This window comes from Pelobates fuscus, chromosome 2, assembly GCF_036172605.1.
Source record: "Pelobates fuscus isolate aPelFus1 chromosome 2, aPelFus1.pri, whole genome shotgun sequence".
Classification (NCBI taxonomy): domain Eukaryota; kingdom Metazoa; phylum Chordata; class Amphibia; order Anura; family Pelobatidae; genus Pelobates; species Pelobates fuscus.
The window spans coordinates 82,281,501-82,425,679 of NC_086318.1; the positions used below are offsets into that span (position 1 = coordinate 82,281,501).

The 144,179-nt window shown below is 42.0% G+C and overlaps 3 protein-coding genes across 3 annotated transcripts; all 3 read right to left on the bottom strand.

Moving 5' to 3' along the window:
• Nucleotides 1-12,398: 12,398 nt before the first annotated feature.
• Nucleotides 12,399-13,889, bottom strand: LOC134585526 (G-protein coupled receptor 35-like). Its single transcript, XM_063440950.1, has one exon. The coding sequence runs from the start codon at nucleotides 13,834-13,836 to the stop codon at nucleotides 12,850-12,852; it is 987 nt and encodes a 328-aa protein (XP_063297020.1). The 5' UTR covers nucleotides 13,837-13,889; the 3' UTR covers nucleotides 12,399-12,849.
• A 7,566-nt stretch (nucleotides 13,890-21,455) lies between these two features.
• LOC134585527 (G-protein coupled receptor 35-like) lies at nucleotides 21,456-101,583 on the bottom strand. Its single transcript, XM_063440951.1, has 4 exons — nucleotides 101,546-101,583; nucleotides 84,123-84,247; nucleotides 37,984-38,063; nucleotides 21,456-22,448 (listed from the first exon to the last, which is right to left on the bottom strand). Exons 3-4 carry the CDS (start codon nucleotides 38,033-38,035, stop codon nucleotides 21,490-21,492), a joined length of 1,011 nt encoding a protein of 336 aa, XP_063297021.1. The 5' UTR covers nucleotides 38,036-38,063; nucleotides 84,123-84,247; nucleotides 101,546-101,583; the 3' UTR covers nucleotides 21,456-21,489.
• On the bottom strand, nucleotides 32,607-33,610 carry LOC134585311 (G-protein coupled receptor 35-like). Its single transcript, XM_063440734.1, has one exon. It carries the CDS (start codon nucleotides 33,608-33,610, stop codon nucleotides 32,690-32,692), a length of 921 nt encoding a protein of 306 aa, XP_063296804.1. The 3' UTR covers nucleotides 32,607-32,689.
• Nucleotides 101,584-144,179: the final 42,596 nt, after the last annotated feature.

Below are 144,179 nucleotides of genomic sequence, written 5' to 3' on the forward strand. Positions count from 1 at the left end.
ACACGGCTCTTGCATGAGCCTGCAAAATGTCTATACTACAAACTCTTGTATTCATTGACTGTACCATTCGAAAAAATAAAGAATTACAAAAAAAAAAAAAAAAAGGTATGTTTTACTTATCTTCTTGTCAGGATCGGGACAGGGATCCAACACGCAGAGTCCAAACAGTAGAAAGGTACGTGTACCGGGCCTTAGAATGGCCGGACTAACGTACAGAGAATAACAGAGAATGGTCAGAGACAAGCCGAGGTCGAGGGAACGAGAAGACAGGTAAGCGAGAGACAAGCCGGGTCAGAGGGATAACAGAGATAAGCAGAATAGTACAACAAGCCGGGTCAGAACCAAAGAGAATACTAGAATACAAGAGCACTGAGTGACTAGACAAGCTAGAACCACGACAGGGCAATGAGCTGAAGAGAGAAGCAAGCTTAAATACCCTGACTCCGGAGAGTAGACACGCCTCCGACAAGTCCTGATTTGATATCGGACAATTGAGTGACAGATCACTCGGGATTGGCGTCATGACGTCACGTACTGAGCGTCATGTTAGAAAAGGAAGCGGATCCCTCGCGGCCAGCGTTTAAGTGACTGGATGGACCGCGAGGAACGGGGGAAACGGCTCATCTAGACGGATAAACGACTAAGTCTCTACCTCTCTCAGAGGTAGAGACCTCAGGTACCCTGACAGTACCCCCCCTCTCAGATACGCCCACCGGGCGGAAGGAACCGGGACGAGATGGAAAGCGGGAGTGAAACGCCCTGCGGAGGCGAGGGGCATGAACATCCTCCTGGGGTACCCAACTCCTCTCCTCAGGACCATATCCCTTCCAGTTGACTAGATATTGTAGCTTCCCCCGGGAGACTCAGGAATCGATAATGGAGTTGACCTCGTACTCCTCCTGACCCTCCACCTGAACTGAACGAGGTGAGGAAACCGTAGAGGAAAATCTGTTGCAAATCAGCGGTTTCAGCAAAGACACATGGAAGGAGTTAGGGATGCGTAAGGCAGATGGCAGAGCTAGGCGATACGCAACCGGGTTGATGCGAGTCAGAACCCTGTAAGGACCTATGTAACGAGGAGCAAACTTCATAGAGGGAACTTTTAAACGAATGTTCTTAGTACTCAGCCATACTCTATCCCCAGGAACAAAAACTGGAGCCGCCCTTCTGTGCTTATCAGCGTGTTTTTTGAACAACATAGAATTATGCAGGAGAATTTGACGAGTCTGATCCCACAACTTCTTCAGATTGGCGACATGATCATCAACCGACGGTACTCCTTGGGAAGAAGAGACCGAAGGAAAAATGGAAGGATGAAAGCCATAGTTCATGAAGAAGGGGCTAGAACAAGTAGAATCACAAACAAGATTATTGTGTGCGAACTCCGCCCAAGGAATCAAACCGACCCAATCATCCTGGTGTTCGGAAACAAAGCAGCGCAGATATTGTTCAATCTTTTGATTGGTACGTTCAGCAGCCCCGTTAGACTGGGGGTGATAGGCAGAGGAAAAGTTCAATTTGATGCCTAATTGAGAACAGAAGGATCTCCAGAATCGTGAGACAAATTGAGAACCTCTATCAGAAACAATTTCAGAAGGTATCCCATGTAAGCGAAAAACCTCTCTCGCGAAAATCTCCGCCAATTCAGGAGAAGTCGGGAGTTTAGGTAACGGCACACAATGAGCCATCTTAGTAAATCTATCAACCACCGTGAGAATAACAGTCTGTCTCTTGGAAGCAGGTAAATCCACAATAAAGTCCATGGCCAAGCAGGACCATGGTTTCTCAGGAATGTCCAAAGGGTGTAATAGACCACATGGCGATGTGTGAGGCTGTTTAGTCTTGGTACAAATCTCACAAGCTCCGATGAACTCCTTAATATCCTTTCGTAAGGAAGGCCACCAGAAATCCTTAGAGATCAGGGAATAAGTCTTGCGAATGCCAGGATGACCAGCCACCTTACTTTCGTGGAAACACTGTAAGAGCTCCAATTGGAGTTCAGGAGGAACAAAGTTTCTTCCCTCAGGAGTCTGTCCAGGTGCCAGATGTTGTGACTTCATGATCTGGGCAAGCAACGGGGAATGGATTTTGAGACTTGTGTTAGCAATAATATTGCATTTAGGTACAATAGAGGACAGAACCGGTTCAGATGAAGCAGAAGGTTCATATTGGCGAGATAGGGCATCGGCTTTAGAATTTTTCGAACCAGGCCTATAAGTGAGAACGTAATTGAAATGGGTGAGGAATAACGACCAACGAGCTTGCCTGGAGGACAATCGCTTGGCCTCTCCAATATAGGACAAGTTCTTGTGATCCGTTAAAATAGTAACAGGATGTAATGTCCCTTCCAATAAATGTCTCCATTCTTTTAAAGCCTTGATAACAGCTAGTAGTTCTCTGTCACCAATGTCATATCTGCTCTCAGCACCAGACAATTTTTTAGAAAAAAATCCACATGGGTGTAAGGGTTTATCCACACCTAGCCTTTGGGATAGGATAGCACCTATGCCAGTCTCCGAGGCGTCAACCTCAAGTAGGAAAGGAAGAGTGGTATTAGGGTGAACTAAAATTGGGGCGGAAGCAAAAAGCTCCTTGAGAGTTTTGAAAGCAAGGAGAGCTTCCTTGGACCAATTCTTAGTATCAGCCCCCTGTTTGGTCATATTGGTAATGGGCGCAATAATAGAAGAATAACCCTTAATAAAGCGCCTATAATAATTGGAGAACCCAATAAATCTCTGAACGGCCTTAAGACCCTTGGGTAGAGGCCAATCTAGAATGGACTGGAGTTTATCCGGGTCCATCTTAAATCCTTCCCCAGAGATCACATAACCGAGGAAGTTTACTTGGGATTGATCGAAACTACATTTCTCCAATTTGCAGTACAGACCATGTTGAAGAAGTTTGTGCAAAACCCTTCTGACTTGTTCGTGGTGAGTCTCAATCTCTCTAGAATGTATGAGTATATCGTCCAGGTATACAATAACACACTCATGCTGAAATTCCCTAAGAACCTCATTTATCAGATCCTGGAATACAGCCGGTGCATTACATAACCCAAAAGGCATAACTGTATATTCATAGTGACCGTAACGAGTGTTGAACGCCGTCATCCACTCGTGTCCCTGCTGGACTCTCACCAAGTTATATGCCCCTCTGAGATCTAACTTGGTGAAAATGTTAGAACCCTTTAAACGGTCAAAGAGTTCGGTAATCAAAGGAATGGGATAAGCATTCCTAATGGTTATCTTGTTCAAACCTCGATAATCAATACAAGGCCTAAGTGTACCATCCTTCTTTTTAACAAAAAAGAATCCAGCCCCGGCAGGGGAGGAGGATCTCCTAATGAATCCCTTGTCTAAATTCTCGTGAATATACTCCTCTAGAACTGAATTCTCTTTAGTAGATAACGGGTATACATGACCCCTGGGAGGCATAGTACCAGGAAGTAGGTTAATCTTGCAGTCAAAGGATCTGTGTGGAGGTAAGGTATCGGCTCTCTTTTTATCAAATACAGCCTTTAAATCCAGGTACTGAGGCGGTATTTGTGTCTCTGTAGGATTAGAGGAGTTAGCCGACGTGTTAGCCAGGCAAAGAGGCGAGACCCTCCGCAAACATTTCTCTTGACAATTCTGACCCCATGAAACTATCTCCCCTAACTCCCAATTAAAGATAGGGTTATGTCTCTTTAACCAGGAGTACCCCAGGACTATGGGAATAGAAGGGGAGGAAATGATCAACAGGGATAGGTCTTCCTCATGCAAGATACCAACAGTTAAATTAACAGGTATGGTCTCACGGAAAATAACAGGCTCAAGTAAAGGTCTACCATCTATGGCCTCAACGGCCAGGGGTGTCTCCCTTAACTGGGATGGGATAGTATGCTTGTTAACAAAAACTTGATCGATAAAGCTCTCAGCGGCTCCAGAATCGATCAAAGCCATGGTTTTTACTACTCCCTTCTCCCAAGTCAAAGAAACGGGTAACAGAAGCCTGTGATCTTTATAATTGTGAACAGAGGACAAAATAGATACACCCAAGGCCTGTCCTCTAGAGAAACTTAGGTGCGAGCGTTTCCCGAACGATTGGGACAATTTAGGCGTACATGACCTCTGACTCCACAGTACATACATAAACCCTCCCTTCTCCTGTACTGTCTCTCCTCCTCTGTGAGGTGAGTATTACCTATCTGCATAGGCTCTGGGAAACGTGAGGTTTTGATCTCAGAATTTTGAAATGCAGGAGCTAGTTTAAAGGAGGGTCTACGAGTCCTATCTCGAGTATTCTGCCTCTCTCTTAAGCGTTCATCAATGCGAGAGATAAAAGAAATTAAATCCTCCAAATTCTCAGGGAGCTCTCTAGTAGCGACCTCGTCAAGGATTACATCTGATAACCCATTTAAAAATACGTCTATATAAGCCTGTTCGTTCCACTTAACTTCTGCCGCCAAGGATCTGAACTCTAGTGCATAATCCACAAGTGTTCGATTTTCCTGTCTAAGGCGCAACAGTAATCTAGCTGCATTGACCTTCCTACCAGGGGGGTCAAAAGTTCTTTTAAAAGCAGCTACAAAGGCATTATAGTTATACACTAACGGGTTATCATTCTCCCATAAAGGATTAGCCCATCTCAGAGCCTTCTCAATGAGTAACGTAACAATAAATCCAACCTTCGCTCTATCTGTAGGATAGGAGCGGGGTTGTAATTCGAAATGGATGCTGATCTGGTTCAAAAAGCCACGACACTTCTCAGGAGAACCGCCATAACGTACTGGTGGAGTAATACGAGAAGAAGCACCTACAGTAGCTACTTCTAGACCTGAACTTACCGGAGAGATCGAAGGAGTACGTGTCTCCTCTGGTGGGTTACTAGCACGAGACAATAGCGCCTGTAGTGCTAGGGCCATCTGATCCATCCTGTGTTCCATGGCATCAAACCTGGGGTCGGAAGAACCAAGCTGACTGTTTGTACCTGCAGGATCCATTGGCCCTGTCGTAATGTCAGGATCGGGACAGGGATCCAACACGCAGAGTCCAAACAGTAGAAAGGTACGTGTACCGGGCCTTAGAATGGCCGGACTAACGTACAGAGAATAACAGAGAATGGTCAGAGACAAGCCGAGGTCGAGGGAACGAGAAGACAGGTAAGCGAGAGACAAGCCGGGTCAGAGGGATAACAGAGATAAGCAGAATAGTACAACAAGCCGGGTCAGAACCAAAGAGAATACTAGAATACAAGAGCACTGAGTGACTAGACAAGCTAGAACCACGACAGGGCAATGAGCTGAAGAGAGAAGCAAGCTTAAATACCCTGACTCCGGAGAGTAGACACGCCTCCGACAAGTCCTGATTTGATATCGGACAATTGAGTGACAGATCACTCGGGATTGGCGTCATGACGTCACGTACTGAGCGTCATGTTAGAAAAGGAAGCGGATCCCTCGCGGCCAGCGTTTAAGTGACTGGATGGACCGCGAGGAACGGGGGAAACGGCTCGTCTAGACGGATAAACGACTAAGTCTCTACCTCTCTCAGAGGTAGAGACCTCAGGTACCCTGACACTTCTATGCCATGGCACCCTGGTCTTGCTGTGGCCGCCTACTTGGTTGAAACCATCATTATTAGAAGGATAATTGCCACACTCCTTCAACTAAATGCTGCTTTATGAGAAACATTTGATTGAATAACCAAATCTGACTTCTTCCTGACAGCCACTATAGGTGTGTTGACCCTGAATTGAAAAAAATTGTCATTGCTACAAAACATTGCAGGGTTAACACGACAGGGTCTCTGCACCCAAACCACTTCATTAAGATGAAGTGGTCTAGGTACCTTTAGTCTCTTTACATTTGAAATTTTCTTTGAATTCCCTTCTTTGAGTTTTCACTTTAGTAAATAAAGCTTACTGTGTTACTGGATCTGAGCTCTGACCCCCAAATGGATACACTACTGTTCTGGCTAAGCTTGCTATCAACCTTGTTTTAAACTATTTCTTATTTCTTTGCAGGAGTAAATGTTGCCAACAGCATCTTGCCATCACAACAGGCAGCCAACATTCTGCATATGCCTGGTAAGTATGGGAATTATCCTCTGTCCGAAGAATCAGGTGTACAAATCAGGCATCCGCATGGAGTACACTGAAAGGTCTCCCTGAGTTTGCATGAGCCAGCACACATATTAAATGATCAGTATAAGCGCTCCTTTGGGATCAAGAACACGAAATAACTTTTACAGAGCTGGAGAGTGGAAGGGACAAAATGTGTGTTTTTTTTTAAATATTGCAAACATTGAAATGTGTGAGGAGGCTGGACACAATATAGACAACTACCCAAGGACATGCACACATAGATATACATACGCATCCCACACAGTTACCCATACACATCACAAACAGCTACATATACCACAAACATCCACAACATGTCCCCACATGTAACACACAGCCACACACATAACACAGTTTCCCATCCAAACCACACACAGCCACCCACACATCAATTACAATTATTTTAATAATGCCATCATATTCTGCAAAGCTGCATAGTACAATAGGAAACAAGACACATTTTTTATTCTAACAAAACGTATAGCCTACGGGAAAAGTAGATAAAGAAGGCCTGCCCAAATGGGCTCACAAGCAGGGCCGGCCTTAGGGGTGTGCGAGCTGTGCGGCCGCACAGGGCGCCATGGAGCAGGGGGTGCCGTGCGGCCGCACAGCCGCTTAAAAAAAATAAAAATAAAAAATTTTGAAAAAAATTTGCAGCGGGGGCGGAGCTTACCGTGCGGCGGGGGCGGAGCTAAAAGCGCCGGAAAACTGCTGCAGGGGAAGCAGGAAGGAGTCCCTGCTTCCCCACCAAACAGTCACCAGGAGCTGCACTGCCTCAACAATGAACTCCACAGGTAACTGTGTGATTGTCAGGTGAGTGTGACTCTCTGCCTGTGTGTATGACTGTCTGCCTCTGTGTGTGTGTGTGTGTGTGTGTATGACTGTCTGCCTCTGTGTGTGTGTGTGTGTGTGTGTGTGTATATGACTGTCTGCCTCTGTATGTCTGTGTGTATGACTGTCTGCCTGTGTATGACTGTCTGCCTGTGTGTGTGTGTGTGTGTGTGTGTATGTATGACTGTCTGCCTGTGTGTGTGTGTGTGTGTGTATGACTGTGTGTGTGTGTATATGACTGTCTGCCACTGTGTGATTGTCAGGTGAGTGTGACTCTCTGCCTGTGTGTATGACTGTCTGCCTCTGTGTGTATGACTGTCTGCCTCTGTGTGTATGACTGTGTGTGTCTGTGTGTATTACTGTCTGCCTCTGTGTGTGTCTGTGTGTATTACTGTCTGTGTGTGTCTGTGTGTATGACTGACTGTGTGTGTCTGTGTGTATGACTGTGTGTGTGTGTGTGTGTGACTGTCTGCCTGTGTGTGTCTGTGTGTGTGTGTGTGTGTGTTTATGACTGTCTGCTTGTGTGTGTGTGGATGTCTTCCTGTGTGTGTATGGCCGTCTGACTCTGTGTGTGTGTGTGTGTGTGTGTGTGTCACATACAACCAATACACGCATATCACACTGTTAATATACCCATTACAAATATCACACATAGCATACATATCACACACAGTCATCACACGCACTATTACATACACAAACAACACAAACATAACAGCATACATGGATGACGGGGGGGGGGGGGGGGGGGCGCTGTGAAGATTTTTCGCACAGGGCGTCTAAATGCCTAAGGCCGGCCCTGCTCACAAGCCAAAGTCACACAAATTTTAAGCACAATCAAAGCACAAACAGCCACAACACACTCAGCAACACACACAATGGCAAATCACACACAATCATCCCACACACACAAACCATCACACAACAGTCACAGAGTATCCCCAAACAAAGGAAGCTACATAGTTTTGTGTAGTCTTTTGATGATGTACTGGAAGTAATGTGGAGGGTCAAGAATGATTAAAAAAAATTCTAACTCAAACACCTAGAGGGTTATTTGCTAAAGTAAGAATTTGAAGTGAATTCAAATCATACTTAAAGAATAGCTGATAATTTTTCCATTCTGGCTTTTATTAACCTTACTTTTGAAAATCACTTTGAATTCACCCCAAATTCTCCTTGCAGTGAATAACCCTGTGAGCAGCTTTGTAGGCTCCTTCTGAAATATTCCGAGCGTGTCCATCGCCTTGGTTGCATCTTCACTGTATTCCTCCCTATTCCACATCTTGGTATTATTTTAATTTAGTTAGTATGTAACTGGAGTGTGCTGTTTCTAAAGATTCTTTGCTATTCTACCTTGACATTTTTGTCTGGTTTAGGTTTCTTGTATGATTCGCATGGTGTGATATTTAATTTTGGTATGTCAGTAGCAGAGGAGATGCTACATGTTTAAAAACCTATGTGTATGTTTCTGTGGACATATACACATATATGTTTTTGTGTGTATATACATTTAAGATTGAGCTTTAGTAAATTTGTTTCTTTTGGTATATATTGTAGTACTTGGCTGATTTTTGTATTATTATTTTTTTTTTTATTATTTTTATGTGTTAATATTTATTTTTATCTTTATATTAAATTGTATTTTTATTATTTATACTTTTTTCTAGTAGCAGAGGAGAAGACACAGGGCTCATGTATGATAGTTTTTTTTTACATACACACTGACACAATGGTCTACCATCTGCTTTTTGACAGGTGCCCTTGGTTGAGTAGGTACATTGTGGTAAGAAGGTGAAAACGCACCAGATGAAGTCACTCTTGTGTCACTTGGTGTTTACCTGTCAGCTGAATATGATAGGTCACCCATTTTAGTCATCTATTGTGACAGGGTTTATTTTTCCCTTTATCAGAGTTGTTAGCCAGTCTTCTGAAGATATTGCTTTGTGGAAGAAGAATCAGATAATCACAGTAAAAGAATTCTGACATATTACGTGGATATAGTAATGATTTCAGGGGAGAAGGAGTCAGCTGAAATCTAAAATGGCAATACAAATACCACACTCGTTATACATAATTCTATTTATGTATAATAATGGGGTGTTCTTTCGCTGACAGCTGGGGGAAGTGAAAAGAGAACGTAGCAGTAAAATTGGCAGAAAAATTTAGAGTTTGGGACTGGGGAGTAGGGACTTGCTATTATGGACTCCAAATTGTCACAAGGTGCTTGCTGCCTCCCCCTCCTGTAATATACACATGAAGTTGCAAAAGAACAGGAAAGGGTGGTGGACAGAAGATGAAAGAGATCTAGTATCAAAGTGAGAGAAAAATCCAGGAATGTAGACTCCAGGGGACCATGATGGGGAAGAAATGGTGAAACCAGGGAAACAGAGGATGGGTACAAAGAATAAAGAGACAAATGGTAATATGTGTGTGGGTGTATATGGGAGTGTGTGTGTGTGTAACTTGCAGTGTGTCACAGGTGGACCCAACCCCTTCAACATGTGTATCAGCAGCTCAGCAATCACATAACTAGAACAAAGGATACTGTACATTGTGTAATTAAAATAAAACCACAATTTATTTGTATAAAACCAAACTGCACACAAACTTTTAAAAGGCAATTATAAACAAAAGTGCAAAATCAGCATTTACAAAAAAAAAGTTCAAAATGATCACTAGTCCACAAAGAGTCACTGTTGCTGCTCAGTTCTCTACTTCCAAGTGCGCTTTGTCTACAAGTGACATCTTTAAGGGGAAAATAACCTATCAATGTCCACCCAATTTAAGGTATATTTCAGTTTTGCACCCCTCCCTGTCACAGGTGCCTCATCCTAGGATCCTATAAAGTACATTTCAGTTCCATCATTTTTCCCACATTTTGTAATAACGATAACCTCCTAAAATGGCACATAGTGCTGTGTCTATATAGCTCAGTCAATATTTATTTAAAAAGCACATTAAATATAAATATTAGAAATAATTATTAATAATAATCTCTTGAGTCATGTCTCTGCATTCCAAAAACAAGCCTGTTTACAATTCATTGTGCCTCATGGACTTCTGATCATGTGATCCCAACACTATTGATCGGCCTCAGTAAACATTGTTAGAAAATCATTGCATAATGTTAATTATGTGATTCACAATTTTGTCAAACAAGGAAAAAAAATATAACAGAATGTTCACGAGAGATGCCAGATGTCATTTGTGTGAGAGGTGCCACGTTCCACTGTGGAACACACTACACAAATACCTGAGCATGTTTAGAAGCAAGACAATTGTAAATTATGTGTGGTCCTCAGGATATAAAATATCATCAAAGATAAAAAACAAAATGTAAAGATGCAGAAATATAGCTGAATGTACACATGGGTCCAAATGTCCAGATACCAAATGTCATTCACGTGATCAGTGTGGAACGCACTAAAATACCAGAAAGTGTATACAAGTAGGAAAGCGTGAAAGCATTTATGAAAAAAACAAAACAAAAAAACACATCTGTAAGCACTAGTCACATGACCAAAAACCATGTTTCATCGTGGGGCTTAACTTATCAATAAAGGGGCAATGAACAAAACCAATAAAAAAAACAATTAAAAAAACAATAATTGGCTCTATATATGGAAGATCCCACAGTCTCATGTGGTACTCCAAAGACCTTAATGCTGTACTTTCGCACATGAGTGAGCATTCAACAGTGACATCGGCTCTTGGTGCTTCAGCAGATGGGGACCGACTGGAAGATGATGGCAGCATCCATGAGGGACTGGTTTAGGTCACATTCACCAGACCCCAAGCGGCAATGTCACCGTCGGGAGTCTTTGCAAATTATGTTATGTCCCCAGAAGATGACAGTTCCACTTTGGAAAACTTTTATAAATATTTTTATATCTAGTTTTTTTTTTTTATATATATTGATATATTGGTTTTAAATATATTATATATATATATATATTTTAAAATATATTACATATGTTTGATATTTCAATATTTTTTAAAAATATATATTTTAAAAAATTATCAAAAAATATTAAATCACTTGAAAAGCTTACCCCAACATATTAAATCAAGGCCTTTATTAGGTTGACAGCTATTCATTGTTAAAGCATGTAACTTTTTAAGTAATGCACTTATTTATAATAGGGGGGGAAGGGAAGATAAATTGCACCTTAATCGTTATAGTAGGCGGTAGTGGGTATAGTGTCAGCTAAAAGTGCATTGCATTGAACAAAGAACAGGAGACAGCTGATACTCTCAGCCAATAAATTCTGTCCAAAGACAAATGGGTTTATATCACTGATGTGGAAGTAGAAACTTTCACTTTAGCAACTTCTATAAGGAGGATCCAGACCACATGTAAGTGTTAAACTCTTTATTGGTTAATCAGTGGTTGTGCTTCCTGAGCTTTTTATATGCATATCCTTACGGATGTGTCTACAAGAACCAACACAGGAGAGCTGTAATATACATTTTGTTTCAATTGGTGCTTTTTTTCTTTATTATTCTTCCTGATATGTGCGTTAACGCTGTTCTACTTTCATAGATTTTCTGGTATTTTAGTGCGTAAAAATATCATAAACATTAATTTTTAAACTGGTTGTATTGGAATTTGAAATGGAAAAATGCTTTTCAAGAGATTGTTCATGAGTGTAGACAATATTTATATTTAGAGTTTTTGTCCAATCAACAGTGTATCGACTGAGCTATAAATAAAATGTGTTCCAATCTGGAATCCAAAGCTATTTTAGGTTCCCAACATTAAAGCAGAGTGTAAAACGATTACTTTAAGGACAACTGTCACCTCAAAACTATTTTTAATAAAATAATCCTTTCATCAAGTTTTGAAAAGAAATATATATACATTTTTAAATGATGTCTATAACAATTTTTTTTTTTTTTTTTTAAACTCATGTCTACCTTTAGTATACTGCAGTATCCTTTAGCCATATACATGCACCATGGGTCAGACATTGTTTGAAAACTGACAGTCTATGTCAGGGGTGCACAAGCTAGAACTCAAGATGTTGTAGAACTATAACTCCCTTGATGCTTTTCATGCTTTTAGAATACCTTTAGAATGACAATGCATCATGGAAGCTGTAGTTTTAAAACCTTTTGGGCACCCCGATCTATGTGGTCTTCCCTGCTTCACTCCCTACACTGAAGCAGGGATGACTATAGAGGCTGTTGGTTTTCTTATACTGTCTGACCCAAGGTGCATGTATATGGATACATGGATATATGGATACAGTCATATATTAAAGGTAGATATGAGTTTTCTATTCTTTCCTTTACATATACTTCAAATAAAAAACTATTTCCTTTCAAAAGTTTATTAAACGATAATTCATTAATGTAGTTTTGAGGTGACAGTCCTTTAACAGTGTTTATTTTAACATAATAATTTAGTCTTAAACCCAATAATTGTAGGGATCTGAATGGGGAATTTAAGGATGAAGACTGTATCTAATTTGGCCCAACTATTTCCTTATTCATTTTCTACGATTCCCTGGTAGTGAATAAAGACTATACATTAAAAACAATTGCTTGACTAAAACTAGACATCTTAATTACAAAAGTGCATTGCAGGCTGCTGTTGCAGCCTGTGAATATGCTCTGATATGTGCAGATAATAATCCCTATCTCCTCATCCATTCCACCTGTTATTCCCATAATCTTTACATACAGATGGAATATGGTGGCTTGGAATATGACCACTGTCAACTGGATAGTTTATTTATTTAATTTATTTGAATTCACATATGTAGAGATTCATATTATCACATTGTTTAGGCTTATTTAATGTCCATTTTTGTGGTGGACTGTACACAGTACTAAACTACAGGGATGCTTTTTTTTTTTAAATAGGGTTTATAAATTACAACAGCGCTACTTGTGTAAAAATTGTTAATATAACTATTTATCCTGAAGGCTTGTGTCCTGAGTCTGAGTGTACAGTAACAGATTCAATTTCGGAGATAGTGATGCTTTTTCCCAGAATTCAGCAGCTACAAAATAATAAGTAACAGCATCAAGGCAACAGTTTATGTTAGCGATGGCTTGAGTTCCATTAGCAAAATCATTAACAAGTTTTACTAAAGAGCAATCCGAGCTCAAGGATTCCACAATGTACCTTACAATATTTATAGTAGCAAAGGGCAAAAAGCAAACCATGAAAATGACAAGGTTAACGGACACTATGTAAATTGTCTTCTGTATGCTTTTAAGTTCTTGGGTAGAATGTATGGGCTTTTTCTTCAAGATTTTAATAATTTCAACTGAACAAAATATAAGTATAACTAATGGAATGCAAAACCCTAGAATGGCAAAGTACAAGGTTCTAGTTAACGGACGTCGGGTAAGCTTGCGGAAACAAACTGTTGAAATATTACGATTACTGGGTTTAAGTTCAAGGTAGAGGCGTGTTGCTAACAAGAGTATCAAAATAATCCCACATGCCAACACAGCTTTCTTAGGAGAACGCAAGGTTCTTGCTTTCAAAGGAAATTTAATGGCTATATATCTGTCCACAGCAATTAATGTAATTATGCAAATGCCCATATATGTGTTCATAAAATAGCATGAGAGCACGATTTGACATGTCGTTCTTCCCAGATCCCATGGTTTCCAGACAGAGTAAATTCGGAAAGGAATCGCAACGAGTAGGCAGCAGTCACTAACCAGCAAACACATCATAAACACTCTTGTTTCTGTCCATTTCTTCATCTTGCAAGAGAACACCCATAAGGCAAAAGAATTAAACAATGTGCCAAATATTAGAACCAGAGACAAAGAGACCAGCAGGAAAATGCGGAGATTAGGGCTTGTTTCAGACAACTCGGTAGTGCAGTTTGACATTATACCATCATTTCCTGCAAAACAAACATAACATGAATAAAACATTTGGATTGATTTTGATACTTGATACTTGAAGGAAAACTTGAATAAAAGAAACAAATGCAATTTATCACATATAATTCCAAAGAAATTTGCTTTTTTTTCTTTGGGGTTATATGGTATTTCGGCTTGCAAACACAGCTTCTGCAAGTCCTCTATTTCTTCTCCAGCACAGACTTTTGTGGCTGTCCAATCACAGAGGTTTTAATGAGCTTGTATAATATTTTTTTGATGTTTAATGTGAGTGAGAAAGAGGAGGCATGGCTAGGGCTGCACAAACAAGGGTATTTATTTCATAAATTGCAGATTATTCAACAGTGACATGAGTAAACCATGCAATTCAGTATTTTCTAGAAAACCCGGTATCCCACAATTATAAAATATTTAAGTGAATAATGTATTATGTGAAAAAAGAGCCACACAAAGAGGTTGATGGGGGAGAAAGAACCACACAAAGGGGACGGAGGGAAGCGAGACACACAAAAGGGCTTTGGTGAAGTAAGAGACAAAAAGGGGCTGAGGGGTGGGGTAAGAGACACACAAAGGGGTTGGTGATGGAGAAACAGCCACATAAAGGAGTTGAGGGGGAGAAAGAGCCACAGATAGGGACTGTCAGGAAGTAAGGTACACAAAGGGGCTAGTGGGGAAGTAATAGACACACAAAGAGCTGGAGGGAATTAAGAGATACACAAGGGTTTTTGTAAGAGACATAATAGAGGGGATGGGATACACTAAAGGACTAAAGGCAGTAAGACATTCTAGAGGGGGTCTTGAGACACAGGTGAAACCACATTTTGTTGGGGGTTGAGGGTAGCAAAATACGTTTTTGCTTGTGTAGCCAAAAATCCCGTCCCCAGATCTTTTCTACATATTTATCCATTATGTACTGGCACATTTTGTAGCATTAAGGAAATGGAAAGAAAATATTTATGCTTCCAGAGACACAAATCTTTTATTAGATAAGCCAACCTTTAACCTTTATTTACTCATATGGAGGACCCGATGGAGATAGAATCCACATTTGACCTATATATTAATAGAGTGCTGTGTGTTCTATAAAATGTGTTCATTTTACCCCCACATTAAGTCTCGAATGATGTGTGGGAGAAAGGGCTATGATCACTACTGCTATACAGACTATAAGGTGCTTGGAGAAATTACTATAACCCTGGTAGTCCTTCCAATGGAAAAGGTCACCAGAAATCTCAAATCTAGCTGTGGTGATATGGTCTGGAGTGCTCCAGGATCTCCTGGTAGTGGTGAGTAAGTTGACCTGATAGACGTACTCAGACTGGGTACAAGAACTATTTTACACACACATACAAAGCTCTTCAAGCATTCACAGGTACATGTACCCAGCAATTCATATACAAAAATTGCCTTCCACAGGGTGCCATTTATTTTAAAGGGGCACCTGAAGTTCACCATTCACCGGTCACTTCCTTTATAGAGCTCCAACTAATTGCATTAACAGCTTCGCTAACCTCCCGCAGCCAATTAGTTAATACCTGCACCACCAAGCTTATCACTTTGAATAACATGTTGCATTATATTAAAGGGGGCACTCAGGGCATCAAAAAATATTTTTGCAGAATGCTGCCTCTTTAGCCACACCCCCAGAAAGAGACTTCCTTATTAAAAAGGTATGCCCACAGCACAAAGCGGTTCCACTGTCCCTTCCGGTCAATCAGACAGCCGGGAGAGTGATCTTCCTGATTGCTTCTCTATGAGAAGCATTGCCAGTGCAGTGTCAGTTCTGATGATCTCCTGGTGGGTGGAGCTGCAGAGGGACTCTCCCCCATTTATTACAAGGGAAAATGAATGGTCAGGAATCTAAAATGGCAATACAACACTCCAGTGTTATTTATAACTCTGTTTATGGAGTGTTCTTATGCTGACAGCTGGGGAAGTGAGAAGAGAACTTAGCAGCAAAAGTGGTAGGAGGATATACAGTTTGGAACTGGGGAGTAGGGACTTGCTATTATGGACTCCAAATAGTTGGGTGATGTTAGCTGCCTCCCCCTGCAAAATAGAATGGGACAAGTGAAGATGTTAAAGAACCAGAAAGGGTGGCGGATAGGAGAAGGAAGGAGAACTTGCATTGTGTCACGGTGGGCCCAGCCCCTTTAACATGTGTATCAGCAGCTCATCAGTCACATAACTAGAAACAATGATACTGTACATTGTGTAATAAAAAAAGAACACAATTTATTTCTATAAAACCAAACTGCACTTACACTCTTAAAAGGCCATTATAAACAAAAGTGCAAAATCAACATTTAGAAAATACAGCTCAAAATTATCACTAGTCCACATAGAGTCACTGTTGCTGCTCAGTTCTCTTCTTCCAAATCAGCTTTGTCTACAAGTGACCACCCAATTTAAAGTCTAAGAGTACAATTTTGTAATCTCTTGCCACCGTTTTTGATTGCTTCTGAGCTTATTGGCTTCCAGCTGGTCCAGAAAAAAATTGATAGCCTCCTTAAATGGCCCATTGTTCTGTGTCTATGCAGCTCAGGATGCACATTATATATTTGACAAACACATGGAATATAAATGTTACAGATAACTATCATTAATAATATCTTTAGTCATGTCTCTGCATTCCCTCCAAAATGCCTGTTTACAATTCAATGTGCCCCATCCCCACATAGACTTCTGATCATGTGATCCAAACACTGTTGATCGGCCTCAGTAAATATTGTTAGAAAAGCATTGACTTGCCTTGCATAACGTTAAATATGTAATTCAGAATGTTGTCAAACCAAGAAAGAAATATAACAGAACACCCACAAAAGATGTCAGACGTCAGGTGCGTGACAGGTGCCACTTTCCACTATGAAACACACTTTACAAAACACCTGAGAGTTTATAAAAGCAGGACAATTTTAAATGATGTGTAGCCCTCAGGAGATGTCCAGCACTATTCACATGATCAAAACCATGGAGCTCACCTTATGAACACAGGGTCAATGAACACAACCAATCAACACATATACATGCTTTTTTTATAAACACCTGACTTAGACAAAAACAATGGGGGTTAACATACAGAATACGATCATACATTGCATAACACTGATACAATGTCAACATACCCAATTCTTGGCAGGTCCTACACTAGCAGTCTAATGCCTAATCTTATAAGATTAAAGGACCACTATAGGCACCCAGACCACTTCAGCTTAATGAAGTGGTCTGGGTGCCAGGTCCAGCTAGGGTTAACCCATTTTTTTTATAAACATAGCAGTTTCAGAGAAACTGCTATGTTTATAATAGGGTTAATCCAGCCTCCAAATCCTCTAGTGGCTGTCTCACTGACAGCCGCTAGAGGCGCTTGTGTGATTCTCACTGTGAAAATCACAGTGAGAGCATGCAAGCGTCCATAGGAAAGCATTGATAATGCTTTCCTATGAGACCGGCTGAATGCGCGCGCAGCCCTTGCCGCGCGTGCGCATTCAGCCGAATGGGAGGAGAGGAGGAGGAGAGGAGGAGGAGAGCTCCCCGCCCGGCGCTGGAATAAAGGTAAGTTTTAACCCTTTACTCTCCATCCAGCCCGGCGAGAGGGGGTCCCTGAGGGTGGGGGCACCCTCAGGGCACTATAGTGCCAGGAAAACGAGTATGTTTTCCTGGCACTATAGTGGTCCTTTAACCCACTTACTTGGGAATTCCTTCCTCCGGAGAATCTCTGCAGTGCAAGGTTAAATAGGGCCCTGGAATGAGGCACCTCTGACAGGGGAGGGTGCAAAGCTACAGCAGATGACCTTCCCTTCCATATATATTTACATATGAAAACATATATTGTGACAAACTCCCCTACCCACGTGAGTTTGCCACAAGCTCCTGAGGGAGCCTGCTTGCCAGCCTCCTGCCCACAGACTATGGGCCCTGCAAGTAAACCTGTAAAAGACTACCGAACTTGACCGACCATTAGCACTGATATCATGGAACTGTTTTGGCCATAGGACCATGTGCACGGTCAGTCAAAATTCTGAACCCCTGAACCAATCTGGGTGATTTTTGGATATGTTGGTCATCCAGATCAGGGCTATCAGGTGATGTAACTTTTGTGAGGTTTTTATGTGTTTTAAATATATTTTTGGGGTTTTGTAATATTGTATGTTTTTCTATGCTTGGAGATAATTGAGTTTGTTCAGTCCCTGACTCAATTATCTGTCAGGCACAGAGGAGAAGTTTGTAACTTGTAACAAGTCTCCTCTCAGGTCCAGAAGAGGGATTATCCTGTTTGTGTGGGAGTGTCAGGGGCGTGCTTAACTGTTTCTGAAATTGTATAAAAGCAGGCCATCTGGCCAGATTAAAACATTCCAGCTTGTACTCCTAGAATTATGTGTCGTCTGGTTACTGGGAGGGGAAAGGGCTAATCACTACTCCAGCTTGTTCTAGTGTGGAGGATTCAACGAGGAAAGTCCTTGTGAGAACTAGAGCTCCGAGGACTGAGTGTCGTCCAGTACCTGGGAGTGGATAGAGTGAGTTCCCCATCTGGCTCCAGGACGAATTGGTTCCAGGACCCCAGTCAAGTCACGGTGACTGGGGGCAGGAGTGCTGAGGTTTGTCCCCTGTTCCAACTAGGAAGCGCTCCTTGGTGGAGGTATCCAGCCAAGGTATAGGGAGCTCCATTACATATACAAATATAAATAATGTATTTATATACATTAGGGCACCTACTGGGCCACTCCTGGTGTCTTATGTGCGACCACACAAACCAGTCTCGTGCCCTACCATTGCTCGATGGATTAAATGGCTACTAGCCCTGGCTGGCATTGATGCATCTTTCGGGGCTCACTCGGTTAGAGGCGCGGCCGCCTCCTCTGTATTCATAGCTGGAGGTTCCCTGGCGGAGATTTTATCCTCCACTGATTGGTCTAGAGAATCCACTTTCCGTACCTTTTATTTTAGACATTCTCCACACGTTTCTTTGTCCATGCTATCTATGCGTTAAAATTGCAAATATGAAGCCTCCTGTCTTGCCATAAAATTCGGGATTATTCTAATTTTTAGTGACCGAATAATCTAAATGTTATTAAAGAGGCGAATATTTTCCCACCCTGGAATATCTTTACCCACCCTAATAGGTAAGTATCTCTCACTACCTCCATATCTAACTAGGTAGCTAACATTCTCTCAACTTTTCTAGCCTATACTCGTTAGTTCATTATTATATGTTAAGCTTGCATTCAAATTGGACATTAGTTTCATTACATTTTAATTTGGTTTTCACTTTCCCTAGACACCAGACAGTTAATTATTATATGTTAAAGCTTGCACTTAAATTCAACGTTAGTTTCAATGCATTTAATTTGATTTTTCTCTTGCCAAAGAGACCATAATCTCGGACACCTGTGATAATTAAATTACCAGGTGAGCCCAATTTAAGGAAAAACTTCTAAAGGATCTCTCTGCTGCCGAAAGGAGTGAAATATTTCAATGCCTTGGACAAGGTATGAAAACATTAGATATTTCACGAAAACTTAAGCGTGATCATTGCACTATTAAGAGATTTCTGGCTGATTCAGAGCACAGACAGGTTTGTGCAGATAAAGGCACATTGAGGAAGATTTCTGCCAGATCCATGCATCGGCTCAAGAGGGCAGCTGCTAAAATACCATTACATAGCAGCAAACAGATATTTAAAGCTGCTGGTGCCTCTGGAGTCCCACGGACATCAAGGTGTAGAGTCCTCCAGAGTCTTGCAACTGTGCATAAACCTTCAATTCTACCACCAGTAACCAATGCTCACAAGCAGAAACGGCTGCATTGGGCAGAAAAATACATGAAGACTAATTTTCAGGACTAACAGTCCTGTTCACTGATAAGTGCCGTGCGACCCTGGATGGTCCAGATGGATGGAGTAGTGGATGGTTGGTGGATGACCACCCTGTTCCAACAAGGCTGCGACGTCAGCAAGGCGGTGGTGGAGTCATGTTTTGGGCTGGAATCATGGGAAGAGAGCTGGCCGGCCCCTTTAGGTTCCATGAAGGTGTAAAGATTACTTCTGCAAAGTATGTGGAGTTTCTGACTGACCCCTTTCTTCCCTGGTAAAGAAGAAAGAACTAAGCTTTCCGTAATAAAATCATCTTCATGCATGACAATGCACCATCTCATGCTGCAAAGAATACCTCTGCATCAATGGCTGCTATGGGGATAAAAGGAGAGAAAGTCATGGTGTGGCCTCAATCCTCCCCTGACCTCAATCCTATTGAGAACCTTTGGAGCATCCTCAAGCAAAAGATCTATGAGGGTGAGAGGCAGTTTACATCCAAACAGCAGCTCTGGGAGGCTATTCTGACATCTTGCAAACAAATTCAAGCAGAAACTGTCCAAAAACTCACAAGTTCAATGGATGCAAGACTTGTGAAGCTGCTATCAAATAAGGGGTCCTATGTTAAAATGTAACGTGACCTGTTAAAATGTTTAAAAAGTTAAAATGTTGTTATAAGTTTGATTGAAATAGCTTTTGATTTCAGTAAATATGCTGCAAACACAACAAATGGCAATTTTCAGTTCTTTACAACCTATAAAGTGTTTTGAAACTTACTGTGCGTAATAATTTGGAACAGTGCATTGCAAGTTTTTTATGTTTAAAAAAAATACTGTTTTATTAGGAGGTTTGTTCAATAAAATTTGTATTGTACTCTTAATAGTTGATAACATGAGAGTCATGCTGACTGTTATTTACATCAATTATTTAGGTAAATTAGAAAAATATAATTTGCATAATAATTTGGAACCGGGTGTAGGTTGGCAGTTATTCTTTGGTGAAGCATGTATACTTTTAAGTAATGCCCTTGTATTCAAGTGTTGAAAGGGAATAGATTAAAAAATAAATAAAAAAATAAGTATATGGAAAACATTTTTAGAAAAAGACATGTCTACCTTTAGTATATTGCAGGATCATTTAGCCATATAAACATGCACCATATACATTGCAGGCTGCTGTTGCACATATGCTGACAGTAATCCCAATCTCCTCATTAACCCTATTTGTTATTCCCATAATTTTTACATACAGATGGAATATGGTGGCTTGGAATATGACCATTTTTTAACTGGATAGTTTATTTCTCCAACTTATTTAAATTCTCATATTTAGAGATTCATATTATCACATTCTTTAGGCTTGTTTAAATGGACACTATAGTCACAAGAGCAACTACAGCTTAATGTAGTTGTTCTAGTGAGTATAATCATTCCCTGCAGGCATTTTCATACACACACTGTCTTTTCAGAGAAAATGCAGTTTGTGCATTGCCCCCTAGGGACACCTATAGTAGCCACTCCTCAGATGGACTTGCTTCAAGAGGCAGTGTGCAGCACTGCCTTTCAGCGTCTCCACGCTCTGCATGGAGACGCTGAATCATCTGTATGATTTTTATGATGTCAGCAAGGAGACAGATCTGGAGTGGGGCCAGTGCTGGCAGACCCTCGCGGCGCTGAAAATAAGGTACGTTTTATTATCTTTTAAGGGGGTTAACAGAGACAAGCCACCTAAATTACATGTTTGTGTTTCTGGCCCTATAGTCTTCCTTTAATGTCAATTTTTGTGGTGGTCTGTGCACAGTACTAAACTACGGGGATGCTTTTTTAAAATAGGGTTTGTAAATTACAACAGCGCTACTTGTGTAAAAATTGTTAATATAACTATTTATCCTGAAGGCTTGTGTCCTGAGTCTGAGTGTACAGTAGCAGATTCAATTTCGGAGATAGTGATGCTTTTTCCCAGAATTCAGCAGCTACAAAATAATAAGTAACAGCATCAAGGCAACAGTTTATGTTAGCGATGGCTTGAGTTCCATTAGCAAAATCATTAACAAGTTTTACTAAAGAGCAATCCGAGCTCAAGGATTCCACAATGTACCTTACAATATTTATAGTAGCAAAGGGCAAAAAGCAAACCATGAAAATGACAAGGTTAACGAACACTATGTAAATTGTCTTCTGTATGCTTTTAAGTTCTTGGGTAGAATGTATGGGCTTTTTCTTCAAGATTTTAATAATTTCAACTGAACAAAATATAAGAATAACTAATGGAATGCAAAACCCTAGAATGGCAAAGTACAAGGTTATACTTAAAGGGCTTCGGGTAAGCTTGCGGAAACAGACTGGTTGTTCTTTAGTAATTCTATTGGGTTTAAGTTCAAGGTAGAGGCATGTTGCTAACAAGAGTATCAAAATAATCCCACATGCCAACACAGCTTTCTTAGGAGAACGCAAGGATCTTGCTTTCAAAGGAAACTTTATAGCAATATATCTGTCCACAGCAATTAAGGTAATTATGCAAATACCCATATATGTGTTCATAAAATAGCATGAGAGCGCGATTTTGCATATTATTGGTCCCAGATCCCATGGTTTCCAGACAGAGTAAATTCGAAAAGGAATCACAACGAGTAGGCAGCAGTCGCTAGTCAGCAAACTCATCATAAACACTCTTGTTTCTGTCCATTTCTTCATCTTGCAACAGAAAACCCATAAGGCAAAAGAATTAAACAATGTGCTAAATATTAGAACAAGAGACAAAGAGACCAGCAGGAAAATGCGGAGATTAGGGCTTGTTTCAGACAACTCGTTAGCGCAGTTTGACATTATACCATCATTTCCTGCAAAACAAACATACAATGAATAAAACATTTACGGTAAATTGATTTCAAGATACCAGAACTCTGTGAGTCTATATTTAAAAGATAGCATGCATCACTTGCTTTGCATACTTAAAGGAACACTTGAATTAAAAAAAAAAAAAAAAAATCAATTTAGTAGATATAATCCCAAATAAATTATGCATGTAATTTGTTTTGCATGTTTTCTTTGGGTTTATATGATATTTTGGCTTGCAATCTCTGCAGATCTATATCTGCAGCTACTGCATGCCCTCCCTTTCATCTTTAGCATATACTTTCAGGAGCTGCCCTATCACAGACTTTTCAATGAGCTGTATTACAGGGTATAAGAATAATAATTTTGTAATGTTTTATGTGAGTTACAGCGAGGAGGTGTGGCTAGGGCTGCATATAAAAAGTGAATTAATTCTTAAATTTCAGATAAGTGAGCAGTGACATGATTAAGCCATGCAATTCATTACTTGTTGTAAAACCCAGTGTCGCATAATCATAAAATATATCACCAAAACCAGTTAAAATCAGTAGTAAAAAAGTGAACTATGTATTGTGGGAAAATAAATAGCCACACAAAGGGGCTGGTGGGGAAGTAAGACATACACAAAAGGACTGCGGTGATGTGAGAGACACACAAAGGGGCTGGAGGAGCAAGAGACACACAAAGGGGCTAGGGTGGGAAAGGTACACACAAAGGGGCTGGAGGGATTAACACACAAAGGGGCTGAGGGGGAATGAACAGACACACAAATGAGCTGAGGGGAAGTAAAACACAAGGGGTGGTTGTAAGCGACACAAAGCAAAGGATATGATACACTAACGGGGGGTAATAAATTCTAAAGGGGGGTTTGAAGACACACAGGTGAAGACACATTTTTGGGGGGGGTGTGGACAGCAAAATACATCTTTGCATGTGTAGCCAAAGAACCTTGTACTGGGCCTGTCCCCAGTGTCAACAGAGATCATTTTTACATATTAACCCATTATGTACTGGCACATTTTGTGTGCTGTCCCTGTTCTTCCTGCAAAACATTTCCTGTGTGAGAGGCTGTTAGTGGGCAGATGGAAAGTGATCTCTTCCACTTCCTGTTCAGCCTCACACACAGGCACTGGAGGAGCTGGGACCGCAGAGTTTTACACCCTCTATAGCTGTTCCTGCAGCTCTGCTATCATGCATAGGAAGCTGACTGGATAACAGAGGACACTAGCCAAGGCTGATACTTTTTTCTCCCCACCGGCCCACTTAAGCTCTAAAAAGGCACATTATAAGTGCTGATTACAGGCGATCTCTACAGGATTGGTGCCTGCTGTGCCTAAAGGTAAATCTGACTCTGTGATTTGGTAGTTCAGACAACTATTATAATGATTATAGTGTCCCCTATTCCAAAATCTAAAATGCTGGTGAGTTATCTGGTTTTAGTAGACTACCTTGTCCTTTAAGTGGGCGCTCTGCAGGTGGCCCATTCCTAACTGAGCAATCCTCAAATATGATGGCAAAACCAAGAGTAAGATAGAGCAAGAGAGGGCAGAAACCTTTCTTGTCACAACGACGCAGAAGGGCAGGTTGGTGAAAAATTTATATTTTTCTTTGACTAAAACAAGCAGATCTTTTTTAATGTATAAAAATGATATGCAAACGTATTAGGAACATAGTGTTTTAAAACCTGACACGATAGCTTCTGGCAGGTATGGACAAGCCATTTATAGCCCACAGGACAAACAGGTGAAGGTACCTTGATCTGAACTAATTTTCCATTACTCTTAGACAGCAGTAGCCATCCAGCAGATCCCATTAGTCTGAGGAAAGGTTCTGAGACTTGGAATAGGAACCCTCTGAACTTCCACTCTGGTTGGAATACAGCTTTAGAGCTGCAGCAAGAAAAGACCAAGTCTGTAAGCCAAGGTCTTATCTGGAGATTGCTCCTACATCACCCACTTATATAAAAGTGCAATTATGGAGAGTATGGAAGTATCTCTCTATACCCAAGGCATGGAAAAGTGTAAGATTGAGTACATAGTTAATCTGTGGACACTCTACCATATAAAGGATGATAGGATCCTTCTGGATGCTTTACTAATACAAATCTTACTAATGTTTTAATCAAGTTTAAGGTTGCCTTTCGTATCATATGAACTTCCCGTGACTTCATGACCTAGCCTAACCAGCTGATATTCTGATGATTATTATTTTCAGTAGTGGTAATCCTAGTCGCTCAGAAATGTTAGTATTGTTCTGACAGCGCGCCAGATAATGGTTTATATATGCAATTATGTATTTTTCTGTTTGACATTACGTATATATTCTTACTTACAAACACCTGGCTATTACTTCCAAATACTGGTCCAGTCCATATATTAATCCAGATACTAATACACACAGTTTTATATATATATATATATATATATATATATACACACACACACACACACACACACTGATTCCTTCACAAACACACTGCACCCGTCACAAACTGCATCCCTATCATACACACTCTGCATCCCCTATAATTACTATAGATACCATAAGTACAATAGCTCCATTACACAGTCATACAACGTTTCTGTGTATTTGCACATTTGCAGATGCATACACCATGTCACCCAAGTAATTTCAATCAAACTAGGCACAGAGTACCTGTACATGTCCAAATGTATAGACACAGGTCTTTGTAAATGTACATAAGCCCAGCCACTCATGTGTATACATTGAAATAGCATGTGTTAATTACACATTTAGATAGGCTAGCCACTGAAGAATGCTAAAATAAGGTGCATGGGTCCAGATCTACAGATATATACATGCAACCATCTTTATAAAAAAACAAAAACTCACTTCCCTGCAACTTTTTTGTTTCATCTAATTTTCATCTAAGTTTCAAACTAATTTTCTCCATTCTATTCTAATTTTTTTCCATTTCCTCCCATTGTATAGCTTCCACCAGCTCTTTCATATGCCCATCCTAGTTTCTATTTAAGCTTTTATTTACCCATGAACAAAAGCAAATGCACATACTCTTATACTTACCCACCTACAATATAGCATCTACTTACACACACATACACCAATATGGTTAACTCCTACCCACATGCCTGTTCACATAAAATCTTGCATTTATTGACTGTCAGGAAACCTACCACTTGTTGGACTTAAACCCCACTTTTTTACTTTCCATCTCTTAACCTCAAGATCAAGAAGCCTACCTCTAGTGGGACCTGAACCCATGTCTCGTAACTTTATGCCTTTGCTCACTACTTAAGACTAACTGAGTCACTGTGGAACCTGCGCTCCTGAGATAATTTCAGAAAGCTTACTAGTTACTTCTTACCTAGCTGAATACATGTATTGTTTATTTTGTCTGGGTAACAAATGTGCTGTGTTTCTTGCGGTTTTCACCCAGGTAGCTAAGTTCACAGTGGCACAGTAAGAATTATGAAACTTCTATCCACGTATTCTGATGCCTGTTCACATACACACATCAATATGGTAATATGGTAAAACCCCTACATATTGGCACCAAAACAATGAAGCTAGCAAGTATGGGATGGATGGAGAGGATGTATTCTGTCAGATTTTAAGGCTTCTTTAACATACTGTCCCGCTTCCTACAAAGGAGAATATAGGTGTAGTTCAGTGAAATATGCCAAAATACATAGTAAAGATTATTATCTGTGCCAATCCTTATTAGTAACAGAAGCAGCATCGTTCTAGCGTCCCACCCTTTGGGGCATATTTAAGGTGATGTGACTCGCACCTTGCACCTCTTCTCAAGGCTAGTAATCATTCAGGCACTCTCACTAAGTTGAATTGTTTGAAGGCTCTGCCTTGAGGGAGGACTTTCTTTATGTGCTCACTATCCATATGGCTAATGCATCTGCCCCTCTGGTTATGTAGCAGTCTGACATTGGGCCATGTACACATGGTTAATTAAGGAAGATCTCTTTAAATACAAATGTTCTGATTCCCCTAACAAAGGTGTGGCTGTGATACCGAAATGCGCCGAGCTTAACTTTACCTGTTGTTTTACCGCAATGGGTAGCACTTATGGTAGCACTGTATTATATTATTTTTGGCCTCTCCTGGCCTCCAGTCCCTCCTATTTTTTCTTGTTTTCTGCTAATGGGTATATGTAGACACACTTTTTCTTAGTCTGTGTAGTCATAGCATATATCGCAAGCTGTTTTGTAACAAGGCAAGTTATGAGAAAGTCTGCCAACATTTTATAGTATCCCTTACCACTAAGGGACGTTATTTGGGTTATAGATATATTTTATTGCCCTAAGGCAAATGTCAGCATACTACCATCTGAGAATGCTACGGTATTCATTGGTTAATATCATGTTCTTAGATGTCCTTTGATAAATAGATCTTACTATTCTGTTTATATCACTTCACAACTAGTACTTAGTAATTTAACCTTTGACACCAGACTTTCCTATAGACTTTTTATACTTTTTGATTAAGTGTGTTATACTCGGGAATATTTGTGCATTAACAAATAACTTTTCTTAGCTTATTTCTTTTGCCTGGTCTTTTCTCTATTTAGTCAGATCCACATTTAGCTAATACATTTAAATACATTAATACATTACTTTTTAAAGTAATTTACTTATAAATGTAATACATTTTTAAGAAATTTGCAATGTATTTTTTTTGCAGCATGAAATGTACGGATACAAATGTGGACTTTATAGTCACTCAAGCTGTTTGTTTTAATATGTATATGCTCTATTCCCCTGATTTACCGTTGGACATTATGGACAGAGGTTTTAAGATGCATTTTAGGAGCAAATCTCTTTACATTTTGTGTATATTGAGGTTTCTAAGGAGTATATTGTTGCAAAATAAAGAATAATTGTTTTTTAGCCTTATACTTGTAACCTGTGGCATCTACTTACCTCCCTCGAGTTGCGCAGTTCTCCTCCTGCCACGGGGTCCAGCTGATCCACGTGGCCGTGCGGCATGACATGCTAATATAGAGTGTAGGTGTGACGCTTGTTCTTAAAGTGACCACGTTATCATTGCGATCGTAATCTGTTTTGAGTCACAATGATGACATACACAGGTACACAGGTAAGCCTATTTAAGGCTTGCTTTGGCCCCTATTCTTTGCCCTGTCGTGGTTTCTTGTTTGATCCTCGTTTAGTGCTCCTAGAGATTCCCTTGTGATTTCCCGTGTTTGACCTTGGCTTCGTATTTGACTTGGGATTTCTGGTATACCGACTCGGCTTCATATTTGACTTGGAATTTCTGTTATCCTGACCTCGGCTTCATATTTGACTTGTGATTTCTGGTATCCTGACCTCAGCTTTGTATTTGACTTGTGATTTCTGGTGTCCTGATCCAGCTTTCTGGTGTCCTGATTTGTGATTTCTGTATCCCTGACCTTGAGTTATTCTTTTTTTTTTTTAATTCTTTATTTTTTATTGTGCATGGGTTTACAGCAGTGCTTATATAGCCACAACAGCTTCCACAAGTGCATTATTATTTGAACATAGGTAAGTTATGCGTTAAAACTTGCACATTTTTACATTTAGTGAGTTGTATGAACAAGCTAAGTTAAGGAATCTCCTATAGGAGATTTGCGTCTTATAGATAGATCGTATGTGTTAGACAGATATGCCTAGTTTGATTGGGTGTAGGTTAGCGTTTTGTCTGAGAAGGTCTAGGCGGATGAGGAGGGGATTTTGCTTTTCATCAACTTAAGTTAGTTGAGGCTGAAGGGGCCTGTGTAGGTGCCATATAGTGATCCCTTGGGGGGGTGGGTTGTTGCTTAAGGGTTCGGGGGTGTTGTGTATGTTGTTTCTCTGTGAGTAGGTCACGTTTTGCATCTGACTGAGTAGGCTCTATACTGAGCTGGTTACCAGGGTGTGTGGTATCAGGGTTGCCTAGTGAGCGTCAGGTGAGTTGGTAGGTCCCGTGCCTGAGGGTTAGTGTATATCTTCTTTTGCCTAAGGGAAGAGAGTGAGGGTGTGGGTGTATATGCTCCACTGTGTATTTCGTCCACTCCTGAGGGGGTGTTTGTTGGGGATTATGAAGGGGGGGAGGGATCGCCATCTCGGTCGTGTAATTATTAACCCAAATTCGGGTTTTCGTGACTAGCCGTAGTGTGGTTTAAAACATAAACTGAAGCATTAATGTTAAACATGAAACACATTATAAACAGTAGGGCTTTGTTGGAGTGTTCGGCTGTCTTGTCGAGATGTGTCTAAGTATTTAGTGCTCAGTCCTGCTAAGGCTCCATTTCCCCTGACGTGGCGGCTCTCGGTGTGAATATGGTTGTGTTCGCTGGATCCCAGGCGTTGGATGGCTTGTCTTGTGTTGTTCTTACGGTCTGGTCTGCTATGCCAAGTGATGCAAGGAAAGAGGGTATATCTGCCCCTGCTTCTAGTGTGTGGACAGTACCGTTATGCGTAGCAAACAGTGTTCCAGGGGGGCCCCATCTGTATGTCACCCCAGCCGTTCTGAGTTGGGAAGTGATCGGTGCCAGTGATTTGCGCCATTGCAGTGTGGCTCGTGTGAGGTCCTGGTAGAATGTCCCTTCAAAGGCACCTTCAAAGGACAGTGGTGTTTTACCCTTCAGGGCTAGCATAATCTGGGCTTTATCCTGAAAAGTGGCGCAGCGGAGTATGACGTCTCGCATTTGGCCATGGGTGAGCCTGGTAGTCGAAATGTTCCTTCAATGGTTAATTTCCTGGTCACTGGGTGAGGTAAGATGGTCGCCAGCAATCGCCTGGCATAGTGTGGTAGTTCATCTGCTGTGATGTTAGCAGGTACGCCCCTTATCTTAACATGGTTGCGGTGTTGGCTGTCTTCAAAGGCTGTCAGCCTGAGCGACAAGGCTGATTGGTGCACTTGGAGCTGAGTAACTGTGTCTTTAATTGTGGTCAAGTCAGAGTTAATGCTGCTGATGTTTGTTTCAGCTTGTGTTACTCGGCCTGTGACTGCCTGTATGTCTGCTTTTATTTGCTGGAGTTCTGCAGCCCAGACCTTGTGTATGTCTGCCAGCAGTGCCTTTAAATCAGCTTTGGTAGTGGGAGCTGTGCCATCATAGGGCTTTTGGGATGGGGCTCGATCTGTCTGAGGGTCTTGTGTGGCCCTTACCTCATCACTCTGCCTCGTGGCTTCAATGTGTGTGGGCTGCAGTACCTCTGTGGAGGGTGTTTTGCCCTGCGCCGGTCGTTGCAGCATGGTGCCAATATCCCTGCACTCTGCGGCTGTGTGTGGTTTTTAGGACCGACGTCCCATTGCCGGCATTAGGTTTTGATGTGGGGGTGAGGTGTCCGGGAGTTGCAGGCTGTATCCCACTCTGCCGATCGCGAGTAGGTTGTCCAGGCTGTAGGCTGGTGTTGCGCGGTAGGCCCCAGACCTGCGTTTTATTTTTGCCTGCCTGGGCGGCTGGAAGAATGGCATCAACGGATGCAGGGACTCTCTGTGAGGTAGGTCAGCCGGGTTGCGTCGCTTGATGGGGTAGGATGCCAGCGATTTTCGATAGATTTCAAGCAAGGGGGGGCTTCACATTCTCAGTATCTTTGCCGTTGCTAGGCAACACTTCAATGTTGCGATCACGTGACTTTACGTCATCACGCACGGCAGGACGCAATTTGCGGTGTCAGGCACAGGGCATGTCACATGAATGGGGTTCACTCGGTGATAGGGTAAGTTTAATGTATGATATGTTATATATTTTCACTTGTATAGGGTTTTGGCATCTTGATAAAGACCGTTTGACGGTCGAAACGTTGATTTATATGCTGTATATTTAATACACAAGATTGATTGAAAACCAGTGTGTAGCGTTACTCACCTTTTCCAGGGGCGCGGCTCATCCGACTGCTCAAACAGGAAGGCGGGCAGTGACCGCAAAAGCGGTCACGTGTCCCGCCTGGATCTAAGAGCGCGCCGCGAGTCTCGGGCGCGCTCTTAAAGAGACAGTGGGAGCCTAAATTGCCAAAAGGCTCCCATTGGCCCCTGTCATGCCACACACCCCATACACTTACCTTTTGGGTGTGTGGATATGACAGGAGCCAATCACATTAGTTTAGATGCTACTTATACTTACCCTTCTCCCTTAGTTCCTTGCCCTATCGTGGTTTCTGCTACAGTTCCCTTTAGCGTTTGTGGTGTTCAGTTGTGTTCCTCCGTATTTGGCTTTGTATTCCGACTTCGTTTTCGCTTTATCCTTATCTGTTTTCTGGCTTGCTGTTTCCTGTGTACCAGACCCTGGCTAGTCCTAGTTTACGCTGTCTCTTTGTGCCCTTTGACCTCGGATCGTTCCTGACTCTGTACTTCTCCTATATACGTCGAGTCCGGTCACTCTAAGGACCGGTAGACGTATCTTCCCTCTGTGCTGTGTTCTGTTTAGCTGGATCCTGCGTGTTGGGGTATAATCTCGTTACACAGTGAGTGCTCTCATTTTTTGGATTAAATATATATATATATACGCGTGCGCACACACACGCACACTGACACACACACACAGACACACACATATATAAATACGCGTGCACACACACACTGACACACATACTCAGACACACACACACACAGACACTCACACACATACACACACTCACACACATATACACACACTTACAGACACACACACTCACAGCCACACACACTCACATACACTCACAGACACACACACACAAACACTCACATACGCACTCACACACAGACACACACACATACACTCACAGACACACACATACTCACACACACACATACACACACACACAGACACATACACACACATACACACACAAAGACACATACACTCACAATTTTTTTTTATTACAAAATGTCCACCAGCCTCCCTACCTGGAGAGCTGGCGTGGACCTGTCCCTGGGGTCCAGTGGGGCGGGCGCCTGTCTCCCAATCAGACGCGGCGAGGGAGCTGTGTTCTCTCTGCTCCCTCTCGCCCTTGGCGGCTGTCTACTGATGCTGGGAGCCGGAATATGATGTCTTATTCCTGTTACCAACATCAGCAAATGGAGCACGGCGAGAGGGAGAAGAGAGAACACAGCTCCCTCGCCGCGTCTGACCGGGAGACAGGCGCCCGCCATGGGGGGGTCCATCAGGTGGCCATCAGGCCACCTCTTGGCCCCCCATGACAGGGGGAACACGGCGGGCATTTGGGGGCAGCATTTTTTGCCACCCCTGAGTGCCTGCCGGAACAGCGTCCTGCAGGAACGCATTGGAATGGCTTTCCTGCATTTTTTTACAGCAGGAACACCGTTCCCATGGGTTCCTGCAGGACTCGATGCCTGCCAGATATGCACATTAAATATCTGCTTGCTCTGTTATATACACCAGATGTGCACATTAAATACCTGCTCGCTCTGTTATATACACCAGATATGTACATTAAATACCTGCTCGCTCTGTTATATACACCAGATGTGCACATTAAATACCTGCTCGCTCTGTTATATACACCAGATATGCACATTAAATACCTGCTTGCTCTGTTATATACACCAGATATGTACATTAAATACCTGCTCGCTCTGTTATATACACCAGCTATGCACATTAAATACCTGCTCGCTCTGGTATTTACACCAGATATGCACATTAAATACCTGTTCGCTCTGTTATATACACCATATATGCCCATCAAATACCTGCTCGCTCTGGCATACAATTAATTTCTGTGGAAAATATTCTCCCCTATGTGAATGGTGCTGGTTTTGCCACCAATTGTGGTGCCTGCACACTAAAACCCCCGCCTATGGCAGGGGCGAGCAGGCGAGGGTGAGCTTCCGGGCACTGGTGCGGCCCGGCGGGTATAAGCGCCTGAGCACACGAGTGTCTTGGTGCGGAGAGGCTGTGTCCTATTGTGGCAAGACAGCGAGCGGCAGGTTCAGGACCCTGGAAAGCTGGATCTTTCCTAGTTTGAGGACCTCTGATTTAGAATATTGGAAAATATAAAGTTACCTCTCAGTAGTTTGAATAGTCCATCCTTGTTTAGTACCAAACACTAAATCCTGTTACTGGAGAGGAACAACGGGAGACTGGTTGCTTGGCATAAGTAGTTATTTAATTCCTACTTCATTTATAGTCACAGGTGTAACAATTTTTAAAGTAATGTTGCCCATGCATTTTTAAAGACAGTTGTTTATGTTGTATTGCACACAAAACTAAGCAACATCACTTTGTTTTGCACAAGCCCCAACTATAGATGAGCTGTTTACGTATAAAATGTTTATTCAGCTGCTAATCCTAAATGCTTGTGTTTTCAGTTTGATCCCGTGTTCGTTGAAACAGTTTCAGTTTTGGAGTTAGCGCTGCATTCTCCCAGAATTCAGTAGCTACAAAATAATAGCTTACAGCATCAAGGCAGCAGTTCAGGTCACTCAGGACAGTAACCGCGTAAATATAATCATGAACATTTTTTTGCAAATAGCAATCAGAGTTTGAGTGGTGTACAATGAAACGTACAATTTTTCCAATGGTCACTGGCAAGAAGCAAAGCAAGAAAATGATAAAGTTGGAGCACACTATATAGATACTTTTCTGTATCATTTTGTGTTCATGGGTAGACATGACATCCTTCTTCTTTAATGTCCTTATAATTTCCACAGAACAGAATGTCACTATAAGCAGTGGAATGCAAAACATAAAAATGGTATCATAAAGGCTTTTAGGGAGATGACCTGGGGGTTTCAAGGGCATTCGGAAGCAGACTATCTCTTTGAAATCATCATTAAATTTTGAAAACCATACGTACATGCGCATTGCTAATAAGAAAAGAAACACAGTCCCACAGGCTATTGCAGCATTTTTAGGTGAACGCAGTGTTCTCGCTTTCATGGGAAACTTTATGGCTACATATCTGTCCACTGAGATTAGTGTGACTATAAAGATACTCATGTATGTGTTCATGAAATAAGAGGACACAAAAAAGAGGCATGTCGATGATGTTAGATGCAATTCGTTCTGGACAGCGTGAATCCGTAGAGGAATTGTAACAAGCAGGCAGCAGTCACTAGCCAGCAAACTCATCATATAAACTCTTGTTTCTGTCCATTTCTTCATTTTACAAGAGAAAACCCAGATGACAAACAAGTTAAACAAAGTGCCAAATATGAAAATAAGAGACAAAGCGACAATTCGGAAATTGTCAATGATAGAGTTTTTCATCATAAAAATGTTAGTGCAGTTTAAAGTCTCTGTCTGATTTTCTGAAAAACAAATAAGCAAATGAACCGACAAGTCAGAGTGCTGTATTGATTGTAATATATTGAAATTTGGTACACCCATATTTAACCAATGACACTTTTGCCATAATTATAATATGCTCTACAAATACCTTATTTAGCATCACTAACTCTACAAGCTGTCAGCAGTCTAATTTGAAATACTATACTTAAAATAACTCTCCAAACACCATATCAACTACAGCACAATGTAGTGGTTATAGTGCCAGGAGTGCCTTTGCATGCCTAGTGTTGTAAGTAGTCTAACCATTTAAGAACAGGTTGGCGTCTTACCTGAGGTCTGCCCAGGCACTGCTCCTTGTCTCCAGTACAGCTGGAAGCTCTCTGTCTGAGTTAAGCTTAAACTTTCTATTTCAACATGATTACACATAAACGAGGCCTTACTAGTCCCCTCACCCAGTTCATAGAATTTTGAACTCGCAGAGAGAATTTACATAGAGATATATCTATACTATATCAGATGCTACTAAGAGTACCCTAGATGGCCCCCATACTCTTTATGGCAAAATAGAAAGAGGAACTTAGGAGGTCATTCACTGAAGCTCAGTGGACAGAAATCATTACCTTAACACATCTAAGTTCAACCAGTTCTTGATATCAGAAAATGAATTACAAAATCTTGACTAGGTGGTATCTAACACCAGACTGCCTATACAGAATGGCTCCAGAACGCTGACAGATGCTGGCTGTGCAGTGAGGAGAGGGACACATTGGTCATCTTGCCCATGTCTGAGGGTGTCACAGGGGCTTACTGAGGGGAATGCGCCTCCTGGTGCCCTGCTACTGGAACCTGCTGGGTTTAATTTGGGTAGCGTGAGGGTTGGTCTGGGAATCCCTAATTGGGAATTGCTTTTTGAACATTACGATTCCCTTAACGTTATTACTATGGGGCTTTCAGTTCATATTTTTTTTCTCTTTATCTGCCCCCCTCCCCACTCTCTGTTTCCTTATACTCCCTCTATCTCTTCCAACTCACGTTTCCTTGCTCTTATACATCTACTAAACTCTCTTTCCACAAGAAACTGTTATGAAGAGGCAAATGTGGACGTGGCACTTATTCTTATGATTAAAGCTAAGATCGCTATATTGATCTTCGATACTAGTGCACTTATGACTAATATAAATAGACATAGGTGAATTGATTGAGTTAGAGGATGACATATGTGGTTTTCTTATGTATTGAAATTTGTGAACAACTTGCGCACAGTATTGCTGATTATAATTTAATTTCTGTTATCCTTGTTTATTATGTATAACCTATGATTTCTACAAGATGTTGGCGTGTACTCACCTTGTGGAATTTATTGAAAAAACACAAATAAAGATTGTAAAAAAAAAAAGTTGAGTGCAATGCTGGATCTCCGGGTCTCTACTTTGATAAATCTCCCCATACAGCATCCTCATCCATATCAAATATTGCATTTCTAGCCCTCATTGGTCATTCTCATAAAGTACAGTATAAAGTTGATGGTTTCCACAATGTCATTGATCACTTCAGCAAGTTATAAAGAAGAGAATCATTTTGAATTTGTATTCTGGAACTATGTCACCAACATTCCTTAATTGGAAACATGAAGGTAGCATTCACAAGTAGACAGAACAAGGTTTGAAGAATATAACAATTTTACGTTAACAGCCTTGATTGCATTATTAAAAAGTTTTACAATTTTATGAACCACCATTTCTTTAATCAGACAATTAAAAGTTGTCGGATGTTAGTAATACAGTATTGATATAATGCACTATTGTTGGCCGTACAGTGAAACAGTGAGAATTGATTTCAGATTCTTCAAGGGACACACACCACTATTCTTAGATATAATTCTTTGACATCTCCTGGATCTAATACTGTGATGACAGTTTGACTCTTTGTTTGATCAGCCATTGATTCTTGATATATATTCTTAACTTGTCAATGTATGATTTTTTTGATGTGGATGATACTACAGATTTGTATAGAATTAGGTTTATATGATATTAGTTTTTATTTTGGTCACTGAAGCAAGGCCGAAAAACTTCCTATTCAGTTCTTTTGTCTCTGATCCAAGATCCCTGGTCTATCATTTATGTCCCTAGATTACAATTTGTTATAGTAGTGCTTATATGTTATAAAGTTGTTTTTTTTGCAGCACAAATATTTTAGTTTAAAATAAAGATAAAATAATGTATATATATATATACATATATAATGTAATATTAATGAGTGTATGTATTCAGATGGATATTCATTGTCCATAAACTTACCATACTTTGTGATGTTTCTGAAAACAATCTGACATTAGACTATAGAATGGTTGCCGCTGTTACATTTGGAGCACCAATAAAAGTCTATATGTGAACCAATCTGATTGTGTGAACACATATTTGGTATTAGAAGGATGCACCATGGATACACCAGCTTTTTTGATCCAGTCTCTGCTGCCGATCCTTCTTTCCAAGCTCAGTTATGATGTTTATTCCCAATAGTTGTTTGGGTGTTCCATGTGTAATATTTATATTTTATTGAAATTGTAATACCCAACACTAAGGAATTTATAACAGTTTATTTTCTCCTACAAGTGAGTTTATGTCTGTAACCCTTCCCTCCGGCTGCTGCTATTCATGATTGAATTATGTTAAGGCTGAAGCCTCTGCTACTGATTCCAAATGGCAAGGGTGTAGAAGAGGTCTCAACATATAACAATGTGTGTGATATTACAAATGGGTGGTAATCGAGTAGCAGCGAAGGGATGGCAAAGAGAGTGAGACAGAGTAGTGTCTGGCAACAAAAGATGCAATAAAACCTAAAACTGATCTAGATAGAAATAACGTGAGAAAAGAAGAGGAAGCATAAAAGAGAAAGTAAAAACAGCTGGCATTTAAAAACCACAAGGTTGTCCTAACATGAACTAACACAAATTTTTTTTTACAAAAAATCAGAAAGCCATCTGAACATAAAAACATATATTATGAGAATAGATTGAAATCATTGTCTAGATCAGTGGTTTTCAACCCGTGTGCCTGAAAACTGACAAACACATTGAATGCATTCATTAATATGGGCTTTTAAATAGGTGACAGCATTAAAAGTAAGATTTTCCTCTAGCAATAATTAGAACAAATAAGTCGGTTTGGCAAGATGTATATCTCTCTCTCTACTAAGGATTCCAATGCATGTGACATTTATAAACTGCTATAGAAATGTGACTTTTATTAAAGTATGCGTTGGTCCAGAAAAGACTGGGAACCACTGGCATAGATAAAAGTATATTTTAAATATAATTTTTAATGTTTACTACTGGTTGGAACAGCAGAGTATCTATTAAGACTTTATTGATCACTGTTAAGGGAAGTGCGATTGGATGGGGCTTAACATGACTTGAAGTGCAGTGGTCTGTGCACAGCATATTGATGGAAGCTATTTAGATATCATATCATGCTACTCTACGTACTGATTATTCACACTACAAGGAACAGTCTTTCCTAGGCTTACATCGCCCTATGAAGACAGCAAATACCAAGCCTTAGATGATCATCATGTGACCATTGTACAGCGCTACGGAGTCTGATGGCGCTATATAAATGATCAAATAATAAAATAATAATGATAAGTTATGACTTTTTTTGGTTTTAGTGGGGTATAGACAATATCATTTTATTTATTTCAAAGAAAGGTTAGAGGTGGAAGATTTTTATGGAGGGGATCAAAAACAGATGGAAGGGCCTTCGAAAACTATTTAAAAAATATGCAGTATGAAAAATGACAAGTGTGGGAAAATAAAGTGTAGAAAGATTTGCTAGAAAGTTATGTTTGAAAGGAAAAAGCCAAAGTGTAGCAGAGTTGGATAATTCTTTAATTATCTTAGACTGCTTAGTTACAGTTTCGGACTGTGTGTATGTGCATGTATGTGAATGTGTTGTAGCTGACTGCTGAAGAACCCCTTCAATGCAAGGAAATGTGTAGGCAGGGAAATGTGTTATCTCTGGGGAGTTTATTGATTGTTCTATGGTACACTAAGCAGCTTAGCACTCTTTTCACTGTTCCATGTTAGCACACTTCACTGAATATTCCTGTGAAATGCAATAGAACACGTTGGGAAAGATCATGGATGAAACCATTAGGCTACTCAGTACACAGTTTATTTGCCTCCCTTCAAGATCATCATGCAAAATAAATACATTTTATATTGTGCAGTGCTCCTGGACCTGTGATTGACTTGGGAGCACATTGCAAGTGTATCTTCCATGATTCATAATGATGTCAGTGAGAACAAAAAGATGAAAATAAATCAATAAATAAATAATGGACAGCCTTACCAGTGAAGTTTCTCAAGCTTGTTAACACATTTTTCTCTGTGGTTAATCCCATCTCTCGGTTAAGAGGTGTGTTCCTGCAACTAAAAGAAAATGATCTAAAATTAATATTCAAAAGCATGTACTACTATATTTTCACTAAAGCAAAGTGTCGCAATCAGAAAAGGTACTTAGATTGTAAAGGGACACTCTAAGCACCAAAACAACTTTAGCTGAATGATGCAGTTTTGGTGTATAGGTCATGCCCCTACAGACTGACCAGTAGTGCACTGATGGGGAGGGTGAGATGGCAGTCACACAGCACCATACTTCCTGCTCTGCTCCAAATGTAGCATTCACGCTCCTCCGTCCGGTCTGTCAATTTGGATTTGCGCACTCAGCCTGCGCAGTATATATTCCATCCTCTCACCACTCAGTACTGTGCACTGAAATGACAATCCGGGCAAAGGAGCATAAATGCCCTCTGTCTCAGTACTGCTCAGACACACTACAATCATGGTAGGAGAAAGGTCACATCTTAAGGCACAGGGAATGTAAATACAGAGTATAAGATATTATATATTCTATGTTCCTATTCATATTCATATAAGGAATTTATGTCTAATAGGTTAAAAAGAACAAATGGTAATTTTGTATTCTTACCATGAGAAGTCTGGAATGTGGGTGTATGCCAAGAGGATTGAGGGTCCACATATGTGTACTTATATGGCTAGACTTTTAGTCATTATAACTATAAAAACAATGGGCAAAGGGCCGCATGGTCTATTCCGTGTCCTTCTGGACAAATGTACTTGTGCTCCTAAGTGAACCTCTCTCCCTGTAACATAATTAAACTGTGCCATCTCTTAACCACTTATCAAGTTTGTTTTCATGTATGTAATGCCATTTGCATTGTGAGTAGAATAAATGTAATTTTTTTTTTTATAAAGAACTTTTTGGATTATATAGAAGAATATTATGGTGAGCCACTTAAAGAAGAAAGAATATACACAAAAATACATATTTCAGTCACCCTTAATATATACATATATATTACATAGAGAAAGTCGTTGGACAGACTGAAAATAAGGGGAAGGGGTGGACAAATTGAATGAGGAATGGACAAAAAGAGAATGGGGTGGACATACACAGAATGGGTGAACGGAATGAGGCAATTGAAGGAATGAAAATGCTGCAGATGAACAGAGAATTGGAGTTGGATAAAAAGTAGGTGTGGGCTTGGACAGACATAGAGTTAGGGTGAACAGACAGAACTGGCACAATAGTGTAATGGTAAGAGTGGATGGGCTTTGGGTCATGTTGCTTCTTTGAAACATAATTACTACAATAAGCTATGGTGGCAATTCTACTTGAAGTGTCAAGGGAGGTGCCAATGCACTCATTTGCCCAGGCTATGCCTCCGAGTCTTACCACTCAGTTCTCTGCCATTGAGGAATTAAATCACAGTTTATGCAGCCCTAGTTACACGCCTCCAGACTGAGACTCACAGAGCCTCCCTACACATCGTGAAAAGTAATTACATTTTTTTTAACTTTCCTTATTGCACAGTATGTTTTATTTAGAATGTCTCCTGCTTTGTTAATAGCCTACTAGAGTCTAAAGCAACCTCCTATGTGATAAAAGTTCAATTAGTAAATAGTTGCCAGCAGTTCTGGCAGGGAATTGACCCGACCCACTGCAGGGCATGATCTATATTGCCAAAAGTGCTTTACTAAGCTAAAGTTGTTTTAGAGGTTAGAGTAGCCTTTAAAGCTTTTTATGCATATTTGGCAAATGACCAAAATTCACATGATACTGATGTGGTAACTATTTTACGAGTGTTAACAATCCTTGGTGATTTAGAAATCCTTCCTGTAAAATTGGCATCATGTAGTTTGACCTAATAACTCCAGCTGTAGAAGAGGTAAATATTAATTAATATATTTTTGACATAAAGTATCAATCTTTTAATTTAATTACACCTTCTGCAAGTATATGTACATATTACATAACATACCCTCTTCACATCTATATGTAGGGAAAAATACATATAAACATAACTCCAAGACAACCAACATTTTTATTTTTGCAGATAGCCTGCAAGTGAAGGGGTGTATGGGCCAAAGTTAGCTATGCTTTGAGTTTGGCTACTTTGACCCAAAATTTACAATTAACTGTGAATTTATTTTGAATTTCTGACAACTCACAATAAAAAAAATAACCTTGATGGATTTGCCTACGCTCACACTTATACTTATTTCTATTTATCGTTTTCACTGTACCTTAGTGTATGGTCAACAAAATAAAATAGCAAGTTGTGGTTTTTATAATAATCAATTCATTAACACTTAGTATAAAGGGGTAAATAATTCACAGATGGTCTTTTTTTTGGGTGGATTCAAAAATGCATTATTTTTCTGGGTAAACAAGTCTATGGTTTCCTGATGTATGAAGCAGTCGGTAGTACTCAGTTGCACAAAGTCTCACAGTTTGTAAGATCTCCACCCGATGTGATTAACCCACTTCCTTACATCTTACACAGACACAAATTTTGATGACAGATTAAAGCTAATTAGGAAATCTAGTTTGCCTGTTTCCTTTTTTGAAAGCACAAGCATTGTTTTTGTTAGTTTTTATATTTTTATTCTGCTCTGCTTGTTGACTATTCCTTGTATCTAGAACTTTTTGCTGTAAAAAACAGGACACATAGTTATTGAGGCCAAAGAAAAACTCAATGACCGTTTGTCACGGGTGGTGGTGCGAAGACCGGGACCCCTGTATGCCTGATGATGAAGATAGGAGTCACAGCGTGGAAATGGACTATCAGGGCACCCACAAGCCCCCTGGTGTTGAGCACCAGCAATTGTGCGGCCACATACCAGGGCCCTGATGCAGCTTCTATGGATCCCAGGAGCTAGATAATATGCTGATATGTATCCAGTACTAGAAACAAGGCAAGACTAGAACAGGCACCAAACAAGAAAACAACACAAGACTAGGAGAACTCCGAACAGGAGCAGGACAGAAAGCAGAACCCATGACATGTACACAATAAACATGAACAGGACACGGACATGGCAGGACTGTACATGAACTGGGAATACAAGACAAAATAAAACGAGACAAGAGATACAAGTCAAAACAAGAGGAGAAATAACTAAGTCCTATATATGTAATAAACATTGGAGATTTAGACATACATTAATGGTCAAGATGTATGCAGCCCATTGCGCCAAAGTACTCCAATTACAGTGGGTCCTAACTGCCTAGATATGCATGACTAAATAAACAACAATAAAACACACACAGTACTTACCTGCAAAGAAAGGACAGAGATACATATACACACAAGCTGACAGACATACAAACACAGATACGCACACACACTGACATGCACACAGACATACAAACACACACACACACTGACAGAAATAAAATACACATAGACATACAATACACACAGACACATATGCTGCGTAGGCTCTCCCGTCCCACCCATGCTCCCCCAACCTTGTCATCCTCCATCTTTTGATTCCTATATGCAGGGTGTATGTCCCCAAAGCTCCCCACTTAGCCATGCATAAGGTAAAAACTAACCATCTTTTAGTGATAGAGAAACTTAAAAAGCACAAGTACATTTTAAAAATTCTACAGAGCCAGACTGGAACAAAAATAAATGATCGTCCTGGCCACTTAAAGACAGAGCAGCCTGATGGGGCAGTTGTTAGGGAAGGGGGTATGTTGTTATGTTCTACTACATGCAAAGCCATGTGCCATGTGTGATTAATACAGTCCAAGTTAATTTAATGATATGCTGCATGTGTTTGGGAAGGCTGCTTGTAGTGTTTTGTGTGGAGTAGACAAGTTGTGGTGTTGTGCGTGTGTGTGGGGAAAGGCTGCTTGTATGGTTGCATGGTATGCTTGGTGTTTGTTTGTAAGAAGACTGCTTGTGGGGTTATGTGTGTGGGGTTTCTACTTGTGAGTTTGCATTTGGAAATGGGGACTGTATAAAATAGGGTAAGGTTCAGTGGCATATGAGTAGATACAAGTATAAATTCAATAAATTTCAAGATGTAAGAGTTGTTCTATATAATTGCCTCCTCTCCACTTTTTTTTTTTTTTTTGACCTATTGTATACCTTGATATTTCAGCGTACTGGAGTTAAATATCAAGTACAAACAAGTCTTATATCAGGAAATGTATTGTTTTTATACTTTTATAATGAAGACATTAACACCTTTTGGTTTAAATGCAGAATTGAAACCTCAGTCCCCTGTTTAGTGTTTTGTTTTATAATTTTGCACATATACATAAATGTATACACATTTAGTATTTGTTCTTGACAGTTCTTATTTTATTTAATTTTATCAGTTATTTTTTTATGTTTTTATCCTCACAATCCTACATATATACAGGGAGGAAAAAAGTACTTGATCCCCTGCTGATTTTGAACGTTTGAAATGATCATCCCCACCGTCAAAAATGGAGGTGGAAACATTATCCTTTTGGGATGTTTTTCTGCTATGGGGACAGGACAACTGCACCGCATCAAAGGGACGATGGACGGGGCCATGTACTGTCAAATCTTGGGTAAGAACCTCCTTCTCTCAGCCAGGGCATTGAAAATGGGTTGTGGATGGGTATTCCAGCATGACAATGACTCAAAACACACAGCCAAGGCAACAAAGGAGTGGCTCAAGAAGAAGCACATTAAGGTCCTGGAGTGGCCTAGCCAGTCACCAGACCTTAATCCCATGGAAAATCTGTGGAGGGAGCTGAAGGTTTGAGTTGCCAAACGTCAGCCTCAAAACCTTAATGACTTGCAGAGGATCTGCAAAGAGGAGTGGGACAATATGTGTGCAAATCTGGTGGCCAGCTACAAGAAACGTCTGACCTCTTATTTCACTCATTGACATGCAAATCAATTTATAATTTTTTTGACATGCATTTTCCTGAATTTTTTTTTTTGTTATTCTGTCTCTCACTGTTAAAATAAACCTACCATTAAAATTATTGACTGATCATTTCTTTGTCAGTAAGCAAACGTTCAAAGCAGGGGATCAAATACTTTTCCTCTCACTCTATAGTTCTTATGTCTTTTTATATTTCTTATTACCCATCATATAGTATTAATTTTGTTGTGATTATTTATGCTTTTATAGAGCATATTTTGTTTTATTAGTCATTAGTACCAACCTTTTAATAATAGTAATCAGTATGGAAGGATTATTTATACATGAGTAGTTCCGAATGGGACTTTTATAAAAAAAAGAGTTTTTACACATTTTCTGTGTCAATTAGAAAGGTGGGCACTTTCTCTAATAAAGGAAGTGGCGGTGACTTAAGCTCCTCTTTTGGTCAAAGAAAGTCAGGTTTAGGAAACATTCATAAGTCAAAGTAGTCACTACTTTGTCTTAAACTTTAAAGAAAACTAGATCAGAAATAAAGAAAAGAAGAAGAGATTCTGAACAGGGCCGGACTGGGAACTAAAATCAGCCCTGGAAAAAAATTCTATACCAGCCCAATAATGCGTCGCGACAGCATAGTGTGCTGATATAGAGGGTGAAAAAATAAATTGAAATTGAAAACTCTTACTCCAACGAAGGAACGCATATAGGGCGTCAAAATAAACAAAAGAGCGCCTTTTTTTTTAAGTAGACGTACATTTGCATGTAATCAATGTTTCAGTACAACTACTTTGGCCTATTAAGGACATTTTAGTAATGATACTGAAATGCTGAATGTCTGCAGTTGCACAACTAAAAAAAATGAAGTGATCTGGTTAATTTTGAAGTTCTATGGGTGCGCTCTTCACTTTGAATATGTTATTGTGCATGAGTATGCAACTAGCAACAAGACAGGGCCAATACGTGCTCATTACACACACACACACACGTGTGTGTGTGTATATATATATATATATTAATGACATTTATGTGTGTATTATGCATATATAAATGTATATTACAATATGTGTAAATAGTATAGGCATAGTTATATGTTACTAATACACACATCAATATACATGCATATATATGTGTGTATTACTGTCAGGATCACATCAATTTACGTCTATTACCTTTACCTCGTTTAGTGTATCTTGTCTCCAATTGTCTCCTTTTTTTTCTCTTACAGCGACCCTTGTACATCTTTTACTTCATCCCAGTCCATGTGTGTTTCTTTTTACCCTTCTCCAGCCTCTGTATTTCTCTTTCCCCCAGCTCCTTTTGTGTTGTTCTTAGCCCCAGACACTTTGTCTCTTTCTCCCCTTCCAAATCTCATCTGTGTGTCTCTTTCTAACTCCAGACTCTGTGTGCCTCTTTCTCTTCTCCCAGTCACTCTCTATCTCTTTTTCCCCAGTCCAGCGTTGCCTCCCACAAATCTTGTGTCACTTTGTCCCCCTTCCCTACTGTATGTCTCTTTGTCACCCCAATAAACCTTCTGTGTGTCTCTCTTCCCCATCTCCTCCCTGTGTCTCTCTCTCTTACCCCTCTGTCTCTTTGTACCCCCATCCCCTGTGTCCTCCTTCTCCGGTGTCTCTCTATTACCCCTCTCTTTGTCCCCCCCATCCCCTGTTTCTCTATTACCCCTCTGTCTCTTTGTCCCCCCTTGCCCTATGTCTCTCTATTACCCCTCTGTCTCTTTGTCCCCCCCCAACCTGGTGTCTTTCTATTACCCCTCAGTCTCTGTGTCCCCCCTCTCCCTGTGTTTCTATTATTCCTCTATTTGTCTCCCCCCTTCCCCTCTATTTGCCTACCCCATCTCCTCTATTTGCCTCTCCCCTTCCCCTCTATTTGTCCCCCCCTCCCCCTCTATTTGCCTCTCCCCTTCCCCTCTATTTGTCTCCCCCTTCTCCTCTATTTACCCCCCTTCCCCTCTATTTGCCTCCCCCCTTATTTGTCTCCCCCTTCTCCTCTATTTACCCCCCTTCCCCTCTATTTGCCCCCCTTCCCCTCTATTTGCCTCTCCCCTTCCCCTCTATTTGTCTCCCCTTCCCCTCTATTTACCCCCCTTCCCCTCTATTTACCCCCATTCCCCTCTATTTGCCTCCCCCCTTCTCCTCTATTTGCCCCCCCTTCTCCTCTATTTGTCTCCCCCTTCTCCTCTATTTGTCTCCCCCTTCTCCTCTATTTGTCTCCCCCTTCTCCTCTATTTGCCCCCCTTCCCCTCTATTTGCCTACCCTTCCCCACTATTTGCCCACCCTTCCCCACTATTTGTCCCCCCCTTCCCCTCTATTTGGCTCTCCCCTTCCCTTCTATTTACCCCCCTTCCCCTCTATTTGCCTCCCCCTTCTCCTCTATTTGCCCCCCCTTCCCCTCTATTTGCCCCCCTTCCCCTCTATTTGCCCCCCCCCTTCTCCTCTATTTGCCCCTTCCCCTCTATTTGTCTCCCCCTTCTCCTCTATTTACCCCCTTCCCCTCTATTTACCCCCTGCCCCTCTATTTGCCTCCCCCCTTCTCCTCTATTTGCCCCCCTTCCCCTCTATTTGTCTCCCCCTTCTCCTCTATTTGCCCCCCTTCCCCTCTATTTGCCCACCCTTCCCCTCTATTTGCCTCCCTTCCCCTCTATTTGTCCCCCCCTTCCCCTCTATTTGCCTCGCCCCTTCCCCTCTATTTACCCCCCTTCCCCTCTATTTGCCCCCCCTTCTCATCTATTTGCCCCCCTTCCCCTCTATTTGTCTCCCCCTTCTCCTCTGTTTGCCCCCCCTTCCCCTCTATTTGCCCCCCCTTCCCCTCTATTTGTCCCCCCCCCTTCCCCTCTATTTGCCTCTCCCCTTCCCCTCTATTTACCCCCTTCCCCTCTATTTGCCCCCCCTTCTCCTCTATTTGCCCCTTCCCCTCTATTTGTCCCCCCTTCCCCTCTATTTGCCTCTCCCCTTCCCCTCTATTTACCCCCCTTCCCCTCTATTTGCCTCCCCCCTTCCCCTCTATTTGCCCCCCCTTCCCCTCTATTTGCCCCCCCTTCTCCTCGCCCCCCTTCACCTCTATTTGCCCCCCTTCCCCTCTATTTGCCCACCCTTCCCCTCTATTTGCCCACCCTTCCCCTTCTGTGTACCTGCTTAATTTGTCACAGGAGGACTGAGGGAGGGGGCGGAGCTAACGACATGCTCCCTCACGGTTCCCATAATTCCTAGCATCTACACATCATAGAGTAGTGATTACTCTATGATGTGTAGATGCTAGGAATTATGGGAACCGCGAGGGAGCATGGTCGTTAGCTCCGCCCCCTCCCTCAGTCCTCCTGTGCTGACAGCTATGCTGCTGTCAGTATCAGTGAGTGTGCCGCCGGATCGCTTAGGCGGCCGCCCCGCTCACTCACTGATACTGACAGCAGGTACAGCTGTCAGCACAGGAGATGGGGCCGCCGGCCACAAGGTAAGTATACACCCTCAGAGTGTGCCGCCGGACCGGCCACCCGGCGGCACCGACAATGCGGCCGGCGGCCGCAATATTATTAAAATATAGGGAGCAGGACTCCCTCTCTCCCTCCAGCCCCCCAGGTGCCGCGGCCCACCGGGAAATTTCCCGGTATCCCGGTGGGCCAGTCCGGCCCTGATTCTGAAAGAGGAAGAGAAGCGGAAACAATTGGAGAAAGGTAAGTTCAGTGTGACAGTGCAGCTTTAAAATTTATAAGTAATACAAATTAAAGTTGTATTCCTAACACTATAGTGCCCTCTGGTCCTCCCCTCCCTCGTGACCCTCCCCCACGGCACATAAAGAGTTAAAAGAAAACAACAACGTTATTTACTCACTTAATTCCAGCGCCAATGTCCCTCGGTGCTGGGTCGCCGCTCAATCTCATGATACGTCCTCCGATGGGGGGACCTAATGCGCATCTGCACAGTGTGAGGACGTCCAGCGTCATTTAAGGAACTAAGAATCCATTAAACTCATGGAAGCTCCTCTAGTGTCTGTCTGAGAGGCAATTGTAGTGTTGCAATGTAAACATTACAGTTTCTGTAAAACTGCAATATTTTACATTGCAATACTAGGTGGGACATGGACATTGCACCCAGACCACTCCAGTAAGATGAAGTGGTCTGGGTGCCTATAGTGTCCCTTTAAGGACTCCACATGAGCAACTATTATTTGTTTTAAGTTTGTGTGTGTTTTAACCACAAACGTCTGGTTTACAAGTAATATAAATTATGGACCTCTCATAATCTATTTATAGATTGCTTTTTTTAATTCATATCTGATCAATGAACTATATATATTTTAAAGTTTATTTTCTTATATAGTTAACTTTAAAAGTTTGACTTTTCTTCATTGCTGACGTGTTCAGTAGTTAGCGAGGATAGACTTCACTACATGAGCAGATATCTGTTTTGTTCTAATATGTGAATTTTAGCTTAAACTTTGTTTTAAATTTTCGATTTAAACATGATTATGGACCTCCTTATGTTTTATGGATTCAGTCCTCTGAATAAATACACATTGATCTCATTATATGTCAAGAGAACAGTGTGGATAATTATTGTATCTCTGGATTGATCATTGTACTTGTATTGTGTTATCCCTGATATTTACTTTTAATTGGTTATGTATGATTTTGTTTTATGATATATACATGATTTTAAAATTAGAGATAATAATGCATTTAGATTGACACTTTTAATGGATTATTTTATTAAATTATATTGCATATCTTTAAGTAGGCAGGTTAACCCTTCCCTATAAATATGGAAATGGGATTGCAGTGTGCTAATATTGATAGAGCCCAATTAATTGGGTGAAATCCACTGAAGTGAGCTGTGGTGTGGGGGATGCTCGGGACTATGGGACTTAGTCAGGTAATACCATACCCAATTCATGGCTCCGATCCCTGGACACAGAGACTGATGGACAGCACTGTGCAGAGGAGACTGGTGACAGGCATTGAGCACTTATCAATTAAACTGCTCTTTAATGAGCTTAGCATTAAATCACCCATTGATTTTGTGTAAGAGTTTTTAATTGAAGTTTTCACTTGAGTTCAATAGATATACAATAACCCATTATGTATTGCACCTCTTTTCTTTAAGGTGATGATTCTGCTATATACCAAAATGGATAGTGATTGTCATCTATTTGGATACTAAGTTTCACTCAGACTGATGCCGACTGATACATTATTGGTTACAAAGTTTTATTATTTATTGAAGTGGAAATATCACAAGGGACTAATAAAAAGAACTTTACACAGTAGTTTACAATTGATGTATTTTTTAATTTTCTTTTTTAAAAGTATCTGATTTATATTGATATTTAGTTTAGCGCTGACATTTATATTGCTGTATGGAATTGTTGGGAACATTTTCCATTTTTTCTCGCTGCTTTTAATCATTTAGAATGATCTGTGAATAGCTTCTGCACTCTCTGTTTTATTTTATTGTATGTTGCTTAAATCATTCATGAACAATTTTCACACCTGGATTAGCTTCTGAAAGAGGTCACTGCCATCAGGTAACACCACTGCCATGGTCTGCAACAATCTCTAGGCAGGTGGTACATGTCAAAGTAACATCCATATGAATGCCAAGACCCAAGATTTCCAGTTTTTTTGCCATATGAGCTACAGTAGCTCTTCTATGTGATCAGACCAGATAGGCTAGCCTTCGCTCCCCACGGCCATCAATGAGCCTTGGATGCCCAATACCCTGACGCTGGTTCACCGGTTGTGCTTCCTTGCGCTACTTTTGGCAAGTACTAACCTCTGCATACCATAAATATCCACAAGACTTGCCGTCTTAGAGATGCTTTGACCCAGTTGCCCACTCACATCTTTTCGCTTGCCCATTTTTATTGCTTCCAACACATTAAATTCAAGACTTGACTGTTCACATGCTGCCTAATATATCCCACTTCTTGACTGGTACCATTGAAATGATATAAATAATGTTATTCACTTCATCTGTCAGTGGTTTTAATGTTGTGACTGATCAGTGTAAAGTAATGCTGGGAGGATGGGATGTGAGATCACAGCATTGCAGCGATGCCGCTCACGTGGGAGCCTTGAAGGCATTACAGCCTTCTAAAAATGGCAACAGAATGTATATAATTCTATAACAAAGGCATTTAAAATCTGAATATTCATCTTTATCGATCTCATCGGGAATGCTAATTTAATGCTAGCAGTGAAATGGTAGAGTACATTGACTCCTCCCTTCCTGACTGAATGATATGACCCATTGAAACTTCCTTTACTGTTTGAAAGCATGGTGTGAACTGACGTTTTCAGAAATTTACAGACAGTTTATTAGTGACTAATGGCAACTGACAGATAAATGTGTTCCTCTACAGGCTGTTGATAATAGCTATTGTATAAATAAGGCTTTATGGGCAAAATTTCATTCTGCAAAATATATGAAAATAAAACATGTATACTTAATTTATGTAGTGAAGTGGTTAAATGATAGGCATGGGAAAAAAACTACTTTTTTTTTTTTTTACTCATAACCCAAGGAATGTAGTATAATGGATTCAAGCCACAAATCAATTTTGGTCAATCCACACTTTGTTTATACCACAATAACACCTTGTCCTATTAAGTAATTATAAATTCCCACTATTGTGGTATTCTAAAAGATCTCAGCTGGCTTAACATTTACCAGATATTTATTTTATCTTTCCTACTAGGCTCTTAACCACATCTCTGGAAAGATCTCAACGGCATGGTAGTTGGTAAAATTCCTCAGCACGTACCCTGTAGCAGCATTTCTCAACCATTTATGGAGAAGTACCCCTGCAGGTCTCAAAAAGATCCTAAGTACCCCTGCCTTGAGAAAGTAATTTCTATTGATTTAAATTCCAGACGAAATATGTAGACACGGATATTAACACGGATGTTAAGATGTCTCTTAACAAATGCTAGCAGCGAGTGATCATGATTTCAGCATACTGAGCATAGGTCTCGTGTCCCAGTCGACAGAAGGGCAGATAGAGCTGTTTGAGCCCCTATATAGCATTTGTTGAGACATCGTTACTCCAATTACAGCGCCACCATGAACACGGGGAACCGTTGGGTGGTAGTTTGCATATTACAAGTATCATAGGGATATTATTTTTTAAGGGGTGCCCTCAAAGGCACAACAGGGAGAAAAGAAGATATGGGGCACTGTACAAATATAACCCTGCCTTTCCCCTTTGTTGGTGATTCTATTGATGTCTGCTGTAGCCTGAGCTTTGAGTGATTTGATCATTATTCCAGTGACCAATTGCTTTATGAGAGACTGGTAACCTCTAGAATATTTTATACCCCCTAAGGGTGATCGTTTGTCTACTTCATAGAAAGGTTTTATCACTCTATTTTTTGGTATATTACATACTTTCCCAATATGCTTTGGCACTATTTAGTAGACCTGCACCCCTCAATTGTTGTTGTGTATTTTGTTTGCATATTTATAATTTTTTCTTTTTTTGTTTGTTTCCCACATTTCTTCCCAGGTATTAGGTAAGAAGTCTCACCTTTCTATTATCATATTAAAAGTTAAGTTTTATAATTATTTCAGTCATAGGACATTATATCAAAATCCTTCCACTTGCACCTTGATGTATATATTAGATATTAATCGGCTTCTAGTGAGAAAAATAAAGGTAAGGGCTGCGCCAATTTCTATAACAAAATATAATGAGCAGTGAAAATCACAACATAAAATAAGTAAAAATCACAACACATAAAATAAGGAAAAAATAAAAGTAAAAAAAAGTCCAAGAAAAAGGATCTTACTCAGATCAAATTTGGAATAAAGTGCTTAAATAGGAGTAATATTCTCAATGTCCAGATAAATCCATATACATGAAAGACAAAAACCAGATAAAAAGAACCAATAGTGCAATATAAACGATCCAATATGTATATAGATGAAATAAACCGGAATAAGCTGATATGTAGTAGAGCTGTAGCTAGCTCTAGTGTGAAGGGCGTACAGCGGTAAAATCCCCGTTTATGGCATATGCTGTGGGTTTTTTCCATCTGGGGTATGGCCCGCACTCAGGAAAGAGGGTAAAAAGAGACAACTAATAGTGCTCATTGAATAAAAATAACAGTATATATAATAACTAAAATAGTACTCACAAGCAAAGAGCAGGCTAACTGCTCCTTGGTTACAGCGCTGGTGGAGTGCAGGATACTAAAAAATGCGAGGTCAAAATCAAGTGTATAAAAAAGATAGTTGGCACCAGGGAAGTGACCAAAAAATCTTTATTACAATACACAATTAAAAATCCACAAATCCGTTGCACCTCAGGGATTTTTTTTTTCTTTTTCTGTTGTTCATTAATCGACTTCTACTAATTTACCTGGAGACATATAGGAATCCTCCTGTCCTCTTTTTTTTGTCTGTCATTATAAATAGGGGTTATCCCCCCATTTACTCTACTTTTCTTTCTTTTTGTTGTGTTTGGAAGATATATATATATATATATATATATACACACACACCATGAAAGAATATTGAGTAGTTTATACGATAAAGAGGCTACACAACCAATATTTTAATCTGTGTGCCTATTTTCTCAGATATCTACTGGAATGAACTTCCTTGTCCGTTCTGTAGCTAGCGCAGTAATTCTTTACACTGTACCAGGAAATATTTGGTAAATCTAAACGTGTGTCAGTTAAAGCTGCCTTGACTGGAAAACTGCATTCTGTCTGCTGTTCTGCTTTTCCAAATAATTCTACGGCCACAAGTGGCTAAAGGGGATATGTCACGCATGCATCTCTGCTTCAGGCACATACTAGGAAAGTAGTCAAATGGAAAAAATTACTAAAATAGAAATTACAGTGAATGTGTACATTGACATACTTTTCTAAAGCCTGCGTCCTTTTTAATGCTATGTAATGCACCATCACCCATACACTCCTGCAATGCTGAGCGTGGTGTACTACAATGCATATATCGAACCTGCTTTTTAGGTGTATCTGAGATACCGTTCTTAGCTTAGAAAAAATACCAATCCTGCCTGTAACAAATGTTTTTATCCAGTGAACCTCATACAGAAATTACATTTGCTAAACTTAAAAGGTAAACACCACAACAACTTTAGATTAACGGCACACCAATACCGACTTTTCCTATAGCATGTTTACGTCACAGCATTCGTGACAGCAGATTCACTGTTACAGCAGGAATTGGATCAAGGGTTATTTGGGGCCTTTTCATGACCCTCTATTTCTTAAATTAGAGGGGCAAATGTTTAACAATAATATCAGGAAGTATTACTTTACAGAGAGGGTAGTGGACGCATGGACTAGTCTTCCAGCTGAAGTGGTAGAGGTGGTAGAGGAGAGGGAGTTTAAGCATGCATGGGAAAGGCATAAGACTATCCCAGACTTAAGATAAGGCCAGGGACTAATGAAAGTATTTGGAAAATTGGGCAGACTAGATGGGCCGAATGGTTCTTATCTGCCGTCACATTCTATGTTTCTATGTTTCTATGTCTAAATAAATATATATCGGTATTTTCCTTTTTGCCCTCTTTTATTTTCAGGCCTACCGCATCGTCCGTTCTGGCACACCACAACCGACTCTTCCTATAGCAGGTTTACGACACAGCATTCTAGTAAATACCAGTATCGCTTTTTGCCCCGTGACAGCAGATTCACTGTTACAGCAGGAATTGGATCAAGGGTTATTTGGGGCCTTTTCATGACCCTCTATTTCTTAGTTGGAATACAAACCCAATTGGCATATTTACCGGGAAAAATTATTTGAAACAAAGATTAATTATAGACCTCTCAGTGCCACACTCCACAGCAGTACCTAGTTTAAGATTCTTGATTCCATTAGAGGAATTTTCACTACAATATACAACCATAGATCGTGCTTTAGATGCAATTATCATGGCAGGGATAGGAGCATGGCTCAGTAAGACAGATATAGTTAATGCTTTCAAAAATACTACCAATTCATACATCTCTATGGCACCTGCATGGTATCAAGTGGAGAGGTCTGTATACATTTTTTCTCCAGACTTACTTTTGGGTCAAAAAGCAGCCCGCAAATATTTGACATATTTGCAGAGACCTTGTGTTGGCTTTCACTTAATATAAGTCGCTACCGCACCGTAATCCATTATCTGATGATTTCCTGTTTATTGAAAACAATGCTTCCCTCCCAAGTCATTTAATCAAAGCTCTAAAACTATTCCAAACATTAGGGGTACCAGTTTCTCCCCAAAAAACAGAAGGTCCTGACACTATTGTAAATTTCTTGGGCATCCACCCAGATTTTCTTGCTATGGAAGCCAGCCTCCTGAAAGATAAAGTTAATAACATTCTCAAAAGTATCGATCAATATATACAATTAATTTTATACTATCCCTACCTGTCACTAAAACTAGCCAACTGGGCCAAAGTCAATAATCCTTATTACCCTACTCACAATAAATGATGCCCTGTTAAAGTTTTGCATTCAAACCTTCTATCACTACCATTACTATCTTTACTGTCATTACACAGGTCTATCCTCACAACCTTAAAAAGTGATGCTATATGTCTGGTTATTACCTATTAGACTAGGTCTGAACCCTAGTAAGTATTCCGGCCATTCTTTTGTAAAAATGTCCTTGTAATAGAATATACACTGTAATATGTTCATTGTCTAGTTCATTGTTCATTTCTTGGAGGAAAGACGAGACGGGGGATATGATAGAAACATTTAAATACATAAAGGGAATCAACACAGTAAAGGATGAGACTATATTTAAAAGAAGAAAAACTACCACAACAAGAGGACATAGTCTTAAATTGGGCAAATGTTTAAAAATAATATCAGGAAGTATTACTTTACAGAGAGGGTAGTGGACACATGGACTAGCCTTCCAGCTGAAGTGGTAGAGGTGGTAGAGGAGAGGGAGTTTAAGCATGCATGGGAAAGGCATAAGACTATCCAAGACTTAAGATAAGGCCAGGGACTAATGAAAGTATTTGGAAAATTGGGCAGACTAGATGGGCCGAATGGTTCTTATCTGCCGTCACATTCTATGTTTCTATGTTTCTATGTCTAAATAAATATATATCGGTATTTTCCTTTTTGCCCTCTTTTATTTTCAGGCCTACCGCATCGTCGGTTCTGGGCGTGTCACGTGACTAGCCGGCGCTCAGTCTGACACTGCGCCTGCCGGACGTCCAGAGGTCCTCCTGCTATGTCAGGTAAAAGGGGGGACAAAGGTAGAAAAATTATTGTACTAATATGAATGGAAGGGGTAGGGTGGGTTCTAATATGCATGGAAGGGGTTAGGGGGGTACTAATATGCATGGAATGGGTTAGGGGGGTACTAATATGCCTGGAATGGGTTAGGGGGGGTACTAATATGCATGGAATGGGTTAGGGGGGTACTAATATGCATGGAATGGGTTAGGGGGGTACTAATATGCATGGAAGGGGTTAGGGGGGTACTAATATGCATGGAATGGGTTAGGGGGGTACTAATATGCATGGAAGGGGTTAGGGGGGTACTAATATGCATGGAATGGGTTAGGGGGGTACTAATATGCGTGGAAGGGGTAGGTGGGGTTCTTTTGTGCATGGAAGAGGTAGAGGTGGTTCTAATATTCATGGGAGGGGTAGGGGTGGTTCTAATATTCATGGAAGGGGTAGGTGGGGTTCTAATATAAATGGAAGGGGTAGAGACCGGTAGTAAAATGTATGGAATGCATTTCTGACAGTGTCACTGAATGGCAGTTAGGAAATGTAGTCACCCTAAGTCAGGGGCAGTATTTGTATTAGGGGCTGTATATGTATAAAAAAAATATAAAATGTAATCTGCAAAGTACAAAATGTTTGTGTCATATGTCGTGCTAAAAATTAAGCTAGGAATGTGCATATTTTTTTTCATTTTTTTTAAATAATTTTTAGAATAATTGTACAGACATTTTATTTTTTACATTTGTGATGATTCTTTTTTCCTCTCTATATTCAAGGGACACTATAGTCACCAGAACCACAAGAGCTAAACGTAGTAGTTCTGGTGTCTATAGCGTGTCTTTGCAGGCTTTTTAATGTAAGCACTGCCATTTCGTAAAAAGGCAGTATTTACATTACTGCTGAGGAATACCTCGAGTGGACACTCAGATGGCCACTAGAGGTGCTTCCTAGTCAGGACATGAATGCCGTCCTATGAAGTATCTGCGCATGTGCGGCAAAGCTGTGCATGTGCACCAGAGAGCAATGACGCTTCTGAATAGAAGCGTTTTATTGCTCCCTGCTCGCACCCTCCTATTTTGTCATTGTGACGAAATAGGGGGCGCGGCATCAGGAAGATCCCGGCGCTGTATCCGGGTAAGTAAAACCCCTTCCCTGTAGTGACCCTTTAATGTTATTATTTAATCATTTATATAGCGACAGCAAATTCCGTAGCGCTGTACAATGGGATAAACAACTACTAGTTTACGGAATAAGAATATACCCGACGAGTAAAAATGCTATCCCCCCAGATTTTTTTGGGTTCCTACGCCCATGGTTCTGGCACATCACAACCAACTTTTCCTATAGCAGGTTTACGTCACAGCATTCTAGTAAATACCAGTATTGATTTTTGCCGCGAATACACAAATGTTAAGGCTTTGCTTGGAGTTGTGGGAGGGGCTTTTAATAACTTTCCTACCCTACCATCAATGGTCTGGGGATCTGCATGCCCCTCCCTCCACTCCCTCTATTCCATTAATACTCTATAAGAGTGGGCCCTCTTTTATTTTCGGCCCTACCGCATCGTGTTGGGTTGTTTTGAGGGAACAGCAAATGTATACTGTTTTACAGGCTGTACACTTACTACTTTATATTGTAGCAGAGTGCCATTTTTTTCAGTGTTAACACATGAAAAGATATAATAAAATATTTACAAAAATGTAAGGGGTGTACTCACTTTTGTGAGATACTGTAGTTCTAATAGATATATTACCTTATTGTTCTTAATAGTCCTAAATAGGTCCTTATGTTGAGAGGGTTCTTTGTAGGGTGGACAATTCTGGTAAAAGTCTGATATTCTGAAGAGGCCAGCAGATGAAATATGTAGCCAAAATAAACATTGTAGTATTATTATGAAAAAAATGGAAATACACGCACAAGAAAAGAGCTACCAACCAGCTCATGTTTAACACCACATAACAATAAAATCTTTGTCAGGGATATAGCTGAAAAATAAAAATGCAGGACATGCAGTGTGTTGGTGTAGACTTTACCACAGCCTAATTAGAATGTCTCACAGCTGATATGTGACTAAAACAAGTAGAGAAGAGTGTTGTATATTTTGCGACAAGTGCTCTAAGTGACAAAGGAGCCCAAATCACACTCACAAATGCAGAGCTTCACAATCAGCTCTAAGAAAACAGCATGGAGTGCTACAATCTCCGCCCTGGTATGTGGGTAGATGTTTTCTTTCCAGAAAACAAGTCACACATGCACCTGTTCCCATCTATATATATTTTAGGTGGGGATTATACCACCCATGCTGATTTCATAGAGCAATAATTTGCTCTGAACACTGTAAGTACATTCTCATTTCCATTTTGCATGTTGCTATAGGAGAGTGTTATATATTCTATTTTTTGTATTTGCACTAAATGCTCTATTAATGATTCTGGAAGGAAAACATCTACACAATCCCAGAACATTGATTTACCTCTCCATGCTGTTTGCGTAGAGCTGATTGTAAAGCTCTGTGTTTGCAAGTGTGATTTTGGCTTTTTTATCACTTAAGCCACTTATTGCAAAATATACTACACTATTGGTATTCCCTTTTTTCTATTTGTTTTATTCACATATCAGCTGTGAGACATTCTAATCAGTCTGTGGTTAAGTCTATACCCACACACTGCATGTCCTGCATGTTTGCTCATCAGTTATATTTGTGGCAAGGATTACACTGTTAAACATGAGCTTGTTGGTAGATCTTTACTTGTGAGTGTGTTTCCATATCAGAGACCTATTTTGTGTTTATTTGCATTACATATTTCATCTGCTGACCTGTTAAGAATATCAGACTGTTATTGGAATTGTCCACCCAACAAAGAACCCTTTCACCATAAGGACCTTTTTGGGACTAAGACCATTAATGCAATATATATTTTAGAACTATGTTTAATTTTTTTAATAAACTGCAAGCCTTGTATTTTCTCTCATTTAAGTTAGGTGCAGCCTGTATTTTGTTGTGTGGTTTTCTCTGTTTGCATGTTTTGAGTTTGAGGGTATCCCAAGTATCAGTGTTTGCTGCCCCCGAGCTAGCGCTGCATTTGCCTCCTTTTTCTTCTGCTATCTATAGTTAGAGACCAAGACTCTAAAACACTACCACTACCACGGGGCAAAAACACTACCATGAAAGGCATTTGAAACCATTACAACTATCCCTAAATTTAAGAATTCTTTCAGAAATACATTACAAAAGATATGAATTTGAAGGCAATTTATATCTGTGGATTTAGCAGATGTAGTCACATTGCAAGACTAATTCAGGCAGTGTGAAACTACTACAACGAAAGGTGTTTTAAAAAAAGGGGGAGCAGCATCAGCAAGAGTAATTTATTTTATTCACGTTATGGTTAGGAGTCTGACTGTCCAACCTTCCTCTGTCAACTACTGACACTATTTTCAACACCCTCCCCCCCACCCCCGCTCTGTCTAAGGGTGGCAGTTGTGGAGGATGTAACTCTGGTAGTAGGTGGTGAGAACTGTGCAGAATCTGACACAGTACCAGTGGACCTGCTGCCTACCTAGTACTTTCTTTTTCACTCAGTTACAAAGACTGGATGAGGTGATTCAAAAGCAGATAGAGATGGCATTACACAAGCTGGAGAAGATGCAGGAGAAGAGTGCACACAATCTGGAGAAAATAGCGGACTGCTGTCTGCCCAATCCAGACTCTCCTCTTGTAATTCCTGTGGCTTATTGTAAAGTTGTTCCTGGACCAAAGTGTTGGGGAGGGGCATGAGTATTATTGTCACGAGATTCTTCACCACCAAGACCAGACCTTGGTGACACTACTTCGGTACTCTGCTCTACCTCTTCAGGAAAAAATACTTCTGATGGCATCAACAAACTAGACTCTGCTGATCTCTCTCTTAGTTGCATAGGCATCACTACCACCCCAATATGCCCCCTACCTTTCTTCATAGCCGGTGGGGAGATCAAATGTCTCCCTCACTGGACGGGCAACTCGGATGCCAAGCAGGAAAGGGGGAAACTCGGTCTTCCTCCTTCTACTATATCAAAGTGCTGCCATGTGACACCATGGCAATGTTCTGAAACATGCCCCCTGCCTGAATGAGAGTTCATGTTGGTCTCCCACTAGACCAACAGGGATAAGAATTATCCCCTCCCTTGCCAAAGGTAAGCTTCAGGGAGAATGATATAAAGATTTGTCAATGTTTTTTTTTTTTCAAAATGTACTAAATGATGTCCTCATTACTACCCCATCACAGCTCATACCGCCATCATCTGCCCTGATACCCCTGTACCCTCTAAAGCCTCAATTTCCCCCACCAACTACAGCCCCTATTATCCCCAGCACCCTCTCTAGCCCCTACTCCCCCTGCACCCACTACAGCCTTTGTTACTCTCTTCCCTTAGTACAGCCCCAATTATCACCTGCACTCACTATAGCCCTTATTCCCCCTGTACCCACCACAACCCTTATTAAGTCTAGCACTCACTGCAGTCTCATTACACCCTGCACCCACTATAGCATCTACCCCCCCCCGCACCCACCAAATCCCAAGGTACGCCCTGCACCTAAAACAGCCCCTATTACCTCCTGTACCACTACAGCCCCTATACTCTACATCTAATACAGACCCTATTACTCTACTGCACCCACTAAAGCCACTAATACCCCCTGCATCCCCTAGAGCCTATATTACCCCCTGCACCCAATACAGCTCCTATCATCTCCTGCACCATTTGCAGTTCCTTAATACATATAATTGCTTACAAAACAAGTTTTCAAAACTACAGGGAGTGCAGAATTATTAGGCAAATTTGTATTTTGACCACATCATCCTCTTTATGCATGTTGTCTTACTCCAAGCTGTATAGGCTCGAAAGCCTACTACCAATTAAGCATATTAGGTGATGTGCATCTCTGTAATGAGAAGGGGTGTGGTCTAATGACATCAACACCCTATATCAGGTGTGCATAATTATTAGGCAACTTCCTTTCCTTTGGCAAAATGGGTCAAAAGAAGGACTTGACAGGCTCAGAAAAGTCAAAAATAGTGAGATATCTTGCAGAGGGATGCAGCACTCTTAAAATTGCAAAGCTTCTGAAGCGTGATCATCGAACAATCAAGCGTTTCATTCAAAATAGTCAACAGGGTCGCAAGAAGCGTGTGGAGAAACCAAGGCGCAAAATAACTGCCCATGAACTGAGAAAAGTCAAGCGTGCAGCTGCCAAGATGCCACTTGCCACCAGTTTGGCCATATTTCAGAGCTGCAACATCACTGGAGTGCCCAAAAGCACAAGGTGTGCAATACTCAGAGACATGGCCAAGGTAAGAAAGGCTGAAAGACGACCACCACTGAACAAGACACACAAGCTGAAACGTCAAGACTGGGCCAAGAAATATCTCAAGGTTTTATGGACTGATGAAATGAGAGTGAGTCTTGATGGGCCAGATGGATGGATTGGTAAAGGGCAGAGAGCTCCAGTCCGACTCAGACGCCAGCAAGGTGGAGGTGGAGTACTGGTTTGGGCTGGTATCATCAAAGATGAGCTTGTGGGGCCTTTTCGGGTTGAGGATGGAGTCAAGCTCAACTCCCAGTCCTACTGCCAGTTTCTGGAAGACACCTTCTTCAAGCAGTGGTACAGGAAGAAGTCTGCATCCTTCAAGAAAAACATGATTTTCATGTAGGACAATGCTCCATCACACGCGTCCAAGTACTCCACAGCGTGGCTGGCAAGAAAGGGTATAAAAGAAGAAAATCTAATGACATGGCCTCCTTGTTCACCTGATCTGAACCCCATTGAGAACCTGTGGTCCATCATCAAATGTGAGATTTACAAGGAGGGAAAACAGTACACCTCTCTGAACAGTGTCTGGGAGGCTGTGGTTGCTGCTGCACGCAATGTTGATGGTGAACAGATCAAAACACTGACAGAATCCATGGATGGCAGGCTTTTGAGTGTCCTTGCAAAGAAAGGTGGCTATATTGGTCACTGATTTGTTTTTGTTATGTTTTTGAATGTCAGAAATGTATATTTGTGAATGTTGAGATGTTATATTAGTTTCACTGGTAAAAATAAATAATTGAAATGGGTATATATTTGTTTTTTGTTAAGTTGCCTAATAATTATGCACAGTAATAGTCACCTGCACACACAGATATCCCCCTAAAATAGCTATAACTAAAAACAAACTAAAAACTACTTCCACAAATATTCAGCTTTGATATTAATGAGTTTTTTGGGTTCTTGGAGAACATGGTTGTTGTTCAATAATAAAATTAATCCTCAAAAATACAACTTGCCTAATAATTCTGCACTCCCTGTATGGCTTGGCTACAAGTAGGTGAATATTTATATGTTATACCCATCACTAAAAAAATATTTTACAAAAAAAAGTTGTTATCTTATAAGTGGTCTCTATTGCGGACAATTTTATCCAGTGATTTGGTGCATTTAGCTTTATTTATTCTCTGCTGAAACATTAACAAATACACACAAAAATATGTATCTTGTAATGTTACTTGCTTGTACAGATCGATGTGATTTAAAAAAAAATAAAAAAAATAATCCTACTGAAAAATATGTGATCACGTAAACACCACATGGTCGACTTCTGCTTTTAGTTAGGGATTTTATTTGAAGATGCAGTGCATGCAGTCTTAACCTTCTCTTATGATTTCTTAAATAACAACCTGACCAAGCTTTTGCAGTTGATCATTTTGTCTTGAATAAGGGTTTAAAGTTCTAGCTTTGTTGAAGTTCATATTAGTCAGTTAAGTTATGTCAAGATGGACTGTATCCCTGATGTTCCCTGTTGGATGCCATGATATATTTGGACTGAATATTCTAGCAACATGAGTATGCTAGCCTTCAGAGTTCCAAGGACTTTTTTGTGGGTAGCAAGTTTGGTCACACGTCTTCAAATAATTTCTCTGTAATCGGTTGCCAAGAAATTTTGTTGCAACATTTCCACCATACAAACTTCTTGTTTCATTAGTTTCACTCCATGTTGGTGCTCACGTCTGGGTAGCTAATTTATATGCATTTTCAGCCTGACGGCAATTCTAATAACAAGCACAATATCTGCTCAACATTAAAACAATCTTACAAAGAGCCAGGTGGAACTGCATGACACATGTTGCAAATTTGTTTTATTAGAGTAAAAAGAAGGTTTTTAAAGATTTACTCCGACCAAAAGTAGTATTTTATATAAAACATTGCTTTTGGTTAGATTAATCATTGCTATCATATACCTCCCCACCCAAAAAAGGTCAAATAAATAAAATAAATATAAGATAAAACCTATGTGTTCTCTCAGCAGCTTGATCCTTCACCACTGACAAAACTGTCTTTTTCATATCAAAATGCTGCATAGACAGTGTGGCGAAACCAACTTCGCCACTGTGAACTGGAGAAGCCTGGTTGCTAGCCTCCTGCCCTGCGACTACGGCCCATGGACATATTGCTCTATAAACACTATATTTGGGCATGTAATAATTTATATTGCTGCTACTGGCCCTTTAAAATCAGCGATGGACATATTGGGACTTTTGGGACTAATGTCCCTTTAAGACTTTGTAACATATCACAGTAATACTGTCTTAAATATTATGTAGGTATTTATGTGTTCAGTTAAACTGGGGATATGTAGAAATGTGTGTTTTATGTGTTAAATGTATCAGTATGTAATTTTATGTCTTTTACTGTCTTTTTGCAACCATGTGGTTAATGGAGTCTGACTCTAGTCCTAGATAATTGGATTACTTCTCCAATTATCTCCAGGGCAGAAGGGAGGAAGCCGGGATGCATTGTGGGGGATGTTTTACTTCTGTTTGAGCCAGATTGTGCCATGCTGCAAGCCAGGGCCCAAAAGATACTTTTAGTAACTTTTAAACCCCTGTTCGGATTCATGCCATTTTTTAATATGTTGTTCCCCTGAATGGATTGATTGTGGATATGTATTTTTATGTGAATGTGATGTATGGTTTTAAAGTTATGAAAGTTGTGTAAAAGTATATTTTACTCTGTATGCATAATGGGATTATGTGTCACACTAAGGGGAGGGGATGTGTGGGAGGTAACATCTATGTCATTGGTTCTTTTATGCCTCCCCCTGGGTGTGGCCTGTATGTGTGAGTTGGAAATAAAAGCCAGACTGGGTGTCCCAGTCTAGAGTTCCTGTTTAACCCTCAAAATGAAGTGTCGTCTCGTTCTTGGGGGGAATTGGATTGTAAGCTGACTGCCAGGAGTGTAAGCGGATTGTACGCTTTTCTTGTTCAGCTCTTCCAGTTCGGAGTGTTATCTTGTATCCAGTTCGGGAGTTTGGTGTTCTGCAGTAGCTGTGCCTGTCTCTAGGAAAGGGGATTATCGCCTAAACTGATTTTTCCCCTTTTATGCTGAAACGGTCCGTTACAATTGGTGGCAAGCGGCGGGATCGTTCCTACAACCAGAGGGACAGCTACAGACAACACCATTCCTGGATTACAAAGTAAGGGCAACGCCAGTACTCGTACAGCGTCCCCACCAGCAGTCATGTTCTATCGATATGAAGGCGTAGAGTTTGCTACTGAGGTAATGAGGAGAATAGCCAAATATGGCCCGAATCCCCTGAAGGTGATTGTTGATGCAGCTATACAGCAACTGCTTGAAGAGAACCAGAGGTCACGTGATCTCGAGCACGATTTCATCCTGTTAATGGTGAGTCGTGGTCAAGAAGATGAGGTAGCCGATATCCTCCTCCAACACAAACCAGAGAAACCCAAAGTAGAGGACTGCATGGAGTGGTACTGGAAAGGCCCCCAGCAGGCAGGTGGAGATGGGACCGAGGTCTCTCTACCGGCCCTACAGGGATGCTGGGCAGTCGGCCCAGATCCCCAACGGCAGTGTGTACCCCAGGGAGCTGATGGTGTCGTCCATCCTCCCCAGCGGCAGTGTGTACCCCAGGGAGCTGATGGTGTCGTCCATCCTCCCCAGCGGCAGGCTGAGTTACAGGGGGCAGAGGTAGTTGTTCCTGCCCCCCAGCAGCAAAGTGATATGCCAAGAAGGCAGTGTGAAGTGAAGGGAGAGGAGAGCAGCGTCCTCCCTCCCCAGCGGCAGTGTGTACCCCAGGGAGCTGATGGTGTCGTCCATCCTCCCCAGCGGCCGTGTGTGTCCCAGGGAGCCGAAGGTGCAGTCCTTCCTCCACAGCGGCAGGCTGAGTTACAGGGGGCAGAGGTAGTTGTTCCTGCCCCCCAGCAGCAAAGTGATATGCCAAGAAGGCAGTGTGAAGTGAAGGGAGAGGAGAGCAGCGTCCTCCCTCCCCAGCGGCAGTGTGTACCCCAGGGAGCTGATGGTGTCGTCCATCCTCCCCAGCGGCCGTGTGTGTCCCAGGGAGCCGAAGGTGCAGTCCTTCCTCCCCAGCGGCAGTGTGTAACCCAGGGAGCTGATGGTGTCGTCCATCCTCCCCAGCGGCAGTGTGTACCCCAGGGAGCCGAAGGTGCAGTCCTTCCTCCCCAGCGGCAGGCTGAGCTACAGGGGGCAGAGGTAGTTGTTCCTGCCCCCCAGCAGCAAAGTGATATGCCAAGAAGGCAGTGTGAAGTGAAGGGAGAGGAGAACAGCGTCCTCCCTCCCCAGCGGCAGTGTGTACCCCAGGGAGCTGATGGTGTCGTACATCCTCCCCAGCGGCAGTGTGTCCTGCAGGGAGCAGAGACAGTCAGTCTCGCACCCCAGCAGCCGGACCAGAGAATGAAAGGGGAGACAGCTGGTTCCCCTTTCCACCAGCAGAGAGAGTGCCAGGGAGAGGAGCCTGCTAACCCCTCTCCCCAGCGGCAGTTTACCATCCAGAGAGAGGAGCTTGTTACACCCTCTCTCCAGCGGCAGCCTAACCCACCAAGGGGAGATGTTAAGCCCCACAGCTGTGCAGATGGGACCGTAGTCTCTGCACTTACAGCACAAGGGGTAGGGACGGTCGGTCCTGTTCCCCAGCCACAGAGCGATATATCCAAAGGGGAGACAGTCGGTCTCCAGCAACCAGGCTCCAACCAGACTACTCCCGTGGTAGTGCTGGCAACAGGACAGAGTACCGCTGGTCTCTGCCCCCTCAGCAACCCACCAAGGCAGCCTACCAGCCCCCCACACAGCCGTGGTGAGGCACCTGAACCCGGACAAGATCCTCCCTCACCCAGGTGTAGTAACTATTTATTGTGGGTGGGCTGCTCTACTATTTCTGTTTTGTGGGTGGGTTGCTGGACTAACCAGGGCACTGACCGGCAGGAGGTCAGATACCCTGTTAGTCTAATTGGTAAAGGGGAGAATTGTGGCGAAACCAACTTCGCCACTGTGAACTGGAGAAGCCTGGTTGCTAGCCTCCTGCCCTGCGACTACGGCCCATGGACATATTGCTCTATAAACACTATATTTGGGCATGTAATAATTTATATTGCTGCTACTGGCCCTTTAAAATCAGCGATGGACATATTGGGACTTTTGGGACTAATGTCCCTTTAAGACTTTGTAACATATCACAGTAATACTGTCTTAAATATTATGTAGGTATTTATGTGTTCAGTTAAACTGGGGATATGTAGAAATGTGTGTTTTATGTGTTAAATGTATCAGTATGTAATTTTATGTCTTTTACTGTCTTTTTGCAACCATGTGGTTAATGGAGTCTGACTCTAGTCCTAGATAATTGGATTACTTCTCCAATTATCTCCAGGGCAGAAGGGAGGAAGCCGGGATGCATTGTGGGGGATGTTTTACTTCTGTTTGAGCCAGATTGTGCCATGCTGCAAGCCAGGGCCCAAAAGATACTTTTAGTAACTTTTAAACCCCTGTTCGGATTCATGCCATTTTTTAATATGTTGTTCCCCTGAATGGATTGATTGTGGATATGTATTTTTATGTGAATGTGATGTATGGTTTTAAAGTTATGAAAGTTGTGTAAAAGTATATTTTACTCTGTATGCATAATGGGATTATGTGTCACACTAAGGGGAGGGGATGTGTGGGAGGTAACATCTATGTCATTGGTTCTTTTATGCCTCCCCCTGGGTGTGGCCTGTATGTGTGAGTTGGAAATAAAAGCCAGACTGGGTGTCCCAGTCTAGAGTTCCTGTTTAACCCTCAAAATGAAGTGTCGTCTCGTTCTTGGGGGGAATTGGATTGTAAGCTGACTGCCAGGAGTGTAAGCGGATTGTATGCTTTTCTTGTTCAGCTCTTCCAGTTCGGAGTGTTATCTTGTATCCAGTTCGGGAGTTTGGTGTTCTGCAGTAGCTGTGCCTGTCTCTAGGAAAGGGGATTATCGCCTAAACGGATTTTTCCCCTTTTATGCTGAAACGGTCCGTTACAGACAGACTCTAGGTACCATGACCACTTTAAATTGCTGAAGTGTTCATGGTGTTTGGAGTAACCCTTTAAACATGCTGTGTATTCATTAAATAGGTAGGAAATTTAATATATTTTCACAAGTGAATACACCCCATACATTAAATTAACTCTTTAATAATCTATAATATTTGATGTGGTCAGTGTAACTCGGCCTACAGGATTCCCAGAATGGCACTGTACATCCAGAGTATATATCATCTGCAACTCTACAGAGGTATTAATAGCGTTGAATAATTCTTGGATATTGTTTACAGACATAAGCACAGCCACCATATGTGATATATTGAAATGAAGATGGACAGATGAAAGAAGACTTGTACAAGTGAGTACGTGAGAAGCACAGTTTATGATGTTGGAGAGTATATGCAGTGAACAGAGCTATTATTGCCCTTTTATGAGTAAGGCAAACATTTATGGAACAGTTGGGAATTAAAGGAACCTCATCACATTCAGGGCTAGATTTAATTGGAAGTAATTTAAAAAAATCTAATCAAACAGTATTTATCCAATAGATGTCAAAAGGAGAACTTGGGTATGCCAGCTTTCATAATATCATGGATTCTGGCTTTTAGTGTATAGCATCTAGACTAGAACAAAGGAGATTTAATCTAAGGCAATAGAAAAGGTTCTTTACAGTAAGAATGATAAACATGTGGGATTTCCTGGTTTTACCAAAGTCTGTAAAGCATTTTAAACAGTGACTGGATGAATTCTTGCAAGTACAATATTCAGGGATAAAATATTTAGTATGTGGGGTAACAGGTACGATCCAAAGATGAATCAGACTGCCATTCTCTGATTGAGAAGGGTTACATGGTTACATAGTTACATAGCTGAAAAGAGACTTGCGTCTATCACTTTTACTTAGTTTGTTGCAAAATTGGAAATCAATTCAAACTTGTTTTTGTCTTCTTTTAGATTAATAGGAGAAACCGATGTGTGAAATGCTATTCAGTAACCAGGCTAATGTTTGTCAGAATCTGGCCTTGTGTCTGTCCTCTGTTGGGTACCCATGCAGTTTTATTTAAAAGGAGGGGCAACGCTCGTGTAAATTATGGGCCCTTGGGTAAATATATAGAAATGCCTTCTAACTAATACGCAATTGTATAATAGGATCAGAAGGGTGAGCAGAATTCTGAAAATCTCAAATTGTAACTTTACGTAAAAAAATAAATAAATCTTTAATCACAATAAAAAAACAAACACACAAAAAACATCCCTCTTTTGGAAAACATAACTATCATTCAGAAATTACAGAGAAACTAGAGATCCAATTGGTGTATTAAAGTGTCTATTGAGATTAGCCATTAATGGTGATCAAGATATAATCTGCATTTATTATGGACTTTATTTATTATTATGGCTTGACATGTAATATATTTATATGATTGTGCTAACGGATGTGTAGAGGCAACAAGCAGTGTCATAGAACACCCTTGCCTACTTCCACTTGATATGGGGAAACTCAGGATATGAAACTTGAGAGTGAGACTTTTGTAGACTGGAAAACAATTGCAACAATGTTGCTGACATATTGAGGTTTGGAAAACCCCATCACCCATCTCTTGTCATTCTAGTGTAATCAATTAAATGCCTTCTTTGTCACTAACAAGAGGTGAAAGCACAAAATTGTATTAGCCTTGATAATAAACATTAGGCTAAGCACCCATCTAGCAGTATCAGAACTTTATTTTTATAAATCTAAATTATTCATAATGTATTAGATAGAGAACTGTGGAAATGATCATTATATCTCAAATTGTAGCATTTGTGAATCTGTATAAGCTATTTCCAATAATGAGATTAGTCTTATATTTAAGCAGCCTGTGAGGGGCAACCACGTTTTGGTAGTATTAGTATGATAACTTGCATCATTTCACATGCAAGTAAATTGTGTGGTAGATGCATAATGTAGTCTTCTCCATACATTAAAGAAAAATGACTGTATTTGAGCTCATATGTAATCATAAAATCACCCCTTCGCATGTTCTTTTAACATCATCCACGCTTTTGCATCCTTTTTCGAAGTATTAAAACATGATCTGTATGGACAATTTGTTGCATTTCCAGCTGCAACAATTATGAATTTATGCAACGAAGGTTTTTAATTAAATATCGTCTCACTGCATCCAAGTCCCCAAGTCGCAAGGTGGCTCCTCAATGCCTACTCTCTGTGAGAGTGTCCGGAGGATGATGAACATTTAGATCAAAGATGTTTTTGCTCAATTTTTTGCTTCAGATTGTTACACTGCCAAACAGCTCTATTTCTTCCTATGCTGTCTTCTTCATTTTGTAACTGTGTGTATAGCTTTTTTTTTCGTGTATGATGACATTTAGAAATATTGAACAAGATAATTTTAGATTTTTTTTACATATGCTACTTCATAAACTTCCTATTTAAACTACATTATCATTTTTGTAAGGGGGTTAGCAATATGTTGTTAGCGATTTTTGGTGTTTCGTTCTATACTTGCCATTTTATAAATTATACTTATCAAACTACAGAATATAATTCAAATTAATTTAATCTAATACTGTAGGTGTGTTTTTTTTTCATAGTTCTACATACAATCATATTCTTTCAAAAACATCCATATTAAAGCATAATTTGTAAAAAAAATAAAAATCACAGTTATTTCAAATAAATGTAATTATGTTATTCTACTTTTATTTCCCCCCTCTCACCCTCTCATACATCACATTCTCATTGTCTCATACCTGTCATCCTTCTATATATAATATTCATGGACAGCTGATGATGTACTGACAACCGGAAAACACTGGAGTCCTGTCATTATACTAGACACACATTAAAACCCAGAGGACGATTACTATAGATTTACTCACCACAGACAAGTAAGTGCTTGATATCTTACCTCCTGTTGAGAGTTTGGAATATTATGGATAAACAATATACCTTACTCTGCAGTAGATCTGTTTGTAAAGCTTCTGTATGTTGTATGATGCTTCTTTTCCTGCATCAGAGGATGTGTTCTAAACCAGACCAATGTACAAATGGTACAGGAAGTCTGATGGATGTAATAATGAGGATGCAATAATGAGGCATACCTCTAAACTGTGTATATCTGGGTTTTTTATGAGAAAGGGAAGTATTGCACTTGCTACTAATATATATTGCTGGGAAGTAAGCTACATTAGAGACTTTGTAATTGCTGGTTCTTGCAATATAATCCCCAATTAAACTACTAATTTAAACATATTGAGCCATGCACTCAAATTTCCACTACTCCTGGGATGCATCATGCATCAATGACTATAGTACACATCATCCCTAATACATTCAATAAAAATCTGTGTATGTATTTAGCAATCTGTGTGTGTGTGTGTACTCAGCAGTCTGCCTGTGTGTATATAGCAGTCTGTGTGTGTACTTAACTGTCTGTGTGTATAATATTGTATGTATGTAAGTACCACATTTGTTGGAGGTACCAATAAATATAAGTAGTGTGTGTGGGCAGTGGTGTATCCTGGTTTTGTGCTAGGCAGGACAAAACTCAGGCGCCCCCCCCCCACGCCCCTCACCCAACCCTTCCCCCCGCCCCGCCTTCTAAATACACACACACGCACACACATTCACTGACAGATATGCATACACTAGCTAACAAAAACACACACTCACTAACAGACAAACACACTCACAGGAAAACACACTTACAGACACACACTCACACTTACAGACACACACTCACACTTACAGACACACTCACTGACACACACACTCACACTAACAGGCAAACACACACAGTCAGAGACACACACAGTCAGACACACACACCCTGACACACACTAACAGAGACACACACACACATTAACAGACACACACACAGTCAGAGACACACTCACTAACAGACACACACACACACACTAACAGACACACTCACTAGCAGACACACACACACTCACTAACAGACACACACACTCACACTAACAGGCAAACACACACACAGTCAGAGACACACTCACTAACAGATACACACACACTCACACTAACAGGCAAACACACACACAGTCAGAAACACACTCACTCACTAACAGACACACACACTCACACTAACAGGCAAACACACACACAGTGAGAGACACACACAGTCAGAGACACACACACACACACTAACACATTTTTTTTTTATTTAACCTCCCCTCAGCCTCCTTACCTTTGGGAATGCTGGGGGGGGGTTCTCTTTCTCCCTGGTGGTCCAGTGGCTGCTGGGCGGGCTATCTGCTGGGCGGGCGGCTGACGAGGGAGAGCTCCCCCTAAGCTGTCTGCTCAGCTCCCTTGCGCCGCAGAGTGAGGCTGGGAGCCGGAATATGACGTCATATTCCGGCTCCCAGTCTTACTCTGCGGCGCACGAGGGAGCTGAGCAGACAGCTCAGGGGAAGTGCTCCCTCGCTAGCCGCCCGCCAGCGCCGCCAGCCTGCCCAGCATGTCGGTTAGCCGCAAGGCTAACAAGGCATTTGCCCAGGGAATTTGGGGGCGGCGTTTTTGCCGCCCCCTGGAAAATGCCGCCCAAGGCAAATGCCTTGTTTGCCTCGCGGCTAAAACGTCCCTGTGTGTGGGGGAGCACACACTACACCCCTCACACTCTGGAATACTTTTCTCATGCAGTATGGGACCAGCATATATGTCATGTAAAATACAAGCTTTATAAAATATGATAAAATTATTCTGGAGTAGAAAGGAGAGCATGTGTTTGACAATGTAGAAGTTGATTTTGTTTGAGGGACTGTCATAAATTGTAGCTATGCTTTAGGAATTCTTTAAAAGTAGTTCCAGTGAAGTGTGTGAACACGTTTGATTGCTTTTAATCACCCTCCCTATTTGCCCTGGCATAGTACCAAATAATGATTTCTTGGTAAGAGACATTAAAAGTAAGGAATATTTTATAGATATTCACATGATAAAAATAGCTTATCTTTGTAGGTAAATTTAGCTTAGTTATATTAAAGAAATAGAGAAAGTGATATTTTTCCCATGCAGATGGAAATGTCAACAATACAAAATTAAGCCCTGTGCTGAAACTCCCACTATTCCTGGGTGGCAGAACTGACTATAATACACATCAGCCCCAATACATGCAATACGATACAAAAAAAAAAAAAGTTACTCACACACTATCCCAAATCACTCCAATGGCCATTAATGGGAAGCTCACCTGCCCATCAAGGCAAAACGTCTTAGGTGAGTCCTACGCTAAAAAGTCACCTTGCTTCTTTCAGCTAAAAGGTAAAATCTCTAACAAAACAAAGAGACACAATCATTAACTTTTAATAGGGATCACATGGGGTGGGCGTCAGCACTGTAACCTGGCTGTGTAATACAAATAATAATACAAAAGCAAATACAAACATACAAAATAGGGCCATGCTGACTTGTAGTATTAAATAATTTAAAGAAGCGATGATATTGGGTATGCTAGACAGTGCTATATTCATAAAATAAATCCATCTGCTATCACTACTTTACAAACAACAAGATTATATACATTTTAACAATTAGTCAATTAAGAGAGTTATGGCAGCAGGGTTGGGACTAGCCGCTAAGTAGCAGGTAGGGACTCCCACAGAGAAAATAAGAGTTGTTGACCCTTACTGACTATTTTTTCGTAGTAACTGCGAGTAACTCCCTGTTGCTACTTGTGTACTTTTGCTTTCACTGACCTGGTTGGGCGATCAGGAGCTGGAACCCAAATAGCAGCAGTACAGCACAACCTTTTAAGCACAACCTCTCAACCTCTAAGGGAGCATAGGGGCATAGGATCCTAGGACGTCTGTGGTGGCATGGGAGTTTACTAATGTGGCAAAGTCCAAGCAAACCTGCCAATCATATGGTTGCTTAGGGCAGGAGAAGCACTGAAGATGTTCAGTGTTGCTAAAATAGTATTGTGCATGTCTGAAAACAAAACATTGCACTGCCATTGATATGGCTGCTACATGGCAACATAGAAAAAATATACCCCTTATAGAGCTGGTTTTACTAGTCTTAAATACAGTCTTGCAAAGCTTTGACTAGTTTGTTGTATGTTGTTGTATGACCAGAATGTGTGGCCCCACATGAACCCCTCCCTTCCTCCATGTTAAATAATTTGCTGATGTCACTGAAATATTTTTTTTGCTTTTATATATACAGTTGGTGCATTAGATAACAGTTTTCTTATGCCTATATGAAATAATCCCCCTACTAAAAAATAAACATATGTTAACACTGTAGCCTATAATATCTATAACGCTTCTAATTATTTTTAGTAATTGTTGCTCTGTGCTTCCACTCGTTATCTACCCTCACTCTGCCAGCAGCAAATCAAAATTTCACATACCTTCTGTACTCCTAAGGATCATGAACTTCGTAGCACCCACTGGTGGTGCCCAGACCCCAGTTTGAAACCTCTCACTGTAGTCTATTCAGTCCCAGTTTCAATGTAGCGATAGCTATGGATTATTGTTCTATTTCTATTCCAGAAAGAAGATAAAGCCTGGAGACAATTGCTATAAATATTACTCATGGCAGACAAGTCAGTGCTTGATTCCTAACTATTCATAAATAGTTCTTTATTCTGTTCGCCCTGCAGTATAGCTACTGAATGTACGCAGCTCGGAACCGGGGATAATATAAAATACAATGCCAGGGATCTGATTGTGAAGCTTCGGTATCAGCTTTCCTGTTTGAGCCATAGGATGGCTGACAGGTATACTAAACAGATATATCTCTACAATATGTGCATTTTTTCAAATTTGCTAACGAGAAAAGTTAGCTGTGCCCTTGCTCTTAGCCATGGGATCGTTGGGACAAATGCCAGACTACAGCTCGCCAAATTGCTGGTTCTTGCAATATAGTTCTCATTAAGAGGCGCGCATTAATCATATTTTTATTAGCATTTAACATTTAGAGTAATGTAATATTTTAGACAGTTCAAATCATTCATCTCAAGGATAAAGCAAAGAAAGATTACTTGTTGCTAAATATTCATGAGGATAAACAATTTAAAAAAAAATAAGAGGGGGCATGACTGACCAGCAAACAGATCAGACGTGTGAATTTGGAGCTCCGTAAGAAAACTGGAACAAACAACCACACATAGGTAACCCAACTCGATTCCAGCCGTCCCAAAACAAGTTCCCACCCCAGAGATAGTTATGGGGCGAAAACTAAAAAATTCCGCCCACCAGAGACGCACAAACAAGTCGACATTAGGCACCGCAGGCTCCAACCAAGATGGCACTGGATTCGTATATACATTATTTGATTAATTTGATTAGCTAAAACAATAAAATGGACAAAAGTACACATAAAATGAAATTAGGCAAACACTCAAGATAAGCCAAATAACAATATATATATATCCTGTTTAGAGGTATTCTATATATATCCTGTTTAGAGGTATTCTATATATATCCTGTTTAGAGGTATTCTATCCATTTCATGTTCAGATGCTTATCATCCACTAAACCACCCAGCAGAAAAAAAAGAGAAACGTTATTTTCATAAAAGTGATATGCATCACTGGACAAACATTTTTTTTAAATTCAGCATGCAAACACTTTTAGACAAATATACAAACCACACAGTTATGTAGTAGCTAGCTAGAACTGTGAAATATACAGCTTTGAAAAGTATGTAATAGACATTTATAAACTTACTATACACTTGGTCAGGTTGCATTATTGGGCACACCTCTCAACTAATGGACTTTATTAAGCCTCCCCTTATCCAGCAATTGTTGTTTCAGACCAGTCCACTAAAGACAGAAATATGGCATCATTGTTCAGTGGCAAGAGAGAGACACTTAACATCAAACATTCTCTGTTTATCACTAATCAGACTCCCTCTCGTCATCCCCTGTCAGGATGCTGCAAGGTGAAGAGATCTTCCAATTTAATATATGTAAATCCATCAGGCATGCTCAATGCACTTTTTGAGCATTCCTAGGGATAGAACAATGATTGGTTAGATCAGTGCTCCCTCTGAAGTGGGAGTGGAAAGCATGAGAAAGAAGAAGCGGCTAAATAGAAAAAATAAATACATTTGCATTTACCTGCTTTCTCAGCCTGCAGAGTGAGGCCACCATGTCATACAAAGCTAAAGCTTTTAAATAAGACAGTTGTCTATAAGTTATGAATGTTCATTTCAGCACTAACATGTAAAATGCTGACTATACAAGCAGCTAGTGGAAAACGTGGAGGGAAAAAGAAAACATTATCAGTGGTTTTTGGTGTGCCAATAAGCAGGACTGGGACTGTAGCATTGGAGCTGTTGTGTTTTTGTGTGTGGGTGGGGGGTGGGGAGGGGGGTAGGGAGGTAGTGGCCACAGTGGGGATATAAGAGTTGTAGTGGGGGGATAGGTGCTGCTTAAAAAAAAAATTCCATTAAAATAAAAAAGTGTATTCCCTGCTCCCTGAGTTTGGGTCAGGGAGAGGGGAATCCTGATCCCTGGTGGTCTGGTGGAAAATGTTGCTGTCTGCTCCGCCGGTGGGTACAGACAGCTCCTTCTGGGAGGTAACACATGGAAACGTTCTAATACAATAGAATAATAGAGGGCATCTGAATTTGAGCATCAGTCCTACTGGAGATTTCTCTGTTGGCTTGCCTGGCCCAACGTCAGGAGAATGGACTGGCCGGTGAAGAAGATCTCTGATTTTCCCTGCCTGGTGCTACAAGACTGTGATCTCATTGACCTTATGGCAAATCCAGCCATGACTACAGTAACTAACTGCTGCTAAATTTAAAGGTCACTACTCCATACTAATTCTTCTAGACATCTCTGCTGCATTTGACACTGTTGATTACATCTCTGCTGCATTTGACACTGTTGATTACTGTCTTTCTCTAAACTCTTCACAACCTTGTTCGTCATGACATGGATTTTATCCTATCTTGGCCTATCTCTTCAATTGATCATTTGGTGACTACTTTTCTAGTAACACATCTTCCCCTCATCCTGTTTCGGTTGGAGGCTTTGTCCTTGATCCATTTCTGTTTTCTCACTACATTGCTTTTATTGGCAAACATAATATTGCTTTTGGATACCAAAGCACCTGGATTTAGATTATTTTGGATTCCAATGCCACATGTATGCCAGTGACACCTACATATATCTTTCCTCCCCTGGTCTCTCTCCTAGAATGAGTCTCCAGTTGCCTCTCTTCATTCTCTGATTGGATGGCCTCCCACTTTCTAAATTTAAATCTGTCTCAAATGGATCTTCTACCCTCTATGACTGTCCAACTTCAAAGTTAATTTCTCCAAAAGTGAAATACTCCCACTTAATATTGACCACACAACACAAAAATATATACAATACATATATCCCTTTCTGTGGGCATCTAAATATTTGGGTAAACATCTGCTCCAAACGCTGGACAACTTATGAAAATTAGATTTCCCAACCCTTTTGAAGTCCATCTCAAAGAATGTTACAACTTAGAACAAGCCTCAGTTTGGGTGGTTGTGCAAAATCCACATCCTGAAAACGACTTTCCTCCCCAAACTACTATATCTAATGCAAGTTTTGCCAATCACCCCACCCTCTCCCACCCACCCTCACCTCAACTCTGTGAGTTTGGTCGCAATTCAGAAATTATTTGGGCCTTTACTCCCACCCCTCACCCCTCTATGTTGACACAAAACCCAGTGTTCCCCTCAAGCTGCCATCCCAAATCTTTTGAACATTTTCATATTATCTACAACAAGATAACTTGCTCAATGAAAAAGGTATCAAGCCGATGACTGACATGCTGCCCACATGGCAGCATACTCCCTGTGATGAACCGCCTGGCATCCCGACCAGGTACCTCCGTCAATCGCTGCTTCCTAGTAATCCTTTAGTACCATAAGCACGGCACCGGACACCATAACCATCCTAAACCCCACAAACCGCCTCAGCTTGGTTGACGTCTCGCTGTCCTCCACCCAACCTGGACCCAAGACCAGGATCCAGCTTCCAGTCGGTAGGCTTCTCCTTGTTGCTCTTACAAGAGCAATCGTTGTAAGCCAAGGGAGTATAGTGATTATAGCAATCCCCAGAGTGAATATAGCTCTCCAATCCCCCAAATATGAGCCTAGACTTCATGAAGGGTAAAACAAATCTGTTTAATGGCAGCCACAACTGGCCTTATATGCAGGTCCTCATGCAAGGGGCACTCCCCCTGGACCTGAGAGTAGATTACAGTAAAAACATACACACAATTACACTGGCTCTCAGATCCAGGACACTCCCATACAAAATAGGCCAATGCCTGGGAGATAATTGAGTCAGCACTGTATTAAACTCAATTATCTCCAGGCACAGAAAACATACATTTTTACAAAACCCAAAAAATGCCTTTAAACCCACAAAACCCCACAAAAGTTACACCTGGGTGACCAACATATCCAAAATTCACCCAGATTGGTTCAGGGGTTCAGGAATTTCCTTTAAGTCATAATTTGACTGACCGCGCACATGATTCCATGTCCAAAACAGTTGCAGAGAATCAGGGCTTGCGGTCAGTCTAGTTCAGTAAAAGTTTACACATTTTTTTAAAAATGGACAAACTACCAAACATAGTCAATAGTCTTACCCTGGAGCTTGTTCCCCTTGTTCATGGGAACGTTTCCACCGTGTCTTCCAGTGTCTTCCTAAGTGCTATAAAACCGAACCCAGGCGATCATGTCAGTCCAGCGGTGCTCGGGAGTTTACGTGTCCTAAAATAGTTCCATGAACTCGACGACCAAACACCACTGCCTGTTTTCATGCTAACAAGATGGTCGCCCATAGGAATTGTGGCCACCCAGACAAACACTTAGAACAGTGCGGTGGAAATTGCTACAAAGTAGCAATTAGGCTTAACAAGCTCCAGGGTGGTCTCTGGTTCGTGCAGCTGTACGGTTCCCGAACCAAATATAAAATCCCACAAACCAAGTATGTTCACATAGTTTTTTAAGGGCCAATGAGGTAAGAGTCTGGCCAGCAGGCCTCTCAAAGAACACGTGACAAGGCTCAGTTCGTCACACTCCCCTAAACCAATTCCGACTCTCTCAACTCACCAACTTTGTTTCCACCACATCACACTTATTACAAGGCAACAGATTCTACACATCATTTGAAACAATGGCTCTAATCACACCATCAGAATGAAACAGTTGTCTACATTGTGCAAACTTATCCAAGCTGGCAATGTATCTACCGTTCCGAAATATACCAAGGCACGGGAGGAAGACCTTGATATCTCCTTGACCAAATGAGACTGGAGGTGCATACTCTCCAACCTCCATAAATCCTCTGTTAGCAACAGTGCCCATGAAGAAAACTACAAGAGAATCTCGAGTTGGCATTAAACCCCAACATGTTACATACATACATACATACAATACATTGTTTCTTCCCCAGCTCACCAGACACATGCTGGAGATGCCAGCAAACTAAAGGCATACCAGGCCATATTTGGTGGTCATGCCCAGTCATTCTGAAGTTCTGGGGCAGATTTGAAATACTAATCCACATAATCACGGGAACTCACAGCCCGAAAACACCCCAAGAAATGATATTCCTTATATACACGATTTCAATTGCGAAACATGTACTCTGATCAATCACCTTCTCACAGCAGCAAATTTGCTTATTCCACTAAAATGAAAAAAAATCTTCTGCCCCATCCATAGGAGAATGGATCCTCAAAGTAGAATCATTAAGATACATGGAAGAACTTACCTATTCCATTACACATGTTTATGACCAATACACCTCCACATGGGAACCATTGAAGACCTTTATGAGCGACCAGGGTAGGGGGGTCCTAAGGGTTATATAGTGTCAGGAAAACAAGCTTGTTTTTCTGACACTATAGTGATCCTTTAAGGCAACACTACTTGGTCACACTAAAAGTTATGTTCACTCCGCAGTCAATGCTAAATTACTTGAACATGTAATATGCTGGTGTGTTGCCATGCCCTCACCCTCCCATCCTCCTTGTCTAACATGACTCTCCCCCTCCCCCTGTTTCAGGTAACTTGACATAGCCCTTTCCAGAAACCTTGGGCAGCAGGGTCCCAATTCCCCCCCTAAGTACATGTTTCTCATATGCAAGTTTCCCATGCGCAAATTATTAGATTTATAAATAAGTCCCCCCAGAAAAGAATTTAAGCCAACCAGGAGTGCCACAATCATTAAATTGTCATAAGATCCAGCCTCGCAACCTTGAAAAGATCACAACTGCACTAAGTAACGAGCTTCACTCTGGGATATCCAACCCAAACAGTCAAAATCCATAAATAGGAATGAATATCTTGTTGTTCACCCATTACATGTGAAATCACAATGCTACTTCCATTCCATCCAATATTTTTCTGGAAACATTCCTATATTTCCTTGTGGCCACGGTTTGGCAATCTCAGATTCATGTATGTACTTGTTTCATAATACCAATAAAAAAATAGGTAAAAATAAAACAAACAAAAAACAAATCATCCTCTGTTGCTCTCCCTGTAAGTTAATGTTGCACGCATCAGCCCATCCTTGCAAGCTCACTGGCTATTCTGACCTCACCTTTACACCTCATATTCAGTCTTTCAGCAAACCTTGCCAATTTCACCTTAAAAATATTGGTCACAACTGCCCCTTTTCTTACAAGAGATGCTAATGAGGAGCTGGTTCATGCTCTTGTATAAATTTGTCACATTGATTACAGTTTCTCCTAATTGGTCTCCAGACACCATACTGCCTTTCTACAGTCCATAATGAATGCTACTACCATTCTGATTTTTCTCTCCCATAGCTCCTCTCACATGCCAATCCTCTGTCAATCCTTATATTGACTTATTGTATCCTATAGGATTTAATTCAAAATATTACCAATATTGCTAACTCAAGTCTACAGGACTCCATTCTTATGGGACAGTCTGCCTCACCCCCAGGGCCGGTGCAAGGATTCTTGCTGCCCTAGGCAACAATCCGCCCCCTCATGAAGGCAACTACATTCTCTCACAGGTTTATTCACTAAACTCTGAATTGCAATGAAGAGAAATTTAGGGAAGAAAACACACCGTGTGGAAACACTCATCCAGTATATGCATCCATATACACACACACTGTCTAATACATCAATCCACCCACACAGACTGCCTATTACATACAATATACCATACGCACACAGCCCAATACATAAATCCACACACATGATGTTATTCCAGCACTCGGCATCACTAATCTATGCGCATGGGGGAGCAGTGAGGAGCAGGTAGACTGAGCTCCCGAGAGAAGAGGCCCCATACAAGCTCCCAAAGGTAGGGAGCAATAAATCAAATGATGTTGGTGTGCAAGAATGTGGAAATGTGTGTGTGTGTCTGTCAGTGCGTGTATGTCTGCCAGTGTGTGTGTGTGTGTCTGTCAGTGTGTATGCGTGTGTGTGTCTGTCAGAGAGTGTGTGTGTGTGTCTGTCAGAGAGTGTGTGCGTGTGTCTGTCAGAGAGTGTGTGTGTCTGTCTGTCAGACAATGTGTGTGTCTGCCTGTCAGATAGTGTGAGTGTGTGTCTGTCAGAGAGTGAGTGTGTGTCTGTCAGTGTGTGTGTGTGTCTGTCAGTATGTCTGTGTGTGTTGGTCAGTGTTGCGATGGCTGCCGTTTGACAGTGGAGGACCTGGAGGTGCACGGAAGCAAGCAATGCCACGTCACATTACGATGTGACATCAACGTTCTCCACCTTCACAGGTTTTCAAGGAGTAGCGGGAGGATCCACAGATGGCGCCATTGGGGGTATACCAGAGTCGCATACTGGCAGCGGCAATGTGAGTGGAGTCTGCTTGTTGGCTAATAATGTTTTTTTTTTTTTTTTTTTTTTTTTAAACAAGGGCCAGGATTTATAAGAGGGTTGAGATTTAGTAGAGGGAGGAACTGGAATTTAGTATACAATGGGGGGACTGGGATTTAGTAGAGGTGGGGGCTGGGGTTTAGTAGAGGTGGGGGCTGGGTTTAGTAGAGGGGGAAGCGGATTTTTTTTTATACTGTACTTTTCAAAACAAACCTACGTTCTATGAAAATTTAAGGTTTTTTTCATTTTCATTTTTTTCAGCCCACATAAATGTAAACCTTGTTTATGAAGCCTGTGCTAGCCTTTGATTATGACATGCTTGTTTTAAAGCATTTTGGATTATGTTGGCTCTATATAAATGCCAATACTACTACTAATAATAATAATAACAACAGCACTTACACTATATCATGAAGACATACACACATGTTTGGTGGAATTTTTGGGAAACTACATTTGAAAATTTGTATCCATCTCAATCTGGTTAATTTATTGTACATGATTGTGGTTTATTTATGATTATGGATCATTACACTGATTTTTCTGCCTCCAAACTATATTTTCTGAAATATAGTATCACCAAAATATTTCTACAAACAATAAATTGAAAACTTGCATTGAGTACATATACATAATACGAATCTATCGTCACAACATTTCTGTTTTGTCCACTGCACAAATACAAAAAACACTAGATATACCCCAATGAAAACATGCATACCTTTGTCTGAAGGCTTTGCAAGCGCTCCCCTTTTTCCCTAACCCAGTAACAAGTTTAATTTATAAAAGTATTAAAAAAAATAGAAAATGTGGACTACTTATGTGGGAAAATTGCTTATTCTTGTAATATTACAGTTTCGAGAGTAACAATCACTGGTAATAACTTCAAACATTGTATAAACAATGAATCAACAGCAAAAAACAAATGTGAGGACGGCTAAACTTGACGGACGCAAGTCTCTTTTCAGCCTATGTAACTATGTCACAATGTAATCTATTGGCAACCTTCGTACAGGACTTAATGCTGAAGTGGCCTGGCCATGTGTTCAACAGTGAATCAGAAAAATAAAGTTAAAACGTCCCATAATAAAAAAAAATTACTGCTGATTCTTTAAAAACATTTTCTTCTTCATTTGTACAAAAAAAAAAATCCTCACATCATCCAAAAATAGTAACAGTATTGAGGCTTATAGACTCACATAAATGGTATGTATTAACACTGGATTAATACAAAACGTACTTATTCAAAATCTCTTCCATCCACCCAAGGCCAGGTCTTATAGCAAGGGGTTGATTACATTTTGGTAAAACCACTGCTAATGAATTGTCACCCAGCTACGGAATACTGCAGGCAATATATTTAGTGTTTATGTTTACCTATTGAACAGCGCTGCGGAATATGTTGGCGCTATATAAATTATAGTAATTGTAAATTAACATTACAACAAATTTACCCTCACCTTGCCACAAGAACCAGCCATTGGTGACAAATACTTTCAACAGCAAAAGACAACCTATAAAACGGTTATACAAAAAACATACATATGATGTGTGCAATTATACCATAATATCACCACTATCAAAAAAACATTAATGACATAAAATAAGTCACAAAAAAGAAACTCACCATCATTATTAAGGTAAAAGCTCTGATACGAAAGCAAATACAGACAAACAGAATTAATCCCTGCACTCAAACTCCCACTACTCATTGGTGGCAGCAATGACTATAGTACACATCAGTCCCAATAGTATAAGAATAAAACAAAGAGAGTTTAAGTGTAAGGCTTAATTCTGTAGGTTTAAAAATACAGGAGACACTCAGAAAGGCATATCTTAATGCCTGAAATCAGAACCCAAGAGCCATAATAGGGGCTGATCGTTTAAATATCGCACAACAATCTGAAATTAACAAACTTACAGGCAACACTTCAAAAGTATATATATATACATACATACATACATGGATATCACTCCAAGGAGCAATCAGTGCAAAAGTAATAGTAAATACCAGTCATAAAATAATTAACATACCAAATTGAACACAGCATACAAATTAAACTAAGAGGCGCCTTTTCTCTCCTCATTTCATAAATATACCTCGTTACCAGACAGGTGCAGGTCATCTAAATATCGCTCAACAACAGTCACTCTTTTACTTTGGAGCGTTTGAACATTTTTTTTTCTAATTTATAAAAGTACCAAGTTAGGTTGAAATCTGTAATATATATTGTAAAGCTAAAGTCCTTGCAGTGTTGGGATTCTTACTTTAAATAATGAGATTTTCATCCCAAATTGTATTAGTCCAATTTTGATTACAATAAAAAAAAGGGATTGTAAAATAATCGTCCAGATATTGCTGTTAAAGTTTTAAGATAGAGGAGCATTAAACTCAACTTCTGGAATTTGAGTCTGTCCACTTAACCACATGTATTCAAGCCCTGATCCAGAAAGATGTCATGCTCAGCTCAAAGCCATGCAGCCATAAAATTAATGTATTTTGAAAACAACAACCACTCTAAAATTGTTGGACACCATTTACTGAAAGTGTCCCAATGTATCACCTATTGATACTGATACCAATGACAACCCTAATAGACAGGACAATAGGCAAGGCTGTCTTTTAGGGCATACAGAATCTGATGGTCCAATGCAAAGCCAATAGATGATGCCATAAATCAGACAAAGTTGTCTATACCAAGAAACTGGTGCATTTTTTTTAATATATATATATATATATATATATATATATATATATATATATATATATATATATAATGCCAGCAAATCTTGATATGACTAGTTGCTCAGTATCTCGGCAGCATCTCATCATTTACCAAAAAAGGAAGGGGAGAACACTAATCATGACAGACACAACTTGTGTTATAATAACCACGTAAAACTGGGAGAGGGGCATTGTCCCGCATGCACCCGTAGACTAGCCTCCCTGGGGTTGCCTGCCTATTTTAAAAAAAAAATAAAGTCATATTTGCATATTTCCTGTGCCTATCAAAGAAAAAAACAACAGCATTTGCTATCATCCTACAAGCAATTTACTGTATTTGTAGAGTAAATGTATTTTTTTGGATTCCTTGCACCGCTAATAGTGTTTTTTAAAGAACAGGAGTTTTTTGTTATGATCCTAGTAGGCTTGCTGTAAACTTCATTCCATGGGAGTGAGGTCAATTTTGGAATGCAGAGATATTAACACATAACTACTAGCTATGACATGCCAAAGAATTATAGAGGTTCTCTTTGTACCCAGAATGTTCGATTAAGAGAGCACTGCTTTCCTCCTGACCATATTTAGGGGTAACCAGCTCAGTGTTGCCACGTCAAAATATTTAATTATACTAGTTACCCCTAACAACTTAACAGCCTGGGACTGAAATAGTTAAAATACAGCATTGGGAGGAACTGCTAGCAGTGAAACCTATTAAATACATTGAATGTGCATTGAGCAACTTCCAAGATCTTTTTTTTTTATTAGTTCTCTTTTAGTCAATATTATCACATCGTTTTTATTTGCAAAGCAGCCTCCTTCTACCGCATCTAACTTACAATATTCGTCTCATGTGACTCTTCAAACAAACGGCTACCCTCTCACCCCTCCTACAGAGATTTAATGTAAGACAGAGGCTGTACAGTTTTAGAGAGTGATCTTTCACTTCGCTATGATAAGCAGAACTGTAAAATTAACCCCTGTGAGTACAAATTAAATTCTTTGCTAACATCACAAGCTGGCGTTTACTGAAAAAGTCCTGCCAGTATGGAATATTCTGTTTATTTATTATTAGTTAACCTACGCAGCGCTGCGGCAATTGCATTCACTGTACATTCCTTTTTGTAATAGGAGCCTGTCACAGACTGTCACTGGTTTTACTAGAAGTACTCTGCTGTATTTGGGTAAAAAGCAAAGAAAGGGGGAGGAGAGAGGGGCAGCTTTTCTTCATAAATATTTGCCCCTTATGGAGAATAAATTAGACCAGGGGTATCCAAAAGGTAGATCCCCAGGTGTTGTAGAACTACAACTCCCACGATGCTTTGCATGCCTTTAGAATGACTTTAGAATGACAAAGTATCATGGAAGCTGTAGTTTTAAAACATCAAGGATCTACCTTTTGGGCAAACCTGCATTAGACCATGCAGTTTTCTATAGGCAAAAGGATACACTATCGGTGGCAAGGTATTAGAACAAGGGAATATAGACCTTGAAATTTAATTTATCTTATCTCAACATTTCATATATATATATACATATAATATATACAAGTCCGTATAAAAAAAATACATGTACTACATTACATTTATTTACTTTAATACAGGTCTTTTGCTGGTATTTTTGTATTTTGTTGATATTTAATTGTTTTAAAAGCGTGGAGAAGATTACAAAACTCCCTTAAAAATGTTTTGGTTTTCTAAGATTTTTTTTAAAACAGTAAAACATATGACTTAAAACGCTACACCATAGTACAGAGGGGATCTTACCCCTCTCATCCCCCTTCTAGATTTTCCTGGCTATCACCCTTTAAGGGCCCAAATATAGCCCCAACTAGTTAACTTGATTATAGTGAATAATTGACTTTTAAAGTCATTAAGTTTGGAGAATGTTATCTTTAATCCAATCAGTGTTGTATTACTACAGTATCAGATCGGCGTATTAGTATCTAACTCCTGCATTGCAATGTTGCCTTGTAGAACCAAAAATAGAATTACATTAAATTCTCATTACAACATGTTACATAATTTCACAATCTCCAATGTCCCAGGGTCACAGGCACGTGTCTAAGGTTGCCAAGCACAGTGTCGTGCTCTGAAAAAAAAGCATCTCTGGATAATATAAATCACATAAAACTCACCGTGAGACTCTGGTAAATCCAATTTGGACAAATCCAAACAAATGTTCGTATACCTCTCTCACCAGACAGTTTTGAATACCAGGCTTGGGTGTATGAGTTAAATACTTGACTTCATTTCAGTAAACCTTTAAAAAAAAAAGCAAAAAAAAAGCATACTTTCATTCCAGTGAATTTCGAACTCTAGCTAGACAAATCTAATGCATTTCAGTCTAAATGGACTTAGTCATAATCTTGCTTACTCAATTCCGGAAAGTTACATTAATAGCAATCAAACAGACCACTTAAAAATGCACATTGCGTAGATGATATAAAAATGATAAAGTTAAACCTGGGGGAATTCACTTTAGTACAGATCGTGTTCAATCTGGTACATTATTACAAATATGGTGTAATATTTATCAGACATTAAGTCTATTATCCACATTAAACCATTAAGTGTGATTAACTCATAAGCTAATAAATTATTAAAATAAAAAATAATGCAAAAATTCTGCAAACTGCAAAACAAACAGATTAGTGCTGGTATGAGGTAGTTGTAATTAAGGGACGTTTAATTAAATTATAAAATGTCAACCCATTATAAACATCAAGTGCAAAACTTAAAACTAAAATAAAAAATATTCCTTGTAAAAAATAGGAAGAGGTAGAAGTAGCCAAAAGTAAGTCAAAATCCCCTTTAAAATGATCGAGTATGTAAACATGCAGAACAAAAATACAAAATTTAAAATAGGAGTATGCATTCATGGCCTATAATTCTAGTGCATTCATATCTCTAAAAACTCACCATTTGCCTCTAAATATCACCCCAATATACATTTTATATGTAAATATAACTTTCATGGTGTTTATTGTTCCTGTTCTTTAAAGTACAAAATAAATATTAATATTGTATGTTTCACCATGTAATGAAAAACAAAAATGCTTTTTAAAGGGCTACTTCAAATGCCATGACCACTTTAGTGATTTTAAGTGGTTATGGTGCTTGGAGTCTGTATGTGCAGAGTTTCTGTAAGAAACAGTTCACACACACTGAGTAAAGCATTCTATCTCTGGCTGCGCCACTAGTGGCCCGGAACAAAAGCTAAGGGTTGCTCATGTTAAATCGGTGCATAGTTTACGTCCGTTGTGAGCACTGGACTACCAATGGCCCTCTACTGCCAGTCGCCAAAGTCCTCCCTCAGTCCATCCTTCAGGAAGATACTTCCCTGCACCTAAGAGGAGTGATGTCACCAGAAAATTCTTAGGCTACAGGGAAAACTTGGCCTTGTGGTGGGATTAAGCTCTTCCCTTCCTTTTTTTTTAATTTGAGCAACCCTTTAAACTATATATGTAAGCAAGAGCCATGTGGTTAAGTATAATGGTAGATAAGTGTCTCAAAACTCTTATGACTTTAGTTTTGTGGCTAGAAAACAATAAACATTTCACATGTTAGTATGTCAGATAACCTTCTTTCACTCCTACATTATATACAAAGTATCATAGCACACAGGGAACCGAAAGAAGAACTGACACAGACTCCCAACCAAAAAATGCTCACCATGGAAACTCATCATGGTCCATAATATAGCAGTCCACAACAGAGGACCAAAATGTCAACTGAACATAGATAATATAGATTAAAGGTTCATTCTTTCCACTTTAGGTATTTAAAACCAACAAATATCAGGATCAAGGGCAAAAAGAGGAGATTATTCCCCATGGGTGCAGAGTACAGTGTGCAGCTCTAGAGCTTTCTCTACGTAGACCTAGAGAACAGCTGGGAACCAGTCCACGTTTTGGGAGTGAGAGAGAGCAGATGTTGGTGAAGTAGAACAAGTCGTGGTGAATAAATCTGTTGCAGGAGGTTTCTTCAAGTAAACATTAGTTCTGTTTGAACAAACAGTCTTTAACCCCTTAAGGACCAAACTTCTGGAATAAAAGGGAATCATGACATGTCACACATGTCATGTGTCCTTAAGGGGGTTAAAAATCTTTTCTGAACATCTGTTTTTCTTTTTTATAAAATGTTGACGAGATTAGTGTGTAGCCTAATAGAAATTCCAGAACCCCTGCCATTTCATGACATTAAACATTATTAGATGTTATTTGAAGATGATACACGCAAAGGCTAAAATAAAAATTGTATAAAACTCTGTGGTTTTGCCGCGTTTTTGTATAGTTTTAAGTTCATTTCATATTAAATCAAGGGATGTGTCGGATCCTCTCTAGGCATCTTCTCTTTCAGACATAAACCGAGAGAGCATGACATTCTACCAGGAGAAAAATTCTTCATCTCATAGAATTTTATTAAAAAAGGCTTGCCATTCTACCCGGACGATGAGCATTCTCCTCACAGATGCACATTAAAGGGACACTATAGTCACAGCTTTTGTAGTTGTTCGGGTGTATATAGAATGTCCCTTCAGGCTTTTTAATGTAAACTGTGCCTTTTCAGAGGGAAGGCAGTGATTACATTTCTTACTAGTAACACCTCTAGGTGTGCAGTCACTGAGACGTCCACTGAAGGTACATCCTGGGTCACACGCTATGCTCCCCATAGATATCCATTGATTCAATGTATCTCTATGAGGAGATGCTGATTGGCGAAGCACCGTGATTTGCCGTTTTATTGGAGTGCCTGAGATCGTCGAAATTGATGATCCCAGCCATAGAGGTTGAGTGAGGTGAAAAGAAAACCCTTCTTAAAAGGGGACAAGCAGGGCTGGGTACCTAAATGCCTATTTTACCACTTTAGTATCAGAAATCAGTATCAGTACCACTGAATTAATCCAGAAAAAGAATCATAATAGATTTATGCTGACTTGCTGGTGTAGCCTATGGTACACTTTCTTTTCTTCGAATGTCTGATATTAGCACACCACTTTTTTTAATTTCTGGTGCAATTTATTAAGCTTTTCATGTTTTTTCATCTGTTGCTTTTTTTCCCGTCTTAACAAACAATATACTCAATTTGTTCATTGACACAACAGATTTATCAAGCCAACAGAAAAGTGTTCTCTTTAATATTTTATGTTTTTAGATCATTTATATATTTTTTCACTTTTAGAACATTTTAATAAATGCAATCAAAACTAGAAAAGCTACAATTTCTGGGGAAATTGTGTGAAGTCTTCTTGCCTCCACCAGTAGTCTACAACTGGAGTGGGCTGAGTAACTGTTATTATTTATTTATATAGCACATTTAATTGCAACGTTGTTGCCCAAAGTGCTTCACAGTTACATTAAAACATACATTTATAAAAACATAAGCAGGTGAAAAGGCCCTGTCTATGACATCACTTGCTGCTCCAGCCTGGCACAGGTCAGAGTATTTTGGCGGTTGCCATCTTCAAACGGTCATATTTTAAAAACTATACATCCTACAGTGAAGAGCTTTATATTATATAGACCTACATTTTGATGCATAGTATGTCTCTGAAGTACTACAAATGAAGGCACAGTCGCAGTTTAGAAATTGCCCTTCAAGTTTGAGCTGGCTAGAGTGAAGTTTCAATGAATGTCAATGGACGGCGTGAGTTGCAAACAAATGGTCATATTGTGAAAACCATCAGGACTATGGCTTAGCCATGGACATTTCCAGTGGCAGCAGGGATAGCTGAACGTTTTGATATAAGATTTGTGTAGGTGGGCTTGAAATTGGGAGTGGTGGCAGTTAAGAAATCATGTCCTGATTTTTCAGCTTTTGTCAGCTCCCACTCTAGTTTTGAACATTTTGCCATTCATTCCTATGGGACCAATTTCGCCACAAGAACGATGATATTCTGTCACAAGAACGATGATATTCTGTGAACCATTCGGCGAAACGTTCCACAAAGTAATAGCAATCCGATCAGGAACAATCTGCACGTTTCGGTATATTTCTGTCTATGTAGTGAAAAAACTGTGGGAGGAGTTAGGGTGGTAAATAATAAGAATAAGAATAATATATATGTGAGATAACATTAAGTGGTCTTGCTATGCAAGAACACGTAATAATATATATGTGAGATAACATTAAGTGGTCTTGCTATGCAAGAACACTTAATGACAGAACACAACTATCACTTTTCAGAACACTTAAGTTAAATATCTTCCACTGACTAATTCAGTTTAAAGCAAAAGACAAAGACGAAACAATGGTCAAGGAAAATAGCACTGGGTGGTCAAAGGACCTGGTAGCAACTTTAGGCAATAATAAATTAAAAAACAAGAGGTAAAAAACATATTGGGGGAGATTTATCAAAATGTTGCCAATACTTTTACACCTAATTTTCATCACAATTTTAGGGCAACTTATTAAATGTGTATTTTTTTCCTCTATTTCTTGCTTAGTAAATACCTTTAAAATGGAATTGAATCGTCACTTTTTAGAACACGTCATTAAATCTCCCCCAATGTTTGAATACAAAAGTAGCAGAGGTATTTTTGGAATCCTCATATGATTCTAAAATGTAAATCAAGGGTCTTTAAAACAACGCTACAAATAGTAACCGGATGGAGGGGAGCGCAGTGCGCTTCCCTCCTTCCGGTCAGCCTGACATCAGCCTGACAAATACACAACTGACAGAGCTGGATTTTGGAGAATATAATTTGAGTAGATTCTTAAAGGGACATGCATCACTTGGCAATAATATATTTAAACTAACAAGCAAACGCTTTAAACAAATATACAAACCAAAATAAAGCAAAAGTGTATAAACATATAAACTTGGTCAGATTGGATTGTTGGGCAAACCTCTCAACTAGGGGAGATGGACAGATGGGAATAGATGGACAGATTACTGTCCATCCCCCTGCCCCCACCTGTGATCACTAGGTGGAGGCTATTTTATATAAGAAAATTGAGGGGACATCCTTATGCCCTTCCCCGAATTGCCCCCACCTTTGGTCAGTGGTTAGGAGCTATTAAATCTATACCAGGGAAGATATAATATCCCACCCGGCACCCTCCCATGGACATCTGGTGGAAGCTATTATAATATAACCATTAGCAGCAGGTGGGGGCTCTAAATAATAAAATGAGTGGGGCATGGGAGGTCATAAGGATGTCTCCCCACTTTGTTTTATTAAATATCCCCCACCCACTGGCCATAAGTGGAGGCAGTGGGGTGGACAGTAATATGTCCACCTCACATTTATTTTTAAATCCCCCACTTGATGCTCATGGGTGATTTTCTTTAGGCCCCAATGGCTGCCCGGTTGTTAGTTTTAAACATTTAGGAGATATGCCCCCAATTTCTGCCATAAAGGTGGGGTATAGAGAATGTTTAAACCTCCATTATTTTATTATGGGGTTCTTATTGACCCCCATATAGATTTTTAATTAGAGTTAACCATCAAACAATTAACCCTCACACTGCAGATGGCTATTTAAAGGGACACTCCACTACCTAAATATAAAATAAATAAAAATGGCTGTTTACTAGATATAACCCAAATGAAAACGTGCATGCATTTAATTAAGTAGTTTTTCATTGGGGATATATCTACAATCAGCTTGCAAAACCTGCAGATCTCTTGTCTGCTGCCTTTGCAAACCCTCCTCTTCTAACCCTGCCCAGATTTTCTGTGGCTGTCTAATCACAGACTTCCCAATGCAGCTCAATGAAAGAAGCAATTTCTACTGAAATCTGCACTTTTTGCAAAATGAATAAAAGAGGACAGACTCTTCACACATAAAGCTTTTCAGCAAGCTAAAATTGTTTAAGGTTTGGGAGTGACCCTTTAATTATTGAATAGTTCAGATTTTCGGGTTAGATTGAAATAATTTGGTTCAGGATTTCGGCTGTCCCGTGGCATTCGGTCAGGCTAAAATCCAGTCCAAATTCAGGCCCATTCGGGTCCAAAATGTTAAAATCATGACATTGTTAAATGGCGTATGATTTTACCCTATCTGGTAGGGGGCCATTCAGGCTTTAGTGAATAACCGGATAAAAATAAATACTTTTAAAAAATCACTTTAACTAATACAGTCATAAAGTAGTATTTAGAATCCTAAATTCTCAATAAAACCACACAACTCGATGAGAAACTTTGGACTGACCGTTTGGCCTCAGTGATTTTCTATTAGCAACATTTGATTGGACAAAGCCCAGCAATAAAAAGGAAATAAGTGCTGATCAAAAAGGATCAGATAAGATGCAAATACCAGTACTGCATCTAATAAAACGTATGTTTTTAGAGTTTAGGAAATATGTGTGCAAATATTAGTAAATGCATATTTTTGTTCTTTCAAATTGCCTCTTAGATCATGAATGACACAATATAAAAACACAATAAGCTGTGGCTAGATTTCTTGTTTTTTAGATATCGCGCAGCTACAATACAACACAGCATATGATATAAGTGGTTGCCAGTTAATTGATTAAAGAAAAGTAACTACAAAAGACAATCAGCCAGCTAATATTCAATTATGAAGAGAGTACACAAGATTTGAGATCAATATTATATCCTGAAGCACTAAAAAATGTCTGCATTAATTTGCTATTATGGAATTCATTGGTAAGAAGGGAGCAAATTATTGAGTATTCCACTGGCAGAAGGAAGAAACGTTTTGTGGACAGCATAATGAAGACTGACAAACTTTCAATAAACACGGATAATTCAGATACACAATAAAGGAACATACTTTCAGTTTGTTTCTTTTGTTTTAATTACATTTACAGCTTTGTTGAGCTGCAAGATTTTAGGACACCCTGTTTAAAGATTTGTGTTCTCCCAAATAACATGTCACATCAATCCCACAAGAACACCAGCTGATATGTCTGGACTACATCCCCCATAATGCTCTTACACCCATAATGCTGGCAAAGCATCATGGAAGGTGTAGTCCAAAACATCTGTGGTGCCGAAGGTTGCCTGTGCCTGTCCTATATCATAAACTAACAACAATAAAAAGCTAAAATAAATTAAAAAAATAAATGTAAAAAAATAGTCACAACACATTTAGATTAAATAAAGAATTAGATAATCTGGAATATATTGCATCCGATGAAAAATAGACAATACCTCATACATTACACATAAATCGCATTGCAGTGAGCATGATATTAATCAGTAGTCATATTCGTTAAATCAGAAAATAAATAAATAATTGCATTCTCCAATCTATTGGCATATTTGATAAGGTGCAATTTCACTCCAGTTCATGAATGAAGTTGTATTGTAGAACCAATATTTTATTTGACTAGTAGCTTAATATTTAAGCTTGCATCAATAACTCACAATAGCAAGCATTTTTTATTTAACTTTTTCTTTCTTTCCCTTTAATTTTTTTTTGTTCTATATTTGTTTGCTACTAATTTCTTGATATTTGAAAAATTATTTGTTTGTTTGCTGTTTTCTCTAGGAAATTATGCTAAAACTAGCTGAAATGAAAACAAAACTGACTTGGCGAATCATTCCAGTTTGGTTATTGAAAAACGGATTTCGGAAACACTTTGAATTGCCAACAATTCATTCTTTAATTATTAACCCTAATTATTGTAATAGCAGCCGGTGCTGTTTTCTCAGTTCCTGATCTTTGGAATTCAAGTTGTTTGCTTTGGCCTCACCCTAAACGTTTGACACATTGCCGTTTCAATTGGCACCTTGTCAAATTCAGTTCTGTCTAAGCAGGAAGTATTTGCTCCTTTGTGTTGGCGCTTGCAATGCTTACTATGGGTTAAAACTGCTTCCAGTGTTACTGAGGATTACGACCTTTAGGGCTGAGATAGGAAGATGAACGTTTTCTCTGAAGAACCAGATATACAGACAATGTCACTTTTATCGTACTTTATCTGTGTATGTGAGCAAAAAGCCTAAAGATGAGGCTTTCAGATACAAAATGTTTCTGACTCAACCGCTGGATATGTGTTATTAGTATATTTATTTCATTTAGTTTTCATGTACCTGGACCTACATTATGAATATATTATTCTTTTTTTTTTTTTTCCTTTTTTTTTTTACAACATGCCCATGTATGCTGATCTTTGAACCTAACGATATGGAGGGTATCTAAAAGAGGAAAAAAAATCTCTGCCATCCCATAGGACAGGCTTCCCCAAACTCTGGCCCTCCAGATGTTACTGAACGACAACTCCCATGATTCTATGAATGAAATAGATAGGCTGAGAATCATGGGAGTTGTAGTTCAGCAACATCTGGAGGGCCGGAGTTTGGGGAAGCCTGCCATAGAATATTCACCAGATCTACTGTGTATCAAGTTTCCTTGGTATATGGGTCTGACAGCCTCCTTGACATCTCCATCTGCCTTGACTTGGCAGCTGAGCTTACACCTGAATGGCCATTGGAGTGATACTAAACAAATCTCCAGTTATTTAAATGTCCATAGGGATTTGAGATGGTGCTCAAGTAACTTTTTTCTTTGTCTTTTATTGTATGTATTGGGGCTATTGTGTTCTATAGTGATTGCTGCAGTCCAGGGGTAGTGGGAGTATGAGTGTAGGGCTTATTTGTATATTTCTATATGCTTTTGTATTATATAGCCATGTCACAGTGTTCCCTATTAAGGGTTAATAAGTGTGTAGAGCTTTAGAAGAATGCCCCTCTCTGTCTTAGAGATATTATTTTTTTTTAACAGAAAGCAGCAATGTGAATTGTTGGATTCCCCAAAGAGGTTTTGCTTTGATGTGACAGGTGAACTTACACTTTAATGACCATTGGAATAATACTAATAAAATCTCCAATAATTTAAATGTGCATAGGGATTTGGGATAGTGCACAAGTAACTTTTTTCTTTGTTTTTATTCTATGTATTGGACTGATGTGTACTATAGTCATTGCTGACGCCCAGGAGTAGTGAGAGTTTGAGCGCAGGGTCAAATTTTGTATTTCTGACATCCCCATCTGAATGGAAAAAAATATAACTTTCTCTATTTCTCTAATATAACCAGGCCCGGACTGTCCATCGGGCAAACCGGGCAAATGCCCGGTGGGCCGCCATGGCCACGGGCCGAGGCCGGGGAGATCCAGCCGGTCTATGCAGGGCCGGCGCTATCCAAGTACCGGCCCCGCTGTGTTCCATGAAGGGCCGGTGGGGAGATCGAAGATCTCCCTCACCAGCCCACATGCTGTCAAACGCAGCAGCCGGCGGGGAGAGAGGGAAGCAGACAGACAGCCAGGAGAGGAGGACCCGGCGGAGCTCTAACTTGCAGCTCCGTTGCGTTTCTCTCGCGAGATCCAGGCCATTGCCCGGATCTCGCGAGCACCCTAACATACTCACCCAGCACCCTAGCACTCACCCAGCACCCAGCACCCTAACATACTCACACAGCACCCTAACATACTCACCCAGCACCCTAACACTCACCCAGCACTCTAACATACTCACACAGCACCCTATCATACTCACACAGCACCCTAACATTCACCCAGCACCCTAACATACTCACCCAGCACCCTAACACTCACCCAGCACCCAGCACCCTAACATACTCACCCAGCACCCTAACATACTCACACAGCACCCTAACATACTCATAACATCCCACATAACATACTCATAACATACCTAACTTCCCACATAACATACTCACACAGCACCCTAACACTCACCCAGCACCCTAACATACTCACACAGCACCCTAACACTCACCCAGCACCCTAACATACTCACCCAGCACCCTAACACTCACCCAGCACCCTAACATACTCCCACAGCACCCTAACAAACTCACCCAGCACCCTAACATACTCCCCCAGCACCCTAACATACTCACACAGCCCCCTAACATACTCACCCAGCACCCTAACATACTCACCCAGCACCCTAACACTCACCCAGCACCCTAACATACTCCCCCAGCACCCTAACATACTCACCCAGCGCCCTAACATACTCACCCAGCAGCCTAACATACTCCCCCAGCACCCTAACATACTCACCCAGCCCCCTAACATACTCACCCAGCACCCTAACATACTCACCCAGCAGCCTAACGCTCACACAGCACCCTAGCTCAAACAGCACCCTCACTCACACAGCACCCTAACACACACAGAACCCTCACACAGCACCCTAACACACACACACATCACCTTGGCACAGCACTCTAACACATAGCACACACACACAGCGCCCACACATACTGCACCCTCACACACACACACATACTGCACCCTCACACACACATACTGCACCTTCCCACACACACAGCACATTCCCACACACACAGCACCTTCCCACACACACTATACTCCTCACAAATGCACACTACACCCCACACACACAGCAGCCCCCAAACACGCTGCACCAATCCTATACGCACTCCTTCACACACACTAGATCACCTACAGACAGACGCTGCACCACCTACACATACACTACATTTCTGACATACACACTCTGGATACCCTATGCACACACTAGATTCCATTTAAGCAAACACATAGTGTCTCAATAAATGGGATACCGTGAGTATCCCAATTATGGAAACCCCTGAGACAAGTTTCAAGCAAACACAACGCAAGCATGTTATTAAATTTGCTTGTGCTGTGCAGAACAAATACAGGGCCCTTTTCTCATGCCCTGGAAGAGCATTGAACTAACGTGCTCACTTTGAGATGGTGCGTGCTTGTCACTGGGGATGAAAAAACACACCCTATCTGGCCCCGCCCCCTTTTCAGTGGGCCGCTGTGAATAAAAAATGCCCGGGCCGAATTTTTTCCTCAGTCCGCCCCTGAATACAACTAATCTAAATTTACCCACAAACATAAGCTAATTTTACAATCTGAATATCTATAAAATATATCTTACTTTCACTGTCTCTTACCTTGCCAAGCTATCATTCTTTGGAGCTATGCAAGGGCAAATAGTGACGGGCTCGTCTTTTAGATGAATAAAAAATCGGTGTCCAATCATTATCTGATAGCAGAGCAATTCAGAATCTCAGTATTTCCTGGAGTGCAAATCACTTTTAGCTGCAGTACTGTTTGTTGTATTTGCAATAAACACCTTAGAGACGCAGACAGATTGGGCTGGAAGGATAATCTGGCTCCCATGAGGAAAAAATAAAACTATGTTAAAAGGTTTTTCATCATTATAGTAGGGTGAGGCTACAGAGACAAACGTACAGCTTAACACAATAAAATGCAGGAAATTACTATAAAGTTTTATTTTTTTATGTATGAGATATTATAAGTTTACTGTGAAGAAGAATCCAACATTTGTTACTTAGGGAAATTCTAAACTTGCAACATCTCTTAGTACACAATATGTTCCCTTATTGACTATTTTGTTTCGCTACTTTTAAACACTATGATGGAAAATGCAAGTCTAGGTGCCGAAATATTGCGATATGTTACATCACTTAAAGAGGAATTGTCACTTTTTTTCTTGGAGTCAGTTCCTCTTTACTCACACAACTGCTCTGATTTTTAGTTCTCACACCTTGCTTGACATTTTCTGCCTTCTTTGCTATATAGAACTCAGTATTAGCATATTAGTTTAATTTACAATTTATTTATTTTTTTACCATTGCCCCATGTTGATATTAAAAGGGATAACTACTACTGTTTGTTGTAGTGGTTTTAATGATAAAAAGATGCTACCAACACACCCTGTTCTAACACACCCTGTTCCATTTTCGAGCATTTTGACATAAACAGAGAGCCTCCTGGGCTCCCCTGACCATATTGCAAGTGGCTTGCTAGAACCGTAACTACTACGATGGCTGTAGTGGCTTTGGTATTTAAAGTGTCCCTTAAAGCATTAATTATTTCTTCCGATTCCCAGAAAATCCTCTCATAATATAGTTCCACCACCGTAACCTTATTCATTTTGCTCGCCTTGTCCAGCTTTCCTAATCTTTCCTAATTTTTGTGGTTCGTTTTTGTAACCATTCCATGTTGTAACAGTACTTCTTATGTGCTCTACCTGGCAAAAGCTTATCATGGAGTCATTCACATGCTGTACGATAAATACACTTCTTGTTCTATATTTTCCTTTTGGTCTTTATGCTACTGTGAGCATGCATGATTGCCTGTAGACCATAATTAACATTATCTGTACTCTATGCCATGTATAGTTCTCTTTTTTTATTGTATCACATGTAATGTATTTAGTCTATTGCACGTTATTTGTTATAATTGGTGGGCCATCATATTTTTCCTATTTCTAGGAAGCCCCCTCTATCATGTTTCTATCTCTTCCTTGCTATCATTGTGCTGTGGGATGATGTTGCATTGAAGAGTCTGGAAAAGGAGAGAGAAATTCACGAAAGAGAAGGTTTGGCCAGTTCACAGGGTTGAAAATATGTAGGAGTCCAGGGATGTAAGGTGCGATGCCATTCTACATATGTAAAAGAGAATACTTATACTAAGTATAAGCGATACAGCTCCACATGAAAGACAATGAATACCGTCTGAAAATACAATGTCTATGGAAGAAAAAAACTATACATAGTGTAATACAGTAAAGACAAAATAAATGACAAGGGGGGAGGGGGTTAGTGAGAAAACTCACAAGACTTCTGATAATTCAGGATTGTCTACCCACAATGAGGGGTTGTATGTGGAATGGTACTTCAGCTGGCCACTGCAAACAGCAAAAGAAAGCCAATAGCGTGATATAGTAAAAATAGACACTTTAATGCTTTAAAATTGCAGTTACAAGAGGGCAATGAATTCAGGTTTGTCTCCACACAAGGTGGACCTGGAGCAATGTACTGCAGAAGGTAGGTGAACCATCAACCAGCAGCCCAGCAGCAGAAACAGGTTAAAAAACAAATACAGAAGAAGGGACAATAAAACAAATAAAAGTCCCACAATGCGATATCCAACGCGTTTCATCCAATCCACGGACTTCCTCAGCCATTCTACATATATTATATAGATTTTCACACCACATAAAAGTCAATACTGCTTAAGTGCTGTCATTTCACGTTGGTGATGTTTAGCCTGGTGACAAGTTACTGATAAATTGGTAAATGGCTGTTTTAGGCTTAATAATGAAATATCCTATTTTTCCTGTAATTGTTTGCCAATAGTCAACATCAGCAGGGTTTCCAGTTCCATAATATCCTTCTTTATAATAGTTGTCCTCAATTGTCCCACATATTAAGGTGGAGTCTTACCTAATATTTTTATCACTTGAATAAAACGTTGTTTTATGTATGCCATTAACTGACTGACCTTTTCAACTATTGACTGACATTGTTGCCTAGTCTGTTGTCTATAATTATGTCCAAGTCTTTCTTATTTTCCTTTATCTCTAACTGATTCCAACTTAGCAAGCCCAGACTGGCCATCTGCCTGGTGGGCCACGATGGTCATGGACTGAGGCTGGAAGGGGAGATCAAAGGAGATGAGATTAGGTCACTGGACAGCATGCAGGGCAGCCTCCGTCTCTCTCTCTCTCTCTCTCTCTCTCTCTCGCAAACTCCAAAATTGTCAGCGCCCGTGAAAGTGAGAGACATGGTCTGTACCCTTTGGGGGTACAGACCACATAACTAACCCTCTGCACCACAAGGGATCAGCGAGCTCCCTCTCCCTTGCAAGGTAACATGCGGTAGAGGGAGTAAATGTGTGTTTAAAACAATAAAAATAAACAAAATTAATGTAGTAAAACAATTATTTAAGCCCCTATCCTACCCACTTATATATACACTACAACCCCTGTACTTACTTACACACACTCTACACGCCTATGTACACCACACTACACCCCCTGCACTTACACACAAAAACCCATCCTCACACATGCACAACTCACTTCACCTGTCCTGTTCCACTTTTCTTCTCTGGTATCCCACTATTGGGTACACAAGAGACAAGTCACAATACATTTCTGCACAAGCATGCAGGGCAGTACAATATGTATGCATACTTTATGCAGAATAAAACCCAGGGCATATTCTACATCTGAGTGCATTGGATGCTCCGGGTGGCATCACATTAATATACTAATTTGGGGAGGAGGGCATGCTCATCCTTGGTGATGCCCCATAACATGCCCCATTTCTGGTCCTGCCCCCGCCCCTTCTGCTTGGCTGCTCTGCCTTTAACTGTGTGGGCTAAAATTTCTTCCCAGTCCAGCCCAGTGTATTTCGTATCCAAAAATGCACAACTTTATGTTTTGTACATTAACTCTAGCCTGTTACTTACAGTCCCATTTATTACATTCATTTTCAGTCTGTCAAATGTTTGACATGTCATTTAATTTTTTTATATCCCTTTAGAGAAAATTATATTCTCAAGAAATAAAGTTTTTTACAAATATTTCTTACTCTGGAACCCACAAATGCTAAAGGTTGCCTAGTTGACAAATGGATGAACTCGGTTTTAATGTAACCACACACTTGTGTCGTTTTCTGAAGCACAATTCACAGGAAGCGTTAATGTGGTCTAATTTACTTCCTTACTTTACTAATAATCACCTCGCACTACAAGCATTTTTGCATACTTTTTTATCAGTAACAGAATCCGTATACTGTCTGGTGTCAAGTACTTGGAGGTATCTTTATATCGTGTCTTATCATGTACATGTTGAGATGTTTTATATATGTCAGTGCCAGTGAATCTCCAATGAAAGCAAATACAAAGAGGATCTGCTAAAAATAACAGGACTAATTTTTAAGACTTACTCCAGAATTTAGCTCACTGGGTAGATCACTTACTCTTTACTCTTTAGTGATTAATGTTTAGATCGGTTATCATTACCACCTCATGGTAGGCTAAACACCCTTCCACCAGAGGACATAGACACATCCCCGTGTAGACTCTATATTTCTGCAAGATAGCTTATTTGTCACTGTTTTTTCATTTCCCCTGGCCAAACATTATTTCTTTTCACACACTATTTGTTTTCAAATATTTTTTATTAAAATATATATATATTTGTTTTCAAATATTATTTATTAAAACACAATTTCTCTAGTAGATAGAGGACATCATTCCTCCTCCTCAAGCTCAGTTAAAGCTTCTAAGGTTTACTAGGGATGCTTGTATGTGGATCATGGGAAATAAGTCCATATTAGCAGAAGACTCCAAATAAGCAATAGTAGCAAATTTTTATTTATGTATTTTGATTTCTGCAGAATATTGTTGCCACTGCAGGCCCTTTTGAAAGAACCAGGCCTTCTGTATAGTCTGAACCTCTTCCTGTCCATTCTTACTGTAAAGGATCCTGCTATCCGTGCAGCGCTGATCCTTGTAGCATCTCCCGAAATCCAAGCTGAGAAGAGTGAAGTAGTGATTAAAGCTCCCAATCCCCCAAACATGAGTCGAGACTTCATGAAGGGGTAAACGATCTCCTTTATTGATGGCCAAACTCAGCCCTCTTATGATGGTCTCCCAGCAAGGGAACTCCCACATGGGACCTTGTGGAAGACTGTGACAAAATATACAGCACCAATCAGTGTACAGTACAATTAGTAAACACACCCACAGTAACAGTGTAACCCCTCCTCTCTATCCTGGAGATAATTAACTTAAGTGGTTGCAGAGAACCTAATTATCTACAGGTAGAGAAAAACATGTCATTTTTATATTTTACAAACCTGTATTAAAATCTATAACTTAGATTTAACCGAACATATTCCCCCTGTTCCACATACCCCCAGATAACTTGGATCTGAGCGCATAATATAGGCGAATAGCGCTCAGATCCCACGAACACAGTTCTCAATATCGTCGAGTAAAGTTTAAGTTCACCAGTTGTTCGGGAAATTCAATCTGAAAAGAGTTCTATAATTGTAGCTACCTGGAGTCGGTATGTCTTGTGTGAAAGGAAAGTCCCGAACGTCAAAGTGATTAACGTGTTCGGGAGATATTAACCGTATGAACGAGGACTCGGTACTTATCAGCTGTGGGTGGCAGAATAAGTGTCCGGAAATAGTTCCAGAGTATTGCTGCCTTTCTACCGCTGAGCATCCACCGCTGAGCATTGCCATTGCGACTGCCACGTGTTCGTCAAACGAACGAGGACCACCATGCCTTTCGTCAATTACCTTGTGGTTAACCGCAAGGTCTGGGAGGTAAATGAGCGGCACACGACCTCAGTGGGAGGTCGGGTGCTTCGGTAGTTTGTTCGGTTCTTTGGAACTGCACGAAATAGGCGTACATATGCATATTTAAACGAAATGCTGTTCCTCTGAGGCTTGTTAAAACAGGGATTTCGTTACACTTACTTTCTGTCTTTCTTTTTTTTCCACTGCTATCCTACCAATCTTGTCTCTGTATGTATCTTTTATATCCAAAGTATGCTCTCTATTAACAGATGAACATAATCAGGACACTTCCCATTAGCTATGACAGTGACAGGCCAGAAGTACCTCAACAGACAGAGTGTATGTTTCAAGACAGGAATGGAAATGATAAACCAATGAGGTAACCACCGGTAAAAGTTTGGGTAGCAGGAAGATGCTGGGGTGGATTGTTAAGGGATAGGAATGTTTAATACTGGAACATATACTGACAAACGGTAGTCATGTACATATAGACTGGAGTACACTAACTGCACTGGAATCTTTGGAACAACAGAGTAAGTCTGTATATACTGGAGGTCTGTATGATTGGTGACAAGTTTTGACTGGACAAAAACATAAAATACTTTGGAGCAAGTTCCGTCAGACAATACTTGGAAAGGTGTATGAGGTAACCAAGTAGGGTAAAGCTGATTTTAAGATGGGTAGAAAGTAAATATGAATTAATGTGAAGGAATAGGTCAAGGAAACAAGTGATTGTCAGGGACATGGGGCTCTGTCACATAGAACATCTTTACTTGCTCCTTTTTCTATGAGAACATTCTTATATGCCTATCTGTCTGTATTTCTCTGCACGAGTTTAAGCAGATTTTACATATAAAACAGTATCAAGGTAAAGAATAACTTGAATCATTGCGAAAAAGATATAATAAACCACGCTCGCAATAGAATGATCATCAAAATCTTCAACAGACTGAGAATAACAGTGATACATCAATTTGAAGGCATAATCAAAAAAATCTCAGAAGCCAAAAAAGTGATATTTAAACCAATGTCAAGGCACAAGGACAATGCATAATTAATACAAAATGGCACTTGCTCTCGATAAGATGCATCAATACATCTATAGAATACGTTTTCATATATGTAGTTTGTAATAGATTTTTTCTAGTATTACAAATTCCCTTTCCCGACTGAGCAGGCAATCTCTTTTCCTTACTTTTATTTTCCTTTGTAATCCTCACAACAGACTATTTTTCCCATGCAAAGTTTACCAATCTACTATATTTGTCTATGTAATATATCAACTATGTGATAGAGACACAAACACACTTTTCTCAGATCTCTTATCACATTCTCTAAGAGCACATGCACTTTCTACACACTAAAAGGCACGTTTATGAGGGGTCATTACTGAATTCATGCCAGCCATGAAATCACTTCTCAGTATAAAGGATCAGAATGTACAACTCCATTTCAGAGTGATTCAATGCTAACTAAAAACAGAAGTGGATTCCTTACCTCCTGCCCTCTGTGTGTCTTGGATAAGTCTGTGAGTGAATGTAAGAGCTGAATGCACTATATGTGAAAGTGGAACGCTTTGAGTCAAAGGAAGTGATAAACAAAAATGTTATATGACAAAAGGGTGTATGCAGTTTCTTTAAGAGGGAGAACATTATCGTATTTCATACTCTGCTGAGATAGCTTGTCTTGTGCTTCTAGTTTAAGTTTTGTTAGAAATGATTATTTTGCACAGTTATACTCATTCTATGTAGTATATAAATTGCGATTTTGTTATGTTGTAAATACTGTAATTACAGAAAGTCACACACACACACAACTACAGTTACACACAGGCAGTAAGTCAAACATAGACGTCAGAAAGCCACACACAGAAGGAGACAGTCAAACACAGAGACAGACAGCCACACACAGAGAGGCAGAAACAGTAACACACACAGGCAGATAGTCACACACACACTCACACACATACACACACACACACACACAGGCAGATAGTCACAAGCACAGTTACAGTCTCACATAGGCAGACAGGCAAGCACACATAGTTACAGTCACACACACAGAGGCAGGCAGTCACACACACGCAGGCAGACAGTCACACACACACACACACACACACACACAGGCAAATAGTCACAAGCACAGTTACAGTCACACATAGGCAGACAGGCAAGCACACATAGTTACAGTCACACACACAGAGGCAGGCAGTCACACACACATAGGCAGACAGTGACATATAGTTACAGTTACACACACAAATAAGATAGTCACACACACACACACAGTTACAGTCACATACACAGAGGCAGACACAGTCACACATACAGATAGTCACACACACACACAGGCAGATAGTCACACACACACTTACCTCTGTCCATTATGGGCTGAAGTGGAGGAAGTGCAGCTTCTGGAGTCTGGATGTTGGGGAAGCAGGGACTCCTTCCTGCTTCCCTCTTCCTGTGCAGCAGTTACCCCTGACCGATGTCTATTGGGAGCTTTTGGCCCCGCCCGTGCCTATGTTTAGCCCACCTCCACCATAGGCAAGCCCCGCCCCCAACATAATGTGTTGGTTTTTTTTTTTTAATAACCCCGGATGGAGGATTCATTATTCTCCACCAGGGATTATTAAAAAAAAAAAAAAAACAACAACACATTTCCCATAAAACAGTGCCTGCATTTGAGGGGGCACAAGGGAGAACACGGCATGAAGTAGGGGGGCTACTGCCCCCCCCCCCTCCCTCTAGTGATGCCACTGGCTCCAGGTACTCTGTGGGGATGTTTTCTAGAAACATGGGGGGAAAAAGAGAATTGCGAACTCTTAAAAACATGTATAGATACATAAATAAACACACATCCATATACACACACTGGTACATACTCGCAGACACAAAAATACACATGGACATACATTCTCAAACACAGATACACGCTTACAAATACACACCACCACACACAAATATACACACACTGGCAGACAAATACAGACTAAACCACCGTCGGAGGGGTTCAACCCCTACACATGCAAGGAACCCGGGCCACCAGGGGGCCCAGCAAGCCCAGGCCCTATAGTCTCAATACATTTGTATATATAAAGGGCTCAACATTTCCATTCACATTCTTGCAGATTACGAGTGGAAACTGTACCTAGGCAAGTAATATTTGGTGTGTGTCAGACCCCAACAGCAGACAGTCCCAGCTAGCAGTGCAGCCCTGTGGGATCAGGAGCTCAAACTGCACTGATTACAGGATTATTAAAGGGACACTATAGTCACCAGAGCAACTACAAAATGTATTCTTCTAGCCACCATGATGTTCAATTGTAGAGGACTACCACAGAGTAGGTAGGAAAGGGCAGAGTTATTATCTCTGTGTATTTACAGAACCACACTGCATATATAGCTATATACAGCCACTACCACATGTACCTGTAAACAGACTCTGGGGTGGAGCCTATAGGTAGAATCAGGGCGGACTTTATGAGCAAACTCGGGAGTGGGCCCCAGCTCTTGAGATGTGCAAGGGGCTCCAAAATTTCTGATGGCAGCCAAGCATACAGATATACACTGCCACACACTTGCACAAGCTAGCACACACATGCACATAGAGACTCACATTAACAGACACCCACATTGATGTGGAAAAAAGTGTAAGATTAGCAGACTGTTACCACCGCTGCACAGATATAAGCACTTTGTACATAATTACATTTTTCTGACCAACACCATACAAATCTAAATTCAGTTTGCTTTGTTAATGCAGCAAGAAGCCACACCTTCCCTGCAGGTGACCTACACAGTCTTCCTACACATTTTAGGAAAATAGATATCTAATGTTTAACCCCTTAACACCGCAGCCAAATGTACAAGTTGTGAACGAAACAAAACGTAAACAAAACCTGGCATTTGCGCTATATGTCTGTCCAACCGTAATTCACCTCTTTCATATTAAATGCACCCCCCCTTATTATATATCATTTTATTCAGGGGAAACAGGGCTTTCATTTAATATCAAATATTTAGCTATGAAACATAATTTAATATGAAAAAAATGGGACAAAATAAGATTTTTTTTGATTTTTTTCGTTCTACATGACATTTTAACTGTCAATGTCATAATACTGTTTGCTTTTACTGCAATAAAATACACATATTTGTATTCAGCAAAGTCTCACGTGTAAAACAGTACCCCCTATGTACAGGTTTTATGGTGTTTTGGGAAGTTACAGGGTCAAATATAGCGTGTTACATTTGAAATTGAAATTCGCCAGATTGGTTACGTTGCCTTTGAGACTGTATAGTAGCCCAGGAAATAAATTTACACCCATAATGGCATACCATTTGCAATAGTAGACGACCCAAGGTATTGCAAATAAGCGATGTCCAGTCTTTTTTAGTAGCCATTTGGTCACAAACACTGGCCAAAGTTAGCGTTCGTATTTGTTTGTGTGTGAAAAATGCAAAAAACGCCAATTTTGGCCAGTGTTTGTGACTAAGTGGCTACTAAAAAAGACTGGACATACCCCATTTGCAATACCTTTGGTTGTCTACTATTGCAAATGGTATGCCATCATAGGGGTAATTTTCATTCTTGGGCTACCATAGGGTCATAAAGGCAACGTAAGCAATCTGGCGAATTTTAATGTGAAAAAAATTAAACACAAGCCTTATATTTGACGCTGTAATTTTTGAAAACACCATAAAACCTGTACATGAGGGGTACTGTTGTACTCAGGAGACTTCGCTGAACACAAATATTTGTGTTTCAAAACAGTAAAAAGTATTGCAGCAATAATATCGTCCCTGTAAGTGCTGTTTGTGCGTGAAAAATGCAAAAAACGTCACTTTTACTGGCGATATCATGGTTGTAATACATTTTACTGTTTTGAAACACTAATATTTGTGTTCAGCGAAGTCTCCCGAGTAAAACAGTACCCCCCATGTACAGGTTTTATGGTGTCTTGGAAAGTTATAGGGTTAAATATAGTGCTAGCAAATTAAATTCCCTATACTTTCGGCATGGGTGGTCAGGCAGGTTCCGCTAATTGTAATTAATTAGGATACCTAATTATGTAAAATTATTACATAAATATATGTGTAGAATTAATATATGTATATATATACATATGTGTATATATACGTATATATATATATATTTTTTTTTTAATATTTTTATTTATATATAGGTATATATATAGTGATATATACGTATATATTTATGTATATAGATATATATATTATTTCGTTCTACGTGTATTTTGATATAAATATATATATATTAATATCACAATACAGTTAGAACGAAATAAAACACATCTATATATTTTTTAATATTTTATTTTTAATTATTTATTTTATTTTATTTTTTTACGTATTTACATATTTATTTTTTTTATATTATTTATAAATATATATAACAATAATTATATATATATTTAATCAGTATCAGTCTACGTGTAATTTGATATTAATATATATATATAATTATATATATATTAATATTAAAATACACCTAGACGGTGTATGTGTGTGTATGTATATGTGTATATATATACTTAGATCATATATATATAATATATATATATATATATGATCTAAGTATAAATTTTTTTTTTTACACTTTTAACATTATTTTTATTTTATTTTCAGCCAGCAGGGGGACCAACTGTCATTACAGTTGGTCCCCCTGCTGGCAATGCCTGAGCCAGCTATCCCGGCCATGTGATTGTGAGGTCCTCGCAAGGACCTCACTCTCACATGACCGGGAGGCAACGGGGGAGGAAGATGTGCCGCGGGGGGGCTCCCTGGGAGTCCCCCCAACCGCGATCGCCGGCGTGGGACCGCCGGCGACCGGGTAAGTTACTAAAAACCGGAGGGCGTACTATTACGCCCGGCGGCGTTTAGAGCCGCTTTTAAAAGGACGTAATAGTACGCCCTCCGGACTTAAGGGGTTAATACAATTATTGCACAGTCTGTTTTTTAAATTTCAAATTTCTTATCTCCTGTCCTTGTCTGTTAATAGCAGCGAGAACCGACAGGGATCTCTTGTGTGTGATTATTGTTCAATTTACAGAGTAGGAGATAAAATAGGTGTGGCTAGGGATGTGAAACACAGCCAAGGGAGGTGTGGCTATGGCTGCACAAACAGAAACAAAAGTTACTTACCGTATATACTCGTGTATAAGTCGATCTCATGTATAAGTCGAGTGCAGTTTTGTGACCAACAATTGTGAAATATGCTATGCCTCGTGGATAAGTCGAGGGTAAAACTTGGGGCTATGAAACTCTGTGATTTTTAAAATTATATACACACACACTCATACAAACACACACACTACATTATATACACACACTCTGCATTACACACACAATCATACAAACAATCTGCATTATACACACACACACTCATACAAACACACACTCTGTGTGTATATAATGCAGAGTGTGTGTGTTTGTGTGAATGCAGAGTGTGTGTGTGTGTGTGTGTATGTAATGCAGAGTGTGTGTGTGTTTGTATGAGTGTGTGTTTGTATGAGTATGTGTGTGGATATCATGCAGAGTGTGTGTTTGTATGAGTGTGTGTATATAATGCAGAGTGTGTGTTTGTATGAGTGTGTGTGTGTTTGTGTGTGTGTGAACTGGGTGGGGGGAAGGCATTTTTATTATTTAATATTTTAATATTTTTTATTTTAATATTTAAAAAAAGATTATTTTAGTTTTTTTATTTTATTATTACATTTTTTTTATTTTAATAATTCAATTTTTTTTTTATTGTAATGTTTTTTTTTATTTTCATCCCCCCCTCCCTGCTTGTTAGATGGCCAGGGAGGGGGGCTCTCATTCCATGGTGGTCCAGAGGATGGGCTGTGCAGTGGGGGGGGCTGGCAGAGTGCTGTAACTTACCTTTCCTGCAGCTCCTGTAAGCTCCCTTCTCTCACCTCCGGTCCGGTCAGCTCCTCTGTCAGCTCCCACTCTAAGTCTCACGGTATCTAGCGGCTCTCGCGAGACTTGCAGTGGAGCTGACAGAGGAGCTGACCGGACCGGAGGTGAGAGAAGGGAGCTGACAGGAGCTGCTGTGAAGGTAAGTAACAGCTCTCTGCCATCCCCCAACAGGACCCCCGTGCTTGTAATGAGCCCTGCGGTCCTGGTCTGTATTGTGGCAATGTAAGTTGCCATAATACAGACATTGACTCGAGTATAAGTCGAGTGGGGGTTTTTCAGCACAAAAAATTTGCTGAAAAACTCGACTTATACTCGAGTATATACGGTAACTCATAAATGGCAGAGAAGTGAGCAGTGAGACTGCAAGTGCATGATCTATACGCTAAAACTGCTTAAAGGGACACTATAGTCACCAGAACAACTACAGCTTTTTGTATTTATTCTGGTTTGTAGAATAATTCCCTTCAGGCTTTTTGCTGTAAACACTGTCTTTTCAGAGAAAATGCAGTGTTTACATTACAGCCTAGTGATAACTCCACTGGCCACTCCTCAGATGGCTGCTAGAGGTGCTTCCTGGGACAGTACTGCACAGTGGAGACATGGAACTTTCCTCATAGAGATATATTGATTCAATTCAATGAGGAGATGCTGATTGGCCAGGGCTGTGTTTGACTTGTGCTGACTCTGCCCCTGATCTGCCTCCTTGACAGTCTCAGCCAATCCTATGGGAAAGCATTGTGATTGGCTCACAGAATCACTTCTTATGATGTCTGCCAAACAGACAGATCAGGGGCTGATGCAGCAGCTGCAGACTCGAATACAAAAAAGATTTTACTATATTTAGGGAGGCAAGAAGGGGCCAGGGGAGCTAGATGGTGGTTTTAATACTAAAGGGGCAGGATTGGGTCAGGAATACATGTTTGTATTCCTGACCCTATAATGGTTCCTTCAAGCTAAAGTTGTATTTTGCTTCTCAGAAAATCCCTTTAAGTACTAAGTATATCTTTTTTCTTTGGATACTGTGTTATTTTACATGTTTGATACTATTTTGTGCATATGATATTGGAAGTATCTCAGCATACATGAGGACTGCTGTTACTCTGTGTTGCAATGTGCATTTATTTCTATTAGCTTTTTTCAATAAATGTGCTCCTTTTTCATGACCTTTTTTTTCATTTGTGGTGTGTTTGGATTTACCCATGTGTGCGGATGGCTGTGTTTTTTTCTGGTTTCATTTTTGAATATTTGGGAAGAGTCCAGCACAGAGGAGTTAATTCTTAATCCTATTAGTCCTGATATTAGTCTCCAAATTTATTATTTTTGGAGAACCTTTTTGAGTGATGGATGCCACCTCACCAAATGTATGTTTTTGTTTACCATTAAGTACTAAGTGGCCTGTTCTGCAGCTGTATACGCTTTTGTAGCATATTAAACCGTACTATTTTGCAAATGCTTTGAAGTAGCAACATTCAAACTATAAAAAAAAAAGCTATATTTTTCAGCTTCTTGAGTAATTCTGAAAACTTACATAAAACTGACTATTGGGCCTTACATAATATATCCTTTCATCATTCTTCCTATATTTGGCTTCCTTTATTACTAGAAATAGTGTGTGTAAACATTATTTACACACTTATGTAATGATATATCCAAAGATAATCTTTTCTTTATCAGACATGCACCCTTTGCTCATGGTGCCTAGAGGGATATTGGCTATACCTCACTGATGATACCTTACAAAGTTGAAACGATTGTCTGGGGATGCTGTATCTCTCGCGCAGAGGGCATTTCAGACAGCCTGTATAAGTGCCCCCTGCACGGACTCACGGACAATAGCGACGAAGTGCTGCATGTTATTTTCAGGCGAATTACTTTATCCTTAACCCCTTAAGGACCAAACTTCTGGAATAAAAGGGAATCATGACATGCCACACACGTCATGTGTCCTTAAGGGGTTAAATGTTTAATTAATCTAAGATCATGATTAGCTATCCACTAAAATGCACCTATCAAAATTCATACTCAAATTGAGCTACTATGCCAAGGCATCCTCCGTGATCCCTGATTGCTATTCATGGGAACATCTGTCTTGATCGTAATTTTCGGCTTGACCTGTGATACGATCACTAGACTGAACGATTCTACTGTGATCTCACATATGTATTTACATCTTTTCTCACTGGTCGAGCAAATATAATCTCCCATTTAACAGTTTGTCACATCACATTTATCACTATTTGCTCCTCTATGAATCCTCTTGATTCTTATTTATTTCTGTATAGTCTAGGGATTTCACATAGTCTCTATCTTATTGCTTTTCAATAAAGACCTGAAGGTGTTAAATTCCCCGATACCGGGGATTTGGGTGGTCATCCTCCTGCCCCATTCTGATAGGCTAAAAAACGAATGACCAATTTCAAATTATACCAATCAGAACTGTTCACTTACCTTTATAACATCGGTTACTTCCTGCACATCGGTTCCCCTCTGGGCGTCAGGGGCCCTCTGGTGATCCTTAGAGGCATTTTAATCTTTTTTATAATTGCTCCCCAGTCTCTGTAGCAGAGCTACTACACCTTTTATCAGCTGAGGTAGGCGCTATTGCAATATTTTAGGTACTGCAATCTTTTGCATACTAGCTAACGCCGCTATACATACCGAGGCTGATATCTGTTTCTGTGCAGTCATATCTTTTTTCTGCACTATCTGCACACATCCGAGTGCTTCTTCCACGATTATGAAGCACTGTGTATGTGGCTATTAGTGTTGTCGCAAACCCGAAATTTTCGGTTCGCGAACGGCGAACGCGAACTTCCTCAAATGTTCGCGAACCGGCGAACCGCGCGAACCGCCATTGACTTCAATGGGCAGGCGAATTTTAAAACCAACAGGGACTCTTTCTGGCCACAAAAGTGATGGAAAAGTTGTTTCAAGGGGACAACATTACATTACACCTGGACTGTGGCATGCCGGAGGGGGATCCATGGCAAAACTCCCATGGAAAATTACACAGTTGATGCAGAGTCTGCTTTTAATCCATGAAGGGCAGAAATCACCTAACATTGACACCTGTCCTCACTGACTGTGCAAATGGGCAAGGCATCCAACCTGACACAGAAGCTGGCAGGCAGGCAACTGCTCTTCTATTACAGTGAAAACAAATTATTTATTTAAAATCTAAAGCTTAACCAATTGTTAAAACAGATATGAGTGGTGGCACTGACTGTGCAAATGGGCAAGGCATCCAACCTGACACAGAAGCGGGCAGGCAGGCAACTGCTCTTCTATTACAGTGAAAACAAATTATTTATTTTAAATCTAAAGCTTAACCAATTGTTAAAACAGATATGAGTGGTGGCACTGGGCAAGTAGGCACAGTATCCAATGTGAACCTCACACAGAAGCTGGCAGGCAGGCACCTGCAATTACATTACACAGGAGAAAAAAAAAAAAAAAGCAGCCTGATGTTATAGCCCTAAAAAGGGCTTTTTGGGGTGCTGTCCTTACAGCAGAGATCAGATGAGTCCTTCAGGATTGTAGTGGACACTGAATACCCTAGCCTAGCTATCAATTTCCCTATCTAATCAGCAGCAGCTAAACTTTCCCTCCTCTCACTAAGCATGCAGCTTCAGAATGAATCGAAAATGGATGCTGGGAGGGAGGTTGGAGGGTGTGGAAGGGAGGGAGTGCTGCTGATTGGCTGGAATGTGTCTGCTGACCGAGAGGCACAGGGTCAAAGTTTGCCCAATGATGACGAATAGGGGGCGGATCGAACCGCCCATGTGTTCGCCCGCGGTGGCGAACGCGAACACGCTAAGTTCGCCGGGAACTGTTCGCCGGCGGACAGTTCGGTACATCACTAGTGGCTATTGATCGTGCAGCTATATCTTTGTCTGCACTCTCTATATACACAATCTATGCCTTTGTATTTATCACAAGTAAGCATCATATATGTGGTATTGACCACTGCTGTATACCTCTTGCATGTCATCAATAGTTTGGGATTCAACCCACAATATACTCATACCATTTATAAATGCCTAGCCATTACTACTGCAAAATCGTTTGTTTTTTGCATACAGTATCAGGTGGAGGACACTGAAAACTTTTGAACATGACCTCCTTATATACCATCACATGTTGAGTTCTAACCTAGTTTACCTTCAGGCATAATATTTAGCAGCATTGGCTACACAATTAGAGTTACTAGTTCCATTTCATTCATGGAAAGTGTAACGGACCGTTTCACTTACAAGAGGATAAAACCCAGTTTAGGCGATAATCCCCTTTTTGAGAGACAGGCTCAGCTACTGCAGAACACCAAACTCCCGAACTGGATACAAGATAACACTCCGAACTGGAACAGCTGAACAAGAAAAGCATACAATCCGCTTACACTCCTGGCAGTCAGCTTACAATCCAATTCCCCCCCAGAACGAGACGACACTTCATTTTGAGGGTTAAACAGGAACTGAGGACTGGCTCATCCAGCCTGGCTTTTATTTCCAACTCACACATACAGGCCACACCCAGGGGGAGGCATAAAAGAACCAATGACATAGATGTTACCTCCCACACATCCCCTCCCCTCAGTGTGACACATAATCCCATTATGCATACAGTTTAAAATATACTTTTACACAACTTTCCTAACTCTAAAACCATACATCACATTCACATAAAAATACATATCCACAATCAATCCATTCAGGGGAACAACATATTAAAAAATGGCATGGATCAGACCAGAGGTTCAAAAGTTAGTAAAGTATCTTTTAAAACCCCTAGCTTTCCAGCTCAGACTGTTTTTTACAGAGCCTTCTCTGTGCTGGAGAAGTAATCTAATTATCTCCAGCACAGAGACAGACTCCATTAACCACATGGTTACAGAAAGACATAAAACACTTTAAAATACAGAAAGTTACTTTTAACCATAACACACAGACATTTCACATATCCCCAGATAGCTGGGATCTGAGCGCACAAAACTACCGAATAGCGCGCAGATCCTATTCACACAGTACAATTGCCATGGAGCTAAAGTCTTTCCCATAGTCTGTCATTATATGAATAGGCTCCATGGTATAGCTATCTGGGGTATCACATTCCCATAAAGTCTGGTCCATAGTCCAAAGGCAGCAGGCGGGCAACCAGGCTTCTCCAGTTCACAGTGGCGAAGTTGGTTTCGCCACAATTCTCCCCTTTACCAATTAGACTAACAGGGTACCTGACCTCCTGCCGGTCAGTGCCCTGGTTAGTCCAGCAACCCACCCACAAAACAGAAACAGCAGAGCAGCCCACCCACAATAAACAGTTATTACACCTGGGTGAGGGAGAATCTTGTCCAGGTTCAGGTGCCTCACCACGGCTGTGTGGGGGACTGGTAGGCTGCCTTGGTGGGTTGCTGAGGGGGCAGAGACCAGCGGTACTCTGTCCTGTTGCCAGCACTACCACGGGAGTAGTCTGGTGGGAGCCTGGTTGCTGGAGACCGACTGTCTCCCCTTTGGATATATCGCTCTGTGGCTGGGGGACAGGACCGACCGTCCCTACCCCTGGTGCTGTAAGTGCAGAGACTACGGTCCCATCTGCACGGATGTGGGGCTTAACATCTCCCCTTGGTGGGTTAGGCTGCCGCTGGAGAGAGGGTGTAACAAGCTCCTCTCTCTGGACGGTAAACTGCTGCTGGGGAGAGGGGTTAGCAGGCTCCTCTCCCTGCCACTCTCTCTGCTGGTGGAAAGGGGGACCAGCTGACTCCCCTTTCATTCTCTTGTCCGGCTGCTGGGGTGCGAGACTGACTGTCTCTGCTCCCTGCAGGACACACTGCCACTGGGGAGGATGGACGACACCATCAGCTCCCTGGGGTACACACTGCTGCTGGGGAGGAAGGACGGCACCTTGTGCTCCCTGGGTTACACACTGCCGCTGGGGAGGAAGGACTGCACCTTCGGCTCCCTGGGACACACACTGCCGCTGGGGAGGATGGACGACACCATCAGCTCCCTGGGGTACACACTGCCGCTGGGGAGGAAGGACGATACCTTCTGCTCCCTGGGGTACACACTGCCGCTGGGGGGGAAGGACGATACCTTCTGCTCCCTGGGGCACACACTGCCGCTGGGGAGGATGGACGACACCATCAGCTCCCTGGGGTACACACTGCCGCTGGGGAGGAAGGACGGCACCTTCGGCTCCCTGGGTTACACACTGCCGCTGGGGAGGATGGACGACACCCCCAGCTCCCCAGGTACTATTCCACATCCTAGATACGGCAGTGTCACGCCGTCTTGGGTTTGACTTGCTTGAAAGCAGAGAGTCACACCGGACAAGCACTCCTGTCCGCCCTGAACGCACAGGTGGAAAAGTGGCTGACTCCAAAGCAACTGGATATCGGCAAAGTGGTTTGTGACAACGGAACAAATTTGTTGGCAGCATTGAAGTTGGGCAAGTTGACACATGTGCCGTGCAGGGCACATGTGTGTAATCTGATCGTACAACGCTTTGTGCATAAGTACACAGGCTTACAGGACGTCCTGAAGCAGGCCAGGAAGGTGTGTGGCCATTTCAGGCGTTCCTACACGGCCATGGTGCACTTTGCAGATATCCAGCGGCGAAACAACATGCCTGTGAGGTGCTTTATTTGCGACAGCCCGACACATTGGAATTCAACACTCCTAAGGTTCGACCGCCTGCTCCAACAAGAAAAAGCCGTTAATGAATATTTGTATGACCGGGGTGCTAGGACAGCCTCTGGGGAGCTGGGAATTTTTTTGCCATGTTACTGGACGCTCATGCGCAATGCCTGTAGGCTCCTGCGTCCTTTTGAGGAGGTGACAAACCTAGTCAGTCGCACCGAAGGCACCATCAGCGACATCATACCATTTGTTTTCTTCCTGGTGCGTGCCCTGCGAAGAGTGCTGGATCAGGCCGTAGATCAGCGTGAAGGGGAAGAGTTGTGGTCACCATCACCACCAGAAACAGCCTTATCAGCATCGCTTGCTGGACCTGCGGCAACGCTGGAAGAGGATTGTGAGGAAGAGGAGTCAGAGGAGGAATGTGGCTTTGAGGAGGAGGAGGAAGGCCAACCACAACAGGCATCCCAGGGGGCTCGTTGTCACCTATCTGGTACCCGTGGTGTTGTACGTGGCTGGGGGAAGAACATACCTTCATTGAGATCACTGAGGAGGAGGAAAGGGAAATGAGTAGCACATTGTGCAAATGGGGTCGCCACAGCCCTTCGGGATCCACCCTCAGAGAACGACTCGACCGACAGGTAGCAGACTACCTCGCCTTAACTGCAGATATCGACACTCTGAGGAGCGATGAACCCCTTGACTACTGGGTGTGCAGGCTTGACCTGTGGCCTGAGCTATCCCAATTTGCGATAGAACTTCTGGCCTGCCCCGCTTCAAGTGTCCTGTCAGAAAGGACCTTCAGTGCAGCAGGAGGTATTGTCACTGAGAAAAGAAGTCGCCTAGGTCAAAAAAGTCTAGATTACCTCACCTTTATTAAGATGAATGAGGGATGGATCCTGAAGGGACTGACAGTGGGCGATACATTCGACTAAAAAAGGCCTGATGAGATGAGCTGCCTTGGGCTAAAAATGGTCCACACGCTGCTGTATTTTAGCTCTGAATGCCGGTTGACTTGCGTGACTTATCCGCCACCAACTAGGGTTCAAGCCGCAAAGTTTTAGGGCACTTTCTGCCTGGGAAACAAACATCAATTTTTATGGCCGCTACTACAGCAGCGGCTGCAACAATACCTAATTTTTCAGGCATGTGTACATGCGTAATTTTTCGGCTCTCTGCTGCTGCACTGTGGCTTCAAAAACCAAACCAAAAAAAAGGCACATAAAAGGGATTAAACTGATAGGAATAGTACTACTTAACACACCACTCCTATCTGGTGGCACATTAGATTGCACGCGCAGTGCCCCAAATTTGAAGTAGGAGGAGCGTCCAAGCATTTTTTTCCATCTCCCGGTTCCTAAAATCGATGCCATATACACGTCCCCTGATATGGCACCAGCTCGTTATTCTCTTGGGCGCCAGCTCGTTATTCTCTTTTTCACTTCACTAGGGACACTTTACTGCACTATGTGCACTTAGACCCACTCTTTGTCTTGCACACTGTTATTCCTAGCAAGCATCTGTGATGGGAAATCAGGCAGCCATCTAAACGTTTAGATTGAGCTTGAGCTTAGAACACCCTTGAAGGTGTTTAAGGAGATTAGGACTAGTTTAGAGGATTCTTCTTAGACCTCTCTGAGTCTTTATAGCCCTTCTACCTATCCAGCATTTCTGGAAACTAGCTAAGAGAAAGGGTGGCTGTGTGTCTGTGATACATTTAACTTTATATCACCTTATTGACACTTTATCACTCCTGTCTCCATACTCTCTGCCTATACCCATCTATTTAGAGGGAATTTCTTTGCCCCTGCCAATATTATATAATAGGTAATAGTATTACCATTATTACGCAATTAGGTCTCTAAGGACAGGTGTCAATCCATATCTGCCAAGTGACCCTATGTAGGGGGAACAGTCCCTATTCTGCTCTGTGTCAGTGTGTATCAGGGATCCTTAGGATAGGTGTCAATCCATACCTGCCAAGTGACCCTATGTAGGGGGAACAGTCCCTATTCTGCTCTGTGTCAGTGTGTATCAGGGGCTCTGAGGACAGGTGTCAATCCATACCTGCCAAGTGTCCCTATGTAGGGGGAACAGTCTCTATTCTGCTCTGTGTCAATGTGTATCATGATCTCTGAGGACAGGTGTCAATCCATATATGCCAAGTGACCCTATGTAGGGGGAACAGTCCCTATTCTGCTCTGTGTCAGTGTGTATCAGGGGCTCTGAGTACAGGTGTCAATCCATATATGCCAAGTGACCCTATGTAGGGGGAACAGTCTCTATTCTGCTCTGTGTCAGTGTGTATCATGGTCTTTGAGGACAGGTGTCAATCCATATCTGCCAAGTGACCCTATGTAGGGGGAACAGTCTCTATTCTGCTCTGTGTCAGTGTGTATCATGGTCTCTGAGGACAGGTGTCAATCCATATCTGCCAAGTGACCCTATGTAGGGGGAACAGTCCCTATTCTGCTCTGTGTCAGTGTGTATCAGGGATCCTTAGGATAGGTGTCAATCCATATCTGCCAAGTGACCCTATGTAGGGGGAACAGTCTCTATTCTGCTCTGTGTCAGTGTGTATCATGATCTCTGAGGACAGGTGTCAATCCATATCTGCCAAGTGAACCTATGTAGGGGGAACAGTCCCTATTCTGCTCTGTGTCAGTGTGTATCAGGGGCTCTGAGTACAGGTGTCAATCCATATCTGCCAAGTGACCCTATGTAGGGGGAACAGTCCCTATTCTGCTCTGTGTCAGTGTGTATCAGGGGCACTGAGGACAGGTGTCAATCCATATCTGCCAAGTGACCCTATGTAGGGGGAACAGTCTCTATTATGCACTGTGTCAGTGTGTATCATGGTCTCTGAGGACAGGTGTCAATCCATATCTGCCAAGTGACCCTATGTAGGGGGAACAGTCTCTATTCTGCTCTGTGTCAGTGTGTATCATGGTCTCTGAGGACAGGTGTCAATCCATATTTGCCAAGTGACCCTATGTAGGGGGAACAGTCCATATTCTGCTCTGTGTCAGTGTGTATCAGGGATCCTTAGGATAGGTGTCAATCCATACCCGCCAAGTGACCCTATGTAGGGGGAACAGTCTCTATTCTGCCCTGTGTCAGTGTGTATCATGATCTCTGAGGACAGGTGTCAATCCATTTCTGCCAAGTGAACCTATGTAGGGGGAACAGTCCCTATTCTGCTCTGTGTCAGTGTGTATCAGGGGCTCTGAGTACAGGTGTCAATCCATATCTGCCAAGTGACCCTATGTAGGGGGAACAGTCCCTATTCTGCTCTGTGTCAGTATGTATCAGGGGCTCTGAGTACAGGTGTCATTCCATATCTGCCAAGTGACCCTATGTAGGGGGAACAGTCTCTATTCTGCTCTGTGTCAGTGTGTATCATGGTCTCTGAGGACAGGTGTCAATCCATATCTGCCAAGTGACCCTATGTAGGGGGAACAGTCTCTATTCTGCTCTGTGTCAGTGTGTATCATGGTCTCTGAGGACAGGTGTCAATCCATATTTGCCAAGTGACCCTATGTAGGGGGAACAGTCCCTATTCTGCTCTGTGTCAGTGTGTATCAGGGATCCTTAGGATAGGTGTCAATCCATACCTGCCAAGTGACCCTATGTAGGGGGAACAGTCCCTATTCTGCTCTGTGTCAGTGTGTATCAGGGGCTCTGAGGACAGGTGTCAATCCATATCTGCCAAGTGACCCTATGTAGGGGGAACAGTCTCTATTCTGCTCTGTGTCAGTGTGTATCATGGTCTCTGAGGACAGGTGTCAATCCATATCTGCCAAGTGACCCTATGTAGGGGGAACAGTCTCTATTCTGCTCTGTGTCAGTGTGTATCATGGTCTCTGAGGACAGGTGTCAATCCATATCTGCCAAGTGACCCTATGTAGAGGGAACAGTCTCTATTCTGCTCTGTGTCAGTGTGTATCATGGTCTCTGAGGACAGGTGTCAATCCATATCTGCCAAGTGACCCTATGTAGGGGGAACAGTCTCTATTCTGCTCTGTGTCAGTGTGTATCATGGTCTCTGAGGACAGGTGTCAATCCATATTTGCCAAGTGACCCTATGTAGGGGGAACAGTCCCTATTCTGCTCTGTGTCAGTGTGTATCAGGGATCCTTAGGATAGGTGTCAATCCATACCTGCCAAGTGACCCTATGTAGGGGGAACAGTCCCTATTCTGCTCTGTGTCAGTGTGTATCAGGGGCTCTGAGGACAGGTGTCAATCCATATTTGCCAAGTGACCCTATGTAGGGGGAACAGTCTCTATTCTGCTCTGTGTCAGTGTGTATCATGGTCTCTGAGGACAGGTGTCAATCCATATCTGCCAAGTGACCCTATGTAGGGGGAACAGTCTCTATTCTGCTCTGTGTCAGTGTGTATCATGGTCTCTGAGGACAGGTGTTAATCCATATCTGCCAAGTGACCCTATGTAGGGGGAACAGTCTCTATTCTGCTCTGTGTCAGTGTGTATCATGGTCTCTGAGGACAGGTGTCAATCCATATCTGCCAAGTGACCCTATGTAGGGGGAACAGTCCCTATTCTGATCTGTGTCAGTGTGTATCAGGGATCCTTAGGATAGGTGTCAATCCATACCTACCAAGTGACCCTATGTAGGGTGAACAGTCCCTATTCTGCTCTGTGTCAGTGTATCAGGGGCTCTGAGGACAGGTGTCAATCCATATCTGCCAAGTGACCCTATGTAGGGGGAACAGCCTCTATTCTGCTCTGTGTCAGTGTGTATCATGATCTCTGAGGACAGGTGTCAATCCATATCTGCCAAGTGACCCTATGTAGGGGGAACAGTCCCTATTCTGCTCTGTGTCAGTGTGTATCAGGGATCCTTAGGATAGGTGTCAATCCATATCTGCCAAGTGACCCTATGTAGGGGGAACAGTCCCTATTCTGCTCTGTGTCAGTGTGTATCAGGGTCTCTGATGACAGGTGTCAATCCAAATGTCAAGGTGTCAATATGTCATATGTCAGGTGTCAATCGATATCCATGGTAGTGATGTACCGAACTGTTCGCTGGCGAATAGTTCCCGGCGAACATAGCGTGTTCGCGTCAGCCACCGCGGGCGAACACATGGGCGGTTCGATCCGCCCCCTATTCGTCATCATTGAGCAAACTTTGACCCTGTGCCTCACGGTCAGCAGACACATTCCAGCAAATCAGCAGCAGACCCTCCCTTCCACACCCTCCCACCTCCCTCCCAGCATCCATTTTAGATTCTTTCTGAAGCTGCATGCTTAGTGAGAGGAGGGAAAGGATAGCTGCTGCTGATTAGATAAGGAAATTGATAGCTAGGCTAGGGTATTCAGTGTCCACTACAGTCCTGAAGGACTCATCTGCTCTCTGCTGTAAGAACAGCACCCCAAAAAGCCCTTTTTAGGGCTAGAACATCAGTCTGCTTTATTTTTTTTTCTGTGTAATGTAATTGCAGTTGCCTGCCTGCCAGCTTATGTGTCAGGCTCAGTGGATGCTGTGCCCATTTGCACAGTCAGTGCCACCACTCATATCTGTTGTCACAATAGCTTAAGCTTTACATTTAAAATAAAAATAAAAATTTTCACTGTAATAAATTTAAGAGCAGTTAGTTGTCTGCCAGCTTCTGTGTCAGGCTCAGTGGATGCTGTGCCCATTTGCACAGTCAGTGCCACCACTCATATCTGTTGTCACAATAGCTTAAGCTTTACATTAAAAAAAAAAAATAATTCACTGTAAGAAATTGAAGAGCAGTTAGTTGTCTGCAAGTGTCTGGGTGTCAGGCTTCCTTCAGCGTGTGCTCTGCAGAACTGTGCCAGTGCACATTGCCACTCATATCTGGTGTCACAATAGCGTGCATTTAAAACAAAAAACTTTTTCACTGTTATAGATTGAATAGCAGTTAGTTGTCTGCAAGCGTCTGGGTGTCAGGCCTCCTTCAGCGTGTGCTCTGCAGAACTGTGCCACGGCACATTGCCACTCATATCTGGTGTCACAATAGCGTGCATTTAAAACAAAAAACTTTTTTTCACTGTTATAGATTGAATAGCAGTTACTTGTCTTCAAGCGGGTGTGTCAGGCCTACAGCCTGTGCTCTGCAGACCTGTGCCAGTGCACATTGCCACTCAGATCTGGTGTCTCTATAGCGTGCTTTTACAAAGAAAAAAAGGTTTCCAGTGTAAGCTAATAGCAGTCAGTGTCCTTAAAGCGGGTGTGTCAGGCCTTCAGCGTGTGCTCTGCAGAACTGTGCCAGTGCACATTGCCACTCATATCTGGTGTCACAATAGCGTGCATTTAAAACCAAAAACCTTTTTCACTGTCATAGATTGAATAGCAGTTACTTGTCTTCAAGCGGGTGTGTCAGGCCTACAGCCTGTGCTCTGCAGACCTGTGCCAGTGCACATTGGCTCTCATATCTGGTGTCTCTATAGCGTGAATTTACAAAGAAAAAAAGGTTTCCAGTGTAAGCTAATAGCAGTCAGTGTCCTTAAAGCGGGTGTTTCAGGCCTACAGCCTGTGCTCTGCAGACCTGTGCCAGTGCACATTGCCACTCATATCTGGTGTCACAATAGCGTGCATTTAAAACCAAAAAACTTTTTTCACTGTTATAGATTGAATAGCAGTTACTTGTCTTCAAGCGGGTGTGTCAGGCCTACAGCCTGTGCTCTGCAGACCTGTGCCAGTGCACATTGCCACTCATATCTGGTGTCACAATAGCGTGCATTTAAAACCAAAAAACTTTTTTTCACTGTTATAGATTGAATAGCAGTTACTTGTCTTCAAGCGGGTGTGTCAGGCCTACAGCCTGTGCTCTTTAGACCTGTGCCAGTGCACATTGCCACTCATATCTGGTGTCTCTATAGCGTGCTTTTACAAAGAAAAAGGTTTCCAGTGTAAGCTAATAGCAGTCAGTGTCCTTAAAGCGGGTGTGTCAGGCTTTCAGTGTGTGCTCTGCAGAACTGTGCCAGTGCACATTGCCACTCATATCTGGTGTCACAATAGCGTGCATTTAAAACCAAAAAACTTTTTTCACTGTTATAGATTGAATAGCAGTTACTTGTCTTCAAGCGGGTGTGTCAGGCCTACAGCGTGTACTCTGCAGACCTCTGCCATTGCACATTGCCACTCATATCTGGTCTCACAGTAGCTTGCATGCATAGTACCACTAATCCCCCCAAAAATGACAGGCAGAGGCAGGCCACCATGCAGGGGCCATCGTGGTTGTGGTGCTGTGATTCCGTTTGGCCCTAGAATAATGCCCAGTTTTCAGAGGCCACGTACCCTGAATTTGAAAAGTTCTGAGGACAAAGTTGACTGGCTAACACAGGACACCCAATCTTCTACAGCCTCCGCTCGGAACCTTGACGCACCATCCTCCTCCAGCTTAGCTTCAGGCACCTCTCAAGATACCACTCACCCACCTGCCGCCACCACCAAAACTAGCACCACAGACGCTTTACTTGGTATGTCAGAGGAGTTATTCACACATCCGTTTGAAGAAATAAGTGATGCGCAACCATTATTGCCAGAGGATGTAGATAACAGGGATATGTCTAAGGCAGGCAGCATTACACACATGGACGTACGGTGTGATGATGATGATGATGTTGTACCCGCTGCTGCTTCCTTTGCTGAGTTGTCAGATACAAGTGAAGCGGTTGATGATGACGATGCGTCCATGGATGTCACGTGGGTGCCCGCTCGTCAAGAAGAAGAACAGGGCGAAAGTTCAGATAGGGAGACAGAGAGGAGGAGGAGGAGACGATTTGGAAGCAGGGGGAGGTAATCGCAAGGAGCTAGTGGCACAGTCAGACAGCATGCATCGGCACCCGGGGTCAGCCCGACAGCATGCCAATCAACGCATGCTGTGTCCACCACCAGAATGCCGTCATTGCAGAGCCCAACAGTGTGGCATTTTTTGTGTGTGTCTGCCTCTGACAACAGCGATGCCATTTGCAACCTAGAAACATAGAAACATAGAAACATAGAATGTGACGGCAGATAAGAACCATTCGGCCCATCTAGTCTGCCCAGTTTTCTATACTTTCATTAGTCCCTGGCATTATCTTATAGTTAGGATAGCCTTATGCCTATCCCACGCATGCTTAAACTCCTTTACTGTGTTAACCTCTACCACTTTAGCTGGAAGGCTATTCCATGCATCCACTACCCTCTCAGTAAAGTAATACTGCCTGATATTATTTTTAAACCTTTGTCCCTCTAATTTAAGACTATGTCCTCTTGTTGTGGTAGTTTTTCTTCTTTTAAATATAGTCTCCTCCTTTACTGTGTTGATTCCCTTTATGTATTTAAATGTTTCTATCATATCCCCCCTGTCTCGTCTTTCCACCAAGCTATACATGTTAAGATCCTTTAACCTTTCCTGGTAAGTTTTATCCTGCAATCCATGAACCAGTTTAGTAGCCCTTCTTTGAACTCTCTCTAAGGTATCAATATCCTTCTGAAGATATGGTCTCCAGTACTGTGTACAGTACTCCAAGTGAGGTCTCACCAGTGTTCTGTACAATGGCATGAGCACTTCCCTCTTTCTACTGCTAATACCTCTCCCTATACAACCAAGCATTCTGCTAGCATTTCCTGCTGCTCTCTTACATTGTCTGCCTACCTTTAAGTCCTCAGAAATAATCACCCCTAAATCCCTTTCCTCAGATGTTGAGGTTAGGACTCTATCAAATATTCTGTACTCTGCCCTTGGGTTTTTACGTCCAAGATGCATTATCTTGCACTTGTGCCAAAAGAAACTGAGTCGTGGGAAGTCCAACACCCACCTAGGTACAACTGCTTTGCGTAGGCACATGATCTCACATCACAAACGCCTATGGGATCAACACATGAGTACAAGCAGCACGCCTACTCTAAGCCGCCATCCTCCTCCTTGTCCAGCATCTTCAGCCACGTCAACCACTGCTGTCCTCCTTGCCCCCTCTCAACCATCCGCCACTCCGTCTCCCGCCTTGAGCAGTTCCCGCTCATCTGCCCACAGTCATGTGTCTGTCAAGGACATGTTTGAGCGTAAGAAGCCAATGTCAGAAAGTCACCCCCTTGCCCAGCGTCTGACAGCTGGCTTGTCCGAACTATTAGCCCGCCAGCTTTTACCATACAAGCTGGTGGAGTCTGAGGCGTTCAAAAAATTTGTAGCTATTGGGACACCGCAGTGGAAGGTACCCGGCCGAAATTTCTTTACACAAAAGGCAATCCCCAACCTGTACTCGATTGTGCAAAAGGAAGTAATGGCATGTCTGGCACACAGTGTTGGGGCAAAGGTCCATCTGACCACTGATACCTGGTCTGCAAAGCATGGTCAGGGCAGGTATATAACCTACACTGCGCATTGGGTAAACCTGCTGACTGCTGCCAAGCATGGAATGCATGACTCTGCAGAGGAGTTGGTGACACCGCCACGAATTGCAGGCAGTCCTGCTGCCACCTCCTCTACTCCTCCTACTCCATCCTCTTCCATAACCTCCTCGGCTGAGTCCTCTTGCTCCACATCAACGGCACCCCCCCCCCCAGCTCCCCAGGTACTATTCCACATCCCGGATACGGCAGTGTCACGCCGTCTTGGGTTTGACTTGCTTGAAAGCAGAGAGTCACACCGGACAAGTACTCCTGTCCACCCTGAACGCACAGGTGGAAAAGTGGCTGACTCCGCAGAAACTGGATATCGGCAAAGTGGTTAGTGACAACGGAACAAATTTGTTAGCGGCATTGAAGTTGGGCAAGTTGGCACAACGCTTTGTGCATATGTACACAGGCTTACAGGACGTCCTGAAGCAGGCCAGGAAGGTGTGTGGTCATTTCAGGCGTTCCTACACGGCCATGGCTCACTTTGCCGATATCCAGTGGCGAAACAACATGCCAGTGAGGCGCTTGATTTGCGACAGCCCGACACGTTGGAATTCAACACTCCTAATGTTCGACCGCCTGCTCCAACAAGAAAAAGCTGTTAATGAATATTTGTATGACCGGGGTGCTAGGGCAGCCTCTGGGGAGCTGGGATTTTTTTTGCCACGTTACTGGACGCTCATGCGCAATGCCTGTAGGCTCATGCGTCCTTTTGAGGAGGTGACAAACCTAGTCAGTCACACCGAAGGCACCATCAGCGACATCATACCATTTGTTTTCTTCCTGGAGCGTGCCCTGCGAAGAGTGCTGGATCAGGCCGTAAATGAGCGTGAAGAGGAAGAGGAAGAGTTGTGGTCACCATCACCACCAGAAACAGCCTTATCAGCATCGCTTGCTGGACCTGCGGCAACGCTGGAAGAGGATTGTGAGGAAGAGGAGTCAGAGGAGGAATGTGGCTTTGAGGAGGAGGAGGAGCAAGACCAACCACAACAGGCATCCCAGGGTGCTCGTTGTCACCTATCTGGTACCCGTGGTGTTGTACGTGGCTGGGGGAAGAACATACCTTCATTGACATCAGTGAGGAGGAGGAACGGGAAATGAGTAGCTCGGCATCCAACCTTGTGCAAATGAGGTCTTTCATGCGGTCGTGCCTGTTGAGGGACCCTCGTATAAAAAGGCTGAAGGAGAACGACCTGTACTGGGTGTCCACGCTACTAGACCCCCGGTATAAGCAGAAAGTGGCGGAAATGTTACCGAATTACAACAAGTCGGAAAGGATGCAGCATTTGCTAAATAAATTAAAAAGTATGCTTTACACAGCGTATAAGGGTGATGTCACAGCACAACGGGAATCTAACAGGGGGAGAGGTGGAAGTCATCCTCCTCCTCCCACGACCACATCGGCAAGGACAGGACGCTTTAAAGACGTGTTGTTGATGGGGGACATGCGGACCTTTTTAAGTCTTACGCATCGCCACAGCCCTTCGGGATCCACACTCAGAGAGCGACTCGACCGACAGGTAGCAGACTACCTCACCTTAACTGCAGATATCGACACTCTGAGGAGCGATGAACCCCTTGACTACTGGGTGTGCAGGCTTGACCTGTGGCCTGAGCTATCCCAATTTGCGATAGAACTTCTGGCCTGCCCCGCTTCAAGTGTCCTGTCAGAAAGGACCTTCAGTGCAGCAGGAGGTATTTTCACTGAGAAGAGAAGTCGCCTAGGTCAAAAAAGTCTAGATTACCTCACCTTTATTAAGATGAATGAGGGATGGATCCTGAAGGGACTGACACTGGGCGATACATTTGATTAAAAAAGGCCTGATGAGATGAGCTGCCTTGGGCTAAAAATGGTCCACACGCTGCTGTATTTTAGCTCTGAATGCTGGTTGACTTGCGTGACTTATCCGCCACCAACTAGGGTTCAGCCGCCATGTTTTAGGGCACTTTCTGCCTGTGAAACACACATCAATTTTTCTGCCCGCTGCTACAGCAGCGGCTGCAACAATACCGAATTTTTCAGGCATGTGTACATGCCTAATTTTTAGGCCCTCTGGTGCTGCACTGTGGCTTCAAAAACCAAACCAAAAAAAAGGCACATAGTGACCCTATTCTGCTCTATGTCAGTGTGCAGGGGCGGACTGAGAACCCTCAGGGCCCCCGGGCAAAATAAATCAAGGACCCCCTTACAGGCCCCACCCATACTCCGCAGCAAGCGCTCCCTCCCTCTCTGTTCATTCCCCCCCTGTTCATTTCCCCCCCTCCCTGTTCATTCCCCCCCTGTTCATTCCCCCCCCTGTTCATTCCCCCCTCCCTGTATATTCCCCCCCGTTCATCCCCCCCTGTTCATTCCCCCCTCTCTGTTCATCCCCCCCTCTCTGTTCATTCCCCCCTCTCTGTTCAACCCCCCCTCTCTGTTCATTCCCCACCCCCTCCCTCTCTGTTCATTTCCCCCCTGCCCCCTCCCTCTCTGTTCATTTCCCCCCCACCCCCTCCCTCTCTGTTCATTTCCCCCCTCTCCCTCCCCCTCCCCCTCCCTCTCTGTTATTTCCCCCCCACCCCCTCCCTCTCTGTTCTTTCCCCCCCACCCCCTCCCTCTCTGTTCTTACCCACCCCTCCTCTGTAGCGTGGCCGAGCTGCTGTGCGGTCCGGTGCCCGGCCGGAGTGATAGGAAGGTGCACACTGAGTGTGCACCTTCCTGTCAGTCCGGCCGGGTACAGGAAACAGAAACTCCTGTTCCGCGCGGAACAGGAGTTTCTGTTTCCTGTACCCGGCCGGACTGACAGGAAGGTGCACACTGAGCACCTTCCTATCACTCCGGCCGGGCACCGGACCGCACAGCAGCTCGGCCACGCTACAGAGGAGGGGAGGTGAGAAGCTGCAGCCGCCGGATCGCTCTTAAGAGAGCGCTCAGGCGGCTGCAGCATTTAAAGGGGCGGCCGGGCCCCCTCATGGCGGGCCCCCCTCCCGGCCGGGCCCTCGGACCATGTCCGAAGTGCCCGACCGGTCAGTCCGCCCCTGTCAGTGTGTATCAGGGAATCTTTATTCAGATTCCAAAATTTCAATTCCAGGAAAAATTTAACAAACATTTACACGAACATGTTATGCACATCATAGAAACAACGTGAATTTTGCTCTTTGTCAGTGTGTATCAGGGGCTTTGAGGACGGGGAACAGTCTCTATTCTGCTCTTTGTCAGTGTGTATCAGGGGCTTTGAGGACAGGTGTCAATCCATATCTGCCAAGTGACCCTATGTAGGGGGAACAGTCTCTATTCTGCTCTGTGTCAGTGTGTATCTGGGGCTTTGAGGACGGGGAACAGTCTCTATTCTGCTCTGTGTCAGTGTGTATCATGGTCTCTGAGGACGGGGAACAGTCTCTATTCTGCTCTGTGTCAGTGTGTATCAGGGGCTTTGAGGACAGGTGTCAATCCATATCTGCCAAGTGACCCTATGTAGGGGGAACAGTCTCTATTCTGCTCTTTGTCAGTGTGTATCAGGGGCTTTGAGGACGGGGAACAGTCTCTATTCTGCTCTGTGTCAGTGTGTATCATGGTCTCTGAGGACAGTCTCTATTCTGCTCTTGCATTTCTATTTCTTCTTAGATAACAAAAAAATTCTGAGACAACGTTGGCAGGGCTATTTACTTGTGTGATCTGTCATTAATTGTCATTTGAATGTTAATTTGAACTGTGGGGCACAAGAACTTGAATCTGACAATTTTTATTTTATCAGAGAACTTGTTCGGGATACAGAAAGGAAAAAAGGGAGGGTAAGCGGTCAAGGTACATCGATCTTATTCACATCTTATACATTCAAGAGCAAACTGGTTATTCCTTCTTCTTCGAGTTTTTCCGCTGCCCTTAATGCCTTCGGTCTAGTACCATGTCAGGGTTGTCTTTCTCTCCTAAACCTGGGTTTGGTCCGGGGTATGGGAAGGGGGAAACCTGGGGACAGGCTACGGTAGGGGAAGAAGAACGGGGGAAATAGACGTCGGAAGCTCCTCATCTCCCTTTGTCTCCTTCTTAGTTAGCACGCTGTGTGCGGTCACCGGGTCTATTCCCTTATCTAACTACTTAACTATGTACAATGTGGGTGTTTTTTCCGTTATGCCCTGTAGATTGTTTAACCTCTGCTTGGTATACCTCAATGTTGGCTGTTGTACCATGGTGTTTGGAGTCGTTGTCTCTCTGCGTCAGAGCAGTTAGGTCTTAGGTGTGGTACTATTCATCCTTCGTGTATATGTTATTGTTCTAACACGACCCCCTCCTCCTCCTTCCTCAGATACGCCTCCCATATGTTCCTGGCTTCCACTATGTGGTGTGGGGGGTGTAGCCGCTGGCAGGTTTTTGTTTCATATGCTAGGTTTAGGGAGATCTGTTGGAGAAGGCTAGATCTCTCCGGTGGCTGTTGTTGTTTCCACCCTCTGGCTATAAATAAGTTGGCAGCAATCAAAATATGATATGTTAGGTCAGCATGTGCTATTGGGAATGGGTCAATCGAGATGAAGAGTAGGGCATTTTCTGTTCTCAGGTTGGTTCTCATGACCAGTGCCCCTTGTATCACCCCCTCAAATGCCTTTCAGTATCCTCTGATGGCCGAGCAGGCCCACCAGATGTGGAGCATTGTGCCCTACTCTATTTTTTTTTTTGACAATCTGAGTGTTTATTTAGATTTTATAAAGACATTATAACATTACAAACATATAAGCAGTTATAAGGGAAAATGAGTAAACATACATAGTGGGGGTAGTACATCGAAATAGGTGAGCAAAGCGGGTTGGCTGTTCTCCACTACATTGTGGGAACAGGAGACCCAACCGGGGATTTTCAGCCTCGTCTTGTAACGGGGAGGCTCAACTTAGTCGCCCAGAGTCAGGTGGGGGACACAGGACCTTTTTCAGCTTAGGGGGTCGTACTTATATCACAGAGATTGCTTGATAGGTCTTATATGCCACCTAACTCAGCTTTATTAGATAATTTCAAACTTAAGCCCAGGTATATGTTAGCTTGGTTGACTAATCGCTTAGTTCAATGTTGGAATTGTCACCCTACTGAAACCCTAATTGGAGATGCCCTGAACCGGCGCAACTCCGCAACTATATTGTCCCTAGTCGGTCTCTGTCTGTCCCCCTATGGGGGGGGGGAGGGGGGGAGGGGAGGGAGAGAGATACAGGTCGGGGGTAAGTCTGAGTGGTCAAGGGTCCCTTGTCAGGACTTGTCAACGTCATTTAGGTGCCCGGTGGAGTGGGTAGGCACCTCGGTCCATATAACTCAAGTGAAGGCGGGTAGATTCGTCGTCTGTATACAGTATGTTACATCCGTAACCTTAGCTAGGTCAGAGGGCCATATAGTGGGGGGACTGTTGTTTGGGCATGGTAGTATAGGGCAGATGGGGAGGGATTACAGGGGGGGGGAGAGAGGGTCGGCAGCAGCAGGGAGGAAACCAGGGGGAGGGTCCGCCAGCGACACCCCGGCCCATAGCCCAACAACCTGAGTCCACCCACACTCCCGTCTATTCAGCCCCACGTCTCCGGGAACCCGCCGGTACACGAGCCATGTATTCGATCCAGGGGGCCCAAAGCCGGGCGCACTTTTCCGCCGTCCCCTGTAGGTCAGCTGTGAGGCTCTCCATACTGTATATCTCTTCTACTGCTTCCATCCAGTTAGCTATGGTGGGGGTTGTTGTGGATTTCCAGCGGGCGGGAATGAGGTTCTTGGCTGCGTTTAGGAAGTGTCGCGTAAGAGATCTCTTGTAGGCTCCCAGGGGCATCGTGGAGTGGTGGAGTAGCATCGGTAGGGGTTGCAGTGGTATGTCGGAGTCAAGGATCTCGCGTAGTTTCTCGTGTACTTGTCGCCAGAATGCCTAGATGGGCGGGCAAGACCACCAGATGTGTAGGTCCGTGCCATCGTCCGCTCCACATCTCCAGCACCGAGCCGATGCCAGCAACCCCATCTGGAAAAGCCTATTGGGGGTCCGATACCAGTTCGTCATGAGCTTGTAATTGGTTTCTTGAAGTTTCGCACTGGTCGTACCCTGATGGGCGAGGACGTGTATTTTCTCCCATTCCATTTCCGAGAGGGTAGTCCCCGTGACTTGTTCCCATTTAGATTGGTATCTCGCAGGGGGGAGCCTGGTAGCCTGCAATATCATGGAATACAGCGTAGAAATACCTCGTGGAAGATGTCGACTCTCCGTACAGAGGGTCTCAAAGCCCGTCTTTTTCCTGAATAGTAGTTGCTTTCCCTGGAGGGAGCTGTGGTAGTGTCGGATCTGTTGGTATCGGAAACGGGCTAGCCCCGTTGGAGGTGTTGAGGAGGTTAGTGTCTCGAAAGGTTTCAGACGTGTGTCTGCACACCAGTCGCCAAGACATGGGGCGTTCGGGTTACCCAAGCCGATGATGTCCCCGGGGGCCAAACCGCCGGCAATCTCTGGATTATAGATCACTGGGGTCAGCGGATTAGGGTTGGTGGTGAGGTCGAGCTTGTACCGTAGAGTCGCCCAGATCTGTAGGGTAGCTCCAATGAGTGGGTGAGACCGGATTTCTTTAGTCTGTGCGGGTTTTGGCAACCAGGTAATCCAGGGCAGGCGCTCCTTGGAAGCAGCTCGCTCTAGACTAACCCATTGTTTATCGGTGTCCAGCACGTGCCATTCTATCACCCTGAGGAGGTGAGCTGCCTGGTAGTATATTTGAATCGAGGGAAGTGCCACCCCACCCTGGCGTTTTGGTCTAATCAGGTGCGTGTATCGGAGTCTGGCTACTCCCGAGGCCCAGACGAAGCGGTTGATGGCCGTGGACATCTCGTTGAAGAAGGTTTTGGGGATTTTGATGGGGATCGTCTGAAACAAGTATAGGAGGCGCGGTAGGAGGTTCATCTTCACCGCGTTTATCCTCCCGAACCATGATATACAGGATCCCCCCCATCTTTTCATGTCCGCGGCCAGTGTCCGTAGGAGGGGAAGGAAGTTTTCCGTGTACATCTTTGCTAGATCACTCATCAGCCAGATGCCGAGGTATTTAATGCGTTGCGTGCACCAACGAAATGGGAAGTTTGCTCTCAGATGCGTTGTTAGGCCGGGGGGGAGCTCCAAGGGCAGAGCCTCGGATTTCTCTGTATTCAGGCGCAAGTTGGAGAGTGCTCCATTCGGTGCCCTACTCTATTAAACATCTCCAGCAAAGTCTCGAGGTGTTGGGATATATGGTCGCTAGTCTAGTCGGTACCAAGTACCACCTATATTGCATCTTGCGCATTAGCTCTAGGTGGGATGCGCATCTGGATCTACCTTTATGGGCTATGAAGGCTTGGTTCCATTGTTCTTCTGAGAAGACTGTACTCAAATCCTTATGCCATGCCTCCCAGGTGTGCGGTTCCTAAAATCGCTGCCATATACACGTCCACTGATAGGAGACGCAACAGGTATTAAACTGATAAGAATAATACTAAACACACCACTCCTATCTGGTGGCACATTAGATTGCACGCGCAGTGCCCCAAATTTGAAGAAGGAGGACCGACCAAGCATCTTCTTCCATCTCGCTGTTCCAAAAATCGCTGCCATATACACGTCCACTGAGAGGAGTTTGGTCCGTCACTGTGAAGTGGGCGTAACCTTTACACTACCTGATCGATACAACATCATACAGTAGGTCCCCCCTCATTATTTTTATGGCCCCCACCCACTGCTCTCGGGTGGGGGTGTTGGGGAGGACAGTAGGTCCCCCCCATTGTGATTTATGCCCCCCACCCACCGCGCAGGGGTGGGGGCCTGAGGGGAGGATAGTAGGTCCCCCACCTTATCCTTATTTACTGAATATTATATTTTTTGTGTGCCCACACGAAGCTAGTGAGAGTCCTTTGTAGACGTCGCAAGTACGCATTGGGTAATGGGATCTGTAGCGTTCTAGTCAGGTATTGGAATTTGCGGCAGCAGCCGTTTCCACTTTTTTTTCAAGAATTTGCCAGTAATCTTTTTTTGAAGTTGTTCCCCTCCTCTTGACACGATCAATGACCTGAGAGTCTCCGCAAGCAGGGTTGACCTGTTAGTCCCGTTTTCCATCCAAGTTGTGTATGATGTCCAGGCTAGGTTTCCAGGGACAAATGTTGTAGCCTGTTGAACGAGGTGACCTTGCTCGGGTCCCAGGTGTGCGGTTCCTAAAATCGCTGCCATATACACATCCACTGATAGGAGACGCAACAGGTATTAAACTGATAAGAATAGTACTAAACACACCACTCCTATCTGGTGGCACATTAGATTGCCCGCGCAGTGCCCCAAATTTGAAGAAGGAGGACCGACCAAGCATCTTCTTCCATCTCGCTGTTCCAAAAATCGCTGCCATATACACGTCCACTGAGAGGAGTTTGGTCTGTCACTGTGAAGCGGGCGTAACCCTTACACTACCTGATCGATACAACATCATACCTGATGTTTTAAAGCATGTTATTCCAAACAATTTAGGAATGTTAGGTGATTTATGCCCTTTATGGATTAAAACCAGACTCTGCATCAACGATGTAATTTTCCATGGGAGTTTTGCCATGGATCCCCCTCTGGCATGCCACAGTCAAGGTGTTAGTCCCCTTGAAACAACGTTTCCATCACTTTTGTGGCCAGAAACAGTCCCTGTGGGTTTTAAAATTTGCTTGCCTATTGAAGTCAATGGCGGTTCGCCCGGTTCGCGAACGTTTGCGGAAGTTCCCGTTCGCCGTTCGCGAACCGAAAATTTTGGATTTGCGACATCACTAATCCATGGTGATTTAGGAATGTTAGGTGATTTATGCCCTTTATGGATTAATACCAAACTCTGCATCAACTGTGTAATTTTCCATGGGAGTTTTGCCATGGATCCCCCTCCGGCATGCCACAGTCCAGGTGTTAGTCCCCTTGAAACAACTTTTCCATCACTTTTGTGGCCAGAAAGAGTCCCTGTGGGTTTTAAAATTCGCCTGCCCATTGAAGTCAATGGCGGTTCCCCCGGTTCGCCGGTTCATGAACGTTTGCGGAAGTTCGCGTCCGCCGTTCGCGAACCGAAAATATTGTGTTCTCACATGATATATAGACATATATTATATAGATATAATATATGTCTATATATCATGTATATATATATATATATATATATATACACATACACATAAATAATACAAAAATGTAATTAACATTAACATTTTTTATTTTTTTATAATTTACACATGCAGGGAGACACTTGGACACCTATTGTGACCATGTGACCACTCTGTTGAGCGATCACATGGCCGCAGGGTCCTAATTTGCCACGGGGAGACTGCCTGGGCTGTCAGGCAGTCTCCACACACCAGGAGCGACGCCGATCACCCCGGGGGAACGACGGTGACCGGGTGAGTAAAGATTCCCGTTATGACAGTTCAGGACCGTCACCGGTCCTCAAGGGGATTTTTCCGATGACGGTCCTGAACCGTCAGCAGTCGCAAAGGGGTTAATATTATTCACCTGTGACAATGGGTCTGTTTGAAACACATGAATTCAATAATTAAGAGTTGTGTCCCTATACTTTTGTCCATAAAGTGTACCTGGCATAACACAATTCACAGTTTAATACACTACATACAGTGTCGCTATCACCAGCTACGGCTAATCACAGGGTGAACCTTTTTTACAAGCAAGGTGTGGTTGCAATGGTGACAACTTAAACAGTGTGTGTTTCTGCACTTTACTACTGATTAGCTAACCTGCAATTGGCATATTTATAAAGGGCACCTTAACTGGAAATTCACAGTTAGATACACACCAATCTGAGTCCCCCTTCCCACCCCTCCCCCCCCCCCCCACTGGGAGGTAACAATATGTGATTGCCCTCAGAGGGAACTGTTTCCTCTATAGACTGTATTAACAGCTACATCACAAGGTTTAACCACAACACGCAGAGTTTAGGATAGCAAGAAAAATAGACAAATAGACAAAGACCGTATTACCAGGCCTTAATGTATTATATAGAAAAGAGAAGTCAATAAATGAGCCAAGGTCATGGAAATGGAGAAACAGCGAAAACAAGAACTAGCCAAAGTCGGGTCCACTGCAATACTCAAATAGGCAAACAAGACAGGCAAAGGTTAAAGACAAGCTCAGAGTAAGGTACAAAGCCAGGGTCGATACCAGAATATAACAAGGTGACTCAGGGAATGCACAAAAAGGTACTGGGAACAGAAACCACAATAGGTTCACATAGGTTTAAATACTATATGGTGCTTTGTAATTAGTCCATGTCAAAAGGTTCACATAGGTTTAAATACTATGTGGTGCTTTGTAATTAGTCCATGTCATGCCTGCGACCCCAAAACGTACATGAATGAGGGTGTGAGGGGGGGGGGGGGGGGACTGACATCGACCATATAGAGTCTAGATGCGTCCATGTCCCCTTTAATATTGTGCTTAAACTGCATTCAGTGTTTACCAATTTAAGGGCTGGGCCATCAAAGATCCTTACCCTGCACAGGTCGCAAGAACAGCTTAGGTTCTTGGTGTGCGTGGCCCGAACAGAGGACCTTGGCTGACTGGAGAACCGGGTAAGTAATGCTACACATACGAAATAGTCCTATATATGACATTCACAGGTAAACTAAAGAGATAATGAATATACCTGCCAAACCTGAAGATATATTTGGAAATAAATCAAATAAAGTTGACCAGCTGAAAGATAGCAAGATAGCAGTCACTAATATCATATATATGTCCTTAACATAGGAGCACATGGCACAAATAGCAGCTGTAAGTGTCCCCTTGTAACTTTAAATCTTTGTTCCACACTGACTGCTTCAGGCGGAACCTTTCTGCCTTCCTCTTGGTTCCCCGGGGAATGTTTGAACATTAGATCCCTCTTTCCTCTAGTTCTGGTTGTAAAAGCTCTCTGTGTCTCAGCATTCAGATGCAAAGCAGGCCAGCACCTCGTGGGAAGGCGATTGTTATCAAGGTTTTTTTTTTAAAGTTACACACCATGGCATGCGGAGCGAGGTAGGCAGTAAAAGTGCATGTTTATAAAAGTATGTATGTTCTTAGATATTAATTTTGGCCATGCCGTTAGTTAAAAGATATGCTGTATATATGTCAATGTTGGCATAAAAGTATTATAGTCCAAATCTCTATATAGTGATACCGGAGAAACTGACGGAAGCGAAGCACAGAGAGATGGACACAGGTTTCTTCAGGAAGGAAGAGATTCTTTATTGGATCACCGATCGGGACTCAGAGGGACTAGCGTCACCAAAATACCACAAGTTCTGAGTCCCGGACAATAGTGCAGGCTCCCTATATAGGCACATAACTCCTCCCATATTAAGCTCCACCCGCACATTCTCTTGACCAATCAATACAAATAAGAATTAACTTCCTGCTTGACCGCATGGCTTGTCCAGCACAATGGAGGAGGGGGAGTACTACATCCTGTATTCTTGCACATGCTCCGTACACTACTGATCGTATCTTGCCTCGTGCAACCAACTGATCGATACGTCAGCATATGCACGTACACATGCCACGTGGTAATCTCGGCCTACTAAATTTATTTTTACCGAGATTCCACCACATTCCCCCCTTTGATGCCTCTTGATATTTTACAATTACTTGAGGCATCACTTAACCTGGGTTTGCATACACCGCAAGTTACCATGAACCAGACCAGACTTTATCTATGATGTGAATCTTCAACACTCATCTTCCTGCATTGGTTCTCCCTGATCTAGAGCCTTATACTTATAAATCGCCATTATCTGTGCAGCAGCCTTCCTCTCTGCTATATTTTCTATCAGGCTTTGCACAGACCTAACTACTAAGGGTATAAGACACGGCAGGAGTAGACACAACATTAAAATCAGTAGGACTCCACCTACCACTGCCTTAAGCCCTCCAAACCACTCATACCAGCTACCAAACCAACTACTTGGATTATACCCTTTCCATACCTGAGTAGGCACATGCGCTAGTTTAACCATATGGCTAGTAAGCTCCGCTATTGCTTGCCCTTCATCATCTATTTGAAGACAGCAATTGCTCAGGTTAAACTTCCCACATACACCTCCCTCTACTGCCAAAAGGTAATCCAAGGCTAATCTATTTTGGTGGACTGCTGTCCTCATCCTGGTATTATGCTTCGCTAGAAGATTGAGCGCTTGTGATGTTTCGTTAGTAATAATCTCAACCACCGCCTGTAATCTTATAATACGGTTGAGCATATAAATAGGGGTTCTATAACCAAAGGTACCATCCTCTGCCCACGTGGCTGGCCCATAATAATCTATAATACGCTGGGGAGGCCATTCATCATCTTCCCAGGCGCCTATCTCTATGGGTCCCCTTTTCTTCCTATGATTCACATCATACACTTTAACACCTAAAGTCTCACCTGTTTCAATCGGTAACAAGAAGAAGGATGGTTTGAGCATACCCAACACACATGCCCCTTCCCAGTCCTGTGGCAACTCCGAATAGGCTTTCTTACCACAGATCCAGTACAAATTTGCTGGGGCTCTCCAGGTAGATGTGATAGATAAATCAAACCACACATCCTTTAAATTGGCGTATCTAGCAAACGGGTTAGATGGTTCTGAGACATTTGAAGCCGACCACCAAGTTGTATTCTTTGTATCATCATCATAAGCTTTTTGCCCTAGACAAGTTAATTCTCCTACAGAAGTATTATACATTATTCCTTTCCTTGCTATGCAAACATAACCTATGATGGAGGTCTTTAATCTCCACTCAGATTTACCTCTAACACTCATATGATAATCGGCTTGTGTAGATATTAATTGGTCAACTGCCTCAGAACCGGACATTACCTCCTTTGCTTCCCAAGGCCATTGGTCTCCCATGTTAGTACCTCCACACACATAGCAGTTGGTAACATTAAGACTACCGGCAATACTTTCGGCTAAATCAATAAACAGGTTTTTAGCATTATGGGGGATCTTATTATCTATACTCATCTCTTCATAAAAGGAATGGTATACTTGATGAGTTTGGGAGGATACCGTATCAGTCTCTATCCCTATAAACAATACTGTCCCAGGATCTAAACCCGTCCCGTATATCTGAAACCCAAATAAATTGCCATATTTGTCTAAGAACTTATCGGGGTTATTTATAAGTATATGGATGGGATTACATTCCATAGACTTACAATATGGGCTGGTAGGCAACTTAGTCACTATCATGTCTTTGTCTACTGTCTGTCCCCAAGTCGCCCACCCCACACAAGACCAATATGGGCAAAAGTTATAGTCTTTATTTGGGCATCTAGGACTCACATATTTATTTTTACTACTGGGACAAATATATTTATCATTAGACCCATACGTCCTCTCCCATCTAAGATCCCCACATACATTCCACGGCTTTCTACCACTTGATATCGCCTTACACGCATCAAATAGCAGAACACCCGAAGAATGTACGGATTCTAACACCGTCTTATTAATTAGGGTCCCCTGAGGATCTCCATTCCTGAGAGTCAACCAAATTGTACGGGGTTGATACTCCGGACTGAAGCACTTAGGTTCTCCTACTCCTAAATGGCACACACTATAATCTATATTTAAGTATCTACATCTCGATACATCTCCTTTACACTCGTATTGTGAATGCCAAATTAGGGTTTGGGAAATATGGTTACCTGTTCTCGTAGTCTTAATGCATACCTCACAGCTAGGAGTGTCGGTACCTCTACCTTCCTGAATATAAAAACACACATAAATAAACACTATCATCAACACATCTTTCGCCGTCATCCTCAGTCTTTGTCCGTGCGAAGGCACCTCAGCTTCCAGGATGTAAGGGCTGCAGGGAATGGAGTTCTGCTCGTCTTCACAGGAGTCCCTTCGAGACTTTCCCTGGCTTATAAACTATATGTCGGTAAGCGGACAGGCTTTATTATGGCCGTCTAAAAACACTCACTTCACCAAATCCCTGTAACAATAAAATTTGTAATCCACAATAGTTCCTCGTTACTCCGACTGAGTAGTGCGTTTTAACCGGATCTTGCAGGGATTCTCTGGATCTGCTGTAACTTGCCAAGAATCGACTGCTGCTGGTTTAACCCTGGAGTGATGTATCCACGGAGTCACTTCGGCTACTTTTATCGCTGTAGGGGTAGACAAAAGAACAACATAAGGACCTCTCCACTTGGGCCCTAACGGTACATTATTCCACTCTTTAATCCACACTTGATCTCCTGGATGATAACCATGAGCAGGGGGATAAATATTCACAGGTAATCTATCTTGTACCCATTTCTGTACCTCCTCCATAGTCTTACCCAACTCTACAACCTGCTGCCGGGTAATTCCTTCTCCCAACTGACTCAAGTCCCCCCTTAAGTTACCAAGTACGGGAGGTGGTCGTCCATACATGATTTCAAAAGGAGAGAGGCCCATCCTTCTGGTAGGGGTACTGCGGATTCGCAATAGAGCTATGGGTAAGAGAACGTTCCACTTAAGTTGGGTTTCCTGACACATTTTAGCCAACTGATTCTTAATAGTTCTATTCATTCTCTCTACCTTACCAGAACTCTGGGGTCTATATGCTGTATGAAGCCTCCACTTTATACCAAGCATATGAGTCAGTTGTTGTAGGCACTGATGAACAAAAGCTGGACCATTGTCCGATCCTATAGAACAGGGTAGTCCATATCGGGGTATTATTTCTCGTAGCAGGAATCTCACAACTTCTCCTGCTTTCTCTGTACGAGTAGGACATGCTTCTACCCAGCCTGAATAGGTGCACACAATTACCAGCAGGTAACGATGTCCACCCGATTTAGGCATCACTGTAAAGTTTATTTGTAGATCGGACATGGGGAGTCCCCCCATAAACTGGACTCCTGGTGGCTTTACTGGTCCTTGTCTTGCATTATTTTTAGCACACGTTACACATCTTCGTACAATGGCCTGAGTCAAGTTGGACAATCTTGGTATGTAGAAATGTTTTCTGAGAGATTCTTCAGTACTGTCTCTCCCAGAATGTGTCCCGTTGTGATAATTTTGGACAATTTCTACCGCTAGTGATGCTGGTATGACTATTCTTCCATCTTCTAGCTGATACCACTTGTTCTCCAAATACTTTCCTGGTTCAGTCTTTAACCACTCCTCTTCTTGAGCTGTATAAGCTGGAGTCCATTGGGACAGTGGAGTTGGTATAAGAGCAGCTATATGCCCCACATACTCCTGTCTTCCTGATTCAGCAGCACGCTTAGCTGCACTATCTGCCATCCGATTTCCCTTGGTTACATCACCATCTCCTCTCAGATGCGCTCGACAATGTATGATACCGACTTCTTTCGGCTCCCACACTGCTTCCAATAGTTGTAGGATTTCAGCTGCGTATTTGATTTCTTTGCCTTCTGAATTCAGTAGTCCTCTTTCTTTATACAAAGCTCCGTGGGCATGAGTGGTTAAAAACGCATATTTGGAGTCCGTGTAGATGTTCACTCTTAAACCTTCAGCCAATTGTAACGCTCGTGTCAGTGCTATCAATTCTGCCTTTTGTGCTGATGTTCCTTTCGCCAGTGGCCGAGCTTCTATCACCTTGTCTATTGTTGTCACTGCATATCCTGCATAGCGGATCCCTTCTTTCACATAACTACTGCCGTCGGTGTAATATTGAACATCAGGGTTCTGGATGGGAAAATCACGAAGATCTGGTCTACTTGAGAATACTTCATCCATTACTTCCAAACAATCATGTTGACTTTCAGTAGGTTGTGGCAAAAGGGTAGCTGGATTTAAGGTGTTTACAGTCTCTAAATGCACTTTGGGGTTTTCACACAACATTGCTTGATACTTGGTCATACGGCTGTTACTAAACCAATGATTTCCTTTGTAATCCAACAACGTCTGTACTGCATGTGGGACTCGTACATAAAGTTCTTGACCCAGAGTGAGTTTATCGGCTTCAGCTACTAGCAGGGCGGCTGCAGCTACGGCTCTTAGACAAGGTGGAAGTCCGCTGGCCACTGCATCCAATTGCTTAGACATGTAGGCAACAGGTCTTTGCCATGATCCCAAGTACTGTGTCAATACTCCCACAGCCATTCTTCTTTGCTCGTGTACATATAAGTAGAATGGTCGTGTGTGATCAGGTAGACCTAATGCTGGGGCACTCATCAAAGCCTTCTTCACATCTTCAAATGCCGTTTGCTGTTCTTGGGTCCATAAGAAGGGGTCGTGCTCTGTACCTTTGATAGCTGCGTACAGAGGTTTTGCCAGTATCGCATAGCTGGGAATCCATATCCTACAGAAGCCTGCTGCCCCCAAGAATTCTCGCACTTGTCTTCTATTCTTGGGTATCGGTATTTGGCACACAGCTTCTTTTCTCTCTGGCCCCATAATTCTTTGACCTTCAGAGATATGGAATCCCAGATATTTGACAGTTGGCAAACACAACTGAGCCTTCTTTCTAGACACCTTGTATCCTGCCTTCCAGAGAATGTGTAGTAGATTGTGCGTTGCTTGCTGACAGATTTCTTTTGTAACTGCTGCTATCAACAAGTCATCTACATATTGTAACAATACACACTCTCCTGGGATGGACTCGAAATCCAGTAGATCTTGACTTAGGGCTGAACCAAATAGGGTAGGTGAATTTTTAAACCCTTGGGGCAGTCTTGTCCAAGTCATTTGGCGTTTTGAGCCCGTTACAGCATTCTCCCATTGGAAAGCGAAAATACATTGACTTTCTGCGGCAATTCGGAGGCAAAAGAAGGCATCTTTGAGGTCTAAGACTGTAAAGTAAGTAGCCCCGCCCGGAATTAAAGCAAGCAGATTATATGGATTGGGTACAACTGGATGTATACTAACAACCGCATCATTGACTGCTCTCAAGTCCTGCACAGGTCGATACTCATCTGTACCGGGCTTTTGAACAGGCAGCAATGGGGTGTTCCAGGGGGAAGTACAGAATTTTAGGATACCATACCGTATGAACTTATCCAGATAGGATTGGATGTTCTTCTTAGCCTTCTGCGGGATGTGGTATTGTCTTAGGCTCACTGGATAAACCCCAAGTTTTAGTTCAATTTTTATAGGTGGAATATTGCGGGCCAGTCCTGGTGGGTTGTTCTCTGCCCAAACTCCTGGTATGTTGAATAATGTCTCATCACTCCTAGGGTTTTGGCTAGTCAACGCTGTATAAAGTCGCCACTCTTCTTCCTTTGGTACGGATAATGTCATAATACCTGAAGGTCCATTAAACTTTAAGGATGTTGTTCCATTTGGTAGGAACGTAATCTGCGCTTGTAATTTTGATAGCATATCACGTCCCAGCAATTGGACTGGACATTCAGGCATATAAAGGAATTGATGTTTTACTACGTGGCCTCCCAATGTACAGAGTCGACTTTTAAGAACCGGTTTTTCAGCACTTCTTCCAGTTGCTCCTATTACAGTAATAGTCCTTCCAGATGGAGGAGCAACTAGATTAGTCACCACTGAATGTTCAGCACCAGTGTCGATCATGAACGCACTCCTTTTTCCCCCTATCGATACATCGACCATAGGCTCCGCTCGACCAAGGGGGATGGAGCCCGGTCGGTATCAATAGTCTTCCATGACCGTGTCAGCCAATCCTACAAAGTCCCTACCTTCTCTATCGCGGGACCTTTGCGCTGCTGGAAAATACCTGTCTTCCCTAACACTTCCTCTGTTCCCATTACTCCCTCTATTACCATTACTCCCTCCGGGGCCTCCTCTACCTCTCGCTCTGCCTCTAAAGTTTCCATAACCTATCCTAGGTCTGTCTTTCTCACACTGTTCTCTTCGAGGACACTCATTTCTCCAATGCCCTTCTTCCCTACAGTATGCGCACTGATTTCTACTTAGAGGTTCCTCATTCCATCTACTATCGCCTCTATCTGGGCCCCGTCTATCTACGCCTGCGATCGCTACCGCTAGCATGTCTGCCTTTCTACACATCTTGCGCTCTTCCTCTTTCTTACTTTCTGTTTCCCTATTCATGTATACCTTATTCGCTACCTCCATTAGTTGGGTGATGGACATACCTGCAAACCCTTCTAACTTTTGTAGCTTGCGCTTAATATCTCCATAAGCTTGGCTGACAAAGGCGGAGTTCACCATTCGGGAATTGTCTGCGTCTTCCGGATTAAAGGGGGTATACAAGCTGTATGCCTCCAATAATCGGTCATAAAAGACACTGGGCGCTTCATCACTTTTCTGAATCACCTCAACTGTCTTCGACATGTTAATGGCTTTCTTTCCTCCAGCTTTCATGCCAGCAATTATAGCGTCTCTATAGGCTCTGAGTTGAACCATATCAGCACCATTTACATTCCAATCGGGATCGGTGTTGGGATAATGTGTTGCGGCCCATGCTGATGGATTGGCTTGGTTTAAAGTACGGGCTTTATCCTCTAGTGCTTTAATGGCCGCTTGATTAATTCTTGTCCTTTCCTCATTGTTGAATAAAGTCATTAATAACTGCTGGCAATCAGCCCATGTCGGGTTATGTGTCTGTACTATTGAGGTGAACAGATCAGTCATAGCTTGTGGTTTCTCAGTATACGAGGAATTGTGGGTCTTCCAATTTAAGAGATCGGTTGTCGTGAATGGGACATATACAAAGACTGGGTCAGCATGTGCCATTTGGCCTGCGGCATCGATATAGGCTGACCCAGGATTCAGACGAAGAGGCATCTGATAGTGTTTTAATTGTTGGGCACCGGTCAGCTGTCGGGTCTGTATGGGGCTACGTGGAGGGGCGTCAGTCATAGGTTCCAGTCGGGGAGAAATAGGGTATGGGGAGGTGGGAGCTTGGTTTTGGGAAAAGGTTGTAAATAAAACACTTCGAGCCGAGCTAGATGAAGCTTGACCGGAAGTCTGAAGTGGCGCCAAATCAGGATATTCGTTTTTAATGGGGGTTGGTTCTGATTCCGGAAGGGGAGATTTAGTACGAGGGGGGGTGGATCCTGTACTGGAGGAGGAAGCGGAAGTGGATGGGGGTAATGAGGGGAGGGTTGCAGGGCTTCCTGCATTTGCGTCACTTCCTCTTAACGGAAAGTAAGGGGGCGGCAAAGGGATCTCGGACTCAGGGGGCGTGTCCAAAATGGGCCTAACACCAGTCCTAGTGGACAAACAAGTCCTAGCTACCATGAGGCGACATTGCTCCTCGTGGCATGTCTGGAGCCATTTTGGCGAGTCATTTACGGCCTGTCTCCAACAATCAATATAAGGAAACTGGCCGTAAAGTTCAGGCCTACCTGATACAGCCACGTGTAAGCGCTGTACCAGAGTTGGATCCAAACTGCCACGTGGCGGCCATGCCGCAACCAAAGTAGGCCACTCCCTAGTACACAAAGTGACCAAACGTACAGGAGACATTTTAACCCCAAAATCACAAGTTTTTAATCCCTTTTTAAAATTCTTCACCATACAACCTAAGGGATCCGGAATCGTTGACTGCGACGCACCCATACTTAACAATGGAACGTCGTCGACAACGAATACTATGCACGCGTACTATTCAACAGTCACACCCGTTTCCTCTGGCAACAGCACCACGTGGTACGGTTACCAAGAAACGTACACAATAACAATAAACACTCAGGGAATTCCCGTACACACACAGCTGTTACACCAGTCACTAAATAATCAATATTATGCCCTTTGGCGTAACTATACAGTCACCCACGCTATAATTCTTTATATACGAATTACCCGTCTATAACACACCCCAGTAACATCGTCTTTTACAAATAGCGGTTACAGTACGGTTAGCATAGGTCAAAGCACAAGTTAAGGTCACAATACAATTATTAGTGGTTATGGTGTTAAACATGCAATGGACGACAATGATTAGTACTTATATACAGTGTCAGTAAATATACAGGGTTATGGTACCGTGCACTATGATACAGCAACACACTATTAACACTCTCGCTAGACGGCTGAGCTCGCGCTATCTAACAAGATATACACTTTACTAAACAATCGTTAACACATTTACAATTCCCAACTAAACTATTGGCCAGTACCTTGAATGGACTACCTAAAAACAATCTACATACGTTTTGGTTAGTCACACTGCCCAATCACCATATATAGCGAGCTAGAGGACCGAATTTACACAGACGCCTCTTAGTCGCACTATCAAAAGTCTAGTGGGTTCCAAATTTACACGCCTTCCCACTTAGCCCAGATAGGTTGAGAGCTAGCGAACCGAATTTACACAGACGCCGCTTAGTCTCCCGGTCCCTCCGACCTAGCGAACAAAATATACACCCTAGAACGCTAGTCTAGACAAGACACCGGTGTCCGGCTAGGGCTATTTACACCAGAGCCCCGCCTGACTAACAAAATCAAACGGTCTGACTAAAGAGCGTTCGATCGAGCGGTGCGCCTTCGCTCCTTCCCTCCGACAGAGGGGGCAGATACACAGATTCAAACCCCTTTGGGCCTACCGCACAATCGGTATACCCCTAGTGGGTTCTGCCGTCTAAAACAGCAGTTGTCTTACCTCCTCGTTCCTGAACCTGAGTTCACACTCATCGACGGGGACACCCCAGCACTTCTCACGTAGAGGCCGATGATCTCCTGGACAACAGACCAGTGGCGCCGAGACGAAGGGAGGTCCACGCAGAAGTTCAGGGGTGCAGCCGTAGAGAACGTGGGCAAAGATAGACCGTCTCACGCCTCTGCCTCTCAGCTACCGTTGAACGATGAGCTTCCCGGCCAATGCACCAAATGATACCGGAGAAACTGACGGAAGCGAAGCACAGAGAGATGGACACAGGTTTCTTCAGGAAGGAAGAGATTCTTTATTGGATCACCGATCGGGACTCAGAGGGACTAGCGTCACCAAAATACCACAAGTTCTGAGTCCCGGACAATAGTGCAGGCTCCCTATATAGGCACATAACTCCTCCCATATTAAGCTCCACCCGCACATTCTCTTGACCAATCAATACAAATAAGAATTAACTTCCTGCTTGACCGCATGGCTTGTCCAGCACAATGGAGGAGGGGGAGTACTACATCCTGCACTTTCTTGCACATGCTCCGTACACTACTGATCGTATCTTGCCTCGTGCAACCAACTGATCGATACGTCAGCATATGCACGTACACATGCCACGTGGTAATCTCGGCCTACTAAATTTATTTTTACCGAGATTCCACCACAATAGTTTGTATTCCTCAGATATTTAA

What these genes read in the sequence shown, in the direction of transcription:
- LOC134585526 (XM_063440950.1), bottom strand. Translation starts at nt 13,836, where the DNA reads ATGTTTTATTCATGTTATGTTTGTTTTGCAGGAAATGATGGTATAATG.
- LOC134585311 (XM_063440734.1), bottom strand. Translation starts at nt 33,610, where the DNA reads ATGAAAAACTCTATCATTGACAATTTCCGAATTGTCGCTTTGTCTCTT.
- LOC134585527 (XM_063440951.1), bottom strand. Translation starts at nt 38,035, where the DNA reads ATGGGATTAACCACAGAGAAAAATGTGTTAACAAGCTTGAGAAACTTC. An exon ending in AAGCTTGAGAAACTTCACTG is followed by an intron (nt 22,449 to 37,983) that starts GTAAGGCTGTCC and finishes TTTGTTTTGCAG; the next exon opens with GAAATGATGGTATAATGTCA.